Here is a 144,179-nt window from a genome sequence, read left to right on the forward strand (position 1 = left end):
TAGGGGGTAGGGTTTCTGTTGGAATCAGTTTGAGAAACTCTAATCCAACAGCCACCCCCTCAGGCTTGCACCTGGGAACCAGGGATCCGCCAAGTTGTCCTCGCCAAGATGCTCTTTGGTGTCCACACTCTTAGCACACCTTCTACCCAAACTTCATAAAAACACAAAAATATATATGTAAATATTGAGTAGTCATCTATAACAGTCCTGGACCACAAGGTATGGCGTCATCAATGGACTGGAAACATGAAGACATTTTTTCAGGGTATGATGCAGGTAGGATAAGGTTGATAAAAAGCTTGACCAACCAGTCACATATGAAAAAGACCTGAGAAAACAGTCAATAAGAGCCTTGCCACAATCTGCAGACACCACCGAGTGGAGCAGGGGAGCTGGGGGTAAAGGCAGGCCCCCGGCCACTGTGGGGGATCTGGCAGATGAAACAAGGGCTAGAAAGGAAGTTGTGCTAAGCAACAAACTAAGCACTGTAAACATACTTATGAAACACTGTAAAGTTACAAAATAATTCTTGAGAGATAAAGTACACAATGTAATGCAGTTTAACATAGGAATGTAATATTAGTATTCCAGCCTTAAAAAAGAAGGAAATTCGGCAATATGTGACAACATGGAGAAACCTTGAGAACATTATGCAAAGTAAAATGAGCCAGTCACAGAAAAATAAATGGTGCGTGATTCCACTTTTTTGAGGTCTCTAAGTAGTCAAACTCATATAATCAAAGAGGGAAATGGTGGTTGCCAGGATCCAGAGAGAAGGAAGTGAGAAGTTATTAATTAACAGGTATAAACTTTCAGTTAACCAAGATGAATAAAGTCTAGAGCTCTGCCGTGCAACATTATACCTTAGTCAAAAATAATTTATTGTAACCTTAAAATTTTGTTAAGAGTAGCTCTCATATTAAGTGTTCTAACCACAGTAAAGTACCTTGTTTTTCAATCCAAGATATTCAATATCTGAAAAGTAAAAGTTCCAGAAAGAGAAAACTATAAAGAGAAATAATTTCCCAGAACTTAAAAACATGAATTTCTTGATTTAAGGGCCCTAGCGTAGGTGTGGTACATTTACTAAATAAAATGAATTGAAATGAGAAATAAGACATTATTATGAAATTTCAGAACAACAGCAATAAAGAAAAGTTCCTAAAACTTTCCAGAGATGGGGAAAGGGAGGCTACATACAGAAGTTCAAGAATCAGATAAGCTCAGCAACTCTGGAAGATAGTAGATGAAGCCTACAGCATTCTGAGATGAAATTATTCCCAGCCTAGAAGTGTATACCCAGCCAATTTTTTAATTAAAATAAGAGAACAAAGATATTTTCAGACATAAAATGTCTCAAAATGTCTTTCCTCTCATGCACTCTCTTTCTTAGCAAGCTGTTATACAAAAACAGAACAAATCAAGAAAGACAAAATCTGAGCATACAGGACACAGACGATCTGACACAGGAGAAAGAGGAAAGGGTTTTCACTTTAATGATGTGGGGAGATCTGTTGCCCCAAAAAGCAATCTTCTGAAAGGGAGACATCTCTACATGACAAGCAGATTGCCAGGCTTTGCTCCCAAGGTCATAGTCTAAAGTGTCTTTGTTTGGTTTCATTTCAGGGGTTTCCAGGGAACACTGAAGTTCCTTATTGGCAGAAGACTTGGGGTTCATCAAGTTAATTTCTGATGGCAGAGAATTTTCAGATGTCTCACAAATGAGATCTGGGGAGACAATAAAGATTGAGACAACATGTGTCATACAGGGTGAAGAGGATCTAGGAAAAATCATTCTTTATCTATTTAGGCTATCAGCTAGGACCATATACCTGGTTAAGATGGGCCCATTACTAGAACAAAGGTCAGGGAAGGGTCATCATACTAAAAATTCAAAAGGAAATGTGTAGTAAGATAAATATTCACCACTGGAAATTCCTAACTGGCCATATTTCTCTCACATACTCCTTTCTATCCGTTCATCGGAAAAAAAGGCTCCAGCAAGTTCTCCTGGGTAGAAGTTGAAAACTCTATTGACTAAACCTCAGCAAAGTAAGAGTTTAGTTTAAGGACCTCTGATTTGAAAGCAGGGCATAAGGTTTCCCTTTCTTCCTTTTCTTGGAGATCAACCTAAACAACCAACAGGATGAGAAACAGAAATGCAAACTCTTCCATCAAAGAAACTAGGAGATTTCTAAAACCTTCAGTCACAAAACTAGAAAAGCAGGAAAGGTTGGGGAAAACATTCAAAGTCCATGAGGAGTATGGGAGAAAGTGGAAAGAGGATACCCATAGCTACAGAGCTCAGAAAGAGATCATAAATTACATAAAATACACGTAAAATGGACAGGAGCACACGCTGAGATGCAGAACCTAAACCTTTAGCTTGTAACTGAAGGGATATCATGTACAGACTGGTTCCCTGCACCTGGTTTTGATGTGACAAGTGGAGGAGGCAAGGTTGAATTATACAGACAGACTTAATTTCAAGCAACAGTCTACCCATGTGGTATGGGGAGAACAGAGCCTTGCAAAGTGGAAAACCCTATCGCTGTCTTTTTCCATTACTGGGGAGAACTAAAGGCTGCCAAAACTCATACTTAAAGCTCAGATTCAAAAGAAAATTCCTGCTCACTTATAACATAGGCCTGGCCCCTCCTCCACGTGACCTTCCCAGAAATATCGATACAGCAGAAACTCACCTCTGCCAAAAGTGAGGTCACCAAGAGAAACTGCAAAAGATCTGTGCAAAGATCCTACACAATCTAACGAAAAGAAAAGGAAAGCAAACAGGATGTGAATGACATTTATCAGGAAAAAAAAAGTTGCTTTGGACAACTTGAGAATCGTGTAACGTGATTGTTAAGCCTCGCTGTGCGCCAAGGGCCCTTGCCAGGCGGCATACAACACGCTGTGGAAAGACAGAGGACGAGGGAAAAATAGGGACCCCAAAGCGGATCCAAAGTTCATCACACCGGAGAATCCTCCGCCCAGAGGACTGCTCTTCGAGGGGCGTGGCCGGCGCGAGGAGGGGCGGGCCTGTCGCCCGGGAAACCACCAGCCGGGCCGTCGCGCGCTTTCAGACCCCAGTTTCGGTTGAGCGGCAGCTGGGAGACTTCGTGAAAGGTTGCCGGCCGGGACGCCAAGAGGGGAAGACGGGTCTCTGAGGCTCAGAGGCACCGAGGGCCCTGCGACAGCGTGGCCGCATCTAGGCCAGACCAGTGAGGTGGCGAGTCCCAAGCCGCCCTTGGCGACCCCGCTGCGGGATTCAGGACGCTGGGTCTGGCTCGGGGGGCGCCGGCCACGACGGCGCCCGGGGGCCGGGGTCCGAGCGGCCGTTCCCCGCCCGCGCCTGATCTCCAGCAGAGCGAGGCCTGCGTCCCCTGGTGGGCGAGCCGCAGAAGTGCGGGGGCGGGAAAGAGCCTCTGCTGGGTGTGCGTAGAGTCCCCTCCTCCGTCCGCCCAAGCAGGGTCAGCGGCCAGAAACACTCCACAGCTGAACCAACTCCCACCATACTAGCTTCTTGAGGTCACTCATCGTCACTTGGAGAGTAGGAAAGCTGAGTATGACGTAGCTTTGAGATTCCTGCTCAGGCCTGCAAGTCACCTTTGTAGGTGGCAATCCGTTGTTGCCCTGGTAGGGCCCTCAGAAGCTCGGCCTTAGGAAAACCCAGGATGTGAGTGACTGATTAATCCGTGGTTTAATCAAGTGTCTTACCTACCTACTTCATCCCACAGCACCTCTTCTAAGGGACTCCAAACTTCTCATCCTCGGTAAATTCCAGTAGATGGGATTTTGGGGTCTCTGTTAAGGTCAGGTTCCTCAAGGAGAGTCCAGGGACTCTCTCTGCTTCCTTGGTTCCTTCAGAGGTAAAAGCCCCAACCAGGACCAGCTTCATAGAGGCCCAGCTGGTGCCGTCACACAGGGCTCCACTCTCAGGACACAGTGCCCAGAGGGCTCTGTGCTTGTTTTAATGCCCTGCACCCTCAATCTTGAAGTTCTTAATTTTTGAACAAAGGGCCCATATTTTTATTTTTCACTGGGTCCAGCAAATTATGAATCTGATACTGGCCCCAACTCTCTCATCTTTTCCCAAAGGCCTTCTTTGATGATAATTATATAAAACTATATTTAAAAAGAAATTCTACTCCAGAACTCTCAGCCCCCACCCCTCCTCATTATATTCCAGGGGCTCCTGCCCTAAGGATAGAGACAGGTGAGGAATCAGCTGATCAGGTACTAACAGGTGCCTGAAACTGTTTTCACAGGTGCCCTGGCAGGGCTGGTGCAGGTAGCGGGTGGGATGAGAGGCAAGGCAGAGGAGGCCAAATTGTTTGACATGGTATGGAGGAAATGAGACTTGGAGAAGGAACCTGAGAGATTCTAGACCTGGGCTGTCCAATAACATAGCCATAAATGCAAGTGACTATTGCACACTTGAAATGTGGCTTATCTGTAATAAGATGTGCTGAAAGAGAAAATGCACACCAGATTTTAAAATCTCATTTAATGTAGAATATTTATATATTGATTACATTATTGGGTTAAATAAGATATACTAATGGCACCTATTCATTTTTACTTTTTAATGTGAGTACTAGAAAATTTTAAATTATGCATGTGGTTCACATTATGTTTCTTTTGGAAAGTACTGTTCTAAAGATTCTGGAGTATTGCAAACTGCTTACTTAAAATGTTCAGAAAAAGTGCCTCTCCTCCAAAAACTTGCATTCTCCCTTCATCTCCGTACCTACCCTTACCCCATCACCCATCTCATCCACAGTCTTACTAACCCAGCTAATGGCTAACGGCCTCAGCAGTCAAAGAACTTCAGCTTAACCACAAGTAGTCTAGAACTGAAGAATTATAGTCACTTGTGCAGGAGAGAAAAATCTCAATCCTCTGTCAGCTATTGCCCCCAGAACTAATCCTGATGCTGGTACAGTTTTTTCTACTGTTTTGGCCCTTTGATTGTCCAGTTTTGCAGAAGTACACTGTAGAGAAAGTGCAAAGTCAGGAAGGGAAAAGTAAGCAAGGGAGGGTGGTCATCTCACCCACCTTCAAGTTATTACATTGTTGTAAATTATGGGATTATAGCAGCCTGGGCCTGACCTCTTTTTGTCAGTCACACCAACTTAAAAAGTAATTCACTTTAGTGAAGAAATTGCCCAGTGCTCCATTCTGAAGTATAGTTAGAAAATTATCTATCAGTTTAAGCTCTCACCTGAGCAGCCTCCTTGAGCTGTGGAGTGTACAATGGGTAGACTCCAATATCTTAATCTTTAATGTTTTTAATGGCCCTTAAAAGCAGTGGTGTGAGTGAAGATGTTTGCCCTAAGTCAATGTGTGTTGGATGCTGGTCCCAACCCAGTTCTCCCAGGGCCTCTGGATCCCTGGAAAGTGACCATAACTGTTGACTTCAGAGGACTGACACCCAAGCCTGTTATGGTGTTAGATTCCCAATACGGGACCTATTACCTAGTGGATTGCCTAGAAGAACTCCACCCAATAGCAGTGATCACAGCCCAGGTACTTGCTGTCAACCTCCCAGCCTTTGGGGGACTTCCATTGGTATCATTCAGTTTCTGCTTTCATACTGCCCATGTTTTCTGGAGTGATTCATTTAGGTTTATGTCTTCCCCTGGTTAGATTTGGCTTTGTTTGTGAGCTACCTCACCAAAGACTTTGCTTTGCCTATCCACTGCTTACCTCTGAATTTCTTTGCCCTATGAGTCAGCCTATTTGACAAAGCCTGAGACCTGAATCTCTACTCCCTTAGACACCTGTGGATGATGTGGATGACTGACATGAGACGTCCCATCAGTGTGGGAGGGCCTACCATCACGCGGACATGTCCAGGAAAGAGACTGAGAAAGCTTTAAGCAGAAAAGCCTTGGAAAATGCAGTTGGAGAGAATCTCAGCTCAAAATACTGTCTTTCCGAGGCTTCCATGATTTCACCCACGCAGAGGCCAAACTCCTGAGCAGCAGCAGCTTTCAATTATGATCAAGTCAACACTCCAAGATAAGACTGAAGTATTCCCATCAAAGAATGTGAGATATTTCTGGATTTCTGGAGGTGAGGAGGTGAGGGTGGACTGGTACCTTGGAAGGAATAACTTGGAATTCTGGACTTCCTGCTATGTCCAGGAGGTTGGACTTCAAGCATTCCTGCTGGCATTGAGTAAGACATACATTAAATAGACGTACACTGAGGACTAGCTTGGTCTTGTCTTGATCTTTGACTTCTGGCAGTGAAGGCATCTTTGCCTGTAGTTTTGTTAGAAGTTTTTATACTGCAAATTCAGTATCTTTAATAGACATAGCACTGTTCAGGTTATGTACTTAAGTAAGCTTTGGTAGCTTGTATCTTGTAAGGAATTTATTTCTTCCAAGTTTTTGAATTTGTGAGTAAACAGTTGTTTGTGATACTGCCTTATTCTTTTTAATGTCCTGGGACCTGTAATGATGTCCCCCCTTTCAATTCATATGTTGATAATTTCTGTCTTTTCTCTTTTTTATCAGTCAGGCTAGAGTAGTCTGGCACTATTGACTTTCTGGGCTGAATAATTCTTTATTATACAGGGCTTACCTTTTAAGGATGTAGGATGTTCAGCAGCATTCCTGGCCTGTCTACCTACTAGATGCCAGTAGCATTGCAGCCCCAGTGCTACCCCCACCCATCATAACTGCCAAAGATGTCTCAGCATTGCCAAATGGCTCCTGAGGACCACTGCTTTAGACTACCAGTTACCTCTTAAAGCAATTAAAAATAAGAAAAATAAAAAGGCTTGAAGCCATTCTTCATGGTAAGAAAGGGCCCAGGCAGGACTTCTGCCCCTCCCACAGTGGGAGCTTACTCCCCTCCAATAGGCCTTTACCACCAAGGGAGGTTTTCTCTGGTTTTCTGCCTCGTCCCAAATCCTTCTCATTAGTACCCAGTAGAGAACATGGAGAAAAGACTGAAAATGGGCACAAATTCCTTTTCTGTCTGAGACTCCCAGAGGTTCTGTATCCTCATGCTAGTCCACACTTAGAATTTAGCAATTCATCAACAATTCTAGCTGAATTATTACAACCTTGTGTAGTATTTTGTGTCTCTTCTTAAGCACTCATGTCCTATCTGTCCTTGGTGGGGCCAGTCATTCCTGGGATTTCAGGCTATTCGATTGGTGTGCAACCCCTGTTAGGGTGAACAACCGTCCAATTTGTCTGGAACTGAGGAGTTTCCTGGGACATGGGACTTTCAATAGTAAAACCAGGAAAGTCCAGTTGGGCACCCTAAACTCAGCTCTCTGATAGGTTCAAGAAAACTTATTCTACAGTTTTCTGGCTGTTAAGGTGAGAATGATGTTCTTCCTAGATTTCTACATCCTAGAAAGAATCCAGATTACTAATTATGCATGTTGAATCTGAACAAAAACAGTTCTTGAGACAGTAAAAATCCATATAACGATACATCTCTTTCTTACTAAGGTAGAGGGATTCTTGTAAAATTGTCCCTAAAATAGGGGATGAGGAAAATGAGCTTAGTTTCTGCCATTCTTTCATCTGTCAGCAGCAGGTTTATCTGATTACTTTAATGAACTCTAGTTGAAGCGGTAGATTCACATATTCTTTCTACAACTCTACTCAGTATTCAGCTGGCACCAGATTGGACTTTACTCCCAGCATATGAACATCTTGCATAGCTTTCTCAGTGAAACTTTAAAAATATTTATGATCTGTGGAGGAGAAAGAAGGCTGAATAGAGCAAAAGGGTTTCAACAACAAGAAGATTGACCACCTCTGGGTAAATGTGTATGTATATGTGCACATGCATGTATCATCTTGCTATCAACTGTCTGGGGACATATTTGATTTATACTGCCATGGGTTGTGCATCTAATCTTGTACTTTTTCTCTCAGATATCAAGGGAGCTAAGAGTGTTTTTAACCCCTACAGCTAGCACTAACAGCTGTGAGGTGATGCCTGTGAAAATGAACTCTCTACCATTTGTCCAATTAACTCTTTTGGGTATCCTTTAGTATTTAAGAGAAATACTTAGGGCCTCTTGATGATCTTATAGCCTGTATATATGATATCTTCCTATTAAATAGTCAAGATTATTTGGTTAGTATAGTTAAAAGAGCACAGAAATTATAAGACTAGGAGCATGTATAATCTCATCAGCTGTAGGATTTTATGGCTGTAGATATAATAATGGCTAAGTTGTATAGTATTTATCATGTGTCAAGGATTGTCTTAAAGAGTTTTACATCTATTAAATCTGCACTCATGTAAACTTCATAACAACCCTATGACAATAGAGATTTTAATCAACATATTACAGATTAGAAAAATGAGGAACAAAGAGGTTTAGTGGTGTGTTCAAGGTCATATGGTGACACTGGGACTTAAGCCCATGCAGCCCATTTCCAGAGTTATTTTAGCTAATATAACAATGGTCAAAGGCACAAAAAAAGGTAAAGATTTCAACCTGCAGGAGGGTATATGGAAGTGGGGGTTGTCTATATGTGAAAAAACCTTTTAAATAACATTTTGATTTTAGGTTCTTATACTAAACAAAGATGTACAGAAGGCTGAAAGAGGACATGCTAAGGAAAAGGATTCAGAAATGATGCAGTGAGGTCCTGTACTCACTACAAGCCAACTGAGAGTATGAATTACACAGACAAATGTGGTCAAATATTTGAAGGAAACTTCATGCAATGCCAATAACCCAGGAATGGTGGAAATGCTGAAGAAACAACATGCAGGAAAATCCCTAATTCTGTATGTAAAATACTTGAATACTTTCAGTTTCAAAGTTTAAGATTACTGAGAAGCCACTTGCCATACAGAAGAAATTGAGGCTAAACATTTTTGTCAGTTCCATTTATGACAGAGTGAGACTACAACCAATGAATGGTATATATAAGGATCTTTGGTTTAAAGTTGACAACATGGACCACAGCTCCATGTATCCACACAGCTCACATGAAGCACAATAAGATACACAAGTGACTAAAAAATCCACAATGCTCTTCATCAGTTGTAACCCATAGGAGCCACAGGCACGCAGGACAGTCAACAGGTGTACCCACAACTTTTGTGGAGTCTGCTGACAGGGTCTCTGACCTTCTTGAAACAGTAGGATGCTTTGAGAACTTGTGATTAGTTTTTCAAGTCAAGTGGTTATTAGAGTATTGTTTATAACTATAGTTGGGATGCAGACTTTTTAACCCAGCCTAAGCAGTCATCAAAATCATCTCTATACCTACTGGGTGAACTTTATATGGCTCTTAAGTGGCATTCATCTATGTATGAACTTGATCGCCTCACAAAGGCAAAAACATAGTAGTGATCTATGGAGTAAGGAGAGAGAACTCAGATTGTGTTGAAAGATACTAATAACATATAAGTTCTGTAGAATAGCTTCTTAAAGCTAACTTTGACCGTGGTCCAAAATACTTAGAGCGTTGATAATCAGTATAACTTGTAGCCTTTAATGAAAGGATGCTGTCTTTGCTTTACCTTAGGATCAATCCTCAAGACAGTGAAGCAGTAAGCTCAGCTACATCATGATATATGGGACTTTCACTCAACTCAATGAGGATGTCCCTTTGAAGGGCCAATGCAACATTTAAAGTATCACCGCCAATGAGAAGAAAAAGAAGCACTGCTGTGCTAGGATGAGCTATCCTCCAAACTATCAAACTATGGCTGTGTCCTTTTTTTTTTTTTTTACATGATTATTACATTCTAAACTGAAGTGATCCCACAGAAGACTGGATTTGAGGCTTGGTGAAGGAAAATTGTGGGTAAAGTACACAGAGGATATTGGGTTGGAGGTGTTCAATGAATGTGGCTTCTCAAGTCATCCAGCTCCTCACAGGAGAGGTGTTTAGTCTGGAGATACTCAGGTGCTACTTCCCAGGATGGGGAAGCTTTCCAAGCTTCTTACATGCCCAACTACCTTATTCTAAAATTCCAGTATGTTAACTTGTACAATTACCAAAACTGCCTTTCACAACCAGATCATCATCTGGATCTAACCTTAGGATCCAGGAATGATCCTGGCTAAGCCATCAGCACTATCTTGCTACAGTGCCTGCATTTGATATAGCAATGATTAGACATCATACATGCACAGTCATACTGTGATGGTGTAAGAAAGTAGAAGCTGTGAGGGGCATGCAATGCCATTGCCTCTGCAATGGCAAAAGGTATAGTAGGAGCTGAGCAAGTAGGTCTGGCTATTTCTTACCACATAAATGGGAAGGTAGTTCTGGGTGGTGGATGTGTTTGTGACCAGGCATGATGCTCATGGGCACAACAAAAACCCAGCTGCATACAGTTTTGCCATAGCCTCACTCAGCAGCTTGCCAAAGACAAGGCTCTACCCTCAGACTGGCTATGGAAACCATTTGGTTGTTCAGTTACAATCTGGAACCTCAAAAACGGACAGTTATGGAAGAGCTGCTGGTTAGGAACTGTGATAACTGTTACAGTTTCCTTGCAGAGTAAGGGTGAGGGCTTGTGTAATAGATATGCTGGTACACTGAACCTAATCTGGTAAACAGTATGGGTTTTTGAAGTTTGCAGAAGAATTTGACCTCTAGAAAAAGTATTTTGTGTAAACATAAGAAAGAGTTGTCCACATCCCAGATTTCATTAGTGCTTTTTGAGGATTTATAAGTGGGAATTTAAAAGTACAGTCTGTGCTGCTCAGTTCAATATGGTGCTTCTCAAACTTTTTCTTTTTTTCATTGTCCTCCTCCCACGGAGAGACTTTCTATATTTTCTCTTAAAAGTGTTCACACATTATAGACAAAGAGTACAGAATATGATGCCTAATACACAAAGAATGGAGGAGGAAGAAAAAGGAGGAAAAAAAAGAACCTTTAGGTAGTGTTGGTAATAGCATATTAAGTGAGTTACATTAGATAGTAAAGGAATTACCCTTGAACCTTTGGTAACCATGAACCTAGAGCCTGCAACGGCAATAAGTACATACCTATTGATAATCACCCTATAAATGGACTGAATGCACCAATCAAAAGACATAGAGTCACTGAATGGATGAAAAAACAAGACCCATCTATATGCTGCCTACAAGAGACTCACTTCAAACCCAAAGACATACACAGATGGGATGGAAAAAGATATTCATGCAGCTGATAGGGAGAAAAAACCCAGGAGCTGCAATACTTGAATCAGACAAAATAGACTTCAAAACAAAGAAAGTAACAATAGACAACATAATGATAAAGGAGTCAGTCCAACAAGAAGATATAACTATTATAAATATCTATGCACCCAACACAGGATCATCTACATATGTGAAACAAATACTAACAGAATTAAAAGGGGAAATAGAAGACAATGCAGTCATTTTAGGAGACTTCAACACACCACTCACTCCAAAGAACATCTCAACCAGGCAGAAAATAAGGAGACAGAGGAACTGAACAACATATTAGAACAGATGGACCTAAGGGACATCTACAGAACACTCCATCCAAAAGCAACAGGATACACATTCTTCTCAAGTGCTCATGGAACATTTTCAAAAATAGATCATATACTAGGCCACAAAAAGAGCCTCAGAAAATACAAAAAGATTGAAATTGTACCAACCAGCTTCTCAGAACGCAAAGGTATGAAAGTAGAGATAAATTACACAAAACGAGAAAGCCCACAAACACACGGAGGCTTAACATGCTCCTAAATAATCAGTGGATCAATTACCAAATAAAAATAGATCAAGCAATATATGGAGACAAATGACAATAATTCAACACCGCAAAATCTGTGAGACACAGCAAAAGCAGTGTTAAGACGGAAGTATATTGCAATACAGGCCTACCTCAGGAAAGAACAATCCCATATGAACAGTCTAAACTCACAATGAAACTAGAAAAAGAAATGAGGCCCAAAGTCAATAGAAGGAGGGACATAATAAAGATTAGAGCAGAAATAAAATCAAGAAGAATAAAACAATAGAAATAATCAATGAAAGCAGGAGCTGGTTCTTGGAGAAAATAAAATAGATAAACCCCTAGCTGGACTTATCAAGAAAAAATGAGAGTCTACACACGTAAACAGAATCAGAAATGAGAAAGGAAAAATCACTATGTACACCACAGAAATATAAAGCATTATGACATAATACTATGAAAAATTATATGCTAACAAACTGAATAACATAGAAGAAATGGACAAATTTCTAGAAAAATACAACCTTCCAAGGCTGAACCAGGAAGAAACAGAAAATCTGAACAGACCAGCAAGGAAATTGAACTGGTAATCAAAAAACTACCTAAGAACAAAACTCCTGGACCAGAAATTTCACAACTGAATTTTTTTTGTGTGTGTGCTCTTATCGCAATAGTCTTTTTTTTTCCTTTTTGGTATTAATATACAATTACATGACCAGCATTATAGTTACTAGACTCCCCCCATTAAGTCTCCACCACATACCCCATTACAGTCACTGTCCATCAGCATAGTAAAATGTTATAGAATCAGTACTTGTCTTCTCTGTGTTATAATACCTTCCCCATGCCCCCCCTACATTATGTTTACTAATAGTAATTCCCCTTATTCCCCCTTATCCCTCCCTTCCCCACCCATCCTCCTCAGTCCCTTTCCCTTTTGTAACTGTTAGTCCATTCTTGGGAGAAAGGGGAACCCTCTTACACTGCTGGTGGGAATGTAAACTAGTTCAACCATTGTGGAAAGCAGTATGGAGGTTCTTCAAAAAACTAAAAATAGAAATACCATTTGGCCCAGGAATTCTACTCCTAGGAATTTACCCTAAGAATTCAGGAGTCCACTTTGAAAAAGACATATGCACCCCTGTTTATTGCAGCACTATTTACAATAGCCAAGAAATGGAAGCAACCTAAGTGTCCATCAGTGAATGGATAAAGAAGATGTGGTACATATACACAATGCAATATTATTTAGCCATTAGAAGAAAACAAATCCTACCATTTGCAACAAGATGGATGGAGCTACAGGGTATTATGCTCAGTGAAATAAGCCAGCAGAGAAAGACAAGAGTCAAATGACTTTACTCATCTGTGGAGTATAAGAACAAAGAAAAAACTGAAGGAACAAAACGGCAGCAGACTCACAGTCTCCAAGAAGGGACTAGTGGTTACCAAAGGGGAGGGGTGGGAGGGTGGGAGGGAGAAGGGGATTGTGGGGTATCATGATTGGTGCACATGGTGTGTGGGGGGTCACAGGGAAAATAGTGTAGCTCAGAGAAGACACATAGGGACTCTGTGGCATCTTACTACACTGATGGATAGTGACTGCAGTAAGGTAGGGGGGGACTCAATAATAAGGGTGAATGTATTAACCACATTGTTTTTCTTGTGAAACCTTAAGAGTGTATATCAATGATACCTTAATAAAAAAAAAAGAGGAAAAAAATGTATCCACAGGCTAGTTAATGAATACTGCTTCTGCCCATAGGTGAGGGTTAATGAAAAGACTAGGATTTTATTGGTACTACAACCTTCACTAGATATTTTATTTTCAGATTATATTTTGAGAGAGGCAAACATCTTTGCCTCTTTGGAATAGGAAGCTCAGACTGTTAAAGGTAGAATTTTTCCCCTTTTCTCTTAACTTTGGGGAAAGTAGTAAAGCAGTAGCTTTTTACATTAGAAACTTTATTATTAAAAATTTAAGAGAGTTGATTTTAGTTCTGCAGGTAATTTTACATTGGGGACAAAAAACTAAAAATATAAATAGTATATCTCCGAGTTTTAAACAACTTTTTCAATATGCTTTCCAGAAACTTAAACTAAATTTTTCTTGTCTTATGAAGCTATTTAATTTTGTAAGGTAGTTACACTGGGAACCAAGTGAAGGAATTTATGTCTTGAAACTTTACAACCTTTTACACTTTATACTTTGGGAATTGAATATAAATGAGGGTGGTGGAATAATAATAGATAGGACTAGAGTGGTCGTATTGGATTTACGTGACTGAATGGGAAAAGGACAGCCAGTGATCTCATTTATGCATTAAAATATAAACATATAATTTAATGATAACACTGGTGTAATCACCTGTGAGATCAAGACAGAAAAATACCAGCATTCTGAGATTTTCTGCATGTTGTTCCCAAATTACAGCCCTTTTCATCCCCTCAGGTGACCACTGTTCTGACCTGTACAGTAATTACTCTTTCTATACCAATCTTCCTCGAAGTATGGTCTGCCACGAGCATCACCTGGGAACTTGTTAGAAATGCAGATTCTTGGTCCCTTCCCCAGATTTAATACACTTGCCCATTTTTTTGTGGGGTGCATATTTATTTGGCTAAAGTACAAAGCAGTGATTCTCATACCATGGCATGTATAAGAATGACCTAGATGGCCTCTTAAAACACAAATGGTGGGTCCTACACCTAGAGTTTCTGATGATCTCTTTCTGGCTATCTGTTTTATTCACTGATTCTAATTTTCTTGTATGTGGGTATATTTGACTCTGCGCTAGTTATTGCACTTGAAATATTATTTTGTAGGAATAATTGTGAGGCCTATAATAAAAGCACTTTGCTTCAAAGAGTATTTGCATTTGCTTCTGCCAAGCTCCTTGAGGCGCTACCAGTCTGGGACCACCTGTTCAAAGGTTGCTATTTCCTGGACAAACCAAGTGATTCTTACAGTTTTAATTCTCTTTACATTATTCCAATTGTTCTTCACTTTCACTCTGAGATCCTAGAACCCAGATTGTTGCAGGGGAAGGTCTCCTGCCAGATTCCCCAACTGTGTGGTCTCAGTTTTTCTATTCCCTCTTCACTCTGAAAGGCCATCAGAATGGAACTTCTAATTTTCTGGGATTAGCTATCGGGAAAAAAGTAGCTTCAGGATTGTTTACTTCTCTAGATTCTTGGCTTTTCTTTTGGTGTGATAATTCCTTACTATTTTATAATCTCTTTGATGCTTTTGAAAATATTTTATCCAGTTTTTTAGTTTTCAGCTGTAGGCATGACGCAAACAACCTGAACTTCCACTGTAGGAAAAGGAAATCTGGAAAATAAATTGATGCATAGTATTTCTTTCAATACACTTGATTTTTAAAATTTCTCAAAACTTTAAAAATCTATGAAATAACTTTTCTTTTTAGTTTTCAACTTTACCAAAACATGGGACACACAAAATGGTTTGGGTTCAAACCTCTTCTTGTGAAACAATTTGCAGGGTTACATATTTATGACTTTTAACCACTCCAAAATGCTCTCATATTAATTGATGAGTTCCAAGGAATGTTCCCCTCAACTTCAGAAAGCCTTACAAAATGCAGAGATGTGCCTAGTACAGGACCCATTTCATAGTTTGTGCATTTCTATGAGGTTTATTTTTTTTCATAGTTTTAACCAGTGTGGGGACCCAAAATTTTGGAGGTATAGATGGATTGCACTCTTATCCCCTAGGAAGGTTTCTGTCTGGTACAGCATCCGGGATGCCCCAAAACTTTATTGCCAAGTTCTAAGCATTTGATGGATAATAGTTTAGCCACCGCCCTCTCTCCCCACCCCAAATGAGCATAACACATCATCTTTTTTTCTTGTTTTAACTCCTATGTTAAGTTGATTCTTTGAAGTAGGTAAAATTCTGAAAGAGAAAATATCCCTTCCCAGCCTGTTCCTGACAAGTCAGAACACGTTCTGGGCAAGAATGAGCCTGTTAAATTTATCTTTAGATACCTTTTGAAGGGGATTGGAGGTAGAAATACACTAATGCCACTCATGTCTATTTGGAAGGTAATCTGGTAGGTTTTCCAAAGGTCAGAGGTTGTTAGGAATTTGGGGAGATACCTCATCTTGAATACTCTTAATTCGTACTTGTCAATTAGGATTTGAACAATCCCTGTATAGACTTGGGTTAGGAAGGAACAAACTCTGGTAGCTATTTCTAAAGTCCTTTAAAGATGCTTGACAGTTACCTGATGAATGTCAGGATCTCCTGAAGGGGTTAAGGGTTGGTTGGGTGGAACAATGACCCCTATAAGCTTTTGTGGGCCATTGTAAATATAGAATTTATTCCTGATGGTTAGCCAGTATTAGCTTATCTCAGATAAGGCTATAACCCAAATAGTTAGAGCAGAGAATGTCTTAAGGCAGTGGAGCATGTGCTGCTCCCCAGAGCCTGCCTTTTCTCTCCCTGACATGTGCCCAGAATCTGTGGGCATATGGAGCTGTAATGCAAGGTGGGAGTCACAGCAGATCAGGGCGTCACTGACTTTCTTCAATCTGTTTTTTTCCTTTATCAGTTTAAAAGGCAATGTCAAAATCTGAACCAGTAAACCTATATTCTACTTACCTTATTACTGGACTTAAAATTCATGTTTTGAAAACAGACTTTCACACTGTACCACAGAATATAGGAACTCTCCAGGTCAGAGTTACAAGTCACAGGGGAGCTTTCCATGTCACAGAAGGGGCTTTCCAACCATGGGACTTAAGTCTAGACCAACATGTTGACCTCCGGACACACATGATGCCATCATTTATCATTTTCACATAACTCATCATTTAAAAATAGATATATTATTTGCTTGCACAACTAATAGGCTTAGTATAAATTCCCACTTTACTAAAAGGTATAGACCACATGAAGTCTACTCAGCCACTTCCTTATGGACATATTTTGTGGAATTCCATGTCTTTGGGGAATTGTCTGGGATGAATGAATTTTCCCTACTTAATAGTACATGCTCTCTTCTATCAGCTAGAATATAATGTTGAGGACATGGTTTCAGACCACCAGGTATATTTTATGGCTACCCATTTCTTTAGCATTGCTGTTGCATTGCTGGTCATATACAGTTTTATCCTAGATCTCTGAGGTTGCCCTGTCTATCCAAACTTTGGAAATTATGAGGAAATTATGTTCCTGAGCCCAATGGGGATTTTTGGAAGCCATTTGGTAGTTCCTAATGCTGGTCTATCGATGTTATAGTATATGAATGTTATAGCACAGGAGCTTTATGACCATCCTTGATGTTACAAGTGCTGGTGCCTATGCCCCTGAGCTCAGACCCAGAGACACTTACTGAGATAGGCTTGGGGACTGTACCTAGGACAGCAGGAACCACCAAGTCCCAGGATTTAGGGAATGGATGATCTCTTTGACAGGTCCAGCTAAACGGACAACTACAATTAACCTTGTTCTAGCTGACAGAGATTTGATAAGTCTAATGTGTCCCCAATCCCCCATGTGTTCTCCCATAACTGCAGTAGGGCCTTCCATTTATTATCACTTTTAAACTTAGCCTTTTCATAGGCTATTCCGGTTCTGGATTTTGCCTGATTTCTTACTTAGTACCATGATTTCTTATCCTTCATTGTTCTGAAAAGGAGTACATATCTCCAACAGTTGGGATCTGTATTATCCTGTGTCTGCAAACTCCAGACTGATTAGATAACTTGGCATAAAGCCAAACATGAGCAATTTAGTATTTTCCTGAGAAAAGTCAGCTACTGCAGGTACTCTGAACACCTGAGACACATAGGACAATGAGTGTGATCATTTTTCAAAGTAGAATTACCCTCATAGCCAGTGCTGTTGTACTGAAATGAGGACTGCTAGTTGATTGGCTATGACCATATTTAAATTGGCATGATAGCCAGCCCTTCTAGAATTCATTTCACAGTATCCAACGTGGGCAACAGATATCTCTGAGTTTCTTTCAAAAAGTTTCCATGCAGAATTAGCTCCAGCTGTATGTCAATGGTATTAAACTTTGGGGTGATGCCTGTTGGAGCTCCTAATCCTAAGAGCCCCCAGAGGGAAGCACTCTCCTCTCCTCACTGGAAAGTACTGCCGGGAACAGTACAATGAGTATCTGCCCTACTGCACTTCTTTGACCCACTACAATCGAGTTTTCTTTGAGAAGACTTTCCTTCCAATGAGGATGACTGCAAAAACCCTAGCTGTACAACCAATGGTCTCAAGGGAGGGGATGGTTGACTCAATTGATTTTGGCAGCAGCCCAGTTCAGGTCTTCCCATGCGTCCTTCCAAGTTTCTTTCTGAAGTGGTTCAAACCACATAGTAAAAATCATTACAGAGAGAATGGTGCAGTCACATACGAAAAGTACATCAGGGTCAGCGAGATGTTTTCATAGCGTCTAAAGTCATCATTTCTTCAACCTAGGATGAATTGTGATAGGTAGCTAAAGGTTCTGTTTTGTATGAGGGGAAAGAGGATGGGGCAGAGATAGTAGTGCATCTTCCTATTTTTATTACCCACTCAGTGTTTTCAGGCCTGTTACCTCTGTTAGCCTGTAGACTCCTGCAGGGGTGCTTGTGGCGTCATTTCCATGAAACTGTGTCTCAGCCACAGTCCACTCTATACCCTGTCCTAGGTACCTGCTACTCTGTTACTTGCACATAACACCTCCTGTTCCCAAGTGTTTCCACTGGAGAAAATATCCTAATCTGGGGATACTGGCCTCCCCACTAGGGACATTTGTCCCAGGACTGTCTGAAGTTTGGAAATAGGGTGGAAGGACAGAAAGTATGACTGATAATATCTATTATTTCTCTTGGTATTTCCTTACCATGACATTTATGGGTCACCCATCAATTTAGGCTTTTTCTGCCCTGTCTTTTAATAGACCAATAGGTGTTTCTACCAAGAAACTCTTTTCTCTGTTTTTTACATTTCCTCCCATTTTTTTTTTTATTATTTTGGGACCTGAAATTGCCAGAGGTCTTCCAAAGCCATCTTTTCCAAAATTATGTATAGGAGAGACTGCTAGTTATCTACCTCTCTATTCTCCTTTTCTTTTTTATTAAAAGAACCTGACTTTCATGGAGATGACAATATACTCAACTAGAAAACTACATTGTCCATTCTCTACCACCAGACTGTGACAGTGTGACGTAGTCTTGAAAATGAGGTGTGGCTGAAGGAGGCGGTAACCTCAGGGCATGCGCCCTTTTGCTCTACTTTCTTCTCTTCCTTCCTGTGTGCACCTCAGAGGAGAAGCTGGACATCAAATAGACATCTTGCAACAAGATGACCATATGAGGAAAGCCCAAAGAAACTCTTGGGTCACATCTGAGAAGGCTGCATTAACTGGGCAAATAGGCACTATGTGTGAACTCAGACAGACTGCATAATTCTTGTACATGACCACCACCCCTGCCACCTTAAGGTTGGGGGAAAAAGCCCTTTGTCTCAATAGATCCATAATGCTCACATGTCTCTTGACACCATTTGCAGTAGGACTGTGCTGCCATAGTTTAATTACTATCACCATTTGAGACTTAGACTTTCATACACATAAATCCTTTAAAATCCTTTGAAGTTCTTTTGTGTCTCTCTCTACCTCAAGTTCAGAACTTGACATTTATTATTAACAAAAGGTCTAAGATACTCCAGTGGAGTGATGGCATACAATTTGGAAGCTATTCAGTAGTAGGTCAGTTTTTACAATTACATTAAAAAATATCCACAGCTACTGGCTTTAAAAATAATAGTCATATGAATGTACCATGAGATGGTTTTATAACACATTACCCATTTTAAATGCATGGATTCATATTTTAAGTTTTGTAAAGATGAATAACTTTCTTTTAGATTCTTATTTATTTTCAGCCAGTTATTCCAGCTTTGCATTAATTTGTAATGGTGGAACTTTGGAACAGAGTTCAGATGTCCAAATAAAGGGCTAATTGTGACAATGTACAGAGTTCCAAAGAGGCATATATTACTGGGATGAATTGTAGCTACAAGATACTATCCACAAATGTCTCCGTTTATAGAAATATCACTTCTGTATGTACATATATATTATCTGGAAGGCAATTATAGCAAGGTGTTATTTTTTTTCCTTAGATAAATGGGGTAATGTGGGACTTCTGGTGTTCTACTGTTTTTATTTAATTTTTCTGTAATGAGCTGGTAACTTTTTCACAATAAATTTTTTAAACATGAAAAAACGTCTTCTTGATGGATATTTAACAAGAGAAGCAGAAGAAATGAATAGCAGGAACAAGCCAAGAACAACAGGAACCAAGGGACACCTGCTTTTGTGGCTGAGATGCCAGCACAGCTGGATGACGGACACTCTGCAGGCTCCTGAACTGCTTGTGGGTCCTGAATGGCAGCAGGCCCTCATGCAACTAGGGGGATGCTCTTTCTTGTCTCTTTTTCCTCCCTTATGTTACCTTACCCATTCCATGTTAATGTGTCTCTCTGATCCTTCAAAACTGTACTTTCATTTATTCAATAAACACTAGAATCTGGATACTACCGAGTAATGACCCTTGGGTAACACCCAGGATATACCGGTGAGCCAAACAGACCTTATTGGTATTACAGTCTGTAGTGGGGTGGATAGGTGCTAATCAGTGATACAGATTTACAGAATAGGGACAAGGAGTATGAAGGAATAGGCTGCTAGGAGGTAGAGTTACTGGGCGAGTGGAGAGACCCACATTACAACATGCGCTCAGTGTGCATTTGGAACTCAATTTAAACTGAGAACTGTATGAGGGGCAAGAGTCAGGTACTTACATGAACATTGTGATGGAGGGTACAAGTATTTGGGGCAAAAGAAAGAGCATGTGTGAAGGCCCTGAGCAGCAACAAGCCACTCAAACTTAAGGAAGTGAAAGGACAATGGCTAGAGACTAGAAAGCAAAGAGAATGATTCTAGATGAGTTTGCAGAAGTAAGTGGAGGCCAAATCCCAAAGGGATTTGAGATTATCTGTTCAGGAGGGATAGTTCCCCCACAGCCCTTCCTCAAAACATGAAGGTGGTATCTAATATTTATAAATATGCATACTGAGAAAAGTTTATAGCTCTCTCAGTATAAGGGGATAAACCAGTGATACTACCACAGAACACTAAGCAAGCAGAATATGCAAGCATTAATTCTGAGTTGGGGGATAAAAGAAAGAAAATTAGCCATGAAATATAGCTCAACTACAAATAACATTTATATAGTTAGAGATGTAATCATTGACTACTGACTTAGCCAAATATGATACTATTAAGATGATATTAGGAGTGGGGCATAAGGGAAATGTGTATGGGTGAGGGGTGAATTGTAATGTAGCTAAAGTTCCATCTTCCACTGTAGTAATTAAGTGTTTTCTAAAACTGAAAAAATTTTGAGTGACAGTATAATCATATTTTTGGAAAATTAGAAGTAAATGCTGTTATAAATAGCTGAAAGATTTGAAAGCAGTTGCCTCTGGGAAAGAGGAATGGAGATGGGGGATGGGAGACAGGGAACAGAGAACGAAAGCTTTTGTAATAATGCTGATGGAGTGAGCTGAGGATGAGGCTTAGGAAGCACTAATGTAGCATTCTCCTGTCTCTTTCCTTCATATCTGGTAATTTCACTCACACACCTCAGCAACACTGAAGGCAATTCCCCTCCACCTTCTCCACATCTTACCGTATTCTAAGACTCAAATCAGGTCCTATATTCTTCTCAAAGTTATCCTTGTTTGCTTGAACAAAACTGGTCTCTGAGCTCTTGTATTCATGATCTATTACACTTTTTTGGCATCATGATATTTTGTTTTATATTTATTAGAAGTGATTTTGAATTTGTGGTGAATGCTGAACCCTCAAAGGAGGCAGGGGAATAATAAACACTCAGTTAATACAGATGTTCCAAGAGAAGATGCACTGTCTTACTTCAAAACCCTTAGCCTGGTGACCAGTATCCAATAGATGTAGGAGAATACGATGAGAAAGGAAGGTACTAGGAGTGGAATGGGGAGCAGGGGAATTAGGCCAAGGTGCTCAGTACTAGCCCTCTGGACATTTCTAAGAAGAGGCCTTGAAACAGTTATGAAGTATAAATTAGTAAGCCAAAGGAGCTGTTTGAGATCTTTGCTTTTGATATGTATTTTCTCTAATCCAACAAGGGTTGTAAAGAAAGTATTAAAGAATCTCAAAGGCAACTAGTGTGGTAATCTAACCCCTTCCCTCAGACCTTCTTGTGTTCCAGTCCCTCCTGACAGCCCCACTAAGTGTAACTATAATGCAATAGTTGGAACCACATGTCCACTGCCTCTAAGTAAATCTACCTGAAGTCTGACCTCATCCAGGGAGCCTTCTTCAACCTCTCCATCTCACTCATGATCTCATAATTCTCTGAACTAAGGACATTTATTCATGCAGGCAGAAATGTTCCTTGTCCAAATCCCCTCAGAACCCTTTTACCAGTGTCTCTATCCCCTAGCTTCTGCATTTGTTGCAGCTCACAGCCAATACTTAGGACCTTTAGAGGCTTTCTCTGCTAGGCAATGGGGCCGCCTACCCTACTGAGGAGATGCCTGAGTGTTCTACATCTCCCTTCTATCCCCCACACAGCTCCTTTGCTGTGAAACAGATGAAACAAACTATGAAGAGTCTATTACTTTTCAGGGGTCTTTACAGACTCAAGCTGAAGCTGGCACTTCACCAGAAATTACAGCCTTGCTTAGCCTCTTCGTCCCTATCTTTGCTTCTTCCAGTCTTAATAGTTTATTCTTTAATAAATCACTAGCATCTGAATCTTTGACTCAAGATCTGATTCTGAGAGAACCCAATTTAAGACAGTCAGTACCAGAAATAGTGCTAGGAAGCACACTCTAAGGATTAGAATCTGGAGTTGGGTCATACACTGGCCAGACAGAAATTACTCCATTCTTAAGTGTCACTAGGCTCTGGCATGCTGTAGCACTGCAATCACTAAAACCTTTTCTTGTGATTACCTGACACAGGTTACAGGAAGGAATGCATTAACTTGTTCGATATCTTCAGAATTTGAGAGATATAAGGGAAGTCAAAATCATAACTACTATAGAATTTGGTAACTATTGTTGAGTGTCCTTGATATATTAAAGAGAGACAGTCCATGCCATCTGCAGCATCAAATCATACACCATTAAAAAAGAAAAAAGAAAAATCCCAGCTCCTGAAATGGTACTGAGCTCTGACAGAGACAGAGTATCTGATGTTATGAAATCAAGTAACTCTAGGTCCAGAGCTGCCCATCTTGAACTGAGAGTTGTCAGAATCACCAAGTCATAATGTCAGGCAGGCCCAGCAACAAGCCATTGTATGAGGGAAGTGGTACATTCTGGCTGAGGCTGGAGCTGGCCCAGAGGGTCCAAGTAATCTGCATTGGTAGGTGGCCCAGTTTTCACTCATCACTCATCACGGTGCACCAATGCTTCTCTGCTAACAACTGTGGCCTCATGGGGGAATTTTCTTTGACCAGCTGACAGAGGAAGAAAACTAGGACTGATTCATAAATGGGTTATTGAATATGTTGATATGAGCCAAAAGTCAGGGGTACTCAGGGGTGGCCCTGAAAGACAATAGTGAGGGGAAAGTCTTCAAGTGGACAGAGTTTAGACATCGTATCTGATCATCTACCTTAGGTGCAGAGACAAGTGGACTGTGGTAAGAATATGTATAGAGATCCATAGGCAATAGTGACTTAGAGGCCTAGAAGCAAAAGAGTAGAAAATCAGGAATAAACCAGTCTAGAGATGAAGCATGTAGATAAACCTTGGAGGATGGGATAAAAATGTGAGCCCTGTATCACATGTTTAATGCTTACCAGTAAGCATCCATGCAGAAGAGGCATTAAACAGCCAGCTGGACAGACTCTTCCAATGGATATCAGCTCACCTCTGTGCTTGGCCATCCCAGTGTCTATGCAATAAGCCCATGAACAGAGCCGCTATGATGACAGAGATGAAGGCGCTATTTATGGGCCCCTGCTCCCTCTCACCTGGATGGATCTAGCTCCTGGCATTGCTGAATGTCTGACCTATCAGAAACAGAAACCAACCCAGAGTCCAAAGTATCAGCCCTCAGGTAGAACACTGGTCACTTGGTGGGAAATTGATTACAATGGATTGGATCCTGTGGACTCTGAAAAGGAAAGCATTTCCTTCTAATTAGGATTGATGCGTATTCCAGTAATAAGCTTGTCCTTCCTGCCCACAGGCCTCAGGTAATTATCCAAGGGCCCACAGAGCATATGATGTACCAAGATGAAATACAGCATAACAATGCTTTAGCTGTGTGCCCATAGACACAAGACTATGGGATTCCCTGGTGCTACCGCATACTACATCATCCAGAAGGCGACTGTCCTAATAAAGTGTTGAGTCAGCCTCTTAGAGGCACAGTTGAGGTGTCAGCTTGGAGGTGATACCCTGTGAGGGTTAGGGCCTGCATAATCAATAGGTAGAACACATGAGTCTGGCAATCAACTGGTAGAAGTAGTAAATGGCCCACTTATCATTACTTCCACTTGAAGAATTTGTACTTCTTGTCCCTGCAAACTTAGTCTTTGCAAGTCTAAAGGTCTTGATTCCCAGGGTGTGTATGCTTCCACCAGGGCCACATTGTTTAATTAAACTTAATTAAACGTAAAGGTATGGCTGCCACCTGGTTACTGCCAGTAGACCAAAAGAGACAGAAATGAGTTACCATATTACCAGGGAAATTCACCCTAGTCACCATGAAGCAGTGGAACTGTGCTATGTATGGTGTTGAGGAGTAAGTTTGGTGCTCAGGTAGCTCACTGAGACATTTCCTGGTAGAAAGCATTTCCTTCTAATTGGGATTGATGCATATTCCAGGAATATGTTTGTTCATAGCCAGTATTAAGTGTGAATGGGTAGTTACAGAGAACCAGTCTGATAAAGGCACGGCAACCAGGGGCTCAGACCTTCAGGGTTGAAGGTCTGGATCCTCTCACCAGGCTAGCAACATAGACTACCAGAAGGGGTGGCCAATAGCAAGGGGGAGTCTAAAAAAGATGTTAGATGAGGAAAATGACAAATACCAGTTACACTCTCAGGACCAGCTGCAGTAGTGTATGCTGTGGCTTGTCTCCTTAAGAAAACTTCTTGTAAGTTTTCCTCCAGAAACTTGGACCAACCAGAATTTTGAAGAAGATGGAGTGAATATAATGAGAGAAGCAAGTTCATCTGTGAAATATGAGAGGTCAACTCTAGTAGGTACTACAAGTACCCACCCTCCATATCCTCCTAGACCTTTTTCTACCACTATGCACCTGCCCCAGCTTCTGCATGCTCTGCTGCAAATGGCTTAAACCTCAGACCTTAAAAGGATTGATCCTGGGTATTGGAGCTGCCCCACTGTTCCACCACTTGATTGTCATACATGGGGGTTTTACATCCCCTCAGTCACAGGGAACCTCATCAGCCAATGACTGACTGGCCAGAACTTGAAAAGCTCAGTTCCCGCGCTTCTACACAGGACACACTCAAGGCGCGGCTTACACTCCAGCAATCTCTGTGGGATTAGACAAAGCTGGAATTTCAGCTGAAAGTGCTTCTTTGTTGGCTCCTTCACTCTTACCTGTCTTGCGTCGATTCCTTACAGATTCTTCTGAAGAGCGCTTCCTTAATCAATCACTACCAGCCAGTCCTTAACTCACGGACTGATTTTGGGAGAACCTGTGACCTAAAATACACTCCCTTGTCCTAAATGGAGCCATTTTATGCCATCATTTTTGCAGGCTTGTGCTGATACTTAGGCCCAACAATATTAATTTCACTCTTTTGTGAACATATAATTTGACTCCTTAACTACCCTATATGCCTTTGAAAGCAGGGATCTTATTTAATTAATCTTAGTTTCTTTATCTGTACAATGGGAATAATAACAGTACGTTCTCATAAAGTTGCTGTTAGGATTAACACTTTATATGTTAAGATACAGGTATGTTCTTGGCATGTGGCAAGTGTTATACAAGAGTTTGTCATTATTGAATTTTTTACCCTGGCTGTATTGAAATACAACTAGCATATAACATTGTGGTATACAATGTGTTGATCTGATACACTTACGTATTGCAAAATGATTACTACCATAGTATTGGCTAAAATCCCTAACATGTCACATAATCACCATTTCATTTTTTGTGGTGAGAAAATTTAAAGTATATTCTCATAGCAACTTTTAAGTATATAATATAGTATTATTAACTATAATCATCATGCTATAGATCCCTAGAATTTATTCATCTTGTAACTGGAAGTTTATACATACCCTTTGACCAGCACCCCATTTCTCCCACTCCCCAGTTCCTGGTCACCACCACTCTACTCTCTGTTTCTGTGAGGTTGGCTTTTTTAGATTCCATTTATAAGTGATATCATACAGTATTTACCTTTCTCTGTCTGACTTATTTCACTTAGCATAATGATCTCAAGGTACATTTATGTTGTCACAAGTGGCAGGATTTCCTTCTGTTTCATGGCTGAATAGTATCTGCTGACTGACACTTAGTTTGTTTCCATGTCTTATCTACTCTGAATAATTGTTGCATTGAAAATGGGAGTGAAGATATCTCTTCCAGGTCCTGTTTTCATTTCCTTTCATTCCCAGAAGTGGGATTGCTGGATCATACGGTAATTCTAATTTAATTTTTTTGAGGAACCTCCATACTGTTTTCCATAGTGGTTGCACCAATTTACCTACCTACCAACAGTGAATAAAGGTTCCCTTTTCTGCACATCCTTGCCAATGCTTGCTTTTATCTCTTTGATGATAGCTAATCTTACAGATATAAGGTGATATCTTATTGTGGCTTTCATTTGCATTCTCCTGATAATTAGTGATGTTTAGCAACTTTTGATGTATCTGTTGGCAATTTGTATATTTTCTCTGGGAAAATATCTATTCAGTTCCCCCTTCCTCTGTCATTTTAAAAATCAGATTGTTTGTTTTTTTTGCTACTGAATTATATGAGTTATTTATATATTTTAGAATATTAACCCCTACCAGATATTTTATTTGCAATATTTTATTCTGCAGATTGCCTTTCCATTTTGATCAATTGTAGGTTGATTATTTCTTTTGCTGTGCAGAAGCTTTTTAGTTTGATGTAGTTCCACTTGTTTATTTTTGCTTTTGTTGTTTGTGCTTTTGGTGGCATATCCAAAAAAACTTGTCAAGGCTAATGTCAAGGAGTTTCTTTCCATGTTTTCTTCCAGGAGTTTTGTAGTTTCAGTTCTTATGTTTAAGTCTGTAAACCATTTTGAGTTAATTTTTGTGAGTGATGAAAGATAGTAGTTAAAACACCACCATATTACGGTATTAGAATATTCTGAATTTGATTGTTTATCTATCAGTGTATTGTATATTTTCATGTTTTCTATTACGAATTAGCATCCTTTCAGTTTGAAGAATTTCTTAAAGCATTTCTTGTTAGATTTAGTGATGATGAATTCCTTCACTTTTTCTTTATTAGGGAAAGTCTTTACAGTCACTGGTGGTTTACTGTATTTCTTTGTTGGAATCACGTTTCCCTGATTCTTCATGATTCCTGTAGCCTTGTGTAGGTGTCTGTGAATCAGAAGCAGTCACCTGTTACAGACTTTATGGGCTGACTTCAGTAAAGGAAGACTTCCAACTGTAGGTAGGAACATGCTGGAGACTACTGTCTGTGACCCCAAATCTAATGGTATAAGGCTCTACATGTGGGAGCGTGTGGTAACACCATGTACAGGAGTGAAATGTCAGTTCAGCTCAGGCAACTCTGATTCCCAGCATCTACAATTGTGTGTCCTCGGCAATGGATCTAGACCATAAGGGATCTACAGTGGCTGCACAAGCTGTTGGGTACTTAGTGGTGCCTTCAGGTCCAGCGACTATGGAAGGCAGTGCTGGTGGTCAGAGCCAGAGGTATACACACACTTAGCTGTGGAAGCCAGCTTCAGGTGCCTATGTAGTGACAGAAGCAGTTGCTGACACATACATCATGGTGAGGAGCAGGGCAGGCAGCAAGGGCCAGGCACTGGCAGCTATGGCGTCCCTGGATATTGGGATGCTGTTCTGTGGCTGCACAGTCTCCTCCATTGCAGAGCAGGTGCAGAGTTGGAGAGGTTAACTATAGGTAAGCACAATAGTACAGGCCAGTGACAGATGACAGGGCATGATCTGGGCCCACAAGCAACTGTAGGTGCTCTGGATGTTGGCAGGCTTTCCCTTGACTGACCAGTCTCCACCTGAGCTTGTGTACTGCAGTGAAGTCTGGTAGATGTCAAGGCAGGGGCATGCACACGAACAGCTGAAGGATCTAGCCCTGAGTACACGCAAAGCAGTGGGAGTCAAGGCTGTTTTGCACTGTGCAGCCACAGAAGCCTGAGGTGGCTACCAGGGTTTTTCCCAGACTCTGGCTGTGGGTGGGGTTGGGGTCTATTAATGGAGCCAAAGGGACTCAGGCAGCTAGCATTAGTGAACACACAGGACCTATAGGGTGAAAACTGGTGGAATATGCAGGAAGTCTGTGGCAGTTCTGCTTGCCATTGGTTCCTTCTTTGGTGGCAAAAGCTATTGGGCTTATCTGTAGATCAGATCACTGTGTACAATCACTCCTGGTGCATGGCTGCTTAGTAGTTCCTGCTTTTCTTTTTGTTCCTAGCCATCTCTATGTCTCAGCTCTGCCCATCCAGGTGGGGTTAAACCAAAACAGGTTCTTCATGTAGTGCCCCAAAAAGCTGGAGAAGCTGGTCATTCATTTTGCTTTTCCTTCTTGGCAAGAGGAGCTCTTTCTAGCTGGTATATTCCCCCTTGGCACTCAGCAATGCCAGTTTGTGGGATGGGATGATGCAGGCAAAATCAAGCTGTCTTCCTTCTCTTCTTCTGCAGTTATTCTTAGGTTTTTTGCTCCACTACATTGTTACAATTTCTCAAGTGAACTCCGGAACTCCCCCAGAGCTGCTTTTTGTTCACAGCTAACTAATTTTTTATCTTTGTGTGGGGACAGAGGCAGGGTCTCCTATGTTGTCACGTTGGGGACATCACTCTCACTCTCCTTGTTGTCTCCATCACATGGCACGAGGACTGGACACAGTGTATGTACACCAATATTTTTCAGTTGGATGAATAAGTGGGTGGGTGGATGGATTGATAGATGAAGAGACTTTTTTAAAAAGTTCTAAAAGAAGAGTGTGCAAAAATCTGGCAGGATTGGTAGGTACTAGAATCAAAGAGTTTAAAATGAACTTACAGTCTAGACTAGAGAGTCTGTCCTAAGTGAAGGTTGCTGAGGTAAGCAATAGTAGAAACTTCAGTGTAAGGATAAATTTAGAAAGTGTTACCACTTTTGAGTAGTGGACTGGCAATGTTGGTGTAAACATGAAATACTGCTATGTGGCCTCTGATGGAATTCACCATGGTCTGAGAAATAACTCACATAAGTGAAACTGAAAGGAAAAAAGCTGAGATTACTAACCACTGGCAAAATATAGCAGACAGTGAGATCAGCATGGCCACTGCAGGCCAAACCACTAACTCCCTTCTCTTGGTAAACTCTGCCTGAGGCACTGTAATCTACTATGGTTGGATTATTTTATTGTAAAAGTGGCTACTCAGAGCTTCTCTGTCTTTACTTTCATCTAGAACTCTTAATTGAGTATTTTACTACCCAAGGCTGCCTAGGGCTATACAATTTCTCTGAGCAATATGTTCTAAGAATGGGATGTTTTCCATTTGGAAAAGAGGTATTCATGTAAAGATCTAATGGATATTTCCCTTTTGATGTTCCACAGAGATTTGTGAAGGCTCATGGCCTTTGTCTCAACCTGAGCCACAGAGTTTAACAGATATCCAGCCACTTTCATGTCTGTGCCTAAGACTTGTCCTTTTCCATTCATCTAATCATGCTTCCAGCAAGTGGGTTTCAGAGTGTCACAATGAGGAAATTTATGTAACTTTTTCCCACTTATCTTAAGGCTCCTTCAGTCTTTCTTTGGCCAGAGGCAAAAACAAACTTCTGAGGAAGCATAGTGAGAGCTTTGGGTGATGCCAGGACCTGTACCTTCAGTCTTCGTCTTGGTTATTCATCTATGCAGGCCCACCTGTAGGCTGCCCCAGAGCAGAGATGTTCTCATTAAAGACAAACACAGACATCATCACCACAGAGACCAGATCTCATACCTGGAAAGAGTGGGTTACTTGTATAGCTAAAGACTTAAAAAATTCAGTTGCTCAAAGCAAACACACTACTCTGTATAACTCACTATCATGTTGTCCCCTCTTCCCCTCCTGCTGACTTGTGTATGTACATGACACACTCTCCATACCAGAGTTCTCCTTCAGAAGCCATTTTTATTCCCAAGATCAGGCTTCATGCTTTGACACTGACCCTTTAACTGAAGCTCCAGCCCCCTCAAATTTCTGACCAAATAGGACTGAAAGGCATTGATTTGAAGTGGCCTTTTCTTCATGATAGCTATCATTTTCTTCCTCTTTTTATCTTCTGTGATCACCAGTACCAGGCACCAGCCATTCTTGCTGCCTCTCCTTATCACCATATTCACCACTGTTGGAGCTGCAGACTGCTCATGCACTCAGATTTCAATATACCATAGGTATTTCAGGGAATCTGAATGTATACAATCTTCTCATACTTACCAGTATTGTGTAAATTATAATACATCCTTAAAATGGAATATCATGCAACCATCACAAAGCATATTTAAAAAGAGATCCTTAATGATCTGGAGACATTTTTATGCTACAGTTTTAAATTTTTTAAAAAGGCAGGATATGATCTTATTCATGTAAAGAAATCTATATATTGTAAAATAGAATTGGGAACTGCCAGTAGGAATTATCTTTGGATGATAGAAGGCAGATTACTTTTGTCCCCCTTTGAGATTTGTGTTCTTTTGAGAGTGAATATGTATTACTTACATGATCAGAAAAAAAAAACATTTTACTTAAAGAAGGGAGAATCCTGTCCATTCCTTAAGACTGTCACCCATTGGAAGGAACAAAGGAAGATGACAGAATAGGAGGTCTCTGTGATAATCTCTTCCTAGGAAGCAACTGTATCTAATACCACTAACTCTGAAAACAACATGAAGACTGCAGAACAGACCTTCAATACCTAGCAAAAAAAGAAAACACCACATTGAGAAGAGTAAAGGTGCAGAGCTGCATTTGATTGAGTTATAATCACTCCCACCCCAACCCACAAATGGGAGGGATAGAGTGGGGAGGAGAAAAATGCTCAGGGACCTTGCACACCTGGGTCTGGGGATCTGCTCCAGGAAGATGAGTCCCTATAGCATTGAGCTTTGAAGATTAATAGGGCTGGAAATAAGGAAGAGTTGAAGCATTGTGAGGGGAGCCAAGTTTCTGCTTGTGGAGGACTGGTATGCTCTGCCAACCCCTCTGAGACCAACATAAAGGCAGCAGTTTGAAGATTTGCTAACTTTGGAAAGTGTGCTAGAGGGGTGAGCATCTGAGGGAGCTCTCTCTGGAAGGGAAAGAGCTAGGTATATGCTATTTTTAAAGCCCTCCCTCACCCCAACTAGCCAGACACTTGTGGGAGCTAGCTCTGAAACTCTCCACCTACCCAACTTGCTCAGCCTGGGATAGGCATTCCCCTGCAGACTTGTGCCACCCAACACACCCATCTCAGTGGTAGTCAGCCATGCAGACAGCCAGGCAAAGAGTGGGCCTTTGTCACACTGCATCACAGATCATCCAGGCATCACATATTGAGGCATAGCAGAGGGGCTCAGCATGGCAGACTGCCAGACAGAAGGTAAGCCCCCCACAGCCCACCAACAGCAGTCATGGCTCAGTCACAACAGAGAACTCTCCTGGAGTACCTGCCTCTGGTGAGCAGGGCCTTTTGTACTTCTGGAAACCACAGTATGCCTCCTTCATAAAGCCACTACCTTCAAGACGAGGAGGCATAGCTGATCCATCTAATACATAGGAACAAACATGGAGAACCAGACAAACGGAGAGGACACAAATAAAATCAGAAAAAAAATAAGTAACAACTGACACCACAAAAATTATATGCCAATAAATTGACATATGACAAAAACTCTCAACAAGTTGGTATAGAGGGAACATACCACAACATAATAAAGACCATTCTGATAAACCCACAGCTAACATCATACCCAATGGTGAAAAGCTGAAAGCTTTTCCTCAAAGAGGAGGCAAAAAAACAGGGATGTCCACTCTCACCTTTTCTATTCAACATAGTACTGGAAGTCCAAGCCACAGCAATCAGACAAAACAAAGAAGTAAAAGACATCCAAATTGCTAAGAAGTAAAACTGAGACTAGTTGAAAATGACATGATACTATACAGAAAACCCTAAAGATGCCACCAAAAACTATTAGAACTAATAACTGGATTCAGTAAAGTTGCAGATACAAAATCAATATACAGAAACATGTTGCATGTCTATATACTAATAACAAGTTAGCAGAGAGAGCAAGAAAACAATTCCATTTATAAGTGCATTAAAAAGAGTAAAATACTTTGGAATAAACCTAGCCAAGTAGGTAAAAAACCTGTACTCTGAAAACTATAAGACATTGATGAAATAAATTGAAGATACAAATAAATGGAGAAATTCCACATTGAAGGATAGGAAGAAATAATATTGTCAAAATGGCCATACTGTCCAAAAAATCTACAGATTCAATGCAATCTCTATCAAAATATCAATGGCATTTTTCACTGAACTGAAGAAAATAATATTAAAATTTATACAGAACTACAAAAGACCCTGAATAACCAAAGCAATCTTGAACAAGAGCAAGCTAGGGCACATCACAGTTCCTGAATTCAAGCTATCCTACAAAGCTACACTGATTAAAACAGTATGGTAGTGGCACAAGAATATATATATACATGGATCAATGCAACAGAATAGAGGACCCAGAAATAAAACCACACATATATTATCAATTAATATATGACAAAGGAGGCAAGACTATACAATGGAAGAATATACAACAGGGAAAATACAGTCTCTTCAATAAATGGTATTGAAAAACTGGACAGCTATGTGTAAAAAATTCAAACTGGATCACCATCTTACATCATGCACAAAAAAAATTCAAAATGGATTAAAGACCTAAATAAGGCATCAAATGCTTAGAAGAAAACAGGCAAGCATCTCTTGAACATCAGCATTAGTATTTTCTCTGGATATGCAAGGGAAACAAAAGTAAAAAATAAAATGGGACTACGTCAAACTTAGAAGCTTCTGTACAGCAAAGGAAACTGTTAACAGAATGAAAAGACAACTTACTGTATGGGAGAAAATATTTGGAAATGATATATCTGATAAGAGGCTAATATTCAAAATATATAAGACCTCATACAGATTAGGGGGATTAAAGATGGCGATGTGAGAGGTGAGAGAGAGACCTCCTCCTAAAACCACATATAATACAAAAATATAATTAATACAACTAATCCTGAAAGAGGAACAGGAAAAAAGGCTGCACCAGACTGCATACACCTAGAGAAAAGAGACCTCATGGAACAGAATAACATACCAAAGCCATGACCTAGCGAGACACAAGCCCTTCCCCAACCCCAGCTCACTGGTGGGTGGAGGAGAAACAGAGTGGGGAGGGAGTGGAGGCCTGAGACTGCTGAACACCTAGCCCTGGAGATCTGCTCAGGGAGCATGAACTTACATAGAATGGTGCTCTGGTGATTAGTGGGATTGGAAAGCTAAGACAGGCGGAATACCTGGAGAGACTGAGATTCCAGCTGCTTGTGGAAAACGGATCCATATCTGGCTGCTCTGGGACAAAAGAAAGGTGGGCAGTCTGAGAGACTTCCTAACAGCAAGAGGGCTGCTCAAGGGGCAAGGATTGCACAGAGCTTACTGCTCAGGAGAAAGGACAGGTAGACAAAATTGTCTGGGTGCACTCTACCCAACAGGTTGGGAACTTTCAGGATATTCAAGCACTCCATACCTATGGCTGACTACACAGCTACAAGGCCCTCCACCATGATACACAGCCTGCTGAGCCTTCCTCCCAGCCAGCCGCACCTGGCTCGCAAACCAGAAAACCCTGCACTGGCATCAGGCCAGCCAGAGGGAAGTCCCGCTTACAGCAACTACAAACACAAAGCATATAGGCTTACACCTGTGTGTTCAGCCCACTGGTCCTGGCAGTGGAGACAGACATAGCAGCCAGGAAGCAGGAAACAGCTCTTTCCTCCCTCCAAGCACCAGCACCACTCCCCTGTGACACCCAACATTGTTCCAGGGGCTGAGCAGATCCAAAGAGTAGAGCTTCTGGACTCCAGAGAGTTAAGGACAGAGGGTGCCAAATACAAATATGAAACATCAAGGAACCTGGTTAAAACCAAAATCCCACAAACTCCAGAAAAAGGGCCAAGTGACACTGAACTAATCAATCTTCCTGAAAGACATTTCAGAATAAAAATCATAAACATGCTCCTGAAGGTAGAGAAAAATATTCAAGAACTCAGGAACAACTTTAAGACAGACATCCAATCATTAAGGAACACAGTGGAGGATTTTAAAAGCAGATTAGAAATGATGGAGGAGACAATAAATGAAATACAAATTAGAGAAGAGGAACACAAAGAAGTTGAGACACAGAGAGAAAACAGGATCTCTAAGAATGAAAGAATATTGAGAGAACTGTGTGACCAATCAAAATGGAACAATATTCACATTATAGGGGTACCAGAAGAAGAAGAGAGACAAAAAGGGATAGAAAGTGTCATTGAGGAGGTAATTGCTGAAAACTTCCCCAATCTGGGGAAGGAGATAGTCTCTCAGGCCATGGAGGTACACAGATCTCCCAACACAAGGGACCCAAGGAAGACAACACCAAGACATATAGTAATTAAAATGGCAAAGATCAAGGATAAGGACAGACTATTAAAAGCAGCCAGAGAGAGAAAAAAGATCACAAACAAAGGAAAACACAACAGGCTATCATCAGACTTCTCAGCAGAAACCTTACAGGCCAGAAGGGAGTGGCATGATATATTTAATGCAATGAAGCAGAAGGGCCTCATACCAAGAATACTCACTCTATCCAGCATTATCATTTAAATTTGAAGGAGAGATTAAACAATTTCCAGATAAGCAAAAGCTGAGAGAATTTACCTCCCACAAACCATCTCTCCAGTGTATTTTGGAGGGACTGCTATAGATAGAGGGTGTCCCTAAAACTAAATAGCTGTCAGCACAGGTAATAAAACCATAGTAAAGAAAGTAGAAGAGTTAATTACTAAGCAACTGCAAAATTAAATCAACTACCCCCAAAGTCAATCAAGGGATAGACAAAGAGTATAGAATACAATACCTAATAATAAAGAATAAAGGAGGAAGAAAAGGATAATAGTATCCTTAACTATTAAATAGTAAGGAAGTTACCCTTGAACCTTTGGTAACCATGAAATTAAAGCCTGCAATGGCAATAAATACATGCCTATCGATAATCACCCTAAATGAAAATGGTCTGAATGCACCAATCAAAAGACATTGAATACTGAATGGATAAAAACACAAGACCCAACTATATGCTGCCTACAAGAGACTCACTTTAAACTCAAAGAAATACACAGACTAAAAGTCAAGGGATGGAAAAAGATATTTCATGCAACTAATAGGGAGAAAAAAGCAGGAGTTGCAGTACTTGTATCAGACAAAATAGACTTGAAAACAAAGAAAGTCACAAGAGACAAAGAAGGACATTACATAATGATAAAAGGGTCAATCCAACAAGAGGATATAACCATTATAAATATCTATGCACAAAGGAGCACCTACATATGTGAAACAAATACTAACAGAATTAAAAGGGGAAATAGAATGCAATCCACTCATTCTAGTAGACTTCAACACCCTACTCACTCCAAAGGACAGATCAACCAGACAGAAAATAAGTAGAGAGGACACAGAAGCACTGAACAACACATTAGAACAGATGGACCTAACAGACATTTACAGTACTCTAGCCCCAAAAGCAGCAGGATACACATTCTTCTCAAGTGCACATGGAACATTTTCAAGAATAGATCATATACTAGGCCACAAAAAGAGCCTCAGTAAATTCAAAAAGACTGAAATTGTACCAACCAGCTTCTCAGACCACAAAGGTATGAAAGTAGAAATACATTACATAAAGGAAAAATCCCACAAACACATGGAGACTTAAGAACATGCTCCTAAAAAATCAATGGATCAATGACCAAATAAAAACAGAGATCAAGCAATATATGGAGACAAATGACAACAATAATTCAACATTGCAAAAATCTGTGGGACGCAGTGAAGGCCATGATAAGAGGGAAGTATATTGCAATACAGGCCTACCTCAGGAAAGAAGGAACAATCCCATATGAACAGTCTAAACTCACAATTAACAAAACTAGATAAAGAAGAACAAAAGAGGCCCAAAGTCAGTAGAAGGAGGGACATAATAAAGATTAGAGCAGATATAAATGAAATCGAGAATAAAACAGAGAAAGAATCAATGAAAGCAGGAGCTGGTTCTTGGAGAAAATAAACAAAATAGATTAACTGCTAGCCAGACTTATCAAGAAAAAAAGAGAGTCTACCCACATAAACAGAATCAAAAATGAGAAAGGAAAAATCACTATGGACACCACAGAAATACAAAGCATTATGAGAGAATACTATAAAAAATTATATGCTAAGAAACTGTATAACCTAGAAGAAATGGACAACTTTCTAGAAAAATATAACTTTCCAAGGTTGATCCAGAAAGAAACAGAAAATCGGAACAGACCAATTATCAGCAATGAAAGTGAACTGGTAATCAAAATTCTACCTAAGAACAAAACTCCTAGTCCAGATGGCTTCACCGCTGAATTTTATCAAACATTTAGTGAAGACCTAATACCCATTCTCCTTAGACTTTTCCAAAAAGAAGAAGAGGGAATACTTCCAAACTCAGTCATGAGGCCAGCACCACCCTAATACCCAAACCAGGCAAAGACAACACAAAGAGAAAGAAAATTACAGACCAATATCCCTGATGAACAGAGATGCAAAGATACTCAACAAAAATATTAGCAAACCGAATTCAAAATTACATAAAAAATATCATCCATCATTATCAAGTAGAATTTATTCCAGGGATGCAAGGATGGTACAATATTAGAAAATCCATCAACATCACCTACCACATCAACAAAAACCACATGATTATCTCCAGAGATGCCAAAAATCATTCAACAAAATTCAACATCCATTCATGATAAAAACTCTCAACAAATTGTTGAGGACAAGTACCTCAACATAAAGGCCATATGTGACAAACCCACAGCCAACATCATACTTAACAGTGAGAAGCTGAAAGCCTTTCTTTTAACATTGGAAACAAGACAAGGATGCCCACTCTCTCCACTTTTATTCAACATAGTTCTGGAGGTCCTAGCCATGGCAATCAGACAACACAAAGAAATAAAAGGCATCCAGATTGATAAAGAAGTTAAACTGTCCCTGTTTGCAGATGACATGATATTGTACATAAAAAAACCCTAAAGAATCCACTCCAAAACTACTAGATCTAATATCTGAATTCAGCAAAGTTGCAGGATACAAAATGAATACACAGAAATCTGTGGCAATCCTATACACTAATGATGAACTAGAAGAAAAAAAAAATCAGGAAAACAATTCCATTCACAACTGCATCAAAAAGAATAAAATACCTAGGAATAAACCTAACCAAGGAAGTGAAAGGCCTATACTCTGAAAATTACAAGACACTCATGAGAGAAATTAAACAAGATACCATTAAATGGAAATATATCCCATGCTCGTGGATAGGAAGAATTAATATTGTCAAAATGGTCATCCTGCTCAAAGCAATCTACAGATTCAATGCAATCCCTATCAAAATACCAACAGCATTCTTCAAGGAACTAGAGCAAATAGTTCTAAAATTCATGTGGAACTGCAAAAGACTCCGAATAGCCAAAGCAATCCTGAGAAGGAAGAATAAAGCTGGGTGGATTACACTCCCTGACTTGAAGCTCTACTACAAAGCCACAGTAATCAAGATAATTTGGTCATGGCACAAGAACAGACCCATAGACCAACAGAACAGACTAGAGAGCCCTGATATAAACCCAAGCATATATGGTCAATTAATATATGATAAGGGAGCCATGGATATACAATGGGGAAATGATAGCCTCTTCAACAAGTGTTGTTGCCCAAACTGGACAGCTACATGCATGAGAATGAAATTCGATTATTGTCTAACCCCATACACAGAAGTAAACTCAAAATAAATCAAAGACCTGAATGTAAGTCATGAAACCATAAAACTCTTTGAAGACAACATAGGCAGAAATATCTTGAATATAAACATAAGCAACTTCTTCCTGAATGAATCTCTTCGAGCAAGGGAAACAAAAGCAAAAATGAACACATGGGACTACATCAAACTAAAAAGCTTCTATACAGCAAAGGACACCACCAACAGAACAAAAAGGCATCCTACAGTATGGGAGAATATATTTGTAAACAACATATCTGACAAGGGGTTAACATCCAAAATATATAAAGAACTCACACGCCTCAACAACCAAAAAACAAATAACCTGATTAAAAAATGGGTGGAGGATATGAACAGACAATTCTCCAAAGAAGTTAAGATGTCCAACAGGCACATGAGAAGATGCTCCACATCATTAATTATCAGGGAAATGCAAATTAAAACCATGAGATATCACCTCACACCAGTTAGGATGGCCAGCATAGAAAAGACTAAGAACAACAAATACTGGCAAGTATGCAGAGAAAGGGGAACCCTCCTACACTGCTGGTGGGAATGTAAATTAGTTCAACCATTGTGGAAAGCAATATGGAGGTTCCTCAAAAAACTAAAAATGGAAACACCATTTGACCTGGGAATTCCACTCCTAGGAATTTACCCGAAGAATATAATTTATCAGATTCAAAAAGACATATGCACTCCCATGTTTATGACAGCACTATTTACAATAGACAAGACATGGAAGCAACCTAAGTGTCCATCAGTAGATAAATGGATAAAGAAGAGGTGGTACATATACAAAATTACATACTATTCAGCCATAAGAAGAAAACAAATCCTACCATTTGCAACAACATGGATGCAGCTCAGTGAAATAAGTCAGCCAGAGAAAGACAAGTGCCAAATGATTTCCCTCATTTGTGGAATATAACAACGAAGCAAAACTGAAGGAACAAAACAGCAACAGACCACAGATTCCAAGAAGGGTCTAGTGGTTACCAAAGGGGAAGGGTGGGGAAGGGCGGGTGGACAGGGAGGTAGAAGGGGATTGAAGGGTATTATGATTAGTACACATGGTGTGGGGGGATCATGGGGAAAACAGTGTAGCACAAAGAAAGCAAATAGTGACTCTGTGGCATCTAACTACACTGATGGGCCGTGACTGATGGGGACACGATATTATGGGTGTATGTAGTAACCACATTGATTTTTCATGCAAAACCTTCAAAAGAGTGTATATCAATAATACCTTAATAAAAAAATAAAAGAAGTCATACAACTCAACACCAAAAAATCCCAAATAACCCTACTGAAAGTTGGACAGAATCTGAATCAAAGACATTTTTCCAAAGAAGCCATATTGATGGCCAACAGGCACATGAAAAGATGCTCAACATCACTAATCGCCAGGGAAATGCAAATAAAAACCACAATGAGAAGTCACGTCACATCAGTTAGAATGGCCTCCATCCAAAAGACAAGAAATGACAAGTGTTGGAGAGGATGTGAAGAAAAGGGAATCATCCTACACTGTTGGTGGGGATGTAAATTGGTACAGTCACTGTAGAAAGCAGTATGGAGTTTCCTCAAAAAACTAAAAATTGAAATATCATTATGATCCAGCAATTCTATTTCTGGGAATTTTTCTGAAGACACCAAAATCACTGATTCAGAAAGATACAAGCATGCCTATATTTGTTGCAGCACTATTTACAAAAACCAAGATATGGAAGCAACCCAAGTGTCCATCAATAGATGAATAAAGTTGTGGTACATATGCACAATGAAGTATTACTCAGCCATAAAAAAGAAAGAAATCTTGCCATTTGCAACCATGTGAGTGAACCTAGAGGGTATTATCCTGATGAAATAAGCCAGGCAGAGAAAGACAAATACTGTGTTGTATCACTGTGCATGTGGAACCAAAAAAAAAAACCAAAACAGACAAACAAAACAGAAATAGACTCATAGACATAGAGAAGAGACTGGTGGTTGCCATAGGGGAAGGGGGTGTGAGTGAAATATGTGAAGGGGATAAAGAAGTACATAAATCCAAACTGTAATATAAATTAGTCAGAAATTAGGGGGATGAAAGTATAGCATTGGGAATATGGTCAACAATATTGTAATATCTTTTTATGTTGACAGACAGCAACTACAGTTATTGTGGTGAGGATTTAATGAGGCAGATAACTGTATACAACACTATGTCTATACCTGAAACCAATAACACTGTATCTCAACTATACTTCAATAAACAAATAATAGTGCTACCACATCACAGCAAATTCTGGAAGGCTGCCCTGAGGGTTTCACAAGCAAGATGGAAACCAAGGGCACATAGGAGGCAAGGAGCCAGAAATAGGGGTCAGGGTGGCAGCCCCGGAGGTCCTGCTCGGGGCTACAAAGCCAGTACTGGTGGTTCAGCACACTGCCAGGGCTGAAGCAGCCTGTAAGAACGAAGGGCCTGGGAGCTGGGCTTTGTCAGTGAGGAGAGCTATTGGTGGGTGGACGTGGTGGTTGTTGATAGGTCTCTCTCTTTGCCTTTCCCTTTGGTTCTCCCAAGAGGCTGGTGAGGTCAAGAGAAGCCAGGGTCCCATTTCATCCTCCCTCACCCACAACATGCACTTACACCTTACACCTGCTGCTAAAAAAGCTGCAAATACGAGTAGGAACCAGGGGAAGTGCAGCCTAAGGAGGTTGCAGAAGTTGCCCTCTAGACTGGGGCAGAAAGGCCCAGCCCTCCCTGCTCACCAGCTGAAAAGATGTGATAGAGATTTAGGGCCACTGCAAATTTAGCAAGCACAAATCTCAGTTCCCAAAGTAACTGAGAGGTAGTCCCAAGCATCTGTTTTTCTGTCACTTCTTTTTAGAGCTGCCATTCTACTGGGATCCAGGTAGAAACCCAATCTCAGCTGACATGGTGTTACATCCATTCCAGGGAACTTAGAATGCTAAGGCACTGGGTGCAGGGGTAGAGCGTAGTCTCAGTGTCATCTGGCCACTTGGCTACTCAGGTGTCCTTCATTTGTGATCTTGTCAGGAAGAAGCATTCACTCAGCTGCTGCTTCTGCAAGGATTTCTCCAAGGCTGCCTAAGGCTCCATCTGCCTGGATGCAAGTCCCCATGAAACCTCACCCCCAAGGCCTTGCAGGTCTTTCCCAGAGCTCTGGCTGGGGAACAGGGCCTGGGATGCTCTCTCCAGGCCCTCAGCCACATCCTTTGCACTGCTCTTCCAGCTCCAGGACTCTGTTGTAGGTGGGGAGTTTTAGGGGAGGGTGAGAGAATATTTGGATGCCAGGGTTGCCCTAATGAAGTACCACAGACTGGATGGCTTCAGTTGTGAAGAAAATAAAAGTCTAGGATCAAGGTCTCATCAGAGTTATTTGCTTCTAAAGGTGGTAAGGGAGAACCTTTTATGCCTCTTCCCCACAGCTTCAGGTGGTTTGCTGGCAATCTCTGCCTTGTGGCAGCGTCATCCTGATCTCTGCCTTTTTCTTTACATGGCATTCTCCCTGGGTGCATGTTTGTCTCCAAATTTCTCCGTTGTATAAGGCCACCAGTCATAGTGGATTAGAGGCTCACCCCACTGCAGTAAAATGGCCTAATTTTAACTACCTCTGCAATGATCCTATTTCCAAGTAGGGTCACATTCTGAGATACTAGGGGTTAGGACTTCAACATAAAAATTTTAGGGGGACATGTGTAACCAAAAATGGGAGGCTGTCAATTCGGTGGGAAAGGGAGTTATCCTTTCTCTCCTTATTTCTGCTGCTCCTCAGGATTTTTATCCAATCATTTTGGCTATTCCCTAGGGTTATCCTTCCTTTAAGGGGCACAAGCTTTGGAAATCAAGATAAGGAAGTTCCTTTCATTCTGCTTTCTGCCTTGCTGCATCCCATCCCTGTGGTGCAGGACGAACACCTGACGATGCCGAATGACAGCTTAGTCCCCTGAATCTAAGCAAGAGCAAAAGAAAAATCAGTACATCTGTCCATATCTCAAAGATGCTCTCCTGCCACACACACGAGCACTCCTTTCTCTGGAGAATTGAAGATGGAAGCTAAGGCCAGAGGAGCTAATGCAGGAGGATTTGGGGATTCAGGATTCTAGTTGTGTCCTTTTTGGAGACATGAGTGGCCAACCAGCAGTTGAACCCTTAGTAAGTAAGAAGAGAAGGACAAGCTTTTTAAAAAACGCATTTATTTTAAAATTTTACATAATCTTTGGGTAATTTGGAATTAGCTTAGGTGTGTTTCAGAAGTTTCTGAGATTGGTATCTCAACTCCAAACGAATATCAACAGCTGATTTGATTGGTGGAAGGATTAGAGGACCTCACAATATAGGAGGAATAGATGGCTGGTGAGGAAGATAGAACCCTTAAAGACAGGAGCTTTCCTGAAGCAGTCATAATTTTTAAATTATTTGTCACAGACAACAAACATCTCACCAGACTAATAATATCCCTACTTTATGTGCATTTTACTTGAGTTTCCGTATGGAGAGAGCACAGCATTAAAAGTTCTGTAGAACTCAGAATCACACTTAAATTAATTTGATCCCTTATATTAATAATAACAATTAAAATCTAGCATCTACCCAGTGTGTCATCTCAGTCTGCACCCACATCTATCTCCCGCTGACGGAATGCCACCTTCCTCTGCACTCAGTGTTCATGATTCGAAGATTGCAGTGAGAGTGTCAAATCAGAGCATAAAGCAAGCCAAGAATTCACAGGTCCAGAGAGGTGAAAAGATTCATTCCACACAGCAGTAAGCGGCCCAAGTGCCCTGCCCATTCCCGAGCAGAATCAGGCCTGGGCTGCAGAAAGGGAGGAGGTGGAGGAACACAGTCTGTACCTTCCATTGCCTCGCATGGTCTCCTGGGTGTTGCAAGCAGGATAGCTGTTGTCTCCCAATAGAACAGCTAATTCCCTGAGGACAGGATCCACTCTCTAGCCTCCAGCAAAGCAGGGTCCTTCCTGCCCAGCTGTGAGCACAGAGCAGGTCCTTGATTAAGGAAGGAAGGAAATCACTGTGTATTGAGCCCTTGCTTTGTGCCAGACAGAGCCGGGACAGGTGTTTCATGAATGCCTTACGATAGCCCTATGAGGTAGGCTCATCACCCCCATTTGCAGTCGTGGAAATAGAGGCTCAGAGAGGAGAAAGTGCCACAGTGGCATAGCTAGTAAACAGGGAAGCATCAATTAAAAAACCCAGGGCTTCTCACTCCAGCATTGCCTATATAAGCCAATGGTTTGACAGTAAATGAGCACTCCAGCTCCCAGGGGGCTGGTCGGGAGCTCCACACCAGAGGCTCTTGAGCGCATGAGGCCAGCTTCAGGCATCCAGGAGCCTGAGTCTAGAAAACCGAGCTCTACAGCATGACTTTGCAATCCTAAGCAATTTCTTTACCTTCTCGACATCAGGAGCTGGACCAGTTGGGTGTGGTTCTCTAGCAGGGGGAGGGGATTAGCAAAACTATCTGGGAAGCACGTTTGCAGACCCCAGTGGGAGGGCCTCTTCCTGGAGACTCTGACATTGCTATCTTGCTGGACCGGGTGGAGGGCGTGGCAATTGGATACACCTGTGAGAGTCAGTTATGATCCCTAAGGTTCTGACCTCTGAAAGTGACTTAAGTTCTAGGCAACCACACCCCACTCCCTGAAAGAACTTTCACAGAAGGCCTATGAAGGTCAAAGAATCAAGTCAGGAAATGTTTACAGTAGAGAATGATTAAAAGTAATTTGGGAGGGAGAAGACTACTTTAAAGGGAGAAAACAAGATGGCAGTTAGAAGAAGTTTGGGATGGGCATTCACAAGGAAGAGGTGGATACAGGGTGTAAATCCAGCTGGTAGCATAGGGTCAGACCAGGCTGAGCTTAGAGAAATCAGTGTTTTGGAATGTGGCTGGCCTGGTGTCTGCAATGGGGCTGCACTTGCTGCCTCAGACATGGGTAGAGGTTTTCCTCAAAAAATAATTTGAGCCTCAGGCAGACCTTAGAGAATAAATATGGGCAATAAAAGCAAAAGGGAAAACACAAATGACTCAGACAAAATCTGCCTGACATGTTTCTCCTCTTCCTCTAAAATCCACTCCATGGCCCCAGCTCTGTGAAGCCCTGGGTGACCCACAAACACGGCCAGTGGGTGGCCCTACTGCGTGTGCAGGCAGCACTGGAAGCTCACCTCTCTACAAGTGCACTGAGCTCACTGAATCCTACCTGGCCATCTCTCCCACTGAACTGGGAGCAACTTCGGGGCCCTGTGCCTTTCTGTGCCTCTCATCTCCATCTGGAGAGGGTTTATGAGTTCATCAAGAGACGTTGTCCATAAGCACCCAGGCTAAGGACCAGCCAAACCAGCCGGAGTGATAGGAACACTGCCTCTCCCAGGCACATGGGCCTCGGGAGCAACTTTGCCCTCCAGAGTCGCCCTATTCTGAGCATAATCATAATTTGGGAGAACTTTGAGACACGAAATCAATGCCTAGGCAGAGATTTCAAGCAACACAGAGTGCTGGTTTCCAAGAATCACATCATTCAGGTGGGGAAAACAGCCCAGCTTTGGTAGCCCTGGTGGCAAGATGGATTTTGCATTTACCTGTGTGGAAGGAAGGAAGAACTTTGTCTACAAAGAATGTTAAGTGGTGGGGGGCTTTGGGCTCTCACACCTCTGTGGCCACAGGGCAGGCTGCACCTGGTTTTTGCCCTCAGGTTCCTGAAGCCCTCTGGCTCTTGATGACAGGCCTAGAGCACAGGCTCTGACAGTTTAGGAACATGGTCTTCTCAGGCCTGTGGCCAAGAGACAGGCTGTAATATGCTCAGTGAAGAAGGGTGAGGGGACCTGGCTGGAGCCCCTGCTCAGCAGCGAAGCTTCCGGAATCCAGATAGCGTGGCTTTTCCTAGCAGGTAGATTTCCTCATCTGTACCCTGGTTGAGGTGCTTCACCAGATTCTTCTCAAAGAGGAGCGGGTGGTAGGCGCCCATCGTGCAGGCACTGTCAAAGAACTTCTGGTAGTAGTAGCACACGTCAGTCTTGCGCTTGGAAGGGAGGAACTCGTAAATATCCACCTGGTCACACAGCGTCATCATGACGATGATGCCTAAAGAGGAGAGCAGAGGTAAGTCCTGCCTGACAACCCACGCCAGCATGCAGAGCTCTGCCCATTGCATTCAGCAGCTTGTGACCTCAAACTTAGGGAGGCATCTACCTGGAGTTTCTATTTATGACTGTACCTCCCATTCTGAGTTCCTATAAGCCAAGCCAGCAGGCCATTCCTCGGGCTGCAGGGCTTTTATGCCCTGTGCACCTTTGTGTCCCCAGTGCCTAGGCCAGGGTCTGGAGCATGGCAGGCTCTCCCTAAACACCAGCAGATTGAAAGCCTCCATCTGTCAATGAATGTATCACTGCAAATAAGCTCTAGGAAGAGGGAGGACAAGGTGACTGGGGAGGCAGCCCATCACATGCAGATAGTACTTTCTAGCACTTTCATATCTTGGAGGAGCCTCTTACATGGTGCTATTTGGGAGAAGGTGTTTCTTAAAGTACTTGGAAGAAACAATATGGGGAGGAAAGACTCTCCTTCCCTCAGCTGGGAGGCGGGCAGTTGGAACAGGAGTTCGCCATGGTGCGTATGATGGGCTCTGCTCATTCAGGCAGGAGAGAGGAGCCGAGGGGGTGCGGCCGCCAGGTGGGTGCCCTCAGGGAGGCAGCAGGGGACACTGTGCCTGGAGATGCAAACCCAACAAGAGGCAGAGGACTCTGCTTGTAGCCACCTGGCTGTCATTTGTGCAGGGCACATCCCTCTCTGGGCCGCAGGTTCTCCATCTGCCCCAAGGGTGATCTACCCACTCCTCCTACCACAGAGGCTACTGTTAGCACACAATTAAATCATGGCTCTAAGACCCCTTTTATCAACCAAAAATATAGGGAATCTTTATGATGGAACAATTCTCACTAACAGCAAAACTCTAACTGCTAGCAGCAACTTATTCCAGAAAAATTAGATATGGGAAACACCCTACCTCTGCCTTTGGCTACCTCTGGTCCAGTGGGGGAGAAAAGACACCTTCGCAGCTAACTGGTGAAGGCACAACAGAAGTGCTTGCAGGAACTGTGGGAGGAGCCCTTCCTAAGGGAGAGGGCTCGAGGAACCCCCCAGGAGCCCTGGTGTGGGGCCCAGCAGGGGCTATGGCCACGAGGGACGGGCGGGAGAGGAGGGCTGCTGGTAGACAGAACAGTGTGGGCAAAGGCAGGATAGTAAGGGCACTGGGGACGTGTTCCCCAGGATGCTTCCCAAACTACTCCTGCTCAAAAGGGTCCCAGAAAGAGCCCCAAATGCACACATCCAAAAGCTGAAGAAAAAGGTATGAAGGGGATGTGATACTGAAAGAGCCTTTGTCTCTTCCGATAAGGGGTGCCTTTGATATTGACCATTATTTACTTCAGGAACATTTACCACAGGGGTATTCTGTGCCAGACCCAACACAGGTCCCATTCTGAGGGCGTTTGCAGTCACAAATTGGGGAGTGGCGGGGCCATCGGTGGGAAAGTGGTCCTCTGTGGGGCCCAGAGGGGACAGCTTCCTTTCCTTTTCATTTACAGAGCCTGCAGCCCTGTAGAAATATTTCTGATGGTCCAGCCAAACTCAAAGTAACAGAGAGGGAAGGGCAGATAGACCATAAAGGGCAAAAGGTGTGGAGGAAGTCCAATAAGAAGGTTTATGGGCAGCATTCAGGACCTGTAAACCCTGACCCTGGCCCACCTCACAGGAGCTCCCACAGCTCTGTTCATGACCCCTGAGCCCAGCAAAGCCTCACCGCTTCTCTCTGGGCCATAAGGAGGGTGCTCATGAGGTTGAACAAATTTTTGAAATTTTGAATAAAGTATTATTCTTTCTTTTCCCTCAGATTCCAATACGGCTCAGCACTGACATTACTGATCCTGTCTTTATTTAAAATTTTGATATTTTATTCATCATAAAATTTTGCATTAGCTGTGATTTCTTAAAAAAGATATTGTAATAAGATACTATTTATCTCATTACTGAATTTTTTGGTACCCCCTTAAATTATACTCCTGAGCACCCCACTTGCCTTTCTGAGTCCCAGCCCTGCTCCTCCTGTCTTCTTGCCTCCCTTCTTGTTTACCAGATCAGCCCCTCTCCCAGGCCTGGTCCAATGCTACTCCTCTACAAATCCCTCAGACTGTCCTGGAAAGGGGTCTTCTGTCTTGTGGCACTGGGGTGGCATGCCCTCCTGGCACAAACTAAATGTTGCTTCAGACACCAGAATGAACTCCCCCACTGGACACCCCAAAGGAGGACTCTATCTTGTTGATTTTTGTATTGCCAAAACTTGACACAGTGTACAAACAGCAAAAACCTAGCAATTGTTCGGTGAACGAGCAAATGAATGAATGAATAAATGAATGAAGGAATGAATGAATGAGACCCCAGTAAAAAGCTAATCTCTTCTAGAAACAAACATGAGAGGTCTTTCCCCAGACACAGACTCACCAAGCATCCCAGAGGATGGTGGGTTTGGCTGAATCTTCTCTGGGGAGATTTTCTGAATGATATCCCACAGCTCCCAAGGCATCTGGGGCTTGAGAATATAAAAGGGCTGACCAGGATGCAGCTTACGATAGCTCTTGTAGTTGGCAAAAAAACTGTAGTCAGGATTCTGGTACCACTGCAAAAGACGGAGGAAATATCTTCTCAAGGGGAGAAATGTGCCAGTGCCACCAGTACTACCAGGCATCACCCTGACCTGAGGCCTTGTTGGGGGAGGTGGTGAAGGACCAGGGCAGGATCCTAAGGAATAGCACCCCCTTCCTTGGAGCACACTCACTGGAGAGCATAGCAGAGGGTACTCAGCATGCAGCCTGTGTTCACAGGGAATTTTTAGCTTGGTGATCCTGAGACAACCTCAGGCTTTAGGACCATATTATCTGGAAATAATACCAGAGCTCAAAGAGGCCCCTGCCATCATCTAACACCACTTTTCCTTTATTAAGGGGCAAAAATTGGAGCATAGCTGGCCACATCTGGCTCAGAGTCCTTGCTCTGCCCTGGGCAAATTTCAGTTTGAAGAAAGACCAGTGCAAAACTGGAAACTGAAATAGGGTGCTAGGGATTACCATAGCCTGTCAGCTATTGGTACGTCCAATTTAAGACTTACACATCTCAAGAACAGAGCTCTCTGTTCCTCCACCTATGGCCATTCTCTGTGGCCACTGCAGCCCATATGAGGGAGAAGCCATCTGACATGCACGAGACATGCAGGGGCCATTCTGGAGATGCTGAGAGTCCAGGCCTGAGACACCTGCCTCCTTCCATGTCAGAGTAGATGTTGTATATATGGCCTATGGCCCTCTGCTTAGTAAGTCCTAGGACAGGTGACCCCCTCCTCCACATTCCAGTTTCCTCTTCTGTAAATGGGAACAACAATGTGCCTACCTACTTCCTTATGTTGCTATAAGGGTGAATGAGAAGAATTCCAGAAATTGCAAGTGTGGGACAAATGTGGTAATATTATTTGTAAGAGTGATAAAACCAGCATCTATTCTTGCTGATACTCATCAGGAATACAATGTATTAAATACAGATAAATTTTATTAAATGAACAATCCACCCCGGATGATAAGAAATTCAGCCACTATTGCTCCTGTACATACCATAGTTAGGAGACAAATTATTGGCCATGCGGGGCAGCGCCTGGAGACCACTGGCGTTAAGACAGGAACACTTCTGAACTGCTAGAGCAGATGAAGTGGGATGTCCTAAAACTGAAACAGCCAGTCTCTGGTGATGGCCCAGGTCAGCCATGACTTGAAAAACCCAGGAACTCAGAAAAATCTACAGGCAAATAGGAAAACCAATCCCTATTTCCCATGGCCATCCACTTACCTTTGGGATGTCTGAATGGTAAACAGACGGGTCCCACACAATTAGGATTCCTTCATTGTACAAACTGTCTTTGAGGAAGCGTACTTCTGTGGTGACCAACTGTAGGAAGAAACAGACAAGCTGATCTGTGGACATTCACCTGCAAATACTCGGCTTGTAGTAATAACTGACACATCATAAATACCGCCTGAGGCCCCAGAGCCCCATGAGGCTTCTAAATTTGGGTACAGCACTTAATTTCAGTGATATCTGAGATCAGCTGTCAGACATACGCCTGAAAAAGCAGGTGGGAGATGATGTTGCCCAGGAGGAAACTGAGAGGAACAGATGACAGAAATCAAATGAGAACTGCCTGAAAACAAAAGCAAGAATCCAGCAACGACCTTCTGCAGCCCATCACGCACCGTCCTGGAGGCAGAGACCTGAGGCAGACAGCTCACTACAACCCAGAGAACAGCAATTTGCCACGAGTCTCTGAGACCATTTAGCTACTTCATCCCTATGCCTTCCTCACACAGGAAGGCCCTGGAAGCCTACAGAATAAAATCCCATTTTCTTAGTATATCTTTAAGACAAGACAGATTGGTGGTGGGCCCACTTTGGCCAGGGACTGTGCAGCTGCACTGGGTCCTAAGGAGCCCCTAGTAGTCACTGGGTGGCAGGGTGAGGATGGCCGTAAGGTGAATAAGTGTTAAGGGACAAATCAGAACAGGCCAAGCCAAGGAGTATGGGGGGAAAAGGAGGATATCCCGGACAGGACAAACACGTGTGCAAAGCCCTAGGTGTGAGAGTATGTGGCAGAGACTGCTAGTTGTCACCCAGTATCCATTCTCTTTCTTCCTTGGTAATAAAGAGCTCTGATGTTTACCTCAATACATGGCTACCTAAAATAAAGACCCCCTGAAATAAAAATTCCCCAGTCTCTCTTAGAGCTAAGTATGGCCATGTGACAAAATTCTGGCCAATGGTGTGTAAGCAAATGTGACTTCCAGGAAATGTCCTTAGAGGCAGGGTCATGCGCTTCTCTGTTCCTTCTGCCTTTCCGCTGGCAGAAAGCTGATGTGATGGCTGGAGCCCAGGCAGTCATTGGGCCATGAAGTAAAAGTCATATGGTAGAATTGCAGATGCACAAGGCAGTAAAAGCCTAGGTTCCTGACACTCTGGAATACCATACCAGCTCTGGAATGTCTACCTCTGGACTTCTTTTACATGAGAGAGAAATACATTTTTATCTTGTTAAGCTAGTGTTGAGGGGTGGCACAGAATGTTCCTGTCACTTGTAGCCAACCCTATTTCATTTAGGACAGTGGCTTGTTTGGGGAATTGCAGGTCATCCAGCATGACTAGGATACACAGGGAGAGCTGGACAGGATCAGAGAAATGTAGACAGGGGCCATACCAGGGAATTTAGGATTTCTTCAGCAGATTAAAAAGCCAGTGAAGGTTTCTAAGTGAGAAGGATATAAACAGGCTTGTTTTTAGAGAAGTAAGAAATGAGGGGGGAATGAGGAAAAGGAGTTACATTGCCAGTTGTAGTCTTCCAGACTAATTGGATATTGAAAGAGAAGGAAAAGAAACCAAAGGTGACTCCTGGACCTCAGACTGTTTCCTGAAATGAGAACATGGAAAGAAGAGCAGCTGGTGTATACCTGGAGGGGCAGGGTGGGGATTTGAAGTCAAGGATGAGACAATTGCCTCCAGTCCCTCAGCTGAGAAGCACAGAAACGAGGAGTGGAAGCCTCATCTTCCAACTTTAAGAGAGCTCCTCTTCCCATGGGACAGCGTGACTCAGAGCACAGGCCCTCAGGGCTATAGTCCAAAAGCAGTGCAGGCATCCTGGGAGAAGGAGCTTTGCAGAGACAGACATGATTAAGCTAGTGACAGAGAGGCCCAGGGGACAGTAGGCTTCCCTCCCACTATTCTATAAATATCTTCCAAGACAGAATTCTACAACTTCACTCCCTATTGTCTCCACCTACTCCATCCCCTCAAAACAGCTGGTACATGAAAGCAAAAGTCTTTCTTGAGCTACACTTCTTTCTATGCAGAGCACTGATGCAAGTGATTCATACATACTCAGGAGGATTAGAGATAACTGGCATTTAAAAAAATGTCTCCTGATGCCATAGCACCTCTCCAGCAGTTTTCTTAGTATACAAAGCAGGAGGCCAATGGTACCAACTGCTGGCACCCTGAGACTTTCCCAGAATCAGTGGCTTCCCATCCTCAGAAATCCCAAGAGAGATGCACAAATTCTTCTCTTTTTTGGTAAAGGAGAACAATAATAAGAAAGATGCTGCTTAAGGACACTTTCCAAGCCAGCTACTTTCATATGTTATCTTAGTTCATCTTCTCAACAGCCGTAGGAGGCAATTATTCATATGCCCATCTTATACATAAGGAAATAGACTCAGAAATGCTAAGTAGTATGCCCAAATGATATAATTAGTACTGGCCAGTCTAAATTGGAGCGCTTTTGTGTGGCTGCAGAGTCCACACTTGTAATCTGCAGGCTGCCTTGCCTCCTACCAAAAGGGCAGGATGGGACGCCCACGGCTCTTGGGAAGAGAAGAAAGCATTTAATGAGGGTGTGGAAGTGTCAAGAGAATTTTGCTTCTTCTCTGGTTTGTAGTATGTCACAGCTGGAAGATCCTTGAAGGACTGGATCCAATTCCCTAATTTTTCAGTTGGGTAAACTGAGGTCCAGAGAGAAGAGAGACTTGTCTGAGGCTTCACTGTGAGTTTGAGGTAGAGCCAGGAGAGAGTCCAGAGGTCAGCTCCTACCAGTGTTTTCTGGTCCTACTGGGGTGCATGCATAAAGGGCAAGACACTGAAATGAACCAGCACGCTCTCAGGATGGGACCAGCCTTGGTCTCACCATACCCAACAGGAAATGAGCATTCACTGAGCTACTGAGGCAAGTGAAGGAGTAATCCATGAAACTGAGGGGAGGTGAAGATAAAAGCTAGATTTATCCAGAGGACGAACAAAGTGGTGGGGACTGGGATCTGGTGGAGGGAAATGGGTGAGGCCAGCAAGTACCCCTCAGCCTTAAATGGACACTGCTCTGAACTTGCCATATTAATTCTGGTGGCCTTTTGTGTGAGATTCAAACATTTCCTCAATTAAAAAAAAAGCCTCAGAACTTCTTGGGGAATTGGAAGAATGCTGTATCTAACCTTCTCTGTAGTCTTATCTTAGGTAGGTCACTGTCCCTCTCAAGCCTCAGGTGCCTTATTTATAGGATATTGCCCCCACCAGATAGGGCCCTGCCTGGGTGACCATCAATGCCTGGAAGACATCTCAGTTTGTCATTTTTTCCCAAACGCAGCAGATGGGACTTGGGAGAAAACACAGATCTTCTCAAATGCTCCTGTACTTATGCCTGTGCAAGTCTGACCTGAGTTCAGTGATCCGGGGCCTCAAGGCAAGGAGAGTGAGGCATTGCCAAAGCAACAGAGCCCCAAGGAACACCTGCCAGGAAAAGCCTCCACCAGCGGGAGGGATTCTGTCGCTTCACAAACCTGTTCCAAGTAACCTCTCCAGTCATAAAGTAAGAAATGCCCACTGCAGGAAGTCAGAAAATACCGACGTAGCTCTCACTGCATTGCTCTAGGAGGAAGGACTTGGGCAAAGAGGAATTAATGCATTTACTATTTACTGTAAGGACTTAAATAGGAAATCTGCCTCTGATCCAGAACTGTGTGTACATTCAGGATAAAACTAATAAAGATGAAATATTAAAAACCCAACAGATCGGTACAAAATGAACTGGAACATCTTGTTATGCCAGAAAGTATAGAAGTGTTAAGAAAGAAAAAATGATGAGAGCACACATATCACAGGGAAACAAAAGCCAGCTTGAATGAACTCCCAGTGGCCAAATCTGGGACAATCTGAACCCCAGAGTAATTCAGAACAGTAATGAATTCTAAATCACTGGAAACACAGAAGTCCATGAGTTCTCACCAATAATAGAGAACAAAAGGAAGGGAAGGTAGGGAGGAAATAAACAGAGGAGGAGAAGAGAGGGCTCTTGCCTACAGAATTCTGAGTGCCAGCTGGACCACGTGAGGAGAGAGAGCTGTTAAAAGACTATCATTCTGCAACCATCACAGTAAAGACTGGTTCAGGGAAAAGTGATCGATGAATGTTAAACACAGGAAATTTTGATGAGGAGCAGAATAATGGCATAGTATTAAAGTGTTCTTAGACCACAAGGGAAAACTAGTAATTATACAGTGGAAAACTCAGACACTACCTTATCCAGGTCATCAAAATTAAATCAGCTGAGGAGCAGAAGGACATTGGATGCCTCCTGGTGTGACACTCTTAGGAAGATACAACATCACTTACATGGTTTTCCAGTCAGCATAAACTGAAGTTAATGCTGAGAAGGCATCAAACCATATATATATATACACACACACACACACTTTTTTTAAGGAAGGACTTTATTCTTCAGAAATGTCACTGTCTTCAAAGACAAATAAAGGCCAGAGAAATATTCCAGATCAAAGAAGACTAAAGAGACATAATAACTAAATGCAATACCTGATCCTGAACTGGATCTTGGACTAAAGAAAAAAACTATGCCATAAAAGACTTTATTAGGTCAATTAACAAACCTGGAATGCAGACACAGATTAGATAAAAGTATGGTATCAGTTTAAATGTATGAAGTTGATAGCTACTTTGGTTGCATTAGACAATATTCTTTTTCTTAGGAAACTCATATTAAAGTATTATTATCTTAGTTCAGGCTACTATAACAAAATACCATAGACTGGATGGCTTAAACGACAGACATTTATTTTCTGCAGTTCTGAAGGCTGGGAAGACCAAGATCAAGGTACCAGTGGCTTCTGCTCCTCAGTGAGGGCCCACTTCCTCGCTTGCGGATGGCTGCCTTCTCGCCATGGCCTCACATGGTGGAAAGAAAGTGAGTTCTGGTCTCTTCTCTTTTTATAAGGGTATTAATCCCACTATAGAAGTCCCACCCTCAAGATCTCTTCTATACCTAATTATTAACAAAAGCCCCACCTCTGAATACCATCACATTAGGGGGTTAGGGCTTCAACATATGAATTTGCAGGAAACAAACATTGCCCTGAATCCCCCCAAATAACATCCTTCTCATATGCAAAATACATTAATTCCATCCAAATACCAACAAAAGTCTTAACTCATTTCAGCATCAACTCTAAAGTCTCATCTAAACTAGATTAGGGTAAGATAGTACATCCTGAAGCAAAACTCTTATCCAGCTGTGACCCTGTGAAAAGAAAAAAGTTGCCCTGCTTTCAATAGCTACAATGTATTTAACTACAATGAATACAATGGTGGGACAGGCATAGGAGAGATGTGCCTATTCCAAAATGGAGAGATGGGAAGTAGGAAAGAGGTGACAGGTCCTAAGGAAGTCCAAAACCTAGCACAGGAAATACCATTAGATCTTAAGTCTTGAAAATAATCCTCCTGGGTCCAAGGCCATGCCTCGCAGACCTACTGAGGCAGCAGTCCCACCTCTGTGGCTCTGCCGTCTGTTCTGCTGAAACTGAGGCACTACCTCCCCACCTGCCTTTGAAACCAAGGAGGCAGCCCTGATGACTCCTCGATCACCTTTGGGATCATTTTTCCCTTGTCTTGAAGAACAGTGCACTTTTGCAGCCAAACAGCTCTATGATCATCCTCTAGGATCTAAAAAGTCTGACAGTTTTCCTTCATTTCATCCTATTTCCATCTCCTTCAGATCAACCTGGCAGTGTATCTGCTGGGCTGGCTGATCAGGTCCATGGTTCACTCCCAGACTAATCTCCCTATCAAATCTTTGTTGGGCCAACCCCTCAGTGTTCTCTTCAGAACAAGCTTTCTCATTTTTTTATAATATAAATAATCTGGGAACTTTCCAAATCTTTAAGTTCTGTTTCCTTATTGCTAAACCACTTTTCTTTTCTTCAATTTATTTCTCTCTTCTCACATTTTCCTAGCAGCAATTAGGGAAAACTAAGCCACTTCTTCAGTACTTGGAAATCACCTCAGCTAAATATCCAATATTTTTCACGCCCAAGTTCTACCTTCCATAACACTCCAGGACACAGTTCAGTCAAGCTCTTTACCACTCACAACAAATATCACCTTTTTCTGTTGTTCAATGACGTTAGTTATCTCATTTCCATCTGAGACACCAGAATGGCCTTTAACATCACTTGCCTATTCTCTAAAAAGATAGAAGCTTTCTTTCTGGCTCTTCTCTTTTCATGCTGAGCACTCACTCACCAGATTTCCCTTTCATGGCTGTATTTCTAGCATGGCCTTCAAACCCCGCCCAGCTTCTACCAATTACCCAATTCCAAAACCATGTCCACAGTTGTAGGTATTCATTACAGTAGCACTCCCCTTCTTAGTACCAAAAATACCTTGGTCAGCTCAGTCTGCTATAACAAAATACCACAAACTAGATGGCTTATACAACAGACATTTCTCTCTCACAGTTCTAGAGGCTGGGAAGTTCAAGATAAAGGTACAACCAGATTTGGCTCTTGGTGAGCACCCTCATCCTGGCTTGCAGACAGCTATATTCTCCTTGTGTCTTCAAACAGCACAGAGAGAAAGAGAGAGAGAGAGAGAGCTCATGTCTTTCTTCCTCTTCTTATAAGGATCCTAATCACTTCATCAAGTGGCCCTACCCTCATGACATCACCTAAATAGATGTGTCTCTCAAAGCCCCCACTTCCAAATACCATCACATTGGAGGTTAGGACATCAACGTATGAATTTGGGGGGTGAGGATATAAGCTTTCAGTCTATAATAAGTATTTAGGGATCAATGTCTATAATATATATAACTTACTCTCACATTAAACAATGTTATAAAAGATGGTCAGAACAATTAATATGAATACAGCAATGTGGTAACATGATGGAATAAGTGAATCTGGATAAAGGGCATAGAGGCATTCTTTGTATTAGCCATATTATCACAGCCTTTCTGGAAGTTCTAAGTATTTCCAAATTAAAAATTTCAAAAAAAAATTGGAGAAAGTTTGGAGGCAATCCACTGAGTCAGCAGAAGTTTCTCTACTATACTGCATTCAACAAATATTTATTGCACACCTACTATGTAATGGGCACTAATCCAGGCATCTGGGGATATCAGTGAACAAAACAGACAAAATGCCTCCTTCTCATAGACCTTACTTTTAGAAGGAGAACTGGGCAATAAGTGAGATGGATAAATAAGATAGATGATGGGAGTGAGAAAACATGGACTTGAAAGGTGTCACCAGAGAGCCAGGGAAAAGCCCTGAGTAGCTGTTAGGAAGGCCTCATCCTACATAGGCCTGCCATTTCCCTGTGTGCAGTTGTGCAGGTCACCTTCTCTTCTAAGGCTTCAGTTATCACCTTTGTAAAATGAAATCATCAGACAAGAAAGACCTTGGGCTCCACAGGGGCAGGGAGCATGTCTGTTTCTGATTCACTGCTGTGAGCTGCAGAATTCCAGCTCCCTTTACATTCTGTGACACAGAGAAGGTGATCAGTAAGTACTTCTGGAATGAATGGATGGCTACTTGATCTCCAGTCCTTTTCAACTCTGTGATTTCCAGTAGCATCTGAATCACTTCAAAGAACATCCTATCACATCAGATTCTACAAATATTCAAAGAATAATGTGGGATTATTATTAACAATTTTATGCTAGTAAGTTAAATCACCTAGAAGGAATTAACAAATTCCTAAATATACAAACTACCAAAACTCAGTCACAGAAGAAACAGGTAGCACAAATAGCCCCACATCTAACAAAGAAATTGAATTTGTTGCTAAGAGGTAAATTATAGGCCCAGATAGCTTTACTGGTGAACTCTACTATATTCAAGAAAATATTCAAGAAATATTCAAGAATATTTTGAATATTTAAGAATACCAAATATTCAAGAAAAAAATCATACCAATTCTACACAAAGTCTTCCAGGAAATTGTAGAGGAACAATTCCCAATTCACTCTACAATGGCAGCATTACTCTGATATAAAAAATATAAAGACATAACAAGAAAGTTAAGCCCATTAGAAAAAGTACATACCCTGCTTTTACACTGCACCTTTAGCACCTGTGTGTGTATGTGGTGAGGGTCTTCTGTCCAACTCAACAGAAGCCCCTGGTGAAAGGAGAAGATGGCATTTTCCTGCACTTTCCCCTTACCAGGCAGGGTCTTATGGGAGCTTATTTGCTTGGCTGAATGGAATCTGGACAGCTGTCTGTACACCAGCTGGATGGGCCACACAAGGAAAAGAAGGCCAAAGCAGCTTGGATATGTTAAAAACCACTAATGACCCAGAGCTTTGGAATTAGAAGCTGAGTCCAATATCAAGTCATAGCTCCCTCTCTGGTTCTGAAAAATATCAGTGACCTAGATTGTCTGCTGGACAAAATCAAGCAGCTCTGGTACTTAACGATCAGACTTCCATCCTGTCTAAATTTCAGTTCCCAAATCATGATGCTAAAATACCATATTAAGGAGGTTCCATCAAATGACCTAGCAAAATACCCCTAGCAGTTTTTAAATCTGCTGTTGATGGAAAATCCCCACACCTATCCAGACATCTGTCTGTCTGGGTCTTAAAGAAGTTCATATAATTTAGAGTGCTGCTGGCAAACAAAGCAGGGTCCCAATCTCACCTCTGGTGCTTACATTCTGTGCCCTGCTGAGCACCTCAACCTGAGCCTTAGTGTCCTCATCTAAAGTGGTGCTTGGTGATCACACCTCACAGGGTTGTCATAAAGATGAAATGACATAAGACAAGTATGGCCCTTAGAGAGTAGAAGTATTTGGTAAGTGGCACCAGCTATTACCTCAGGAGCAGCCCCATTAAGGGACCCCAGAATGTCCTGGTTGAAGTCCAGTCAGCACACACACTATCGCTATGCACAGGCATACATCTTCTCTCCTAACCCATATGAGAGCTTCTGAGGAAGCCACTCGGCCTTCTCATCCAGTTGTCTCCTCTCTCAGGCCCAGTGAGTACAGCAGGGGTCCAGCTGACTCTCACAAAATCCTCTTACACTTAGAGTCAGAACTGGATTTATTTAAAGATCACGTTTATCTATATTTGGTTTTCCTGTTGAGTCTCATAACACCACCTGGCACATCCAGGCCTGAATAGATCTGCTGAAACTTCACGGTGTGACACCATTCTCTATAAAAAGCCATCTTCTCAGTAAGAAAACTAACCTTCTGTTTTCCATGGCTTTGTCATGGCCCAGATGCACAGAAGGTGGTCCTGTGCCATGGAAAGGGGTGGGGTGCTGAACGAATGTGGGCCCAGCTACCCTCAGGAGATAGCTGCTATTGGGAGCAGTTCTCCATTTGGGAAGAAAATGAGCTGTTCAAAGGTAGAATTTCCCAAGCAACAGCTATTCCCCAGTGACTTCTGGGTGCCAGATGCTCTCTGTGTGCAGTGGTGGGGACTCGGATTGCTCATTCATAGAAAGGCACAAAATAGTTGCGATAACCAACTAGGACAAAGGTGTCTCTTCCTTGTGGAAGAGAGGAAGGAGGGTCAGGGTGCCTGAGGAGGACCAGGGAAGTGGACGCTGAGAGTGAGAGTGGACGGTGTACCCTGGGACGTGGGCCACCCTCGTCTCAGCGCTGGCAGAGGGAGAACTGCGATCTGGAGGTGTAGGAGAAAAGGTACTCAGTGGAACACCATACGTTGCCTACAGCACACCCTTTGTCTATCATTTCTAATTTTGGGAGAGCTGTTTTACAACGCTTTGCAAATTGTAGCTAACTATAGACATACTTGCTCAATCTTGCTCAACAGAGTTTCAACTGACTTCCCTCCCCCTCTTGCCCACCTCATGGAAAAAGGAGTTTCATTTCTTTATTTAAAATTCATGCTGCTTTTGACTTTTCCTCTGAACCAGTTATAACATCTGCCTGGTTCCATCACATGAATATAATAGACTATATCTGTAAGGATAGTATAAGCATACTTTTCTGCAAATTATCCTTTAACAGAAGTTTTGCCCCCTTTCTGCTGGGCACCTCCCAAATGGCCCTAATAAGCAGCCCAAGCCAGTTGACTATCCTTGTGGAAGATAAGAAGCCAATTTGCCTGGGATTGGGGAAGTCACAGTGAGTCCCCAACAGACAGAGGCAGGCCTTCAGGCTTCAGGAGTGACCACTGCCACCATTTACAGAGCATGTGCTGCATGCCAGCCTCTGAGTGAAATGCCCCCTGCTTAATAATCTCATTTAATTCTACTTCTACAAAGACCCTACATGGTAACTTTTCATATTCCCCTTTACAATTAAGATAACGGAGGCTCAGAAAAATAAAGCAACCTCCTCCCTGAGTCACTCATGTAGGAAGGAAATGCTGAGGGAGGACTTGAACCAAAGCCTGTTACTTAATTCCCAGGCAAACTTACCATGACTTTAAAGTTGCAAATCTGTAGGACTGAGATTGAGTTCTTCACTGAACACCTGGAAGAGATGCCCAAGAAAGGGGTAGCCTCCCAAATTCAAAAGAATTCTCAGGGCCCCTCCATGCTCCCTCTCTATTGCTGATCCAGCAGAGACAGACTTCTCTGAATTCCTGCTCTCCAACATCCAAGCTGCCAGATGGCCGGTAAGTCCCCCTCCATTCCTCTGGGTTAACCCCTCCTCCTCTCTCCTCAATGATAATTTCAATCCGCCTCTACTAATACCTCTCCTCCCCTCCTTTTCTCTGCATCCTACTTTCCAGAGAAAACAGAGCCATTTCATCCTTCCACCGCCAACCGCCTCCAGTGACGTCCCTTCTACCCTTCCTCCCTCCTGCTCCCACTACTGCAGCCCATCCCGGCCCAGCCTTGGATCTAAGTGCCTCCTTCCCGTCACCTACTTGTATTTCCTCCTCTCTTTAGTATATTCACTTTCTCCCTCCCTCAACTGGCTCTTCCTCATTAACTTAAAAAAAATTCTTTTATTGTGATAAAATTATACATTGCATAAAATATACCAACCATTTTAACCATTTTTAAGAGTACAGCTCTTAAAGTACATTCCCACTGTCATACAACCATCAGCACTATCCATCTCCAGAACTTCGTCATCTTCCCAAACTGAGACTCTATATGCATTCAACAATTCCTCCCTCCTCACTGGCAACCACCATTCTACTTGCTGACTCTGAATTATCCCAGGTCCCTCATATAAGCAGAATCATACAGTACCCAATTTGCCCTACCCGTTGACTTTGGAGCATACTCAGTTCTCTCCAATCTAGAAAAGGAAAAGAACAAAACTGTCCATGGAACCTTCAACTCTCCACAGCAATAGCCCTATTTCCCTCCTACCCTTCAGAGCCAGACTTCTGGAAGAACTATCCACACTTGCCTCCCCACCTCTCTCCGCTGATATACTCCATTCTGGCTTCTGGCTTCCTCACTCTCCCAACCAGCCGTTGCTAAGGTCACCAAGGCCCCTGTTTTACTAAAGAGAGAATAATGTTTTTCAGTCTTCATCTAACTCAGCCTCGGCAGCATCGGACAGTGCTGACCATTCCCTCTTCTCTCTGATTTTGTTACACAAGCCCCCCTATAGGAATTCTCTCCTCTACACTCTCTCTCTAGTGCTATCATCTGATTCCATTATTTCATTCCCACACAGATATACACAATTCACAAATTCTCATCTCCAGCCCAGAACCTCCACTGGACTTGAGGCCCATTTGTACAGCTGCCTATGTGTCATGTCTTCACAGATACCTACAAGGCGGCTCAGATCAACCATACACAGAACCAGACTTTGATCTCTCCCCTCCACGGACCCTTGCCTTCATACACCCCAAAACACTGTCAAGGACTTCCACTCCCAGGGCCTTCTAGCCAGTCCATGCCACAGCCCCGCTGCACCCACGCCCTCTCCCTGCACCTCTCACACCCAGCCCAACACTAAAGCCTGCTGACTGCACATACCAAAGGGCTCTCAAACCCATTCTTTATCATCTTCACTTCTACTCTGGCACAGCTACCAGCACTTTCAGTCCAGCATACTGCAAGAGCCTCCTAACCGTATCTCTCCATCCACTGTGGTGCCTCTGATCAGAGGGAAGCCAGGAAGTTTACAAACTACAAGTGCAGCCGAGTCACAGAGAAGGAAGCTCCGAAACGCAGCAGCACAGTGTGACTGGGCCCTTTGCTTCCCTGCTGCCTTCTGCACATGGCCTGACGTATCCCTGAAAGGCTCTCAGCACACCCTCCTCACGGCCTCCTCCTTCTTACACAGCTGAGTATCACTCCTCTCTTTCCCTGACTTCCCTGGCCTGGGAAAGTTCCCCTCCCAGGTGCTCTGGTAGCACCTTGCCTCTCTCTTTCCTGCTTCTCTGTTGCAACTTTATACTTCCCTGTGTGGCTACTGATTTTAGGTAGCACCAGACCAGGGCCAAGTCTGCTTGCTCCCCACTGTGCCTCCAAGCCCATCTTATATTTATACCTAAATATAAGAGTAGCTAACATTTACTGATGGACGGGCCAGGTATGGAGTACTCTACACGGATTTGCTCACTTATTCCTCAGGACAACCCTGTGAGGAAGGTACTAATAGTCTCCCCTCTCTACAGATGAGCAAATTGAAGCATAAGTAATTTAGGTGTGATCATTTAGCTACTAAGAGGCATAGCTGCGTTTCAACCCTAGGCAGGCTAACTGCAGAGTCTAGGTACTGACTGCTATACCCTGCTCAGTACTCTTATATTTGCGGAGGGTAAACAAACATTTCTCCTTGATATTTTGACACCTTCTTACCCAAAGGCAGCAGATGGGCATTAGCATTCCCTGAGGTGCCCTCCCGCTCCAGGATTTCTGTGACTGGCACATAAGAAGGGAAAGAGAATGAAGGGAAAGCTCATCCCAACTCCTCTGCCTGATTTTCTAGACTCGCCAGAGTCTGAGTAGCCTCACCTCCCTCTACAGGGCAACTCAAATCCACTCCACACCCCGTGCCAGCCAGGCCTGCGTGAATACCTCCCCCCATCTCCTGTGCTTCTCTGTCCTGCCAACCCCAGCTCTGGAATGCCTCCCACCCAGTACTATTTTTACAAATTCTCTTTGAAATCCCATCTTTCAAAGTCTATCTCCAGTGCCACTTGTTCCAGAGAGTCTCTCGCTGACCAATCTATTTCTTTTAACTTGCCCTCTTTTACATATACATATAAGCTATAATATATATGTATATATATAAATCATGTTATAAACCCAAAATATAAGGTTGAACAATCAACTGGTATTGGAAGCACAGAGGGGCTGCTGGAGGATTTTACAATGACAGAAGGTGACACCCTCCTCCTCAACATCATAACAGTCCTAGAGGAAGAACAGAAAACAAGACGGTGGCCACTTGCAAAGAAATTTAGTTTCGCAACCCCTGTCCCAACCCAAAAAGTTTCTTGTGACTATGGGCTTCCAACGGAAGGAAGGCCATGCAGGAAGCAGCTTGTACCCAGCTGGTGAGTTCCTGAAGGTCAGGCCGTGAAGAGATCCCTGTCAGAGAGGAACACAGAAGTGGAGCCCTAGCAGAGGAGAGGGGAACTGCAGACTGTGCGGAAAGGGCATGTACAGTCATTTCCGGGACTCACCCCACGCCCGCCCGTAAGTCCTCAGAAAGTGTACAGAGTTTAAACACGGATAGAAAAACACATAATAACATTAAAAAAATAAAGTTTTTTTAAAAAGGCTTACTTTTGTACTCAGAAAATGACAAACATTGGAGGTCTTGGGTGAGATGAATGGGTTTGCAGCCCTATCATGCTATTTTTGATCTATGTGTACAGTTTCTCCCACTAACTTAATCTATTAACAGAATTCGGTGACAAAGTTTTTCTCAAGTTCCCATTAGTACTGAGAAATCAGATGTTACCTGGAATTAGTTCAGGAAACTAATTATCTAGGGGAATTCATGAGGTATTACCTGAATTCTGATACTGTATCACATATAATCACATAGTGATGATGTCTCATAATACTTGTATAATATTTTACAGCTTACAAATCATGCCCACGTTCATTGCTTCATTTACTTTTCACAACATTCCTCACTCTCCCTAGATGTTCTCTGCTCTGCTGTCCCTTATGCAACAATCTGGACCTGACCTGGTGGCTGAAGGACAGCAGAACTCCATTCTCTCTCTGAGCACTGGACACCTCCATTAATGCAGACTACTGCTGCAGAGGTTTTTTTCATGAACACACCACCAGGCTGGCTCATGGAATAAATGTCTTCCTTCTCAAAAGAGGAATCTGGGACTCAGGAAGGTCAAAGGACTTAATTAAGCTGGCAGCTTTGATGTGCTCCATGCAAATACATTCTGTTTTATTTAGCCCATTCTGTGGTCCTTCCCTTACTCTATCTCTGTACAAAAGGAATTTTACCTGAGAGTTCATCAGACGAATGGTGGTTTTTGTGCCCACATCTTGCTGGAAGTTGGCTGTGGGCGCCCCATTAAACCTCAGGACTGCGTCATGATCATCTATAAACCACAGGGGAACAGAAAAGAGGTGATAAGCAACAGCATTCTGCAGAAAGAGAGAAGGTCTGGAGTTTCCATCAAAACCTTCACTTAGTCAGCTTTCCATCCACAATATGCAGAAAAAGAGGGCAGGAGGAAGGGGATGGGCAAGAGAATAATACTTCCCAATCTTTACCCCATTACAGTACACAGGGAAAAATTATCATATTTGTAAAGTGCATCAGGTAAAGTTTATGGACAGAGATGACCACCTGTGTGTCCTGCAAGAGCTAACAAGGCCCGTATCATGGCATTCTTGCAATCCGTTCAGTGACATCAGCCTTGGCACAGTAGAAAAGTGAACAGGGCCGATGTGCAACTCACACTGGAATCACTATTCTAGTTAACAAAGGACCAAAACAAGTATTCTCTTGGTATTACTAGCAGGTCACACTTCTGCCTGTCAGAAAAATGAGACACCACCACAAGCTCGGTGTAACCCCCAAAGCACCCCATAGCACTCTGACAAGCTTGCAGTGCTCAGGAAATGGGAGGGATTCACAGTGGATCCCAGACAACATGCTAAGGGTTCCGTTTAGAAACCTGAGGCCCAAGAAGGATCACAAACCTGGGTGGTGGGAGAGATGGCACAGGGGGTCACAGAGCTAAACTAAAACTCATATTTTCTATTTAAAATATAGAACTCTTCATCAGAAACAATGTTCTAAATCCAGGGAAGATCAAACAGACCATCGTTTTAAAAATCTACTCACTCCCTGGCTATAGTTCCTTGTCCTTGTTGCTGTTTAAGCAGAGTTTGGAAGATGGAGAAGTTTCCCCACAGGCACAATGGTCAATTTTACAGAGGAGGAAACTGATGACTTTTAAGACCCATTGCAACCCTGAGCCTCTATGATCCTATGAGAGCTCATCCCAACCCTACTTGATCAAGCAAGTATAGGGTTCACTATTGAAATCTGTACAAGATTTGGATGTCAGGCCAATCCTCCAATCTTCTATTTCCTTCTACATGGGTTTATTCTGGGTGGTTCTTCATCCAAAAAGGTGGCATCAGGAGGAAAGGGGAGACATTTGGCTCAATATAAGATGATCTGAAAATAGAATACCCACAGAATTAAGGGATGAAAGTCTCCCTCTTTATTGCAATTCTGACACATGTACTAAATCTAAGGAGCCTAGACATCCCACTCACAAAAACAACCCTATCCTTAATCCTAGGAGAAAATTTCATCAAAATGGTTTGAAAGTTACATGAGATGTGCATAGTCCAAACTTTATCAGCTTACAGAGGAAGCACACTGAACTGTAAATAGACAAGAGGGTACATCTTACCCAACTCAAACTGCAGCACGTTCTGTCAGAACCAGTCACCGATTTTAAGAGTGACCAGTAGAAATCACACTAGAAATGTATATCCATCAGAAAGCACTTAGTCAACTTTCCCAGCTCACAGGTGAAAAAATTATTCACCTGAGGGTCCCAGTAGAAAAGAATGACAAACAAATGAAGTAATTGAAAGTTAAATTAAAGGACTATTTACAAAGTTGTAGGTAGAGTTTAAGAAAATCAATAGAGAAGGGGTAATACCCCAGGTTGGCTTCCATTACTACCCATACACCTGAGAGGCAAGAGGGGCAGAGACCCTGAGCTGTAACAGGCCATCTGTCAGATGCATGGCCTTTAGGGAAATACAGCTACTGCTAACGTCCAGCCAGCAAGACAGGAATCAATACCCTAACCTCTCTTTCCTCTTTCCCCGACTTCTAGGCCTGATGGGAAGAGGGAGAGAGCAGAGCTCAGAGACAGAAAGGGCTGCTTGAAAGGGCTGGAACTTTCACTTAAGGGAAAGAAGCTGCCTGTGGTTGATTACTCAGCAGGGAGAGACCCGAAGGGACAGACACCCCGACCTCACTCTCCTTCATCTGTTTGGTTAAGTGCTTCTGTTGTCCAGGCCCAAATAAAAGCCAGAGAGCATGGAAGCCCAGCTGACACAGTTCCAGACTCAATTTCCCAGGGCAGAGGCACACTGAAAAGGGCAGAGAGTGGATCTGGAGGGGCAAAGGGAGAACACCCAGCACAGCAGGGTTAGGATAGATTCTTGGTGTTGAATATTAAGACAGGAAAATTTTTTTGTTCATTCAAAAACTACTGATTAAGCACCTCCTGTCTGCTGGGCACACTTCTAGGTGCTGGAAACAATGACTGTGAGTAAGAAAGGCAAGGTCCTTGCCCTCAGAGCTCTTAGAATCCACAGCAAGGAAAGAGACAGTAAGGAAGCACAACAAGCTATACTCAAGCTAATTACAGATTATGACGGATACTATGACACAAATAAGCTGAGCTGTGTAAGACCTTTTCCTTCCACACCACTACCAGGCCCAGCACTTCTCAGGTGCATGGTGCACTAGTCCCTGAGGAAAACTCCTTCAGAGAGAGTGATGATTCAGGCATGCCTCTGGGCTGAGACCCAAAGATGGCCAGGCATGGGCAGGCTCCAGGGCAGAACATCCCAGCAGGGGGACACAACAGTGTCACAGCCCCAGGGGTGGACCCCGACGGCTGGAGAAAGTGAGTGAGGAGAAGAAAATAAAAGATGCAGTTAAAGAGATTGGCAGGAACCAGAGCACACAGGCTATGGAGGCCAGATATGAACTTTGGATTTTATTCTAAGAAAAAAAAATCAGTCAAAGAAGAAAACTTTAAAAGAGGCCACTAAATTGGGCTCATAAAGAAAGGAATAGGATCCTTGTTTGCCAAACTATCCTCTGCTATTGAAGGCTGAAGACCTTTTGAACTCAAATAGGCTTCCAGGAAATCAACAGGAGAAATCTAAGCTATCAGAACCCCCACCAAACAAGCTTTACACGTGGGAAGGTTGCAGAAAACAGGGGCCACCACTTCTCTTTAACTTAGAATTATCAGAAAATGATGCAAGTTGGAAAAGGAAGAAAAATGCACAATTATGTACACATGATATGCCTGCATGACTAGAAAATTCAACAGAATCAGCCAGCTCCTTGGTAAATTCATAAATACATCACCATCCACTGACTCCAGTGTAGTGACTCTACTAAATAGCTGAAAGTTATAATGAAATGCATTTTATGACAGTTTGGCCCAAGGATTTCCTGTATTTTCAAATGAACTTAATGAATCATATCACCATTTATGGAAGACTATATTCTGATTCTAGTTAGGGAAACTCAATATATAGAACAGGGTTGGCAAACAATGGCCTGCAGGTCAAATCCAGTCCAGCCCTGTTTTTGTGAATAAAGTTTCATTGGACCATAGCCAGGACCATTCATCTATTATTGTCTATGGTTGTTTTTGCACTACAACAGCAGAATTAAGTAGCTCTAAGAGACACTGTACAGCCTTGAACCAAAAATAGTCACTATCTAGGCCTTTACAGGAAAAGTTTGCTGATTCCTGATACAAATAATCATGCTCTCTGAGCTGCTTAACCCACATGTGTCTTCTCAGTCCCAAGAACTCCATCTTCCTAAAAATCCACTCCATGCCCTTTGCCTTCCATCACTTGGTGCACTCCTGGTTCTTGCTGGCCCGTCTCACTGGCCCTTGTGATTTTTTTTTTTGCCTGTCCCTGTTCTTTCCCTGTCCTTCAAATGTAAACTTTCTTCTAGGTTTTCTCATTAGTCCTCTTTCCTGGACTACAACTACCACCTCGATACAAATGACTCTTCAGTCTCATCTCCCACCATGACCCTTCTCCAGGAGCAAATACCCAACTGCATGGTCATACACCCAGCAAATCTGCAAACACTTCAGACTGCATATCCAAGACAGAACCTGTCCTTCCGCAGAAGCATACTCCCTTGTGATATGCCACAGCCTGCTCCCAGGCTACACACTCTGCCCCCTGCCTCTCACTCAAGGTCACTTCTGGTGAGATACCAAGTTCTGTCTCTAAAGTAAGACCTTTTCCTTCCACACCACTACCAGGCCCAGCACTTCTCAGGTGCATGGTGCACTAGTCCCTAATAATAGGGAGATTACACAGCAGTCCCCAAAGAAAAGAGGACTCAGTAAAATGAGAACTCTCTCCAAAATGTATACGATCCTATCACTTGCTTGCTCAGAAACCTTCTATGGTTCTCTGTGGCTCAGAGAATGAAACCCAGAGTCTTTACTGTGACCATCAGCATTCTCTAAGAGCTGACCCCTGGCTACCTTTCTGGCCTCTTTCCTCAGCCCTCTTTACCCATGGGGCCCCACATCCCAGACAAACAGGGTTATTTGTGATGCCCAAACACACTGCACTTTTTCCCAAAGAAGCCTTTGCTTCATGCTTTTGCCTTAACTAAGAATGAATGCTCTTCTTTCCTCTAGGAGAACAAGTAAGCAAAAATATCAAGGTTTTTTTAAATTAATCTGACAAGGGATTCATCATACCAAATTTTATTATAAAGCTACAGCAAAAGCAGAGGGGCTAAATATGGGAGCTTTTTTTTTTTTTTTTTTTTTTTTAGGAGAGCAAAGCAGAGGCTTTATTTAGAGAGAAAGCGAGAGGACAGAGCTCCTGGCTCACGCCTGGAGGGGACAAGAAAGCCCGATATGGGAGCTTTTGAGTCAAACAGATTGGTTTCAAGTCCCAGGCTGCTATTACCCAGTTTTGTAAATTCTTGGAGCCTTAACACTTAGCTCATCAATAAAATGGGAATAATAATCATATGCACCTCACAGGATTACTAAAAGGACTAAAAGAACAATCATGTGAGGCATACAGCAGGTGCACAATGAACATCACTCCAACTGGTTAAAATTTAAAATATATACTATTGTTTAAAGTGAAAATTCAAGGAAATCTACACATTACATATATATGTATCAAAAATCATTGAAAATGACTGAGTCCCTGGGACTGGATTGGCTGGAGATACAATATGTTACTACAAATCCCCCTGGTAAACAACTCTGCAACAGACAAAAAAATGTATCTTAGTGTGGTCTTCTAGCCCCACTGTTGAGGATATTTCCCCCTTTGAAGGGCAGAAGTAGAGTCACTTAAATTATGTGCACAAAAACTTTGTTAACAGTACTGTTTGTCAGAGCAAACAATTTGAAACCATCCGGTATGTTCAATAGTCGGGAACAGACCAGACAAATTCCGGGTGTAGTGGGAAGGCTGTGGGCTTGGCATGCTGCCTGTACCCAGAGGCCTTAACAAAGGGCCTTTCCCTTCCCTTTCCTCTTGGGGTTCTAAGTTCCTGTTTTGTATTGCTGATGAGTTGATGAGAATAAAAGAATAAGTGATTGAATTCCTTATAATGTTAGACTAAATTCCCAGAGGAAATACCCTATAAAAGGCAGAACCTTTGAAGTCTAACATGCAATTTTTGTTGTAGCTCATGATCAAAGTCCTCCCATGGAAATACATATTTCAAACTATAACTGCAGTCTATAGAAAAAGATTATTTTAGTTAATGTTTATTTAAATCACTCCAAACTTTTATGGAGTACATAAAAATAAAGATTATAGTTCCAATTCATCAAAGTATCAGTTTCTGCCTTAAACTTCAACACTATCCCAGCCAGGCAGACAAAGAAACCCGTGAGAAGAGGAGTGGCGGACACCTGGGATATTCTACACATTACAGCTATAGAGCAAAAATGGGAAAGAAAGAAAGAAATTTAGCTCCCTGCTGGATGCATAAAAACCAATCACATTTAGTTTTGAGAAAACAAAGATCCAAAAGAAACCAAAAAAGCAAAAGCAAAAAAGTTGGAGTGGGGCTGGTTACCTTGGCAGCTTTTATTAGAAAGTGCTGCCTACTTGGTAGGTACCACATGTGATCTCACCACTTCTTTCTGCTCCAGAGAAACCAACTTGAGTCTACTTTTCTTCTTTTGTGAGCCTGTACTTGGTTTCAGACCATTTTTCCTGGCAGTCATACGAAGGAAATAAAAAGGGAGACATATGACCTCACCTGCTCCAGAGCCTGACAGAGGAGCAGGGCTTCCTGGCTTTGCTTTCTTTAGCCTGATTCATTTCACAATAATGGAAAACACATTCTTTCAAAATAAGAGAACCAAGGAGCCTTAAGCAGACCCCTCCCTCTGTGTTGTGTATGTTTACAAATTTGGATAAACTTTCTATCTTTATTACTTGCAAAGGATTTCAAGAAAAACAAATTGATATATTATGACCAGTGACTTTTAACATTTTGGGGGCCACAGACCCCTCTGAGGATCACCTGAAAGTGATGGGCTTTCTCTCTGAAAAAATGCACATACCAACTTCACACAACACACATACATTATACACCCATAGTCCACAGATATTTTTGTGTGTCATTTTAGGGATTCATGACCCCTGGAGTTGGTCCACAGCCCCCAAGTTAAAAATTCCTGCTCTAATTAATTCTTTTTCAAACAAAAAAGCTGAAAAATACCTAGGTAGTTGAGGCCAAAAGAGATCATCAGTCCTCAATTAATCAGCAAAAGTATGTAATTTCAAGACTGAAGACAGAGATCTATGTGCTTTAATTATTTTTAAGTGTTGATTATCGTGTTTTATAGTGTTTTACTTATTGATAGCAGAACTCTCTTATCAAGTAAAATCTTCTTTAGAATCCTAATATTTAAAACATAAAAATAAATCTATTCTAATTGACAAAGATGCTGGGGGCCTGTGCCCCATCCTTTCAGCTGTCCCCATGGCATCTCTGACCCGCTGAAAAGGGAAAAAACACTGACCTAGGGTACTCTGCTAGTCCACAGAACCAAATGCAGGTCTCCATCACCAGTCTCATCTACATGCCCAGCTACTCCAGAACACTGGCTGTTTAACGATCCTAAAACCCAGAACCCACCTATTTCTCGGCCCAGCTGGGAGGACTTCAGAGCTCCTGCTGATGAGACGACAGCACACCTGCCCCATGGCCCAGCCTTGGTCCTAATGTTCTCCTTGGGCAGGTAACCCTCCCATTCAGAGGTGTTGAAGGGAAAATCTGTGGCCTCTACCATGGATACGTTCACGTGGTCCCGGAGGTGGCAGTACAGGTCCTCTGCGCTGAACCTGACACCTGGCCCCGGCCCCTTGTAGGACACTTTGTACTTGTTCATGTTCAGATAATTCTTCCAGATCTTCTGCAGCCGGGGGATAAGGTTTTTGGAAGAGCTGTCCTTGTTCCATACCTGGAAAGAGGCCTCTGGTTTGGCCTTGGCTGGGCCTCTGGGACTGCTGAAGGCCTGGGTGCCTCTGTGAGGGGCCTGGGTGCTGCTTGAAGATGCAGACTGGGAACCAGACCCCATGGCCAGCTTCTCCAGGCCCCTCAGTACCTGGAATTCCTTGGTCTGCAATTTAAGGGAATCATAGTAGCTTCCTTTCTTCTTCTCCTTCCACACACAGATGACAGCAAACAGGAGAAAGGCCAGCACACAGCAGCTGAATTTTTTCTTCAGGTTGATGTGAATCATAATGAAAGATGCATTCAAGGAAACCACTCTGTTCTGAGCAGGAAAACAAGCCTGAAAAAAAAGTGACATAAGACAAAAAATGATGTAAAGAAAATAAAAAAGTAGTGACTAGTGAGTGGTGGGGTGATGGACGAGCAATAGACTGGGAGTAACAAGCCTGAAATTCCAGTCCCCATCTGCCTTCCACCAGGTCTGCAACCTTCAGCAAAAATTTGAAGAAAAATATTCACTCTGGGTTTTGAATGTAGAGAGTCTGGGATTTGCATGTAAAGAACAGTCCTCAGACATGCCCTCATTTCTCTCTGAGCCACAAACGCTGTATGAATTCTTCCACAGTTCCTTTTTACACCTGACTCTTAGCTTTGTCTTGTCTGGATCCGGCTCCCTGACTGCACTCAGAGCTTCTTGAAGTCAGGAGCCACATCTGATGCATCATTCGGTCCCTAGGGCCTCCCACCGTCTGTTAATTACCTGTGAACTTCCACTATCTGTTCAAGAGCCCCAACTCCCTCCCAAAATCCTCAGGGGCCCAGTATCCTTTTTAAATTGCCAGAAAGAGACCTCTCTCCATAGGCACTGCCATAGATTTGTGACACTCTCCATGGGCCATGGTGTGGGCCTCCTGTGTGAGAAGACTGCCAACACTCAGTTTAGTGGAGCTCCCTGCCTGAGTACTGTCAGGCGGCAGGAAGCTGACTCACCTCATGGTAAAGGATAGAAAATATGGGTAACGGAGCAGACATGAGTCCAGTTAAGGAAACAAAACAAAGATGCATTAAGCACACAAGATATTGTTTCATTTAATTTCATGATAAACCAAGGCCACTGTGATGCACAATTCCAGTGAGTACCATGTATAAAATAGTCTAATATGAAGGTAATCTCCTGAGCTGTGCAGAGAGGCCCTGACTATCACTAGCGATGGAGATGTTATATCTCCATTATCTGTAGATTAGCAACTCAAGACTCTGAGAGGTTGGCAGAAGTGCCAGGACCACAGAGCTGAGTAAATGGAAGCACTGAGATTCAAATCCAAGTTCACTTGATTCCATAATCTATGTCTGTTTCATTAGGCACAGAACTGTGGAAGTTCTGGAAAATGGACACTGAATAAACAGCTGATTACTTCCCTGTATATCTGGGTAAAGACCTACTTTGTTTTCCCAGAATTTATTGTGTAACTGAATGGAAAATGGAAGCACTTTGAACTCAAACAATGTCTGTATCTTTTGGAAAACATTAAATTCTTTCCAAAATAACTGAGTTCATTTACTGTAATGAGTCTAAGCAATAGTCCCTGGGGTTTTGCTAACCCACTAGGGATCTACATTCCTTTCCTGTGCAGCCCACTGCTAAGGTTATCAGGGATAAGGTGGAAGGCACGCTGAACTGTGTATGCACAAAGCCTGGGCTCTCTCCCCATTCTTGGTGACCTTGGGCAAGTCACTTAACCTCCCTATACCTAGGTGTAGAGTAATCATCTCTCCCCTCTCTTACTCATGATGTGCCAGGAGAACCAATGAAGATGGCATCCATAGGCTTTGAACCTGGTCAGTGTAAAGACACAGAAGGTGTTCTGAACAGAGAGCAGAGAGCAGGCCATCAGCTTGCGGGTCACGTGTCACAACAACATGGGATGTGAAAGGCGGCAGACCACGACACTGGCCATGACTCATCAACCCGAGCTTCAGGCCCTTCACCTAAGACTCTGATTTAAGTTACATTCAGACCATTCTTGAAATCCACTGGCAGTGGTGACCAAGCAGCACTTCACCCAGACCTCAGGAACCAGTGGCTCAAGAGGACAGGTTCCTGCTTTGGGCTTGGATGTTTAAGAAGTGATGAAATGTACACATAGCTGGAAGAAGTCAAACATGTGATCATAAAATGGGGGAGGGGTGTTGTTGCACAATCAGAAAACCAAGGCATTCAATTTCCTCAGACACCCAACACAGGTAATCTCATGACTCTATGACTGCTAAAGAAGAATGAGAGAAGGGAAAGTAGCACTTAAGAAGTGCCCGCTATATGGTAGGCACTTAACTTGCAATATCTCATTTAATCTTACTATACTCTATGGGGTAGGTATTAACAGCTCCACTTGAGAAAAATGAAGAAACTGAGGTATACAAAGGTTACATTAGCTGAAGGCAATAGCTAATCAGTACTTGCACCAGGATTCCAACCCTGGTCTGTCTAATTCTAAAAATTCATGGTCTTTGCACTAAAGGACAAACAGTTGTAATCAAGGGCAGTGAAAAGTCAGTGTTGACCAAACAGAACTTAGAAACCAGCGTACCAAGAGAGACAACTCAATCTGCCAGACAATCACAGAAAAACCACACTCACATCAGCACTGGCCATTACCAGGCACTGTTTTAGCCCTCAGGCAGCCCTTTCACAGTTACTAGGTTTATGAGACCCAGTATAACCTGTATGATAAACAGAGCAAACTTTACCAGCTCCATTTATATCTTAAGAAACTAAGGTTTTATAAGTGTACATAATTTACAAGGTTGCATGAGTGATTTGGAAATGGTGGAGTCGGGACTTATCTTCTATCAGTATGAGAGAAATAAGACGAGAGGTGGGGAGGCGGGACCTGATTCCCTGTCTAGGGAGCCGAGGCTCAGAAGCAGCTGGTGTCCAGCTTCATGCCTAAACTTCCTTCTCCAAGGCCGTCTCCCCCAGGAAAGAAGGCTTCCCCCAAACAACCAGGCACAACAGTCCTGCAAGTTTAAGACATCCTCAGCCTTCGGACTGTTTCTGTCATGGCCCCAAGGCACTTACCTGAAGCCTCTCAGCCGAGGTCTCTCATTCCCCTATGTTGGAGCTCCAAGCCCAACAGCTGGCTGGAGCTTCTGGGCCTAGGCACTTAGAGCTCCCAGACCCTTTTTCATCTCCCAAACTTTTCTAAAAAGACAGAGACTGAGGAAGTTTCATCTAAGTAGCCCAAACTGAAGGAAAGGAGTAGTACATTTTTCTCCCCAGATTCTTTGGAAAAACACACCAAGCTTTGAATTTTCCAATCACACCCCCCAGACTAACTTTTTAAGCCTCCAGACCTTTTCATGGCTGCACAGTCCATTACCCTGCAACTAGACAGCATTCCCTTCTTGCTTCAGACCTCTTGTGGAGCTCGCCTCCTTTTGAGTACTATTTTTGCTCACCAATACTTGCATCCAGTGTTTAGTAATGCTTGCTTTCATGCTGACTCTCTTCTAGAGGGGAACACCTCCTGGCTCATTTCTGAAACCCCTGTGTCCAGCACAGAGCCTAGAACAGAGTAAATTGATGGGACTATACCAGTGAATCCTTAAGACCCCCATCAGGCTTCTAGAAGAATACAGCAACAACTCACATGATCACCTACAGGCAGCAAGCCAACATTGGACCAATAGAAAGAAAATCCCAGCCAAAGGAGGGCTGCATACCTGGTCTCCTACTTGCCCGGTAGCAAATGCAGGGCTTGGCACGTAATAGGTGCTACAAAAAGATGGACTGAATTATAGAATAACTTCAGATCTTATGTTTACAGTTAACAGAATACACAAACAACCTACTCCCACCCCTCACTGAATCAGAACTGAAAAAAAAAAAAAGAAGAAAACAGTAAAGTTGTAGCCAGACACTGAGACCCTGTGCCTCTTCACCAGCATACTCCACCTCATCATTTTTTATCTGGGAAAGTACCCTTTCTTCACCTCCATACCCATACCTCCAGGTGTTCCTTACCTGCTTTGGGCTAGTTCTCCTGGGGCTGCAGGCCCGCCAGGCTCTCAGGAACCAGCACTACTCTCCATGGGAGAGATGTTTGCTCAATTAGGTCTGGTGGCCAAGGCTCATTTTTCTCGGGATAATCAAAAAACATCTGCAAAGAAAAAAAAAAAAAAAAAAGAGGAGGTGAGAGCTGTTTTCCAGCAGGGGGCAGGGGCAGGATTAAAGATTAACAGAATGGATAGGCTCTTCTGCTAGTCTCCAGCAATGGCCCTGGCTTAGGTCATGGCTCAATCCAGGAAACCTGGAGGGATCAGAAAGAGACAAGACCCTATTACAGGTGCAGGCCTCTGGGCCTGTGAACAACACAGAGCCTAGAAATTGACTGATACTAGATAAAACCATGCTAGAAAGATAAAGCAGGCACCACAGACCAATCTGGGAAGGAAGAATTGTTTAGTGATTGGTTTAGGGATACACAAATAGTAATTTGGGGTGAAAAGATTCAGTTCATCCCAAAATAACCTCTAGACAGATTTTTAAAAATAATTTATTATCAAAGAATATTTATTGATATGTGAAAGTTCAATCAGGATAATGTTAACTGGAAAAAAGTTTTAAAACCGTATATAATATACTATTCAAATCCACAAAAAATATACTTTAAAATACACACAGATGCAAAAGAGAAAGGACTAAAATGTATATGCCCTGGATAGTAGAATAATAAGTGTTTTCAGTTTTTATAATTTTTTGTATATTCTTAAATCTCTAAAATGTACAAGCGTTACTCTTAAGAGTTGGAAAAAAATAATTGAATTTTTAAAAGATTAAAAATAGAATTCTGTATTTGTCAGCTCTTTCTGATTGAATGTAGAAAAAAAGGGAAAACAATCAAGTCAGTTGCATGAAAATTTCAACTTCTACACAATGAAAAATACTGTAATAAAAGGAAAACGAGTCAAGGGATGCAATGGGTAAACATCGGTAAAACCTCCCAAAATAAACAGGCAATGCACACAAATGAACAAGTCACAAAATAGAAAGTACAATTAACAAGCAGATGAAAGTATGATCCATCTTGAGAAACCCAAAAGGGACAATTGAAATATTAAGTTGATAATTGATAGAATTTTTAGCACCTTTCAAAATGATCACCATTGGACAGACTGTGATGGGCTTGGTATATTTCAAGGGAGCTGCAGAAATCAATTCAACCTTTTTCAGAAAGTAATCAGGTCACAGAATTAAAGCTCATGACCATTAACCAAGTTATCATATGTTCAGGAAATATGACTGAGCAAATAATTCAAAGGAAAAAAGGATGATATATTTTGGTTTCCTCACATGTAAATGACTCCCCTTCCACAGTTGTGGTGAGGATTGAAAGAGGACTAATGGGCTAAAGCATGAGTTCTTTAAAGCAGTACGTACATGCAAGATAAAAGTAGGTTTCAATTTCAAAATTATGAAAATCTAAGGCTAACAACTAAGCTTCCAGCAATAGGGAAAGAGTTAAACTGTATATATAAAATAATATATCCACTTGATAAAAAATATATATAATTGTGTGAATTTATGTAGCAATAGAAAAGAAAATGCTTACAGTATTATAACAAAAACAGTGAAACAGAGAATGTTATCTATGCCTACATTGTGACTTAAAGTTACAAATGTCCAAATATCTAGAAAAAATGTATATGGTTGAGACCTAAAAACATCTGATGAACAAACTGGTATAAGATGAGAGACGAATTCTCATCTTTCAGTTTGACGTCCTTTATTTTTCTTAACGTTGAGTAATTAAGGCAAAACTGTTGGGGACAGTATTGAAAATACACTTCAGTCTTATTTATCAACTTGATACACAATATTGAGCTGGCCCAAAGCCTGTCCTAGAGGTGTAGCATTTTGGAACTAAGAGGAAGCCACAGTGGCCATTAACTGGCTTCCTCCCACCAACTACAAGGAAATCTTCCCCTAAAGGCATGGAGTTGATTGAGAGAATTCCAGTTTTTCGTGACCATGACCAGGAGGCAGGCAGGGCCTGACCATGACTGACAGGGCAACAGTGAGATGTGCCTTTCTGTTCTTTGTCAAAAAACTCAGGGCTCTCTATTTTCAATTCAGAGAACTGGCTCCTGAGCAGCCTCCTAGTAGAGCCCTAACATGTCTCTGATTGCTCTCCCTCTTCTCATGTCATGTAAGTTTCTCCGTGGCATAGATTTAGTAGTTACGCATGCAGTCATATTATTATTTGATTGCTGTCTGTGTCCTCCCCCTAAGAATGTAAACTCCGTAAGTGGGGAACCTTGTCAGCCTTCTTCACTACTATCTTCAGTGCCTCGATGAGTATCCAGCAAATAGTAAGCACTCAGAAACAGTTTGTCAAATGAATGAATGAATAAGTGAGCAAACAAATGAATGGGGGGAGGGTTGCCAGCTCTTAAGAAGTCAGTGCTTACCTCAGACATCACTGATGGAAAAGATTCTTTCTCAGCACCCTCACAGGGAACTCTGTGGGCAGTGACCTACCCCTTGGATGACACCTCTTGCCTATGAATGCTGGTGCACTGCCATCACCCCAGTGCATAAGCTCCTGGGACCTGAGACTTTTGTTTGGGTTGAGTGTATAGATATCACAGGCATGCAGCTAACCCAGATCTTCCTCCCTTTCATCAACTACATCTGCTTGGAACAACTTGCCCTCTAAGGAGATAAAATCACTCCCTGCTCTTGATTTCCAAGTCAGCTAATTGAAACAAAAGTAGTGCAACAGTTGATCTAGATCTACTATAGATAATGAGGGCCTTCCAAAAATACGTCACGGCTGCTCATGAGATAGCAGCCAGCTGCAGAAACAATAACAGAGTCCTCAACTCCCTGGTTGAAAAGCTTTAGCAGTCCTATATATTAACATTAGAATTAGACTGATCTGAAGAATCTAAACTGTCTCTCACCAGTTATGTGACTTTGGACAAGTAACCCAACCACCTAAAACTCAGCTTCTTTCTGTAAAATGGGAATAATAATGAGATCCTATCTCATAGAACTATTTAAATAAGCAAATAAATAATACACCCAAAAGGATTGCAATGGGGCCTGAGACAATTTCATCATTTCACTTACTCCTCACCATCCTTAACTCTGTGGACACCATTACTATCCACATTTTACAAATGATGACCTGAGACAGGGAAGTTGAGTAATTTGCCCAGAGTAACTGAGCTGTGGCATTCCAAATGCCCCATGCTCTTTCATGCCTTTGTAGTCCTGCATATAAAGTTCCTTCTGAGGGAAATGTCCTTTCCTACCCTGTTCACCCACTCAGCCTCCCATATAGGCCCAAATGTCCTGGGACTCTGAAGGCTTTCTTGACCCCACAGAAATTGACATGACTTCACCATACCTGTTCTGGCTCTCGTAAGACCATGTGACATTTGCCCATTGCTGGTCTGTCCCAACCATACTGAGAGTTCCATTAAGATTTATCTTTGGCCCCCGCTTCTAGCCAGCTGCTAGGCCATTAATTGGGAAGGGCTTACACACGTTTGAATGAATATATGAAGCTAGTGCTAATACCACCCTTCCTCACTCCCCATGTCCTTCAATTGTTAATATTATCCCCACCCACTCATAATCTTAAACTGCTAGAATTCCCCTTACAGCAAGTCCAGTTTGTCTGTTGGACACACCGAGTGTCAGGGAATTCCTACCTCCCCCGGGTCACACATACTGTGTGAGCAGCTCTGCCTCTTAGAAAAAGCTCTTACAGTGAAAAGAAATCAACTTCCCGGTAAAAAAGATTAAACAAACAAAAAAAAGACAACAGTAATTTAAGCTCTGCTCTCTGGAGCTGCATAGACTCAGAATGAAAACCACTGACACGTGAGTCTATGCTCAGGCTGAGAACTTCACATACGCACAACTTCTTTCATCCTTCATCAACCCTGTGCAGGCCATACTTCCTGCTATCTGCCTGTTCACACTCATCTTCATCTTCTCCTCCACCCAGGACACCTTTCTTCATTCCTCAAACATGTCAGCTCCTGGCTCACTATAATGCTCTCCAGCACTCTCTCTGTCACAACTCTTAGTTGTTGTCCCACCCTTGTAATATTCTCCTAGAGAATCATCCTAGTCCCCTGGTCTCTCAGTTCTTTGATCTCCAATTCAATGATTGTGACCTCAGTCCCTCGCTCCAAAAGTAGTGTCGCTGATCTTGTCATTTCCAAACCATACCCCTGCATAGCCTGAATTTTATGCATCCCCCTTCTAATTACCACTCTTGTCTTTGCAACTTAGTCCAATTAGTGCCCAGCTCCAAAAATTTTCTGTGTTGATCCTACTGCCTTCCTACTGTCTCTCACCTCTTCATATCCTCACTTCCCTTCCTACCCACCTTAAATTCCACAGTCAATCATTAATTTGACCTCTCTCATCACACATGGTTGGAAAAACCCCAGTCCTGGTTAAATCTAACTGTCCTAGTCCACACCTGCGAGCATGCAGCTGAACATGGCTAGAGAAAAATCATACAATGATGCTAATTAATCATTAACTGCAAGTAGCCCCTTAATGCTTCCCAGCAATCATATGCTACTTTTCTGGTCAATTAACCTGCCATTCTCCTAGAGGACTTTCTCCATGAAAAACTCCCCTCATTCTCACCCTCTCCTGATGAACTTGCTACTTATTCATGGAGAAAAGGAAGTTACCAGAACAGAACTTCTGCAAGCATGCTTGTGTTCTACAACTACCCACCTTACCTGCATTTACACCCAAATTATGTAAATCTTGTTACTATGGATGAATTGGCTGTGTCCCACGCTTGTAATATCCAACATCAGTCCATTTGATCCTATACTCTTGTGTATGTAGGGACATTCTTCTAGAAAATCTCCCCTTTTTCTTCCATATCAGTAAGTCTCCCTCTCTCAAAGATCATGCTCATCAGTATTTAGACATGCTATTATTTCTTTTATCTTAAAAAAAATTTAAAAAGCTCTTTTGATTGAGGCAACCACCACATGAGCCTGATCAGTCTCAGCATCACTAACAGTGGGACACCTAGACAGTAGGTGCTTTCTGAAGTGAGGCGATATGAAGCACACAGCACCACCTATCAAAAACATTGTCCAAAATGTTTAATCTGTGTATGATCAAGCTTTCATATGCAATTGAAGTTTTTAGGAAATACAGGAGAAAGAACAAGCGAAATGACACCATAAAGAACTTACTAGACAAATCCAGAAAGCAGGACATTCTACAGGACAACTGAAACAGTTTCATCAATAAGTCAATGAGCAGGAAAACCAAATGACTTAAAGAACTTAATAATCACATGCAATATGTAGACTTAGCTTGAACCTTAGTTTGAACAAAGCAGTACTGGGGACAAAAGAGGATATCTAAATATAAATCGGGTATCATAGGATATTAAGAAATCACAGTTCACTTAGTTAAATATAATAATAGTATTATTATATTATGATTGTATATGTGATTATGTTAAAAAAGTACTATCATGTGAAGTCATTAGAGAAAAGTCTACTTTAAAATGCTTCAGCCAAAAAATAGATAAATATGAAAAAATGCAGTGTCATTTTTTCCAAATTATTCAAATTAAGCTATGTAAGAAACAAGGGTGATTTTCAGACTTTTCTGGGACAATATCATTTGGGAGTAGGGAGAGTTTAAAAGCTTACAGGAAAAAGTTACGGTAAACAATTGTTTCTGTTTTACTGAAGGAATTCATTGAACAACAACATGACTTTACAAGTCACGTATTTAGCCACAGCATGAGTTCTTAATAAATCCATTTCCCTGTCCCTTCCACAAAACCTTTTGACCTCATTTCACCTTCCAGCTCCTGCCCTCTTTCCTTTACAGTAAAATTCCTTACTAGAACTGTCCACAGGCACAATCTCCCTCTTCCCACTTTCACTTGAACCCACACAATCAGTGAAACTGATCATGTCTGTGTCACCAAGGACTTCCATGATCTCCATGTTGCACTCAGTCTTCATTGTATGCAGCCCATCAGCGGTATTTTACCCGATGGGTTACTTCCTCCCTCTGACTTCCAAAATCTACATTCTCCTGTTTTCTCTCCACCTTCCTGGTCACTCCTTCTCAATATCTCCAAAGTGTCCCTAGGTCCCTTTCATTCTATCTGCGTGTCCTCTTCACTGGCTGTAAGCACTTTCTGGTCTGCTCCCTGCTACCCAGCCTGTAGTCTGCACTCAACAAATGGATGCTAACATGCACTAAAAATGAGTTCAGAGAGCAGATTCTGTGCTTCAGTGGGTTTCTATGGACAGGAAGTCCTTAATAACTAAAAACAAAGCAAAACAAAAACAGGAAGCAGAAATGGGGACATAGAATGAAACAGGGTACTCATTTCCCTATTTACCCTATCATCTATTATCTCTACAGGGGAGGCAGCATTACAGAGAACAATGATGATCAGACTTGTAACAAGCAATTATTAAAATTACTGTTAAAGTGCAGATTGCAGAATTCTAGCCCTCAGTCCTTCTCACCTCAGCCATCTGGGAGGGCTCAGAAAGCTGCATCTGACAAGCACCCCAGGTGACTGATGCAAGTGGTCCCTCCCATCTATACGCCACGCTCTGAGAAACAGGTAGCTTAGGACAATATCATTCAAAGTGAGATCTGCAGACAAGTACAAGTCTGAGAAAACTTTATCCAGAAAGATCCAGAATGAGAAAAGTATAGAAATTGAGTATACTCAATTCTCCTAGAACCTTGAAAGAGTAATTTTATACCTCTTGAATCTAATAAGTTAAAACAGGGCTTATATTCTAAATGCTGTATTTTTATTTCATTATTCTAATTATTTCTTTTCATTGTCTTTTAGAAACTACTAAAATGTGAGAGGCCGATAAAAAACCAGTTCACCCCTGATAGTCTGAGAAGCCCTGGCTTTGGAGAAAGAGTTCAGGCTCTGTTATTTCAAAAGCCCAGATTCAAATCCTGGATTTTCAATCTGTCAGTTACATGATGTTTGGCCAGTTTATCAACTGCTGGAAGCCTTGTGTCTTCATCTATACACACGGATAATAATACTTTATAATTTGCCCCAGCAGGATTGTGGTGACAATTTAGTGACAGACTTTATTACTTTGTTTTAGCTAATAACTACTGAGCTTTCACCATGTGCTAAGAACCTTACACATGGAAAAGCTCCAGTAATTCGGTGAAGTTTATTTAATTTCTGCGCTAACAGTAGTGCCTAAGGCAGGTACCACCGTCACCTGCCTCCAACAGCCCCCTGCTGAGCTGGTCCAGGCTGCCTTCTCAACGGCCCAATTCCCAGCCACTGACCTCTAGCAACAGGGGCCAGCTCAGGTCAAAACACTAATAATTACGTCAACACATTACTCACAAGTCACGATTTTGCTTAAAAGGGCAGCAAAAGTCAGAAACATGATAAGCAGCAGGAAATCAGCTTGCAGTTGGCAGAGCTGAGAAACCAGTAAAAGGAAGCCATGAGAGATTTATAAAGGGCAAGTGGCTGTATTTGCAAATGTTTACCTGAGGATAAGCCTCGCTGCCTGCTCAGGTGGATAGGATGAATCCTGCCTAGACCACAGCCCTAAAGATAAGGGTTTTTCATCTCTGCTGGCCTCAACTGTTCCATCCCACGCTGCAAAAGGGTGTACGATCAGAGATGAAATCTCTTCCCAGCCAGGCAGGCACTGATGGAGATTACGATGTCCTCACAAATACGTGAGTACATTTCCCTGAGGTTTTCTAAAAGAGGGAGAACACCATTTGATGGCATGGGGAGTGGGGGTGCGGGGTGAGTTCCCACCCCCCACAGATAAGGCAGGTGCTCCACAGTTACTGACTGGGAACAGGTAAGGAGAACTCTGAACTCAGGATTCATGGAGCCATGGCAAAGGGAAATCATGGCCATTGGGACTGTCTCCAACCTTGTGCCTTCAACAGGTGCATCTTTGCATAAGCATCTGCCTTCCTGATCAAGGTGCCTGGCAGGAAGCAAACACTTGACACCTCATCAGCTCCCTTTCTGTCTGGTGCCCACTGCCCAGCAGTGAGTAGAACCCCCAGTGGGCTCTTGCCCGATCTCACCACACCAGAGACAACTCTGCTCTCCAGTCCATCAGCCAGGGTGAGCCCAGGAGGAAGGAGCAAAGCGGGCCCAGAAGGAGGGTTGAAACTGCGCCCTTCCCAAGGACAGACCACCACTTGTTCCTCCACACCCTAACCCACACCCAACATAAAAGTAGAGAGAAAAGAAACTAGGCCCCTCTCCTCCTCAGGAAGAAGTGTTTCACCTCATCCTAACCTTTAAAAAAAAATTGTTGGTACTATGGAAGTTTTCACACAGACAAAAAGGCATAGGAAATAACATAATGAACCTCCCTGTTTTCATAACCCAGCTCCAAAGAGTACCCACATTTTGCCAAACTTGTTTTATCTATTCCCCACCCCCTTTTTTCTCCTGGAGTAATTTAGAGCAAATGCCAACCTTCATATCCATTCCCCCCTACCAGCTCTTCTCAGCTAGAGGTCCATGAGAAAATTAAGCCCTAATGTCCTAAGATATCCATTTATATAATGAATTAACTTAACTTTCCTGGCAGTTGGAATGGTATCAGCTATGTGCCTTCCTTGGTAACTGAGAACACAGGCTCTCAAAACATTTTGTATGGAGTTGAATTCTCTATAGTACGATACACACACACACACACACACACACACACACATACATACATACACATACACATTGGATTCTGCCAAAGAATAGCTGACGAAAAAAACATATTATGTAAATATTAAGGTAAATATATATATAACTACTATGCCATCAGCATCTAATATCCATACACTTTCAAAATTTTTACTAATTCTCTCAAAAATGTCTTCTACACTAAATTCTTTGACTGAGGACCCAAACGAAGTGGGCACATTTTGCTCAGGTGAGATGGCACTCAGCACTCTCTTTTCATACACAACAGTTCCCCACTCCTCATTTTTCTTTTTCATGACACATATTTGCTGAAGAAGCCAAGTCACTTGTCCTGTGGAAGGCACCCTGTGCTGAATCCGGCTGGCAACCTCCTCCCGGAGTTACCTCTCTTTGCTCTGTGTTTTCCGTAAACTGAGCATGAGGTGTCAAGGCTTGTTGACATTCAGTAGTCTCACATTCGATGGCTCTCCCAACACTCAGGATCTACGTCCTGAGTGTCTGAGAGAGTTTGGGGTGAAGGAAATGAAGAGATAGACCTGAGCTCTTTCACTAAGTGGTAGTCCCAGAGCCTGTCAGAACAGCTTACAGCAATACTCATAAATAGGTACATTCATTCAGCAAATGCTTAGTCTGCTCTGAACCAAACTGGAGATACAGCACTGTAGAAACCAGCCAGACCCCTAAACCCACCACCACCCCAGAACATGCCTTTCAGTGTAGTAGTGAGTAAAGAGTAACACAAAATAAATATGTATGTGGTGCAAGGAAGGTGGATAGGGACTGCAGGGTATATGTGGAAAGAGGACGGAGATCAATTTTAAACTGGATAGTCAAAGGAAGCCTCACCGAGAAGGTATTTGAGCAAAGACTGGAGGGAAGTGAAGAAGGGGTCGTGGATTTCTGAAGGGAGAGAGTTCCAGGTTGAGAGAACAGCAAAACCCCTAGGCAGGGGCATGCTGAATCTATGTCAGAAGAGCATGGAGGCCTGGAACAGAGTAGGTGAGAAGGGTCATGAGATGAAGTCAGAGAAGTGTTAGAAGACAGACTGTGCAGAACCTTAGATGAGTGTAAGGGTTGTAGGTTTCACTCTGAAAAAGACTTGGCTGACTTATGTTTGAAAGCAATCATTCTGGCTGCTGCACTGACAATCAACTGTGATAGGTGGCAGGTTAGGGGAGGTGAAAAGAAAGGAAGACCTTTCAAGAGGCTGTTACAACAATCCAGGTGAGAAAGGCCCACGAGCCCATTAACTGAGCTCTTACTGGGTGCTAGCATTTTATATATGTGGCCAGATTTAATCCTTACCACCACACTATGGGGTGGGGTATTATCAATTCTCCTTTATTAAAAAAAGAAACTGAGGCTCCAAGAGTTCCAGCCCTTGGCCCAAGATGTCATTGTACATGGTCAAACTAGGAAGTAAGCCAGATTATTCTACAGACCTAGAGCTGCTCGTGGATTCCAACAGATGTCCCTCTGCTCAGGGCTCTTCAAAGAGCTCCTGGGAGCCTGTCTGCTTTCCCGGCTGCTGGTCAACATCTTGGACCTTCTGGTGACACCTCTTTACTCTGCACTGATCACCATTTCCTTAACCTCTCTGTGTACAAACCTCTCCTCATATGTACCTCTGGACCCAAAATTTCTGTCCCTAGAAACCTTAACACCCTGTCGCCCCAGACGGTACCTCAACTAACAATGCCTCCAAGAGGCAGTCTATATATATCCTGGCTTCCTGACAACTCCACCTTGATGGGCTCCTCTCTAAGGTCATGGACTGTTAATCTGAGAGATCCATTTGATCCTGTAATGACTCCTCTTCCTGTTTCCTCATGTCAGGAATGGCTGGCTGCCCCACCAGAAATGTGCTCTTCCTGCTACATAGAGTTGTGGTTGAAAGTGGCGAACCAGCCAGGGATTACATTTTCCAGGAAGTGTGCTTATGCATGTGTGCATGCACAAACACACACACACGCACACCCTGCAGCTAGGTTGGGACTATTTGACTAGTTATGAGCACTGAAATGTAAGCAAAAATAACATGTCACTTCTGGGCCAAAGTGATTAAGAACTGAGTCTATTTGTTACAGTAGCTAGCATTACACTCAATAGAGCTCCTTAAGACTTCCCTAATATTTGTTTCTACTGGCCTGAGAACATCAGCAGAATGCTCAGCTATAGATGTGTCATCGTCCACACAGTTCTCTCCTCACCCCCACACTTCTTTTGCACAGTGAAATAACAGATGTCCCCCTTAATTTAGTCACAGCCAACATTTCCTAAATTCTTCCACATGAAGTACCTCTTGTATTTGTTTCCTCCTGCTATGATCCCCAGGTTTTGAAAGATATTGTCAGCCAAATTTAATTAAGAATTTGAGTTCTTATTTGTTATCAAGCGAACAAAGATATTCCTGCCAAGAAGAGGTTCTGACCAGCATGATATTGTCATTGTTATCAGTTATATTATCAGTTGACAGAAGTTCAGCATGACACAAAGAAACTTGATGATTTCCTTGGCCTCTGCAGGTCTGCTGGGATAAATGTGCTTCTCCCATCTGGCTTTTTGAAATATTCAGTGTCTGGTGAATCTCTGGAGACCCTGGGCAGGGAATTCTGGTTTGTATGGCCTGAAACTTACCCAAATGCAATAATAACTTTCTGATCCCAGCTGGTATCCTAAAAAACAGGTTCCACTGATTGGTTACATACCTAAAGGGTGCTTTAAAAAAACTTCTCCCAACTGCCCCCAACTAGGCAGAATTAAAGCACTCTAAGCTTATCTGGAAGAATCTGGCTCCCAAGTGCTTAAAAATCACAATAGCAATGCAAAACCAAATTTTCCTGGCTGCCAGATCAAACAGATACAAGCCTCCCTCCCCATCATCTTAGTACCCAGCAGGTGACTACAAGCAGCAGTTAGATCAGAAAGATAACCCCCATCCCCACCCCCACTCTGACTCCTGGACAGAACCACAGAGCTATGAGTCCTGGGCAGGGAAACTACCCTGCCCAGAATCTCACCGGCTAAAGCACAGAGGAGGACCCAATGCTAACTACATGGGAGGGAGAGTTTACTGACAGACCAAAGAGGAAGAATTTTCTCTTAAATCCTGATAATAAGGGTCTAATGACCTTACATCTCTTCCTTCAGACCCCAGTTTAACTGTGTCTTTGGTGAGAGCAATGCTGTCTGCTAATGTTGTCTTAAACAGAATTTCCTCCTGGAATCCTGTGTGGGGGAGCACGCCTGGGGCTGTTTGTTCTCCCCTTCCACCTCCCTTCTACCAGTCTGGGCAAGAGGATGTCAGCTCCGGGCTTCCTTGACATTTCCTCAATACCAGAACCACTGAAGCGAGCTGCCTCTCTTTAAGGTCACGAGGTGATGACTGTTTACCTCTCTCACCTATCAAATCGATCTCTTGCCCAGGCCAAGCCCAAGGTCAAATGGGTCACCATACAAAGAAAAAAGGAAATAAAATGTAAAAAAGAAAGATTTGGATCAAGTCTGTCCTCAGAGGTACACCCCACCCCTTGTCCTACAACCATTAAGGTCAGTTTACATGAAAGGAACCTTTTAAAACACTATTTCTCTATAGTACCTGGGCATTAACATTAACATTAGGAACATTAGGAAGCATCTAAAGAATATAGGTGTATTATCCCTCTACATTCTAGTCTGGACCAATAAACATTAACAGAGGCCTTGAAAAATGTGAAAATTCACAGGAGGGCAGCCTTAGGCAGAACATGAGGGAGGCCAGGCCTTTCCTGGAGAGGGAGGGGGCAATGCCAGTTCAGCCTAGGGTAAACAAGGGTGATGAGTCAACATATGGGCATTTTAACACAGGCTCCTCCACAACACAGAGGGTTTGCTGCCCCATGGTGGCCCAGAGTTACTGAGGAAGTGACAGGGCCTCAGCTTCAATCCAGGTTTTTGAGAATTTCGGGTCTAACTGTCATCAGTGCAGGGCTCCCCATGGAAGGGGAGATGTGGATATTTCCTGTCTATTTTGAAGCCAGGCAGAGGTAGCACTAGCAGAGACAGAGCCGACAGCCCAGTATCAAGGTAGACCTTTCACTTTTCCCTCCTCCCAACTGTGACCTTGACTTTGGTCACCAAATAACACAGACAGCAGTGTGGCTGAAGATCAGTCTCTTGGGTAAAGGGGGGTGCTACACTCTGAGCAGTCCCAGATAAGGGCTGGTGCTCAACCTTCATTCTTGGTCCGTGGTCCCTCCCTCCAAGAAGGCAAAGGCTGGTTTTCTGGAGTTTTTCACATTCGCTTCCCTCACCACCACACGTACATAAAGACCACTTTCTATCCACACCTACTTGGTGCTTAATGGAGCATGCTGACAGGTGGAAGGTTTGGGTATTCTCTTTTGGGGACAGATGCACAGATCTAGTTATTCTCACTCCCAAATCTCCCTACTTGTCACTCCCTCCCTTCACTTCAGGGATCTGAGCGCGGGCCCAGCATGGGCCCTTGCTGCCTAGGTAGCTTCCCAGACTCTCTAGTGTGGAGTCCTCTACCTGTGTGGACTCCCACACACACCTGGCTGGCGTGAATGCTCTTCAGCATGCTCCTGCAGGTGCCGTATGTGGGAATCTTATTCTTCCAATCAGACAGGGCTCTACGGGGACAGATCTGTCGACACCCCTTCAGTCCCTTCCTCCGTCATTCGATCATCACTGTCCAGTGCAGGGTAAACAGGTAGCATTCAATAGCAGACTGGTGCCCACTGTCAGGGCTTGTGGTGTGTGTATTGGGGATAGGAGATAGTTAATTTGTAAATAAGAAAATGATTTTAGACTTGAACTGAAATCATCAATGAACATGAAGCACCTACTGGGTGCACAGACCTGTACAGAGAGAGAGCAAGAGAGGGAAGTCATCATGACTGCTTCTGGGGACTTCCTATGCACCAGGCACTCTGAGAAACCTGTAGATGTCATAGCTCATTCAATCGCACCATCATCCTCTAAGGTTGGTAGTTATTTCTGTTTTGTTGACAAGGAAGCTGAATCTTAAAGAGGGTAATGGCTTTTGTGAGTAAGTGGAATCACCAAGACTTGAATCCAGAACTGTCTGAATCTGAAGACCATGCTCTTAGTGCCTGTACTCAGTCACCTTGCTTGACCTGTGACTCTCTTAGCCACAGCCATGCCCATCTCACCAGAAGAAAATGGTTTCAGTTAATAAGGAAACCAATAGTACTGAGGTTCCAAGCCCAAAGTACACCCAGGATGGCAGACACTTGACATATTATCTCATGAATCCTTCAGCAGCCTTGGACAGTTGCTATTATTACAGTTGACCTTTGGCATTTACATAGTCAACATTTGGGGGTTTGACTACTTGAGAAAAACTCCAAAGGTCCTAGAAACAAAACAGCCTGATTTTGCTCAGGAGTGAATACGAAGTATAAGCAATGGAAAGTTGATAGGGGTGAGCCCTTCAGTACATGAGAGAGCTAACCCCAGACCACAACCCAGCGTACAGGGGGTTCTGTGCCCTTCACGCATCAACGCATCAGGAAGTGATAGGAATAACTGCTTGTGAACCCCCAAAGAAATCAGACTGCTGGTTCATACTAAGGAAAGTATATGTTCAATGGTAAATTTCTGCTAGTAGATCTATAAATGCCAAGAGCCATATATTCATGGAATAAATAAGGGATAGAAATCACTTAAATTGTCCAATTATGCATGACTGCTATATGGGGGAAATCATGTGCTCTGGTGGCATGTGCATGAGCTCCTCATCTGCCAAATGAGAACAAATGCCTCACCTTCAGGCTGCTATTAATAAATGAGATCTTAGTCGTAAAGGTGAAGAGATTGATCAACAATTTTCAAAGTTCCCAGAGAACTCTCTCATGAATGTCAAGTCTATTAATTCAACAGGTTATAAAGAGGAAACTGAGAAAAGATGGTGGTGTGAGAAGTGAGACAGAGGCTTCCTCCTAAAACTGCATATAATATGAAAATATAATTAATATGACTAATCCTGAAAGAGCAACAGGAAAGATGTTTGCACCAAACTGCATACACCTGAAGAAAAGAATAAACCTCAAGGAACAGGGTAACATACCAAAGCCATGGCCCGGCAGGACCCAAGCCCTTCCCCCACCCCAGCTCACCAGCAGGAGGAAGAGAAATGGAGCACGGAGGGAGTGGAGGCCTGGGACTGCTGAATACCTAACTCTAGAGATCTGCTCTGGGAGCAAAACCTGTATTTCATGGTGCTTGCATGGTACTCTTGTGATTAGGGGGTTGGAAAACTAAAACAAGCAGAATTCCTGGAGAGACTGAGATTTTAGCTGCTTGTGGAAAGCAGAGATCCATATCCGGCTGCTCTGGGACAAAAGAAATGCAAGCAGTATGAGAGACTTCCTAACAAGGAAGTCCTTACCAAGAGGGCTGCTAAAGGGGCAAGGACTGCACAGAGCTTACTGTTCAAGAGACAGGACAGGTAGACAAAATTGTCCGGGTGCCCTCTGCCAGCAGGTTGGGGGCGTTCATGATCTTCAGGCGCTCCAGCTCCCTGGCTGGTTACACAGCTCGAAGGACCCCCTCCAAGATACACAGCCCACTGCACCTTTCTCCCAGCCATTCCCACCTGGCTCGCAAACCAGCAAACCCTACCCTGGTATTAGTAGACCAGCCAGAGGGAAGACCTGTCTATAGCAACTATAAACGCAAAGCATAGAGGCTTATACCTGTGTGCTCAGCCCACTGGTTCAGGCAGTGGAGACAGGCATAGCAGCTTGGAAGCAGGAAACAGTTCCTTCCTCCCCCCAGGCACCAATACCACTCCCCTGCAACCCCTGACATTGCTTCAGGGGATGAGCAGCTCCAGAGAGTAGAGCTTCTGGGCATATACAAATATGAAACACCAAAGGAAACTGGTTCAAAGTAAAATTACAAATACAACTCCTGAAAAAGACTTAAATGACATTGACCTCATGAATCTTCCTGAAAGGGATGTCAAAAGAAAAGTCATTAACATGCTCACAGAGGTACAGAAAAATATTCAAGAACTCAGGAATGAATTCTGGTCAGAGATCCAATCATTGAAGAGCACAATAGAGGGTGTTAAAAGTAGATTAGATATGGTGGAGGAGACGATAAATGAAATAGAAACTAGAGAAGAGGAATACAAAGAAGCTGGGGCACAGAGAGTAAAAAGGATCTCAAAGAATGAAAGAATATTGAGAGAAGTGTGTGACCAACCCAAATGGAACAATAGTCACATTATAGGGGTACTAGAAGAAGGAGAGAGAGAAAAAGGGATAGAAAGTGTCATTGAGGAGGTAATTGCTGAAAACTTCCCCAATCTCGGGAAGGAGATAGTTTCTCAGGCCATGGAGATCCACAGATCTCCCAACACAAGGGACCCAAGGAAGACAACACCAAGACACATAGTAATTAAAATGGGAAAGGTCAAGGATAAGGACAGACTGCTAAAAGCAGCCAGAGAGAGAAATAAGATCACATACAAAGGAAAGTCCATCAGGCTATCATCAGACTTCTCAGCAGAAACATTACAGGCCAGAAGGGAGTGGCATGATGTATTTAATGCAATGAAGCAGAAGGGCCTTGAAACAAGATTACTTTATCTGGCAGGTTATCATTTAAATTTGAAGGAGTGATTAAACAATTTCCAGATAAGTGAAAGCTGAGAGAATTTACCTCCCACAAACTGTCTCTACAGTGTATTTTGGAGGGACTGCTATGGAAGTGTTCCTAAGGTTTAATAACTGTCACCAGAGGTAACAAAACCACAGTAAAGAAAGTAGAATAGCTAATTACTAAGCAAATGCAAAATTAAATAAACTATCCCCAAAGTCAATTAAGGGATAGACAAAGAGTACAGAATATGAAACCTAATATATAAAGAATGGAGGACAAAGAAAAAGGAGGAAAAAAAAGAACCTTTAGATTGTGTTTCTAATAGCATATTAAGTGAGTTAAGTTAGACTCTTACATAGTAAGGAAGCTAACTTTGAACCTTTGGTAACCATGAATCTAAAGCCTGCAATGGCAATCAGTACATACCTATCAATAATCACCCTAAATGTAAATGGACTGAATGCACCAATCAAAAGACATCAAGTCACTGAATGGATAAAGACAAGTGAGCCCACAAGAGACTTACTTTAAACCCAAAGACCTACACAGACTGAAAGTGAAGGGATGGAAAAAGATATTTCATGCAACTAATAGGGAGAAAAAAGCAGAAGTTGCAGTATTTGTATCAGGCAAAATAGACTTGAAAACAAAGAAAGTAACAAGAGACAAAGAAGGACACTACATAATGATAGAAGGGTCAATCCAACAAGAAGATATAATGATTATAAATATCTGTGCATCCAACGCAGGAGCACCTACATATGTGAAACAAATACTAAAAGAATTAAAAGGGGAAATAGAATGCAATGCATTCATTCTAGGAGACTTCAACACACCACTCACTCTGAAGGACAGATGAACCAGACAGAAAATAAGGACACAGAGGCACTGAACAACACATTAAAACATCTACAGAACTCTATACCCAAAAGCAGCAGAATACACATTCTTCTTAAGTGCATATGGAATATTTTCAAGAATAGATCATAAACTAGGCCACAAAAAGAGCCTCGGTAAATTCAAATAGATAGAAATTGTACCAACCAGTTTCTCAGACCACAAAGGTATGAAACTAGAAATAAATTATGCAAAGAAAATGAAAAATCCCACAAACACATGGAAGCTTCACAACATGCTCCTAAATAACCAATGGATCAATGACCAAATAAACACAGACATCAAGCAATTTATGGAGACAAATGACAACAATAATTCAACACCGCAAAATCTGTGGGATGCAGCCAAGGCCATGCTAAGAGGAATGTATATTGTAATACAGGCCTACCTCAGGAAAGAAGAACAATCCTACATGAGCAGTCTATTAATGAAACTAGAAAAAGAAGAACAAATGAGGCCCAAGGTCAGTAGAAGGAGGGGCATAATAAAGATTAGAGCAAAAATAAATAAAATCGAGAAGAATAAAACAATAGAATCAATGAAAGCAAGAGCCGGTTCTTTGAAAAAATAAACAAAATAAGATAAACCCCTAGCCAGACTTATCAAGAAAAAAAGAGAGTCTACCCACATAAACAGAATCAGAAATGAGAAAGAAAAAATCACTATGGACACCACAGAAATACAAAGAATTATTAGAGAATACTATAAAAAATTATATGCTAACAAACTGGATAACCTAGAAGAAATGGACAACTTTCTAGAAAAATACAACCTTCCAAGGCTGACCCAGAAACAGAAAACAGTAACAGACCAATTACCAATTACCTGCAATGAAATTGAACTGGTAATCAAAAACCTACCTAAGAACAAAACACCTGGACCAGATGGCTTCACCGCTGAATTTTATCAAACATTTAGTGAAGACCTAATACCCATTCTCCTTAAAATTTTCCAAAAAGTAGAAGAAGAGGGAATACTTCCAAACTCAGTCTATGAGGCCAGAACCCCCCTAATGCCAAAACCAGGCAAAGACAAGACAAAAACAGAAAATTACAGACCAATATCCCTGATGAACATAGATGCAAAAATACCCAACAAAATAACAGCAAACCAAATTCAAAAATATATCAAAAAGATCATCCATCATGATCAAGTAGGATTTATTCCAGGGATGCAAGGATGGTACAACATTTCAAAAATCCATCAACATCATCCACCACATCAAGAAAAAGAAGGACAAAAACTACATGATCATCTCCATAGATACTGAAAAAGCATTTGACAAAATTCAACATCTATTCATGATAAAAACTCTCAACAAAATAGGTATAGAGGGCAAGTACCTCAACATAATAAAGGCCGTATATGACAAACCCACAGCCAACATCATACTTACCAGTGAGAAGCTGAAAGCTTTTCCTTTAAGATCGGGAACAAAACAAGGATGCCCACTCTCCCCACTTCTATTCAACATAGTTCTGGAGGTCCTAGCCACAGCAATCAGGCAACACAAAGAAATAAAAGGCAGCCAGATTGGCAAGGAAGAAGTTAAACTGTCCCTGTTTGCAGATGACATGATATTGTACATAAAATCCCTAAAGAATCCTCTCCAAAACTACTGGATCTAACATCTGAATTCAGCAATGTTTCAGGATACAAAATTAATACGCAGAAATCTGTGACATTCCTATACAAAAGACTCTTAAGAGAAATTAAAGAGGACACTAATAAATGAAAATTCATCCCATGCACTTGGGTAGGAAGAATTAATATTGTCAAAATGGCCATCCTGCCTAAAGCAATCTACAGATTCAATGCAATCCCTATCAAAATACAACAGTATTCTTCAACAAAGTGGAACAAATAGTTCTAAAATTCATATGGAACCACAAAAGACCCTAAATAGCCAAAGCAATCCTGAGAAGGAAGAATAAAGCTGGGGGGATTATGCTCCCCAACTTCAAGCTCTACTACAAAGCCACAGTAATCAAGACAATTTGATACTGGTACAAGAACAGATGCATAGACCAGTCAAACAGAATAGAGAGTCCAGATATTAACCCAAGCATATATGGCCAATTAATATATGTAAAGGAACCATGGATATACAATGTGGAAATGACAGCCTCTTCAACAGCTGGTGTTGGCAAAACTGGACAGCTACATGTAAGAGAATGAAACTGGATCATTGTCTAACTCCATACACAAAAGTAAACTCAAAATGGATCAAAGACCTGAATGTAAGTCATGAAACCATAAACTCTTAGAAGAAAACATAGGCAAAAATCTCTTGGACATAAACATGACCAACTTCTTCATGAACTTATCTCCCTGGGCAAGGGAAACAAAAGCAAAAATGAACACATGGGACTACATCAAACTAAAAAGCTTCTGTACCACAAAGGACACAATCAATAGAACAAAAAGGCATCCTACATACAGCATGGGAAAATACATTCCTAAATGACAGATCTGATAAAGGGTTGACATCCAAAATATATAAAGAGCTCATGCACCTCAACAAACAAAAAGCAAATAATCCAATTAAAAAATGGGCAGAGGAGCTGAACAGACACTTCTCCAAAGAAGAAATTCAGATGGCCAACAGGCACATGAAAAGATGCTCCACATCGCTAATCATCAGAGAAAAGCAAATTAAAACCACAATGAGATATCACCTCACACCAGTAAGGATCGCCACCATCCAAAAGACAAACAATTACAAATGTTGGCAAGGATGTGGAGAAAGGGGAACCCTCCTACCCTGCTGGTGGGAATGTAAATTAGTTCAGCCATTGTGGAAAGCAGCATGGAGGTTCCTCATAAAACTAAAAATAGAAATACCATTTGACCCAGGAATTCCACTCCTAGGAATTTACCCTAAGAATGCAGCAGCCCAGTTTCAAAAAGACATATGTACCCCCATGTTTATGGCAGCACTATTTACAATAGCCAAGATACGGAAGCAACTTAAGTGTCCATCAGCAGATAAATGGATAAAGAAGATGTGGTACATATACACAATGGAATATTATTCAGCCATAAGAAAACAAATCCTACCATTTGCAAAACATGGATGGAGCTAGAGGGTATTATGCTCAATGAAGTAAGCCAGGTGGAGAAAGACAAGTATCAAATGATTTCACTCATCTGTGAAGTATAAGAACAAAGAAAAAAACTGAAGGACCAAAACAGCAGCAGACTCACAGAACCCAAGAATGGACTAATAGTTACCAAAGGGAAAGGAATTGGGGAGGATGAGTGGGAAGGGACAGATAAGGGAAAAAAGGGGCATTATGACTAGCATACATAATGTAGGAGTGGGGGGCACAGGGAAGGCAGTATAGCACAGAGAAGACAAGTAGTGATTCTATAGCATCTTACTACACTGATGGACCATGACTGTAATGGGGTATGTGGTGGGGATTTGATAATGGGGGGAGTCTAGTAACCATAATATTGCTCATGTAATTGTATATTAATGATACCAAAAGAAAAAAGAATAAAAAAAGAAAGGAAAACACCAATGTTGTTCAGTTCTCCCAGAGCTTGTACACCCCTGAGAGCCCACCACAGATGCCCAGGGATGAAGTTCTGTTCTTGTTTTCACAGAGCCAGAGGGCTCACTGTCTGAGATAGGAAATCAGCAGACCCAAATTCTCACAATAAAGCCCGCTGTGTTTTCTCTGAATTTTCCCTCAATTTAGAAAATAGGCCAAATGCACTCCACCTCCCAGTCCCACCTTGGTTCTCTTGCAGCTACAGTGTGCCCAGAGAAGAAAAGAGGAAATCAGTGAAGTGGTCCCAGAGCACAGCCCAGGCAGGCTGACAGCACTAAGGCCCAGTCCCCAGTCACAATTTCAGGAGAAACACTTCTCTGCCTAGTCAGTGGTGCCCAAGCTTCATGCTGAGAGGCTACTGTAGATCTCCATTCTCACCTGTGAGCCTCAAAACAGATGGCCTAATCTCTTGCAGTGCAAATAACCTAAAGGGCACCCCCCAACACACCCACCCCCAACCACCAACCAAAAGCTATAAATTAAAATATTTTACATTCCCTCTCAGCCCGTGAGCAGACAGGTTATTTAGAGCCACAGTCCCCTTTGCTGTTTGGGTTGTTCTCAAACTTCCAGAAGAGGTGTATGTATACAACAAGAATATGTTTAATTCAGGGGCTCGAGGCCTGGGCATAGAACAAGAGTTGGGGGGAAAAAATGAGGGTCTGGGAAAGGGGCAATGAACCGAGGCACAGACCCCAGCTTGGCCAGGCTGCCCTGGAAAGATCATGTTCCAGGTCTGAATTTTGCTCTAAAGAACAAGGTAACATACTGCCCAACAAACCAATCTGAAGTTCAACCCAATCCTGGGCCAAGCACTGTAAGGTGCATTTCCATGGATCAGATAAATACCACTGGCAATCGGGATCTGTTCCCTAAGATCACCCAGGTCCCCAAGATGGATTTCCTGGATGTGACAGCTTCCTCCATTGCCCAGGGGTGATTGAAAGACCACAGAGTAGGGAGATAGCAAAGAAGGAAAGGTGAAGAGGCAATGACCCAAACATGGGCAGCATTTCCTGCTGGGGACCTCCCCTGTGCTGGGAATACCCAGCCCTGAACTCTGGACTGCTCTGTACAGGAGAGCAGGGGCTTGTTTTACATCCTGAGCCTCAGCTTCCCAAGGACAACAAAAGCTACTGCTGCCAGACTGACCACTGCACGCCAGGCTTTTTCCCTATAAATCTCTATTGCTTCCCCCCTTGGAAGACAGCAGGACTGCTCTATTTCCTCAGTGAGAACATCTGAGGCTCACAGAGATTAAGGCTGTATAGTCAGTAGCTAGTGAGGCAGAGCCAGAATTTGAACCCAGGGCTTCCTGTGTGTTTGCCTCTCCTCTTCAAAGTAGGGAATGGGAGGGAGTAACAAATGTCTTTTCTTCTACTCTCCTCCCCTGCTCCCTCCCTTCAAGGATGGCAACCAATTCACTGGCAGGCTGGGGCCTCAATGTCACTGGAAATCAAAGAAATCTACTTTAAAACAGTAAGGTACCACCTGTCCCCCATTAAATCAATAAAGGCTAAAAGTATATATAATTCAGAGCTAACAAAGGGCACTTTTATGTGCCTCGTGTGTGAAAATAGCATGCAATATATCTTCTGAAAGGCAATTTGGCAAAATGCATCAAATCCATTAAAAATATCCATTCTCCTTTAACTCAGTAATTACCTCTCCAAAAAACAAAATAATCAGAGAAGCTATCAAAGACTATAGTTCCATCTCAGCCCATGCAGAACCTGAACATCAACCTCAATTCACAACACCAAAGGAATAGTTCAATGTTACAGAATGTCCTGAGATGGGATATGATTAAAGAATTAAAAATCACATTTATTAGGAATTCTTAGTCTCTTAAGGAAAAATTGCAAACAGGTAAAAAAAACTGCAGAAAGGAGTGTAACGAACCATCATGTATACATAACCCAGCATCACCAGTGATCAACTTATGGCCAATCTTGTTTCAATCTCCACCCAGTACCCCAACCTTAAGTATTTTAACAAATCCCAGACATCTTATTATTGCATCTATAAATACACTGGTATATATCTCTAAAAGGTACTCTTTTAAAAATACATAAACCAAAATACCATTATCAAATGTAAATTTTTTTCAATAATTAAGGTTTCTTAACAAAATAGAAGCATTTATAATATGAACTGATAAAAAATATTATAAAACTATATACTATATAATCTTAGTTGAAAGGAAGAAAGAGTGGAGAGGAAGGGAGAGACAGAGGAAAGAAAAAAGAAAGAAACACTTATTCACTGAGAAAAATGACTTGATGGAAATATATCCAAAATATTGCCAGTAGTCTGTAGTTACCCCATGTCATGGGATTAAAGATGATTTTATTTACTTTCGTATTTTTTGTGTGTATTTTTACTAACAGGAATCTACTATGTATATATTTATCATTTCTCTTGTTCTCGTATTCAAGTTCAAAGTTTCCCTTTAGTCATTTCCCTTCAGCCTGTGAAACTTCCTTTAGCAGTTCTTTAAAAGCAGGAAATGAAGTTTCTTCATTGAGAATATCTTTATTGTGCCTTCACTCCTGCAGGATATTTTCTCTGGACATAGAATCTGGGTTGACAATTTTCTTCCCACCCTGGAAAGCTGTCCTGCTACCTTTGGCCTATAAGGGTTTGGATAAGTCTGCAGTTGCTGGAATGGGTTCTCCTCATGTGTAATGTGTCCTCTTCCCCTGGCTGCTCTGTTATCTTGGCAATCAGGATCTGTTCCCTAAGATCACCCAGGTCCCTAAGATGGATTTCCTGGATGTGACAGCTTCCTCCATTGCCCAGGGGTGACTGAAAGACCACAGGGTAAGGAGACTGCAAAGAAGGAAAGATGAGGAGGCAATGGATATTACGTTGTGAGATTCTGGATACTGCTAAAATTATCTGAAAATAATGTTGATATTTTTGTGTATTTGTTTAGTAGGCAATTAATCCACTCAGGTTCAGACAGAAAGTTCTGTCTCACCTCTCGTGACTGGTAGCTCCAAGGTCAGTCTAGTTTTCAAAGCCTGAGTTAGGCCATGTGGGTCTGCCTGTCACATAGGGAACTGTCACATAGGGTTTAATTCATTTGGGTCTTTGGTAGTATTAATACCATAGTTAAGTTCTCAAAACCTTTGCAGTGCTTATTTGGGTCTGTTCCACACATGCTTACTTTTCAGAATGCCAAAGACTTTTATCAGTCTGTACAGAAGTAAGAGGTCCCTTTATCCAACTCTCTTCTCTGAGGGATTTCCTCACACTCCCTGGCTGTCAGTGGCTCAGTTTCCCAGAGTAGTCCCAGTGTCTGAAAGATGGGATTACCTCAGAGTTTCGGCCTCCCACACAATCATGTAATTCCATGTGACAAAGGCCAATATGGGTCATTGTTCAAGTTTGGCTCCAATATCCTATCTCCCTGCTATTACTTTTCAGAATTCTCGTGTAGTTGCTTTTTGAAGTCTGTCCAGTTTTCAGTTGTAAACAGCACTAGAAAGATGTTGTACTTGGATTACTTCAACATGCCTAATATTGCTGCCCTTCCTTCTCAGCATTTTTGACTTCCCAAAATTCTACCCATCTCTTGAAACTCCATTAGAACATCACTTCCTTCCAAGAAGCCATCCTTCTTATCCCAGCTAAAGAAACTTTCTTCTTTCTCTGACTTGGGAAGATTCAGATCTGTCAATATTGAGAATCAAACTTAAAATCTTTTCATAACCATCTTTGTTCAAACATGGGGGTTCAAGGACACAGCTGGAATAAAATCAAACCTAACCAAGAAGCCTCATGGTGGTTAAGAGAGTGGACTTCATCTGAAACCCAGCTTTGTTAACTGCTGGATATGGGACCTTAGGCAAGTTACTTCTATGTGCCTCAGTTTCCTCAGCTATGAAATGGAAATTTAAAAAAAGATTATTATTGTAAAGATTTTGTAGAGTTAATAGTTGTAAATACCTAGAAAAGTGGCACGCTGTACGTGTAATTGATTGCCAGTCTCGTGCATCCGATTGTAATCTCAAACACGGGTTACCATAACTTTACTTACTCTGCAGATGAAAGAACCCTACAGAGGCAAGAGGACAGAAGGTGGATTCTCTTCCCACCTCTTACTATGCCCTGAAGGAGACTATAATTTTTGTTCTGGTAAATTCTTAGAAGAGCCCAAACTGTGTATCTGTGTGGATCTTCTGAGAAGTCATGCGGCAGAATGGGAGGATAGTTGTATGAGATAAGTTAGGAGATCTGGCTTCTAGGACTGGGTCTCCTTTGGGTCTGGGTTTTTGGTCCTGAATCATGACTACATAGGGCAGACTGGTTTACCGGTACATCGCTGGCAGAGTGACCTTTATAAAAGGCAAATGGAATTGAGTCGCTTCCCAGTTTACCAGCCAATGCCTTCCTGATACACACAAAATAAAACCCAAATTCTTTAGGCTATCCCACAAGATGTTTGTGACGTTTACTGCCGCTATATGTAACCTCATCTTCTGCCACTCCCCCAGAGCCTTTACATTCCCGCTACCTCAACTATTCAAGGTTCACCCATCCCACTCACCATGTCCCACTTGCCCCACTGCCCGCAGCCTTGAGCTCAAATACCTCTCCCTACCATGTTCTCAAATATGTAAACACTTCCCCTTCCATGCAAACTGTTCAAGGATGTCTGTGAGGCTCTCCCAGCCTCTCCAGGCCCCTGTTTGGTCAGCCCCTTCCTCACTGTGTCCCACAGTGGTCTGTACACACCTTAGCAGCAATTTCTGTTGCATGGCAATTACCTATTTTATAGTCCTTTCCCTCACTACCCTACTGCTTTTCAAAATATGTATTATTTTACATTCATGTGTTTCAAAATCAATTTAGAGTGTCACTACCAGCTTCTAAAAAATAGAATAAACTAACTTAGAAAAAATTTGTTGCAAATAACAAAGGTCAATAGTGTTTCATAAAACTTTTGCCTCTGCTCTGTAGCATCTTACTGTGCTGATGGACAGTGACTGTAATGGGGTATGTGGCGGGGACTTGATAATACAGGGGAATGTAATAACCACAATGCTGCTCATGTGAAACATGAGCATAAGATTGTATATCAATAATATTTTAATAAAAAAAACCTTTGTCTCAGATAAATAGAAAGAAGGGTATAAATGGGTAACAGACAATGAACTCCCACTTACCTGTGACTAAGATTCAATAATTATCATCTATGGTCAATCATATTTTGTTTATAGCTACCCACTTCTGTACCCCTTAGATTATTTTGAAACAAATCACAAATAGCATGTCACTTCATTCATAAATATTTCATTATGTAATAAAAAAAAAAGACTTTCTAAAAAAATAATTACAATGTCATAAAACGTATTACTACTTGTGGCAGTCAAACAAGTCGGTAAGAGTCGTAAGCTCCTAGGGAGAGGTGCCACCTTGTTTGTCTCTGCATTCTCGGGGTCCGGCACTCAGTAAGCACGGAGTAATGTAGGGAAAAAGAGGAGGAACGAGAAAGGAGGAAAGGGGAAAGCTTGTAAAAGTGAAAGAAGACAGTCCCTTCCCTTGTGGCTTTGAATCATCTTCAAAGTACTTTTGCTCAATTTCTCAAAAGGAAAGAAAGAAACACTAATTTAGGTTCCTCATCCTTAATTAATTTCTGAATAAAGTTTCTGTATTTGCTGTTTTCCCTACGGGATGCCACAGGATTGTGCAAGGTGTTCACTGCACACAAGCACTTGTCCCTAGTGATAGGCACCTTCACATCTTTGGGCACCTCTTCCTAATAGACATGAAAGCTCTTTATGGGCTGACAGTAATGCTGCTCTCCCAACCCACTCCAGTGTCTTCTATAGGTATCTTGGTCTGCTCTTCTCCCTCTGCTCTCTTCTTCTCTTCCTTTTACAATGTCCACAGAGGCCATAGGCAGGATTTTTCATAAAGCCAGGCCCCTTTGACACACTTTTTTTAGAAAGTCTTTTTTTTTATTACATAATGAAATATTTATGAATGAAGTGACATGCTATTTGTGGTTTGTTTCAAAATAATCTAGGGGGTGCAGAGTGGGTAGGTATAAACAAAATACTGTGTTCTCAGTAATAGCCAGAAAAGGCCACCTTCATATAGAGCAACCTTGGTATCAGGAACGGGACCTCTTAGGGGAAGTCCTGGGCTCTCGAGCCGGCTCTGCCGCTTCAGTCACAAGACTTTGAGATAACATCCCTGAGCCCAAGTTTTCTTATATGAAAGGAGGGATAACAAAAGCTCCCCTATCTCTGAGAGCCCTTATGAGAACCAAAGAAAGGACACGCCTTGGCAATGACAAAATAGCATACAGATGCAAAGGGTATTTTAGTAATGACTTATGGTTATGTCCAGAATGGTGGCTCCTAAATTTCACTGTTGTTGGATGGATTGGGAATGACCTTACTCCTAAAATAAATTTTTTTTTACAGTACAAATTCACAAATAATTGGAAAATATGTCTTATATACAAGTTATAATAACAAAACATCTAATGCCAAGAAGCAAATTCAATTAAAGTTAGGCAAGACTTTTAACTGAAAATAACAAAACCTTACTGAAATTTTAAAAGACCTCAATAAATGTGGATATATAGCCTATTCATGAGTTAGAAGGTTCAATTTTGTAAAAAAATGTCAATTCTCCCCCAACTTGATTGTGAGGGTAAATTTTAAGTGTCAACATGACTGGATCACAGGGTGTCCAGATATTTGGTCAAACATTATTCTGGGTACATCTGCAAAGGTGTTTTGGATAACATTAACATTTAACTTGGTAGACTGAGTAAAGCAGATTGCCCCCTACCATGTGAGTGGGCCTTATCCAATCAGCTGAAGGCTGAATAGACTAAAAAAGCCCCACTTCCCGCAGTAAGGGGGAACTCCTCCTGCCTGGCTCCCTTGAGCTGGGACGTCAGCTTTTTATTTTCCTCTGTGCATACTTGAACTGAAAGAGCTCTTACTAGGTCGTAAGCCTGCCAGCATTTGGACTAAAACCATTGGCTCTCCTGGGTCTCCAACTCGTTGACTGCCCATCCTGGGACTTGTTAGCCTCCATAATTGCCTTAGCCAATATTTTCTCTCTCTCTCACCTAAAATTCAAAGGCTGGTGTATTAATTAAGATAAATAGTTTTAAATGTAGAATTATATTTATAAATATATACAATCACAAATTTGTAATTTTTACTAAAAAAGATCAAAAAGAAATGTGAGCATGAGATGGCAGGCTGTAACGTGAAATAGAATAGTCAAGAAATTTTGAAACAATCTAAATACCTAGCCACAGGAACAAGCAAATTATGATACACAATTCAGTGATATCCTCTGAAGCCATTAACTTATGCACTATTGAGATGGAAAAATGTTTATGGTAAGAGAAAAAAATTAACTTTATCCATACTAAAGTTATATTTGAAACCATCTTTTTTTTTTGCAAATGGAAAATGATTGCAAGGGAATATGGTAAAATGAAGAGTGAGTGATGTGTCAGGATGCCAGGATTTTAAAAGTATAACTTTATTGTTATTATAATGTTTGTAAATAAAACAAGAAAAACAAACTTAGAAACAATCTGGTTGCCAACAGGGCAGGAACATGGTCCTCCTAATCCAGTTTCTCCTTTATCAGGATATCATAGTCTTCCAGGTAAGGAATAAAACTCTGCCTAGTCCACAGGATCTTCTGCCTGGCACAGGAGAGGGCAAACACATTTACTGGGCACCTCACAACTTGGCCCTGGCTGAGTTCTGTGCGTTATAACCTAAATCTTCACTTCTAAAGGAAAGTTCTAAAGGTACTTCTAAAGGTAACTTCTAAAAGGAAAGTTCCATTAATGGCCCCTCACGGGAGAAGCTCACCTACCACCTAGTAAAAGGCCTCCCTTAACTTTGGCATATGCATCTGAAGACAATGGTTCCCTTTCCTTCCCTATAATCTCTCACCTACCACCTCAGAAGCACATTTAATAACAGTTTGGAAATTGGGTCCCCTTGCTTGGCCCTCTGGCCCCCTACCCCACCACACATAATACTATCAACTATCAGCTCAGATCCTCACGGGTAATATCACAACATCAAGGCCCCTGCTCGTTTCCAGTTATTCAATTCAACCACCCCCTCCTGGACAGACCTGGGTCAGAACCCAGCTCCATCACTTTCCAGCTTTGTGACCCCAGGCAAGTTACCTAACCTCTCTGGGTCTCATTTTCTCAGCTATTAGGTAGTACTGTAATAAATGCTTCATGTGATGGCTGAAATACATGAAGTAAGGGAGATGCTTAGAACTGCACTGCCCAGTATAGTAGTCACTAGCCAGCCACCTGTGGCTATTGAGCCCTAGAAGTGGGGCTAATCCATATTGAGATATGCTGTAATGTAAAATACACACCAGGGTTTGGAGATTTCATATGGCAAAACATAATGTAAGATGTTAGATTAATAATTTTATGTTGATTATATAATAAAGTAGCAAATAATATTTTGGATATACTGGGTTAAATAAAATGTATTATTAAAATTAATTTCACCTGTTTATTTTTACTTTTGTATTGTGACTGTCATAAAATTTTAAATTGTATATGCAGCCCACATTTGCAGTTTGCTTTCTAATTCCACGGAACATGGTAACTGCTCAATGTTAGTCCTTTATTTTTCCTTCCCCATTCACTGGCCACAGAGTGCTTGCACTGTCAGCATCATGTGACAACTTTAATCATATCTGTGGTTCCAAGTGAGCCCCTTCTTCTTTCCAGGCCCTGGGTTACCAACCTGAGACGGCTGATGGAGAGTAGAAAGGAAACTAGATTTAGAATCAGAAGACTGGGCTCCAGGCCTGGGTCCTCCATTACTAACTGGGCACTGTTAGCATGTCATTTCACTTCTCTGAGCCATAGCTTTGTCATTTACAAAACAGGGGATAATGAGACCCTGCTTATGGCATGACAGAACACATGTGAATATGGCTGATAAACTGTAATGGACTGTAGAGGTCAGGATTAAGTAGTACAATTTGCACAATGAGAAGACTGGGCAGTCCTGCCTGCCTCCTCTGATATATGCTCTGTCTTCCATTTTATTCTGTTATTAACCATTTTCCCTGTCTCATCTTGCTAAAAACAAATTTCCCCAAGAACACAACTCTTCCTTCTCATATGCCCCCCTGCACAGCCAAAGCAGAGTGCTGCAGGCAGACCTCCCCAAACCACCACAGAGTTTGCCCTGGGTACCAAGCATTAAGCGTAGGAAGTTCGAATTGCAGTGGTTGGTATGGCCTTGCAAAAAAACTGACAATACAACGTGGAACATGCTGATAATGGAGGAATCAAAGAAGTCTTAAGTGCACCAGTGACGAAGAGGAGGGCTCGTCTTGCTTGGGAGAGGCAGTGAAGGGAGGTAGCAGAGGGAGATACACAAAATGGCCAACAGGAAGGACTCTTGAAGGCATTTGCAAAACAGAAGGGTGTAGATACATGAATGAGCATGGAATACTAGAGCATTTAATTCAAAGTCATCAACAACAGCATATGATGTGCAATGAGCCACCTGGCAATATAAACCTTACGGTGAGAGGCCCCTGGCTGAGAGGTCGTCCCTGCACCCGGAACACTATCACCCTCCTGCCTTTGTTACTTCAGGCTCTTGTGGCTCACCCCGCGGTCTGCTCAGGGCTGTGTGCAATGCACTGTTCAGAGCCTACGTACTGCCTGGGACGCTGCATAAGCCTCAGCTTTTTGCACCAAGAGGCTTGAGAACAGAAGTCTCTGTCTCAAAACATCCTGTTCCTGTTTTTAGCCAGGAAATCCCTCTTCACCATGTACACTCTAATCGACCTCCTCCCAAAGCCCACAAACATGAAGAGCACAAAGCTTTAACATCGTGTGGATGGCAGGGTGGGCTTCTCTACAACATACCTGGTTCTTCCTGATTCCAACATAAGATCCAGATCTCTAGTTAAGCTAAGCTGATAACTCTTCTTTATCAAAAACACAATGTTCTACCCCACACAGCCCAGGAAAAGCAAGTACAGCTCCTTGGGTGAAGTTCTGAAGTGGAGATTTCTGCAGCAGAACTTGTCCTTCAGATTGGTGTTCAAATATCTAAACCAGTAAGGAATCTCAAAAGGTTGTATTTTCATTTAAGAATGAAAAGACAAAAGATCAGGAAGTGGGATGTCTGAACAATGGGGAGTAAATAAACACCTATACAAGGTGGCATCTGTGCCCAGCCTCTGCATACGCAGACAGGAGAGCCACACCTCACCTAACAAAATCAGTGGTTACAAACTAATAGTTGCAAAGTCAGTGCAGGGTCGGGAATCCCCCAACCTTGGGAAACCTTTGATTAAAAGCATTTTAGGAATTTTAAAAGTCATAGCAACCTATTGCAATTTAGGAACTTCATTTGGATCCTGATTTGCATAAACAAACTTTTTTAAATTACACACACACACATTCACATCCACATCTAAATATGATCACTGGGGAAATTTGACTATTGACTCCATACAATGATATGAAGGAATTGTTCACTATTTAAATGTGACAGTATATTGTAGGTGTTTTATTCTTGAAGAGTCCTGTCTTTTAAACATACATACTGAAATATTTACAGATAAATATTTACTGAAAATGTAAACAGCTGAATTACAGTCAATTAAAAAAAGGTCTTATTTTGTATGGATATTCACGTGCAGTAAATGAAAGTTAAATGAAAAAGTCCTCCTGCCTTAAATGATCCATAAAATACAGACTACATGGTCTGTTTATATAACCCCAAACACTCACAAATCACTCAGTAAACCCAACCCCACCGGGTTATCCTGCAGCCTGGAGCAGAGGGCGATGACTTTCATTCCATGTAGCATGAAGAAGGCAAATACTGGCATCTCATCCATCACAAGACACTCCCCTACAGAGACTAGGGGACCTGATGCAGGCCTCCCAGCCTGTGCCTGGGCAGGCCTTCAATTAATCTAACTGAGTAACTGCCAGGATGGTGGGCACTATTTTAATGACTCTCTCTTTCTCAATCTCTCCCTTTCTAAAAACTTGCTGATAGATACACCACTCTGTGTGCTCACATGCTGCTTCTCTGAGGCGAAGGCTTTCTAGTGTTAGAGTTGATATTTAGGGGAAAAAGATGATCACATTTTCACATGCAGAAATAGATGATAAGGAGCATGCAGAGAGGTTCAGGTCACAAAGACAATCTTCAGTGAAGAGGCATGGCCGTGCCTACCTGCATGCATGAGATGGAGCACAGAAAACCTAGTAACCCTTTGTTATTATTATCACCATGGCCATTATCATTATTGTAAGTACCACTAAGCCCTGATTCTGTGCCAGGTGCTTTCTATTCTATCTTAAATTTTCTGGATAACTCTGTGGGTTGATCATTTTTCAGGTAAGGAAGCTGAGGCTCAGAGTAACCGAGTGGTTTTCCAAAGACCACACAGTTAGATAGGGACAGAACCAAGACTGAAACCTTGCTCTGCAAGCCTTGCCCTTTCTAGAGTGCAAATGAGGCCCTCAAGGCACAGTTATGTAACTAGATCTCCTTATTTTCTAAAGTGTTAAAAAAAAAAACCTCTATTGAGTTGTCTACTGGAAAGCAGAGATCACCCCACCCTGTGACCCCATGGGACGACTCCTGGATGTGTACAGCTCTGTTTAGTTTTCCTTCCAGCTTCTCTGGCCACCGTGATGCCTCCCTTTCGTCCATCTGATGTGCTTAAGAACAGGAAATTACTTTTTTGTTTGGAATAATAGGAATTCAGGTGACCCCATGACCACCTTTCCTCCAAAAAAAAAAAATGTCTCATAAGATAATTTTTTTTTTCTTTAAATCTCAAATCCATTAGGTCATTATGACAACTTTATAACTGAGTCAGACTGGCCATTCCCAAAAATGAACTGATAAAGGACACACTCTGCCCAATGGCCAGCCGAGCAGTAACTTGGATACCAACAGAGAATTTGACCTTGGAATAGATTCCTTTGTGAACCTGCTACTTCAGTTCTTCACGAAGGTGTTTATCAAGTGCTTACAAAGGAAGGGCCCCAGGCACAGGGTTGTAGGGGACACAGACACTCAAGTCAGACTCCCAGCAGGCATCAAGGGGAACAGCTATGGGGGAACCAGCCATCCTCTGCCATCCATGAAGGGATTAGAGGAGATGGGCAGTATTGGAGGGCATTAGTAAAGGATTTGCCTCATAAGTACTGACCAGCAGTGGGACCCATATGAGCTAGAGAGGCAGTGGACTTTGAGACCCTTAAGAGCAAGGACCACATCTAATTTGCCTTTGTAGTCCCAAGAAAGTAGTCCTCAAATATTTGTTGTGGATTTTTTAAAACTTGGCTTTTAAAGATATTTATGGTTGAATACTGAAACTGTTCTCTAGTGCCACAGCAGAGACTGAAGGGCTGAGTTTAAGGAACTGGATTCCAGTCCTCAGAATTGATTTGGCCATATGGAAGGGCAGCTGGAAATGAGCGACATGATAAAATGGTGCCCCAAAAGTCATTCAGAGGTTGGGACCCACTGATATCCCAAAAGGTTATGGGCAGGACACCCTCTGTCCTCAGAAGGGAGGGGAGGTGGCTGGGGAATAGAAGTCTCCTCTGGCTTCCATTGTGGGAAGGGGAGCAGAGGCCAAGCTCTGCGATTCGGTACTTACTTCTGCCCACAAGCTCGACCTGCCACCCCACTCCCAGGAGCAGTGGAGTTACGGAGCAGAGGGAGCAAGATGAACACGGATCATCACAGCAAGTACCCAGGTAGCGCACACCCTGCCCGGGATGGGATGAGGCTGTAAGGCGAGTAACCTATGCTTCCAAGAAGCCCAGGTTACAAGAACACACATCTTCACTGGTGAGACCTAGCAAGGCCAGAGGAGGTCATTCTAGGCCAATATCAAGCCATCCAGGGAGGAGCTGCAGGCGTCCTTTCACTTAACGTGTGGGAAGAACAAGTGGGTCTTGACATAAAAAGCATGTTGAATATGAGGTAGTTTAGTACAGGAGCCAAAGCCTCCCTGGCCACTGGTCTGAGTTAGAAGCCCCTCCCCAATGCTCCCAAAGCATCCCTCTCCCAGTTTCTGTCCGTGTCCTCCATTAATGTGATCTTCCCGAGTACAGGAACCATTCTAGCGCTCTCTGAAGCCCGGGTGCCTACCACACCACCAGGTGCAGGCTGGCCCTAAGCAACGACTGCTGCAGGCCCTGAACGAGTGAACCATGAGCAAAATACCAATGGGAGAATCACACTCCACCCACGAGAAGATAAATGCCAGGCCTGACTGAAAAGAAAATCATAGCAAGTCCAGGAGAGTTAAACTGGCTGGGTCCTACCTGCCTTTCCCACACTATAAACTAAAATTTAGCTTCAGTGGGAAGGTCTTGACCACAGGGGAGAACAAAAGAAGCAGTCAGTTAGTTACCACCAGGCACACAGGTTAGGAGGCTGGCAAGGTGATTCACGCCAATACTGTGAAACCTTGCCCGGCCATTTGCACATGACCTGGAAGCCAGCACAGAGGAGGCAGGGAAGCAGGCAACCATGATGAAACAGGCAGTGATGTAGAACTTTCTGGAACAAGTACTCAAGTCAGCTGCTTTCAGACAAAGCCAGGACCTGGTTTCTATTACTTACTGGAATTTTTAGAAGAGGAACTCAGAAAAGACCAAGCATGGTAAAGGACTGCAAAGGTTTAAGGGAGAGAGACGTGAAAAGGCGATGCTGGTAATCTTAGCCCTCTCACAGCAGGCCCCAGCTAGACAGTTCTTCACACCAGGAAGCCATTCATGGGGTTGGCTGAATTCAGCTGGCCATCCTGATGCCCATCAGTAAGTCATCATAAATAGCCACACCACTGACTGACCAAGAGCTGCATCTCAGGGCTATGCTAGGCAGTTTGTCTCTTTCCAATTGTCGTAACAACCCTGCAAGATAGATGCCAGTCACGTGCATTTTATAGATAAAGATGAGAATCTGTATATGGACAGCTAAGGGCCTTGCCCAAGGCCATGCAGCTAGTCCAAAGTGAGACTTCAAACCCAGCTCATCTGACCCCAAAGCCCATGCCTGAAGCATACAGAGAAGAGACTACCCCTCCAGACAAGGGTCACTCAGAGAAGGCTTCCTGTGAAGAATCAGGTTGCACCAGGAAGGATGTATAGGATGAGGATGGCTGAAGAGTACCAGAAGGACATCCAGGAGGTCCTGAGGGTCCCTGAGATCCTGTGAGAGAAGACCCTCAAATCCAAGTGCCCTGTAGTTTCTTCTGCTATTTTTCAAATAGTAAGTGCTACCCATGGGCACACTGGGATTCTAAATTTTTATTAATCACAGAGAAAATTGAATGCAGGAAGATTTCAATCACTAGCTCTTTGCCCAAACCTCAAGCCTTCTGCACCGCCCCCTGCCGTCGAACTGCTGACATTGTTATCCGTGTTCCCTTGAGCACGGCTGTGTGGGCCTGCGTGCTCTCTGAGGCCCAGAACATGCCACCAATTAGAAAGGCCCTGAGGGCGGTCAGGTGGTCAACCTGCCACCTGATGAACGAATTCCCCTCCTAACAGCAACACAAACCAGCCAGCCGGCACCTCCTTTCACATCTGCAATGATGATGACCTCTCATTCCAAGGCAGCCATCCAGAGAACCAAATTTAAATTATGAAAAATATTTTGCTTACTTTGGGCTGAACATTTCCTCACACCTCTTAGCTTTCACCTGCGGGTTCTCATTTTTCATCTCTAGAGGAAACAAATTTCTGTTCTTTTTTTCATAAAGCAGTCCTTTAAGACTATGTGACACACCCCTGCCCAACCTTCTCTTCTTCAAGCTAAACATTCTCATCCTTTGAACTATTCCTTAAACAAAAGCGTTTCTGAACTGCCTGTTCACTTGTCCTATTTGTCCACACCACTCTCAAAATAACTAAACAGTGCGCAGGTACGGCCCAACTACTACAGAACAGGAAATGGACTACGCCTCCACAATTTAGATGTGAAGAGTTTCTGGTTAGTTTTTAGCGGCCTCATGCTAACTGTTCTGTCGAGCAACCACAATTAAGCTCACCAGCACTGTATCAGGAGACCTGCTGTCAGGCCACACCTCCCAGCTAGGCTGCCTTACTGTGCCCCTAGGATCCAGAGCTCACACTGTATCCGCCATTTATCCTGGTGCACTCTATCTTTCTACGTTCAGTCCCTCTTCTAACCTGTGACGCTTATACAGAACCTTAACCCTGGCACATACCACATTGCTACCCCTTCTGGCTTTACATCATCCATAAATGTGATGGATAAGCCCTCTCTGTATTCTCCACATCGCAGGTTAGAGTAAAGGATAGACACTATTCTTCTGACAGACACGGATCAGCCCTCTTCAGTGATGGCTACAGAGCAGTATGTTTAAGACAACTGAACCACCGTCCAGTCCACATTTTCCACCTTGTTTACAAAAATGTCAACCCTGTTATTGAGAAAACAAAGACGTTCACTAACAGAAGAGTTCTAAAATAATTATCATCATAATCAACATAAATTATATTCTATTTTGGTATTGCACAAAAATGTCTAGCTCTTGAGGAGATACTTAGGAGGGTCTTTAAAAGACAGGCCATGGAGACATACACAAATGTCACTGTGCAGGTGCTACAAAGTGCAGCTAAAGTGAGGTGCAGGAGGCTGGAGGGGACTGCCAGCTGGGAAAGATGTATATTGTGTGAGAAGACAGTATGGACAGAGAAAAGCTACAGTGCTTTTGAATATAAGCCCCAATTTGAAGTCTCAGATCCTGAAACACTATGTCTCTGTCCCAGGGCCAGGGGAAGCAACAGGGATTTAGTTAATGAAAATTAATAGTTCTGTAAGTATCACAGTTATCACTTATTGAGTACCACCATGTACTGTGCATTTTACCCTGGTCATACCGGTTTCTGCCTGATGCTTATGGATTGCAGTTATCTCCTTTGAAAATTTACATTACATTTCTCTCTCCCTTGGTTTGTTCCATTCTCTTGAAGACATTGAAGATCTCCAGTGGAACTTCAGCAAAAATATTTGCAAGGTTCCTCAGGGCCCTTGTAATTCACTCAACCAATTAACCATCTCTTTGGTAAGCAGGTATTCTCAAGATTCTCCTAGGCTGACTTCAAGCAGCTACATTTCTTACAGTGACTCTCTCTAGCCATGGGCTTCAATTTTCTCTCCTCTCTCCCTTTGTTGGCTGTGTGGCCTTGGGGAAGTTATGCAGAACACTGATGTAATGCCTTCTGCCTAATGAGGGTGGTGTAAGATCCATCTGTGCCTAGCATCATTCCAGGCACAGGGGGATACTTAACAAATATTAGGTTTTTTTCCTTTCTTTCCTATGCATTCTGCCAATTGGTCTCTTTTTCAGAGAAGGTAGGTGCAAAATAGGAGTGCATTATTGTGCTTTCTTCCAGAACTCTGTGAACTTCATGTCATTTGCCACCATCAGGAAATTCAGCCTGCAAACTTTGCATATCACCTTTTTTTAAAAGAGGAAAAAAATCTTTGATTTTTGATATATTTTACAAATCATGGTTCCTTATTTCTTCCCTTCCTGAAACTTCTTTTTATAAAACCCAAAGGTAACAAACTTAGATCATTTAAATCCAACTCCCAGAGAGGAGATATGACTTGGCATGAGATGAGCTGGTTCAACACCAGGCTCCAACCTAGAGTCAACAGGTGTCTCTGCTGCCCTTGGCCAACTCTTGTGTTCCCTTTGTTTCCCTGGAGTTACCATCTGCTATCATCTGAATGTTTGTGTCTCAACTCTCCACCAATATTCATATGTTGAAATCCTAAGTCTAAGAGGTGAAGGTATTAGGAGGTGGAGCCCTTGGGAAGTGATTAGGTCATGAGGGTGGAGCCCTCATGACTGGAATAAGTGCTCTTATGAAAGAGGACCCACAGAAGTCCACTTCCCCTTCACTACAGGAGCATGCAGTGAGAAGGCACCAGCTATGTCCCAGGAAGTAGGCCCTTGCCAGAACGTTACCAGGCTGGCACCTTGTTCTCAAACTCCCCAGCCTCTAGAACCATGAAAAATAAACCTGTTGTTTATAAGCTCTCCAGACTGGTATTTTGTTATAGCAGCCCAAATGGACTGAGACAACATCATATCCCTTACATTCATGCAGAAGGGTTAGGTTACAAATCATTCTAGTCAAGTGAGTCACCTGCAGATTTACTGCTTAAAAACATAACCACTGTGCAGTAAAGAAGAAACCAAAATATAACCACGCACAGCTGCTCAAAGTACTAAGGAGTGTGTAGCTGAGAGAAGGCCAACAGCACAAGTCAACAACAGCCAGTGGGTCTGTCTCCTGCACTAGACATTCTTTTGTTGTTGATACAGTGACTTGTCACTAAAGTCCACAGCATTTTATATTGTATTCAAGAGATATTTATTGTGGACCCACTATGTGCCAGGCCCAGTGCTAGGGGCTTAGACTGAGTAGCATCCCTTTAGTGAGGCCCAGATACAACTGCACTATGTTCTGTTTGTCAGTCTGGATGTTATTAGCTTAGTGCATCACTTCCCCAGCACCACACACCCGCCCCTGCCCAACAGATTTCAGCTTAAAAAATAACACCCTTAAAGAAGTCACTTCCTCAATCTAATCTCCCTTCCTTGCAGCAGGGCCTCTTGAGTTGTTTACACTTCCCCACCCTCCACTTGTTCCTCAAATAATTGAAGTCAGCCCACGTCATTCCACTGAAATTGCACTTCTAATTTAAAAATCTAAAGACTCCTCTCGGGTATCTACTTCAATGAGGCATCTCTGGGTCTCCTTCAAACTCCTGCCCTCTAATGCTTGACAGGCATCCCTCCCCATCTCAGCTCTGCTTACCAGCTGCCTGCCAGCCCTGAAAGGCCCACATCCCAAGGTCCAGACTCAGCGGGCACTCCACTCACTCTGTATGCCCTTAGGTGCAGACAATTCCTGCATCCATGTGGCCAGCCACTCTGGCATCTCTCCCAGACTCCAGACTATATCTTTTTTTAAGAAAAGCTTTTCCATGGACACCTGGACAGAAACTTTGTACTCTCCATTTACTCATTTTTTTAAATGCATTAACTACTATGTGTACTCAGCATAAATCTTCATGCTTAGGATACAACAGTGGATAAACCAGATGAAGATCACTGCCCTTAGAGTTTTCCATTCCAGAATGAGACACAGGAAATCATAAATGTAATAAGTAAATTATCTAGCATGTTATTTAGTATATTAGAAGATAATAAGTGCTATGGGAAACAAAGCAGAACAGGTATGGGAAGTGAGAGTCAAAAGTGCTAGGTTGAGGCAGGTTTCCATTTTAAAAAGGGCAGTCAGAGCAGGCTTATTGGGAAGGGGCCATTCAGGTGGTGAAGGGGTGAACCCTGCAGCATCTTAGGAAGAGCATTTGAGGGAGGGGTAAGAGCCCATGCAAAGACCCAAGGCAGGTGTGTGCTGGTGTGTACTGGCCAGAAGGAAAGAAGCAAGGGGAGAGTGCAAAGGGAGGGAGTCAGAGAGGAACAGAGACAATGGGGTGGGGGCTGGAGGGGACCCAGTAGCATCTTGTAGGCCACAGTAAGGACTTCGGCTTTTACTCTGAGTAAAACTGGGAGCCTTGGCAAAGATGTAAGCAGAGGACCAACCAGATGTGATTCAGTGCCAAGAGTGCTCGGGCTGCTGGGTTAGGACAGGAATAGGGGACAAGGGCAGAAGCAGGTAGACCATCAGGAGGTCACTGGAAGATTCCTGGTGCCAGATGCTCGTGGCTGGACCAGGTAGCTGCAGTGGAGGTGGTGAGAAGTGGATGTATTTTACTTGTACTTCAAAAATCAAGTTCAATGGATTGAATGTAAGTGTGAGATAAAGAATCAAGGATGATTCCAAGGTTTGGGGCCCAAGCAACTGGAAGGATGGTGCTGCTTTCAACAGAGAAGAGGAAGATGAAGGAAGAGCAGATCTTCAGGGGAAGAGAAGATCAGGAGTTCAGTCGGGGGACTCCAGAGTGTCAGGTGGAGTATTAAATAAGCAGCCTGATAGGAGATGATGGAGGTCAGGAGAAAGGTCCAGGTGGAGGTGTAAATTTGGAAGTTAGCACTCAGGGCCCTGTGGAGGTTCTGGATCTATGGGGTGAGTGGTTCTCCACCCAGCCTCTTGGCCGTTCACTCTGGAGCAAGAGTTCCTGGGTTTGAACCCAGGTGTGTGATCTTGAACAGACTACTCAACTGACCAGAACATTTTTCCTCACCTGTTAAATGGAGAAAATAACAGTACCTACACCTCTTAGTGTTATTATGGGGGGAAATGAGGCAATTCACGTTAATTACCTTGCACATAGTAACAAGCACTTAATACATGTTAGTAATTGTAATCCTCTCCATCTCTTGCTATCTTGCTAAATCTGGTGTCTCTGACTTTTCCTTCTTTCTTATCCCATATTCAAATCATACCTCACCCCAAGTTCTCTTGGATGACCTGTTCGTCCTGGCACTTCAGTGGTCCTAGAAAAAGCCCTTAAAGGTACTGAATCAAACTAAAGAGGAAACAGAGTTCTACTATTTCTACTCAAAACTTTTCTTAAATCTGTCTCCATCTTTTTTTCTCATTATCTCTCAGGTGAGCTCCCAGTAAATTTTACTTAAACCTCAATTATAGCTCAAATCAAATTAAAATGTAATCTTAATTTGCTAATGTCTATCTTCTCTTAAAACTGTAAACATTTCAAGCACCAAGTAATGACTGGCTCCACAGCCCTAGTGCCTTGTGCCCAGTGCCCAGTGCCCGGATGGTGGTAAGCAGCTGATAAAGATCAGCTGAACAAATGAAAAAGCCAATTTGATTGGCTACCTATTGCCTGCTAGACACTGAAATTAAAATATAATCATCACTACCTCCATACAAAGTACAGTCCCTGCCCCCAAGGAATCCTGAGAGACAAACTTAGTGCATCTGAAGCAGGACACAAAACAGCTGAATAAACATAATGAGACCACAATAATGAAAGGGCAAGCTATAGAATACTGGCTGTATTTACATAAAGAGCTCCAAGAAAAAGAAAGCTTGGCTAAAGTTAGAAATAGAGACAGGGACTGCTCTGCAATGGCTGCTAGAGCCAAAGCCTTCAAGAAGGAAGTGAGATGGGAGCAGGTTTTCAACAGAAGGTAAAGAAGACAGGCAGGCCACTGGGGGATTGTCAGTGGCCCAGAGATAACAGAGAGGAGAAATGGCAGTGTGAGAGTGCCCACACTGAGAAGGTGGTCAAAGGAAGGGCTGGAGGAGAAGATGACAAATAGGCAATCAAAAAAGGGGTGTGGTGGAGGGGCGGCCCTCTCAACATGAGTATGCAAATGATGTAAAACTGAAAAACACGATCAGTTCCAGTTACCGAAATAAAGCTTGAGTTGGGGAAAGTCCTGAAATTCCTTAGCCTCTACTGAAGGATTTTTATTTTTTCTAACACACCAGATCTTCAGCTAGAAGATGCAAACTCCTTGTGTTTGGCAGACAGAGAGGGCGGTTCAGTCTTTCATTCCAAGTTAATACACACAGGTATCCTTTAGTCTCAAGCTCAAGGTTGATTCAGTGATGCTCTGCTCCACTCCCTTCCTCTCACAACATGTTCCCAGCTGTCAGGATTCCTCAGGGACAGCCCAATTCCTGGCCTTGACATCCTTGCCCCAGCAGTTTGCAGGCACACACTCCCCGACAGAGTCAGCCACTGGTCTTGGCATTCATGGAACCTTACTGAGAGTCATGGTAACCAGAAATCTACCTCTGCTGCAATCGCCAAAAGATGACCAGAGGAAAGTAAAGGTCATCCACATTAATAAAGGTTAGGGATGACTCCAGATGTGAATGTAGGTATCTGCCATCTATTCAGTACATGCTAAACATAGCTTTGCTCTCTTCCATCAGTCAGGCAATCAAACAATCCCTACATTTCATCCTCATCAAGAGAAACAAACCTTCCTATTATTACAATGGGGCAAAATGATATAGGCACAGTGAGTTTTAATTTGTGAGTCACACAGAGTGAGGTCTGAAGTCCAACTCCATTGCTTACTAACTCTGTCATCAAGGGCAACTTACTTGAATTCTCTGAGCCTAGGTTTATTCATCTGTACAAAAGGAATATATCATGGAGTTGTCGGGAGGATTCAATGAGAAAAGATATGTATAGCACTGGCATACAGTGTTCAAAGTGGCAGTTATTATCATGATCTTAGAAATGGGATCACAGGCAACCAGTCAGGAGTTTTCTCTGACTTTTCAGAGATTATAGATTGCTCTTGGCCTATAAGAAAGCCTTTACTGAGTTTTGTCATCAAGGCTGAGGCTGGAAACAGGGTAGCAGTCTAGCCTTTCTCCTGGCTCTGATGGGACAATATTCCTTGATTTGTATTCTGTAGTTTATATGCCCACGGGATGGGCCTTGAGAACTTAGTAACAAAGACAAGACCCAGAGACACCATAAGGGACAGAAAGCCCACCATCAGTTCCCAGAGAACACGAAGTGCTTCATTGTACCCCAGGTGGCAGGACTGGATGTCTAGGGTCTCAGAAGGTACAGAGGAAACTGTACTGCTGGTTGCCTGGGATACCACACAGGCAATGATGGCCCTAAAATATCTAATCATTTCAGCCTCTGCCATGCCTCCTTCCTGCTCTCCCTGAAGAGTTAGGATCCTTTCTGCCTTTGCATAGCTCCTCCATTCCACCTCTGCTGGAACATTAATACCCCAAAGCCCTCCTCAGTGCATGCACGCACAGGGCAGATGGTGACTGGGCACCACGTCCTTGAAGAACTGCCTCTTGACCAACATACCTGATACATGGTATCACCAACTACTTGATAACAAGTGACAGGGACCTTTGAAGGCAGCTCATTCCATTTGGATAATTCTTAGTTTAGAGTTTTAGGATGAAGACTCACTGACCTAGAATCTACTTCCCTTGACTTCCATCTTTAAGACCTAGTTCTAGGACTAATGAACTTTTAAAAGATAAAAATCTTTTCACAATAAAATATCCTTTCAATCAATTCATATAATTCTCACAACTAATACTTATTGAGGGCCAACTATGAGCCACAGCCTTACAAGCAGGAAAGCACAATATAGTAGTTTCTAAACTTGCCAGATCTTAATATGACCCTAGGTCCCTATTATATCTACTGCTCCCCAAGCCCCACCCAAACCAGACTGAATCAGAATCTGTGACAAAGCCCAGGAATTGCTCTTTTACAAAAGCCCTAGGAGAGTCTCAGGATCAGGCAAATTGAAAGCTGTTGACACAGATGATCAGGGGTGGCATACCTGGCCCACTGTTTCCAGCATTTACTCACTGTGTGACTTTGGACAACTTATTTAACCTCTCTGAACCTCAGTTATGGATCCATGATTTCAGAATAACAGCAGCATCTATCTACAGGGTATTCAGAGGAATAAATGAGATGTCATAAACCACTTAGCACAGGCCCCTCAGCAGAGTATTCATCATAGATCTTAATAAACATAGACCCTACAAAAACAGCAATTCTATTATTTGTGCTTAATGCTACACAATTAGCAATTAAAGTGCCTGAAATCAGAATTTAAACTTAGATCTGACCACCTCCAAAGCCTAAGAGCTTACAGCCAGCATTAGGGGACAGAGGACTAGGCAGGAAGCCTAACGGCACAGAATGACCTACATATCCAGGTCCTGGCTCCAAATTCATGCTCAGACCCAGCTCATACTGCATCCTCAGGAGCAGCCAGCAGGCAGGAGCTCTGGACAGCCAGATGTACCCCCTACCCACCAAAGAGGAAAGGAAGTTTGCCTTGGACTTTCTCCTGCCTCTGCATCTACTTCGCTCCTGTGTACCATCCTCCTGCTCTCCCCTTTGGGACTATCCAGAATCCCCACTCTTTCTACAGGTCCGCACACATGTGCCCTAAGGAGCTCCCCTCTTGTGGGGCAAGCTGTGCTTCTCTCTACGATTGCAAAGTTTCACACTGTTACTTCACCCTTCAGACTGACTTTCTCTCTCCCTCTCTCTCTATTTCTCAGCCCTGGGGCTCATTTGCAGAAATGCTCTCAGCACAGTACCTGACTCACCTGTCAATTACTCAAAAGCATTAGAGCCTTGACCTATTACCTCTCTCTCTTTGAAGTCCCCTGACCTTGTATTTCAGTTAAAGTGGGGCCACCTGTGACTTATACTTGGGTACGTAGTTTTATTAATGAGTCCCCATTCATCTGTTTACACAAATATGCCCCAAGTGCAGGCCATACAGAAATAAATAGGGTCCAGCCCCTGCTCCTAAGGCCTTTGAGGAAGAGAAAGACCCATACATTGATGGGCAAAAACCACAAAAGGCTCGAAGAGCAAAGAGCTGGAGGGCGGGGCCAACTCTGCTAGAGGAAGTCAGAGAAGGTGATGTTCATCCTGGGTTCTGAAGGATAAACAGGAATTGAACAGGTAGAGAAAGGCATGCCCAGCAGAGAGAAGAGTGATGCAAACAAAGGTTCGTCAGGAAAGAGGACCCTCGTCTGTCAGGGACTGGTGAAAAGATGGGAGGGTGGAGGGGCTGAGGGCCACAGCGATGGGAAATAAGGGTTCCACAGGATTGCCTGCTCCAGACCTAAATGTTTCTAGTCCTGGTTTACCTTGCAAGAAACTAGGAGGCTTCTAAGCAAGCAAGTGACATTATTAGATTCTTTTCCCTAAACTTAATTTTGAGGTCCTTGCACTAAAAAGGGGCTTTGATGGGGCATGAAGAGGTGCAACGGAGCCATTTCAGTTGGTAGAGGGTGCCAGAGCCCATCTTTCCTCACTCCTGGTCTGACCCGTGGCCCCACCATCTACCCCACCAACCCCTGATCTGGCTGATACTGAATTCCAGTCAAGTCCCGGCTGGGAGACCAAGCTCCAGATGTTTCCAGAATGACAGGAGGAGACAAAGATGGGAAACAAAGGAGTTGGGACCATCTGCAGGGATAACCTGAAGGAGAGCCAGGGAAACAGTTCGTATCTAGTGGCTCACAGTGTCCTGACAGGAGCATGAGATAGATCAGGGTTCGAATTCCACCTCCCACCATTTACTACCTGCATGACCCTGGAGAATTCACTCCATCTCTCCAGAGCTGTTTCTCATCCATTAAACGGAGATAAGCAAGCTCCACTTCAAAGACTCGTGCTGAGAATTAACTTATTTCAAGTGGCTAGCAGAGTGTCCCTTAAGGGATGGATCTTTAAGTATTACTAAACTAATTATTAATATCCTCATTTTTATCTTAGAAGGGGATGTCAGACTAAAGTGCCTTCAAAAATAGCATCCCGCTGTGCACCAGGATAGCATCCGCCTCCCAAGACGCTCACTGGGTTACTGTGAATTCCTTGGTGAGACCCTAATCAGCCCCTTCCAAGTTGCTTTCTGTCCTCCTTGGCTGTTGGCCGTTTCTGTAGGATAGGATCACATTTCCCACCTGAGCCACTGGGCTTCTCAAAGGGCTCACATGACAACCTGGCGGGGCAGCTGTTCCCAGCAAGGGCATTAATAATACAGGCCTTTTTCCGCAAACTCCGGCAAACAGCCTGAAGTGACAAGTGAAAACATTGGGTCTAAATTCTCGGTGGGGCTTAGAGCACAGGAGACCAGAATAACTTGCCCTCACCAGAGCTAAATCATGGAACTGAATCAGAGTTCTGCTGGAGGGGTGGGCGGCTGAAGGAAAATGTCAGTGATAAAAAGAGAAAAATGAGTAGGGGAAGCCATGGGGGAGGGAGGAATGGTCAAGCTCCTTGCGGAATCAACTGCCTAGGCTGCCTGTGGGTGGGTTCGGTGGGTGTTTCAGAGACCCAGGAGCAGAAAGAAAGGAGTCCATTCGACTTGTTAGCTAAGGAATGAAATGGACCATGATTTTCTCTCAGCAACAGCCAAAATCACAGTAGCCACCTCAGGCAGCCCGGAGACCTTATGAGAAAGGACCAATCTCCCTTCACAAGCAGTGGGACATGTGGGGTAGGGCTCAGCAGGATTTTTGTCTCCTTTGTTCATATTGTATCAGCACAAAAACAGTGCCTGGCATCAAAACATTGGGTCACTGTGAATGACTGAAGAAAGGCAGGGGACCCAGCAGTACCACTTAGTAACTATGCCACTTGCCCTCTCTGAGCCTCAGTCTCCTCATCAGGTAAATGGAATGACATATACCTTCAGGTTTTTATAATAATTAAATAAAATAATTATTGTAAAAGCTCCTAAAATAATGCTTGGTAGGTAGTAAGCACTCAGAAAGTGGACTTCTCAGAGTTAGACCTCAGTCTTCAAGTACAGGTGAGACCTTGAATATGACCTGCTTACAATTCTTATGCAGGTTGGGGGGAAGTTGGGGACCAATAAAGTGAAGGCAAAACAATTGAAGACAAAAAATCAAAGGCAAGTAAAGGAAGACCTCTAAGGTCACAACTCCCTGTGTGGCCTTGGAAAGTCACATACTTCGCTGAGTTTCAGAATTCTCTGTAGGAGACAAGTGAGCCCCCAGGCAGCTTCCAGAAGTTTCAAGAAGTTTCCCATGGAAAGTTTGCTTCCGATGAAAGTGCCACACACAGCCCTTCGCCCTTTGAAAGCTAATGCTTCCTCCGAGGGCACCAGAACCCTCCCAATTACCATTTCTCTCCAGGAACCCAGTCCAGGACTAGGGTAAAGCAAGGGAGGTGCCTGCGATGCAACATTTAAGGAGGCCCTCACTCTAGGGTTGTGCGAGTACAGAGGTGGCACCAGAGGCACCACACCTGCTCATGCCAGTACCAGCCCTGAGACTCCAGACCTTCCTCAGCGCCCACCCCCACCTCTTACCACTCCCTTCTATGGCACTGCCTTCTGCCGGCATGGCATTCTGCTGCTTTCTGGTGCTTCTCCTGCCTCCTGGGCAAAAAGAGTGGGACAGGGAGGGAAGCACAGGGGAGAAAAGCATGTCAGGCAAGGGATAGCATGGTGTGGGGAGCAGCTGTTGAGTCTGGCCTTGGACAGGTTGAGTTGGAGGGGCTGAACAGATGGCCAAGCAAGATAGGCATGGACCCTGGGACACAAGGTTGGAACAGAGAGATTTCTCTCCCCTCACCTGGCAGAATCTTCTCTCCCATCCACTGCTTCCTTCCTCACCCCACATCCCCTCCCCAAGTCAGGTCCCCATCACCAGATATTAGGACCCTCACAATAGCCTCCAAACCTGTACCTTCTTCCCATCTCTCTCCTCATCAAGATCACGCTCCCAAATGCAGCTCTGAATAATCACCCCACTTCCTCGGAGACTTAAAATGGCTCCATTTGTCCAAATTCCTTAATCTGCCATACAAGACTGGGCTCCCACCTCACTCTTAGGCCTCGGAGCAACAGTGTGGGCCGCTGGGGTCCAGGAGAGCACCAGGGTGGCCAGCCACCAGGAGAGCCTATGGTCAAGACAAAGCACACAGTGAACGGTCCTACAGAATGTTCCTCATAAGCCTCTTCAGTCCTCGAGGCTAAAGAATTGGACCCCAGGCCAGAATCACTTCCCTACAGAAGTGCCCTCAGACCTCAGACTGTGGTTCACTCACTTGGCACACTGGACTTCCCTTACGACAATCCCATGTTCACGATTTTATGCTTGCTTTTGTTTTTTGTTTTACCAAAACACCTTTTATTAAGTGAAAGTCTCACCCTGTGCAAAAAGCTGTCCCTCATGTGGCCCTGACAGTGCAGCTGAGGAGGGGCAGCCCCTCCCACTCCGAGGGCAACCTGGGCAGCAGGTGGAAGGCTGAGCTTTCCTGGGCCATACCTGCTCCACACTAGTCTGCATGCAACCCCTAAACTGTAGGCCACCGAATGCAGCCTACTCCCTGCAGCTGCCTGAGCCTGCTGCCCTTACTGCGCTCTTTTCTTCCTTTGGGGCACCCTCACCTCTCACCCCAATTCCACCTGTGCAGCACAGCACACCACTCTGCCCCATTCCCAATAGAGCATCCTCAGTAGGAAGCTTGTCAGCCGTGGGCAAGCAGCCATATTCACCTGATTCTCTCTTTATTCCCTTCTGCACCTAGCTCAGCTGTTGGCTCCAGCAGGCTGTCAGTAAACACTAATTAATTAATGAAATCATCTTGCTGGGAGCACAGAAATAATTCCAGAAAAACATGATTATGGGACTATTTCCAAGAAAAACAGTTTTCTTGCCTTTTCCATGTAAAGATGACTTCCACCATTGATGGAATGATCTAAAACTGGATTGTGGTGATAGTTGCACAACTCAGTAAATTGACTAAAAACTGTTACATTTACATCTAAAGCAAGTTGACTTCATGGAATATAGAGGGTACCTTAGTAAAGCTGTTTTAAAAAAAGCTGTACAATGATCAAAATCACCAGGGTGGCACATAGTGCTTAGCTGAGTAATAAGTTGACTGAGTCATAACACACTCAAAACCAAACAACAAAAAAACATAATCCAGTCATGGAAGGTGTGGGATCAGGGTCAGCTGGGAATAGTTGTGATGGTAACATCAGGGAACAGTGGGGGTTACTGTAACTGGGGAGAACACCAGGGTGGCCAGCCATCAGGACAGCCTACAGTCAGGACAGAGCATACAGTGAACAATCCTACAGAACGTTCCCCATAAGCCTCTTCAGTGGATCAAGGCTAAGAAAACAGACCCAGGTCAGAATCACTTCCCTGAGGAAGTGTCCCCAGGCTTCAGACTGTCGTTCACTCACCTGGCACACTGAATTTTCCTCCAGGCAGTTTTATGACTCCTGATTTTACACTTGGTTGTGTTATTACTTAATTAATATGTGTCTGTCCCTGTTGTCCACATGCTGCACGAGATCAAGGACTGGGGCTCTTGTGCTCACAGTGCCCCATGGAAGCAGGCACATGGTAGGTGGTCATTTAAAACATTGACTGAATGCTGAATGAGCGAATGGACACTTCACAGATTAAATTGGGGCGAAGTACACACTCTCCCAGTTTTCCTCCAGTGCAGCCCTGCTGTGCGGCTGGATGGGTATTCATGACAGTAAATGGCCCAGTGGAGAGAAGGAACTCTCTAGGGCAATCCTCTACACGGCCCACACTTAGACTTCACAATAATCCATTCACTAGAGATTGTTATTGCCCTGTTTACAGGTGAAGAAACTGAGGCTCTGCCACTGGAACCCACATCTGTCAAGCAGGAAAGCCCATGCTCCATTCCAGTCATCTGATTTGGGCAGCGGGGGGAGGTATGGTGCACTGCCGAGGTTCTTACTGCACAGGCAGAGGGTTGAGTCTGGAGGCCAGTGCAGTGGGGTGCTCTGCCCCAAGGTCAGGGCCTCCACATCATGCTCCTCCAGCCTCTTCTCACAGTGGAGTGAGCCTGTTCCAAGTGTACAGCCAGCACAGGGAGCAGAGCCATGTCTTCACAAGACTGTGGCTCCGAGCCCAAGCTCCACTCACACCTGGACACCATGCCCAGTGCAGGCCTCCAAGGAACTCCCCATCCCTCTAGGAAAGTACTTCCCACCTACTCTGTTTCTCATCTCAACGTCACAACATGCTGCTGCCCCAGAGAAAGCCCATGGCAAGTTTTCCCCTCCTCCCATGTGCTCCTAAGGAGAGAGTCTGAGGCCCTTCAAGTTCGCACAGCAAGGTGCGCGCACCACTCAAGGCCCATGCACCCCAGTGCAGAGACAGCACGGCATAATGACCAAGAAGACAGACGCAGGCATAAAACCATCTGGTTCAAATCCCAACTTCTCAACCACTTCCTAGCTAGGCAACCTCTTTGTGCCTCCGTTTTCTCCTGGAGATATTAACAGTCCTTAACTCTTGGTATTGTCATAGGGATCATAAGAGTTAGTGTATATAAAGCACTTAGCACCTCATGCATAGTAAGCTACCATTATTATTTTCTCAGAGCTTTAAAGCTGCCTCTCCATCTATAAGCAGAAAGAACAGAAGATGCTGAGAGTAGAGAGGGCCTGAGGCCATGGCAGTTTCCCTTGGCACTTCAGACCTCCAGTCATCCTGGGCCAAGTCCACAGGTCTCTTCATCTCAGCCGCCAGTAAACACAGACATTGGCACACTGGCACCAGGGAGGGACAGGGTGGAGAACTTACTCTATAGTGCAGTAAAAAATCAACACGTACAGGTTGTTTGCTCATCTCTGGGGGGAAAAATCCCTCCCTGGAAAAATATGCAGCTCTAGAAAAAAATCACTCCTGCATCCACCCTAAAGAAGGATCTCTTGTAACTGGCTAACTGGGTCAAAGAACAAAGGAAGTCAGGCTTCTAAGGCAGCTCCAGAAATGGTGGGAGGCTGGTTGTCAGCACTAGGTCCTCTGGCTTCTCACACTTAAAAAGTACAAGCTGGGGTCTAGATTCACACAACCAGACCTGAGTGGCAGAGAGGGGTAAGAGTCATGCAACTAGCCATTAATGGAACGCAAATTAAGACCATAATGAGATACCAGCCAAAATAAAAACATGACAACCCCAAATGCTGGCAAGAGGCAGAGCAAGTGGATCTCTCCTATACTGCTGGTGGGACTGTGAAATGGTACAAGCACTCTAGAAATAGGCACTTTCTTAAAAAATGAAATACACACTAACCATACAAGTCAGCAACTACACTCCTGGGCATTTACCCTGAAAAAACAAGTTTTTGCCAACACAAAACCCTGAGCATGATTGTTTATAGCAGCTTTATTTGTAATAGTCAAAAACTGGAAATAATCATAATGTTCTTCAATGGATCAATACTGAAACTGTGGTACATCCATGCCATGGAATACCATGTAGCAATAAAAGAGCAAATATAGACAAACCCAAGTACCTGGATGGACCTGAAATGCAATGTGATGATTATAAACAAGCCAGACTCAGAAGGTTGCATAGTCTATGAATCTATTTACAGAACATTCTCAAAATGACACAATTACAGAGATGAAGAACAAAGGGGAGGAGCCAGGCCAGTATGACAGTGAAGGGAGGACGTGAGGAAGATCTTCGTGGTGATAGAACAGTTCTATATCTTGAATAATGCAGTGGTGGCTCCACCAATCTACACATATGAGAAAATGACACAGAACTACATGCACATTGTGCCAATCTCAGGTTCTTGGTTTTAATATGGTACTACAAATATGTAAGATGAAACTGTTGGAAGGAACTAAATGAATGATGCATGGGACCTAAGTGTATTATCTCTGCAACTTCCTGTGAATCTATACTTGCTTCAAAATAAAAAGTTTAAGGAAAAAAAAAAAAAGAAGTACACAACCAGTAAGCAGAGCAGCTGGGATTTTAGTTTCACATCCTTCTACTCCGACACCCCAGCACTCCAGTGGAATAACTTAGAAATTTGCATGCACCTTGACATTCTATAGCTCCATGCCTCTGCACGTATAAATGTCTACCTACACTGCCCTTTCCCCACCTAGCTCACTTTTAATTCCCTTTAAGGCCCAATTCATATACCTTCACTTTCAGGAGGCTTCCCTGATTTCCCACCCTAAGATTACTGACCTTCCTTTGTACTTCCTGTGCATAGCGCATACTGAACTGAACTGTAATTATTAGCTTACATGTTACTGTCTGCCATCACTTGCAAGCCACAGAACTGGAAAACACATTTAAAAATATCTCCAATAAAGGACTTGTCTTTAGAATGTATAAAGAACTCAATCATAAGACCAACAGCCCAATTTTTGTTTAAATGGGCAAATGATCTAAGCAAACATTTCACCAAAGAAGACATGCAGATGGAAAATAAGCACATGAAAAGATAATCAACACCATTAATCTTTAGGAAAATGCAAATAAAACCATGAGATATCACTACATACTTATCAGAACACTAAAATTAAAAAGACTGACCATATCAAGTGCTGACAAGGAAGTGGAGCACCTCAACTCTCACATACTACTGGCAGGTACATAAAATGATAGAAAACAGTGACTCTAGAAAACAGTTTGGAAGTTACTTAAAAAGCTAAAATACACCTACCATATGACCCAGCCATTTCACTCATAGGTATTCACCCAAGAGAAAAGAATGCATATGTACCCACAAAAATTTTTTTCATAGATGCTCATAGTGGCTTTAATAGCCAAAAATTGAAAACGACTCAAATGTCTGCCAACAGATGAAATGATAAATAAATTGTGGAATTTCCATACAATGGGACAATATTCAGCAATAAAGGAAGGAATTATTGATACACACATGGATGAATATCTAACTATGCCCAGTGTAAGAAGAGCCCATGATGTGTTATGTTATTTACTTAAAGTTCTAGAAAATGCAACTTAAGCTCTAGTGATAGAAAACAGATTAGTGGTTGCCTGGGGATGAGTGGCAGGACAGAGAGAGGGCCTGGAGGGAGGGATAAGGTGAAGGAGGAAATTTTGGGGGGTAATGGTTATATTCATTAACCTGATTGTGGTGAGAATTTGGATACATATGTCAAAACTCATCAAGTTATGCAATTTAAATATATGCACATCTTTGTCAATTATACCTCAATAGAGCAACATGAAAAAAATCATGGGTACTGCTTAATAGGCATCTACCTTTGTGAGAAGAATGTAATAATTATTCATCTTCAATCAAGATAGGTATTATTCAGCTCATTTTACATAGGGGTGGAAGCTGAGTCAGAAAAGCCAGATAGTCATATAGCTATGGTCAAGCCAGATTCAATCGAGGTCAGATGTCTTCAAGGCATGGGGCACTTTTCCTCTGCATTGTTATGCTTTCTCACAATGGCAGATTTCCAGCACAAAGCCATAGGTGATAGCCCCCTTGCCTAAGCAAGACCTCCAAGAAGGATCTAGAAAGAAAAAGGGTAAAGAACTGGCATCATTGAAATGACACCCTCTTCCCTTCTGAGTTGCCATTAGCACAAATTCCTCCAACAGCCAAACCCAGACCATCACAGGTACTGGGCCAGACAGGCTAAGGCAGGAAGTAGACCCAGAACTTTCTTCCCTTTGCAGCCAGAGTGGTTTGGTGTGAAGGGCCCCGAGCAGACATTCAGAAGAGACTCCATTCCTCTTGTGTTGTGAGCAAGGCCTTTCTCCTCTCTGGGTCTCCGCTTCCCTACATGTAAACTGTGAAAGCCAATCAACAAGCTTTCCAAGGAACTCTTCCAGCCCTGATTTACATTCTGAGTGCCCTGCTGAAATGAGCTTTTTCTCCTCCTGAAGTTGATCAGGTGCCATAGATGAGAAGGATTCTTGATTATCTACAAAACTGTATACTCAGCTCCCCCATCCACCCATCTCCACAGGCAGACAGCCACCCCGCTTAGCAGTGCCCAAACAAATGGCTCCCTTGGCCGCTCTGCCTCTTCCCTGGGTCTCTTCCCACCTGCAAGGACCCTCCCAGGACACTGACCCACCCTTACCACTTCATTTCCCCCGTCAGCAAGATGAGCTCTTAAAACTTTGTTTTCAGGGGTCTGGGAATCCTGGGATACACACAGCCATTGAAGACATAATCTCTCCCTTTAGACTTCTTGCTGGAAAGGCTAGAGATGAGTGGTTACAGGATAATGTATGTTGTATACAGTCTTGATGTAGGGGAGCCCTTCCCCTTGTCCCATCTGTAAGCTCAAGGCTGGGCCAGAATCTTTTGCCCCAAACAGGACAAGACATTTGGCCAGGCACACATGCTTTCAGTAAATATCTCTGGAACTGAATCAAATGCCCCTTGCCAGAGAAATAATCTCTTACCCAAACATGCAGAAAAACCGAACAAATTCAACCCACTATGCTACCCTGCAAAGAACTAGGAGTCCAGAGGCTGAGATGGGCCCTGCTTCTAAATGGCTCTCAGAGGCCTGGGGCCACCAGCACTCTGCCTCACCTCCTGTGAGTCATAAGTGAGGGGGTTATGCTAAAGGACTCTAGGAAGCTCCCAGCTCTGACTCTGTCTTACTTTATAAGGAAGAGACCTTGAGATTCTAAAGGAATACTGTGGTCTTTTGTTAAGCTCCAAGCACTTAAAGCTGCAGCTGTTCACATAGCTTCAGAGATGGAATGATGTTCCCGGAGGGAAGGGGCCCTGCTTGTTAGAACAGGATTTGGGAACTCCCGCCCACACGGGGAGTACTTGCTATAAAGAGGACTCACTGACTTTGGGAAACCAGAGGTCAGACAGGCTTACTTTACATCTCTGTTGCTTATGAGCTGTGAAATCTTGGGCAGTCTCTTTACCTCTTGGGAGACTCAATTTCCACATCTGCCACAGGGGGATAGAAATACCTACTTTATTAGGATGCTGCAGTTAGATGAAATCATACAGACAGAGCACGAAGCACAGTGCCTGGAGCTCAGTCAATGCCCTGCCCTGTCTTCCTCCTACATCTACTTAAAGGTCCTCAGGGTAAAAGCTCAGCTGGTTTCAAAGGCCTGGAAAACCAAGCCCCTGAAGAGATTGGGGACTTCCTTCCAACTATACCAGAAGGGCACCTCAAGAAGGGCACTGGGGCTGTGGCTGCAGATATGGAGGAGAGGCGGAGAAGGACGGAGGCAGGGCTGGCATCTGCAGACCATCCACCTGCTCCCCTGGCCAGTCGCATGCAAGGACTCAGCAATCAGATGGCCACATGAACAGCGCCCCTCCCCACAGCCTGGTTCCCTGTCTCTCCCAGGAGCACATACCTTCACCTCACATACTAATAATCACAAACTGTGTGGCCAGGTTTCTTAAAACAAGGGTGTGGGAGCAGATGGCCTCAGCAGGCCTTTCCACCATTATAATCCTCAATTCTGCAATGTAAAATGGGGCTTATCTGACGCCCCACCTTCTTCCATCACCTCCTTCAGGAGATATAAAGGAGGTGGTGAGGAGCCAAACGGTTCAGTGGAGGGAGAAGGGCAGAGGTGGAGGCTCCGTTAAGCTAATTTAATTAGCTCTAATCTGCTGACAGCAGGGCCTTGAAGAAAGAGGCTTTTGTTTAAATTTCACTTTTGGCAGGAAGTCCCCCTATTCCTCCTCCCTTTTCTAACCCCCCACTAGAGCTTATGAGTCAAAAGCTCTGATTTCAGTCCTGGCTATTACAGCTAGCAGCCCCGGCTTCCTCTTCACACTTGTCTCACCACTAGATTTTTCCAGGAAGGAAATCTGCCCCAGATGTGGTTGGTAAATGGAGGGCTTTCATCTGCCCATATCAAAGTGGTTTGGTAATTCACATATTCCCCAAGAAGCAAGAGACAAAGGGGGAAATCTCTTCATCAATTAGCCAGTTTTACCCATCAACTAAACCCCTTCCCTCCATGGAGGGAGTCTCACAGTACTCAAAACAGTTCGTTTTCACGACTGTCTTATGGAATAAAAAGAACAGAAATCTCACGCTTAATTCAAATAATACTCACGGAGTGCCAACCGTTCACAGGAGAGGAAGCAGAAGGATGTACAGGTGCAATGTCTTGTCTCCCAGCCTGCTATGCTGGTGGTAGAGCAGGCCCTGGAGCCTGCTGTGTTCAGGTAATCTCAGTCTCCAAAATAAAAAAGCCCTGGTTTGTAGCACTGGCTAATTTCCACTGTGTAAATTTTCCAACAAGGCCAATTATTTCGAGCCAACAATTTTTAACAACTAGTTTACAAAATTCCTAAATACTTAAAAATCAGCTCTCAGAGAGCCTCCAGACTAGGAGCAAGTTCCCCTGGCTCTTCCTGGGGTGTGCTCCCTGCCCTGCCTCTTCACCTCCAGTCAGCATGCTGTGGAGGCTTAAAGAGGGACCTTAGTGACAATTCCCTGAAGGAATGTTAACAGGAGTAGATTTTCAGGCACATTTTATTTTCTAATATGTCAATATTTTTCCAAATGTCCTATAAGTCCATAACACCTTTATAACCAGAACATTATTCATGTAATAAAAGTCATTTTTTAGTGAGCTTAGTGGAATGTTTGATAATAACCTTCCCACATAATTTCTGTCTCTCTGTATCCTGTGGGTTGGGCAGAGCGAGAGACAGAGAGAGAGAGTGTGGTTCTCCTAACAGCTCAACTCCCCTTGCAGTTCACAGCAGGTGCACTTGAATCTAAAGCAGTCTCACCTGGAGGGCAGATCCATTCCCTTTGGAGTTCAAATTTCACCAGCAATTGGGACAACACAACTCCCAGTTAAGACTCCAAAGGACCTGCTCTGAAAATCAAAGCCTCTTGGGCTAGCAAATAACTGTGCCTCCCCATGGGCTGACGCGCATGCAGATGGTTTGAACCAAAACAACTGCTTCTTCTTTCCTGAGCCTTAATGGAGGCTTCAACCACCCCACAACAGGAGGCATGCTGCCCTTCCTGTCCCCAGGCGGGGATCCAAGGGTTCTTACCTCAGCGCTGGGGCAGAGACCAGCTCTAGGGCGCAGGCAGGCTCAGGAGGCCGATTCCTTTCTGCTGGGATCCATGACTTCACTGCTGCTCTGCTGCAGTGCGCTGCACAGTTGGCTCTACCCTGCCTGCAGGGGGAAAGAACAAACCAGAGAAACTAAAGTTGTGGGCTGAGAACCAGAAGCACACATGTCAACACACGCAGGAGGGAAAGTACCCTTGCTCCTCCCACTCCCAGCCCAGGTTGCTTCAGAGACCCTTCCCGAAGTCCAGCCTCACATGAAGTAGCCAGCCTCCTTCCCAGGGCTCAAACTGGCCATGTGTTCACACATACCTACCCTTTGGGGGCTGAGCGATTTCAGAGTGAGCTGTCAATTAAGCAAAGCAAACTCTATTACAGTCACTTAATCCTTGTGCTACTTGCTATTATTGGTAAGACAAGCAAAAGTAAGAAACTTTAGACCCCACGTCATGTGTAGAGGTAAGACTTGTGAGACAACCAATTTCAATCAACAAATAAATCAGACTTGCTCACAGTCTCTCCCTTTGACCTATAGTATATTGTTTATAATATTATAAATATGAATTTCACTTCTATTTTATTTAGGGAGCAAAACTGAACCTAAACTTTCAGCCCACATATTATTAGAGCTGTCTGGGTGGACAGCATTTGTTTTTAAAGTAATTGTTTTTTTTTTCTAGTTCAATCTAGAAATTTTGGAAATTATAATTAAGTCAAAAGAAGGGAAATTTACGCATTCTTCTCCACCCAAAATAATCATAGCTAACACACCCTTCCTGGTTTTGTCGTATTTTCCGGGTTTTTTACAAAGACGCATTAAAGCCAGGCATGGTTTAGTACTGTGTAATCAGTAGACTTCTGCAGAATCACTTTAGTGACTATACAATATGGCCTTATGTAACTGTACAATAAATTGTGCCCTGCCCTCAAAGGCTGCACATTTAAGCCATCTCCAACTGTTTTGCTACTTACAAATAGTGCTGAAAATTAAATTTTGGGGGGGGAAATCCATGGTTATTTCCTTAAGACACAGTCTTAGAAGTCAGAGTTTCCAAATGTCTCAGGCTTTTCAAGTCTTGCACACTCCCAACAGCCAGGACTATTGTACCATATAAACTCCTCGCATCAATGGAGACATGTGCTGGTTCCCCTGATGCTCCTCTCCACCCCCTCACTCCTCCCCACCTACCTCCTCCCTCACTCACACCCTCACTCACCATGGATATCATTTCTAGTGGAAATCAAGTGGGAAAGTCCAGGAGTCTGGGTATTCATTTTTCATGCTCACACCCAAGTCAAACATAAAGATCTATGATGCTAAAAATGTGTTCCCCTAATCAAGTGGGGGAGGGGGCAGAGTGGGATGAGTAAGAATTCATAAGGAGGTAAAAAGGGAAATCCACTAAGCAACAGAATGGGAGTGGGAATCTGTGAGGACAGTGTCCAGGAGAAAAAGATGCCGAGATGCTAAGCAGAAACAGGAATCATCCCATGAAAGGCAGACGCTGACAGGAACCTACATCAGACGAATCTGAAGCTGAAGTGAGCCATCCAAGGAGGTGGAAACATGGAGGTCTCACAAGGATTCAGGGTGGAGTAGAGTGAACACTAAAGGCATCAGGCAAGATGGAGAAATAAAAAGTCTCTGACTTGTGACACTTGGGCACTTTGCCAGAGTCCCGGAGGAGAAGTGGGCCAGACCAGGCAGAGCTCTTTACCTGCAGCAGCAGCCGAGCTGGTGGCCTCTGCAGGCCCGTGGCAGGAAGCTTTCCCCATCCACAGGAGCAGAGTGCTCCCAGAATGTGGGCTCCCTGGCTGCTAACTCACCTCCCTCCTTAACAGGAGAGGGGCTTCCAATCGCCATCTCTCTCTAGCCAGCCTCTCGCATCTCTCCAGGCCAAACCTTCAGTGAGGGGTGGATGGATGGTTCCCCAAGTAATCTGCCTAAACAGACTTAATGGATTTCTGGGGCCCTGTGACCCAGCAAAGACTCTAGGGCCCTAAGTCTCACACCCCTTCCTAACTGGCCAGCCCCCTTGCCAGTCCACCCCATGCACCCTGCACTCCAAACACAACGATCTGCCGACTAATGAGGGAATGCAGGGTTCCATTACTGATTTCTAAATCCTTTGGAAGATGGCTTGCAGACCTCCGATATTACCCCAGTCAGTCAGTCTTTCTACCTGCCTACCCTGCTACCCCACCCGCTCACACTTACAAAGGATAGAATTTTAATTTAAAAGCAACTAACTCACTCATAAATAAGGAAGCTGGACCAATCAGACACTTCCAAAGTTGTAACTGTGAAAAAGACTACAGGCAGCTAGCTAGCGGTGCACCCTAGAGCTTTGAGGAAAGGTAGTGGGGGCGCTGTGAGCCGCAAATGCCATGCTCCAGGTCAAATGATGGGATAGTGGGGCTGCGCAGGAGAGGAAGCTGTCCTCTAAAGAGAACAGGGCAGAGGCCCAGGAAGAGGCAGATAGGAAACTGCAGCCCCAGAGAGAGAGCAGATAGTTGGTGTCTTCCTAATGGCTATGAGGCTCACCTGGCTTCTACTTGATTCCTGCAAGCACACCCTGGACCCTGCAATAGACCCCTGCAAAGCTCAGTTCAGACCACTCCGGGGTCCCCACTGGCTCAAGCTCCCTGAGACCTTTCAGAGCTGTGAGTGAGAGCAAAGGTGCTCTCCCATAATCCAGTGCATGGCTTTGAGGTCAGGTTTTTATCACTGTGCCTACTCAAAGGCCTGTTTCTTTTTTTTTTAACTTCTTTCCAAAGCATGTGGTTGGACATTTGACAGATGAGGCAACTGGATGGGACAGTCCCAGATGGCAAGTTTAACTTGCACTTTGCAGAAATGTAAGAAATAAATAGTAAAAGAGCTGTAGAGTCTATAGGTATTTCTATTATAAGATTTTTTTATGAAGTGATTCAAACAATATAACCTTTACTATTACCTAATTCCTCCTATCACCTAGCAGTGTTGCACTTTCAGCTGATCACAGAGTCCCCTGGCAACCCCCTTGACCCTGAGCCACCTATGTACTCATGTGCTTCCATGCAGTTTTAATACAGCACCCATTTAATTCATGACCCAGCTGTAATCTGCATGTCTTCTGCTCCCTGATCTCCCTCCAAACCCACAAGGGCCACTAACTTCATATTTGGATTTGGTTTCACTACTTTTCTCCCAAGGGCTAACCAGTCAAAGTTTTACTCAACTCCTTCCTTGCGCTCAGGACCTGCTCTCTGCTTGCTCTCTTCCCGCCCTCACCCTGCCTGCGCTGGCCCCTTGCCTGGCAGCCCTGGCAGCTCCTCAGCCAATCCCCTTTCTCCTTCACCCTGTCAGACCCAGGAGCATCAGAAGATAAGATAAGCCCAGGGAAGACAGCCGGTAAACGAGAGCCTGCCTTGGCCTCATGAAGTCCCTCACGCCTCCAGCCAGTGTTTCCTTTCGGTGTAGAATGTGTGAGGCAGTGACCACAGACCCGAGCCAGGATTTAGAGAGCCCACCAGAACTGAAGAAATTCATAAAGTGAACCAAGAGTACACCTAAGAATGTCGTGGCTCAGCATCCCGATGAAAGCATCCTCTGAGCAAGATCTTTATTACAGGGCTCGGTTTTGAGTCCGAGCAAGGCTAGCCTGCCAGAGAGCGGGCGAGGGCGAGGGCTCTGAGCCTCCGGTCTAAACGAGCAATCACCAAAAGGCACACAGGAGCCTTGGGGTAAAAAATAACACAGTTTACCCTGGATCCATTAATCCACATTACCTGGGATATGAGCAATTGTTCCAACTGTTTTAATATGAAAGCTATATCAGCTAAGGGCTAATATAGATCCTTGCATAGGCAACAGAGAACACTCCAGAACCTGGGTCTCTACAAATTTGCTGAACTCTGCAGTCATATCAGAAGACACAGCACCCAAATACAACAGGAACTTCTGCTAAAATAAGAGACTTCCTGGATTATTTCTGGCCCCGCCCCTTCCCAGAGCTCTCACTAGTTCTGGATGGTTCATCTCTGGGACCCAGACCGAACATTATGGGGCCCCTGGTCTAGACCAAGCGTTAACCAGAGTGTTCAAGTATTATGTGCCAGGCACTTCATGTACTAAATTATTCATTTACTCCTCACACAATCCTATGATTGTTTTCTCCATTTTCAGATGAGGAATCAGAGCTTAAGTCACTAGTCCAGGCACAAAGCTGGGAAGAGAGCAACCCAGAATTCCACACACCAGCCTGCCTCACAAAGCCCTTCGTCTCTCCAGTGTTAGCATAGAGGTAGGCCAAGCTCTCTCAAAAAAAGAGCTGAAATTAAAGATGAGTTGAACACTGAATACACAGGTTCTGACAAAAAGAGAAATGGTATAAGGGCTTATTTTCAGAGAACCAGAAAAGGGCAGCTCTTCTGGCCAATGTCATTAGCAAAATATTCAGAGGGTGCCCTGCTCATTTCTTGGACTCTATGGTTCACCAGTTCTCTATGGTAAACACTCAGTTTTGAGGTGCCAATCTGTATATAAGGGGGAAACAAAGGCCCTTTCTTGGTCAAACCAATAAACGCATGATTTCAGGCCCTGCCCCACCCTTCTTACCCCTAATTTCTCTTGCCCAAAGACAACAACTTTCAACTCTTTTGTCTAATTCCAGTCGTGTCAGTGTATCTAAATAGCGTGCTTACCTGGCTCTTTTTTTTTCTCAGTGTTAGATAGTATTCATTGACTTCCTGCCACAGGAAATGAGGATTTGTCTTTAACCACCATCCCAGATGCTCCTTCAACTACCCACATTCTCCTGATATAGTTATACCATTCTTCATTAAGTCAACACTAGAAGTTACATTGTGACCAGATAAATGATTGGTCACGGATGAGTTATGTGGTGTGTTAACTCCTTCCATGTACATTTATTAGTTGTCCTTTCTGGAGTCCATTATTGCCTGTTCTGTTTATTTGCTTAATTTTCTAGGTACTTATAGCTAATTCAGCCCTCAACTTTCCAACAGTTCTAGTTTTTGTTTTGTTTTTTAATTTCCTGAAGCCCTCCCTTCTGGAACCTTCCATTCCTCCTACTCCAACCTGAGCTGGTTGCTCTCTGGGCTTAAAGGAAGAATTCATTTCTTTTGTTCTAATTAACCCTCAGTTTTGAGGAATGTATCTAGAGTAGCTTCCTCTGCAAGAATGTATGGGAGGTAAAAGAACTGACCCTTCTCCTATCTGAGAATGCCGTTTTTTTCTACCCTCATATTTGATTAATAGTTTGTCTGGATATAAATTCTTAGTTGAAAATAAATTGTTCTCATAACTTTAAAGGTATGGATCCATTGTCTTCTAGCTTCTGATGTTGCTGTAGAATCAGATTTCTATTCCTATATGTAGCCAGTTTGGGGTTTTGCTTTGTTTTTTTTTTCTTGTATCTACAAGTTTTTCTTCTGATGTGTTTGTTCCACAATGATATGCTTTGATGTGTGCCTTTTTTCATTCATAGCCCTGGGCACTCAAGTGCGCTTTTCAATCTAGAAGCCTATGTCCTTTAGTTCTCAGAAACTGTCTGGTATTACTTCTTCGATAATTCTCCCCCTCTATTGTTGCTGTTCCTCTTCTCTGTAAGTCCTACTATTCATGTGTTGAACTTAGAATGACGTTTCTTATATTCTTATATTTCATTTCCTAGCCACTTTTTTGTTTGTTTGATTTTCTACAAGATTTCCTTAACTTTACATTCCAAATCCTCTACTGGTTCATTTATTTCTGCTCTCATACTTTTAATTTCCAAATATTCTTTCTTATTCTCTGCATACTCCTTTTGTTGCACAGTCTTTATTTTATTAATGTGATATCTTTTCTTGTCTCTATGACGCCAGTTATCATTTTTGCAAAGTTTTCTTCTGCCCCCAACACTGTCTCTATTTCTTGTGAGTTTCTTTTTATGTTATTGTTGTTAGTCCCTTTGGTTTCTGTCTTTTATGTTTCAAACTCTTCTCAAATATCTGTCTTTTTAAATTTATAAGTAAGACACTAAAAAGCTGACGGGAGCTCTGTGTGTGAGCAGAGCTCCTGGACAGTTGGATTTTACCAGAGAGGGAATGAGAATAATCTGCCCATGTCATTTAAAGAACAACACTAAATACCAATATCTATAGGCCTTTTCCCTTGGTCTGTTAAGTTTATGCAGAAAGACTCCTCTCATCTCACGACTAGGGTAAGGGGATATAAACCCCTACCTTCTCAGCACTGAGGCAACCAACTAAAAAAAGAAGGTTGGAGAAGGGGTGGTCTCACCATTCAGTATATAGACTTTTATTTATGCCCTGTTTTAGAATGGCATCTCACGCCTGCTCGTCCCAGCTTGGCCTGATGTGCCTGATCTTAATCAGATCATAAAATTGAGTTTGTTCCTGGACAGATCCTTAAAAGAACTTTCAGTTATGAGGAAAAGAGAAAACTTTTTTTTGCAGGTAGAGTTTTAAAGGCCAGATATTTAGGAAAGCATTAACACAGGTTCACAATCACTTATCAGGAACCATTGGGACCCAGTAAGTATCAGAATTCAGCACACTTCACATTTTGTAAAAGTAGTATGTTTCCTAAACTATATATTACATAACACCCACAGCAGGGACAGAACAGCTTTTCATAATTATATGCATTAATATTTTTGCAGCAAAACAAATACTTATACTAAGTAGGTTAAATAAAGATTTATAAATAGTATCACATTAGTCCAGGTCAGGTTTTGCCACCAAACAGGCGAAGAATAAAACTTGGTTTTCTCAGTTTTAGATTTGGAAATGGCAGATGAGGGATTGTGTAAGCATTTCTGATGTGCCTCTACACCTCCAGTCACATTTGGGGCACTTTCACAGGGATTTTATCACTCTGTGGGGCTGTTTGCTTGCAATGAGATGTGCAAAAAATGAGGCAGGTTGAGCTGTGGGTGCTGGCAGGGAGGCCAGGCTCACCAGGGTGGAAGTATGATGGCATAATCACTTGGAAGGCTTGAGACCAGTTCTATGGTAGTATGCTGTGCTACTTTGAAAAAGTTACTTAACCTCTCTGGGCCTCAATTTCCTCATCTATAAAGTGTGTTATTCCAACTACTTTTGAAGTGTTGTTGTAAGGATTTAGTTAAATTCAGCCAATAATTATGTATTGTGCCTATTATTCCTAAGGCACAGCTTTGGGCACTAGAGAAATAATTATGAACAAGAGATTAAATCCCTATCCTTATAACAACTTTCTAATAAGAAGAGGAGAGTAAATAAGCCAGATGGCCATATATGTCATTGAACAACAAAGCTGGATAAAAGGGAAAGAGAAAGCCAGGTAGGATATGGGAGGAGGCACCAGATTATTACATAAGGTGGTCAGAACAGCTTTTCTGATAAGATGATATTTAGATAGAAACCTGAAGGACAGAAGGAGAAAACAATGAGAAGATACAAAGGAAGGGTGTTCCAGCTGAAGGAACAGCAAATGCAAAGGCTCTGGGGTTTAAACTGTGTCTTATATTTAAGGAGCAAGCTCAGTGAGGTGCGACAGAATGAAAAGGCAGAAATGAGTAGGAGATGAAGTCTGTGAGGGCCTGCAGGCCAGATCATGCAGAACCTTGTAGACCCTTCTAAGAACTTTGGCTTTGAGTGAAGTGGGAAGCGTTTGTTGGATTTTGAGCAGAAAGGTGACATGATCCTACAACTTTTAAAATGATAGCTCTAGTTTCTGTTCTGAGAAGAGACCATAAGAGCAAGAATGTAAGCTATTTACAGCCCAGTTACGAAGCTCTTCTAAAAGTTAAAAGCAAAGACTGATCTGTCTTGGACCAGTGTGAATTCAATGGATCAAACAAGTAGTCAATTCTTGGCTTATTTTACAGCTGACATGGTTTGCTGACAGACAGGATGCAGCATGAGAGAATGGGAGGGACTAGAGAGTTTTAAGCCCTAGAACTGGAAAGATGTAGTCGTTTACTGAAGTTGGATGGCTGTGCTGAGTGACAAGCAGCATCTGAGTCCTGGACTGGTCATCATTCAGATGTCTATGAGACACCTAGAGGAACTTGTAGGGTAGGCGATTAAATGTATGAGCATAGTGTTCAAGGGAAAACTCTGGGCTGGAGATATGAATTAAGGGTTGTCTGTATATGGATGGTAGGAAGTCACCAGACAGTGAGGAGACAGAGAAGAGGCCAAGTCCAAGGGCTGCTCCATGAGGCACTCCCCGTGAAGACAAGCCAACAAAAGAAACTCAAGAGAAGCCAGTGAGAGAAAAGGAAAACCAAAGCAAGTGATATTCCAGAAGCCAAGAGAAGAAACTTTTCTTCAAGGGGAATGAAATAGTCAAGTGTATCAAATGCTGCACATAAATCAAGATAAGGGATGAGATTTGACCATTGGATGTGACAACATCAAGGCCACTGGTGAACCTGACAAGGACCGTTCGTTTTTGTGGAGTGTATGGAGTGATGGAGGAAAAGCACTGATTAGACTGGATGAGCAAAGAGGAACTGCAGGGAGCAAGTGCAGATGACTGACAGGGAGCGAGGAAATGAGGCAGTAGCTGGAGGGTAGATGAAGACAGGAGAGAAACACATGTGCATATGCGTGTGGGTTTTGGTGGGAGAAGCAACAGCCACAGACAGATAGATGGAAAGAGAAGGGGGCAGATGGGAATGGTCTGGTGGACAGAAAAACACTGGAAAAGAGAAGGGAGAATTGCTGGAGTCAGGTCCTTACTTAAGCCAAGGGAATGGGATGCAGTCAGTACACAAGAGGAGGGTGGTGGGGTTGGTCTTAAATAGGAGCAGAAACAGGTCATCATTCGTACTAAGAGGCAAAAAGTAGAATATGCGGGCATAGATTTGGTGTGGAAGTTCTCCTCTGACTGCCATTATTTTCTCAGGTAAGTGGGAAACAAGGTTCTTCTGACAGAATGAGGATGGGAGAGGAGGTGTTGAAGGTTTGAGGAGAGAGGAAAAGGTGTGAAGCAGTCATCTAGATTAGAGAAGGTAGTGCTTCTCAAGCTGGCTGCCCTTGGGAATCGACTGCAGGGCTTGAAAAAGGGATACTGATCCCAGATCCATTCCACCAAGACTGATGTCACTCGTTGTGGGTGATGATACTTTTTATCATCTCTCCCAGGTAATGCTAAAGGCAGCCAGAGTTGAAAACCACTGCACCAGGGAAATGAAGAAAGATGGCCTGACAGTATCAAAGCCCACTCAAGGATCATGGTCCTGAATTAGAGCGGGACCAGTCAGGCCAATGGTATGCTCTTCCACAGTCACTTTCAGCTGCGTGGAGCAGGCGCACTGGACAGAAAGAGCAAGCTGGACTTAGCCGGGGTCAAAGGAGATACCTGAAAAGCACATAAAAGCATGCCTGGACGTGGTAAGAGTTCAGTAAGTGGAAGTTGCTATGCTTATTTTTATTAGCAGCCAAGTGACACATACCATCCTTGTTGCAAATATAATTTGGTTTTTATCTTGTACAATTATTCACCCAATCTGTGCATATCATTGGGTTTTGAAGTCACTTGTGAATAACCAAAATCACAAATTATACCCTTGACTATCAAGGTCTCCTCTGGTTTCTTCTCTGTGACATTGAGCACTGTACACGGGGTCACTGGAATTCACAAATCACCCCTCCCACCCACACTCTCTGAGTCCCAGTTCGATAACATTTCTGTGTCAAAGTCTTGTGAAACTCCCTCCAGTCCACACCATTGGAGCCTGCATTTGAGGGGTTCTACATTTGCAACTGCTGTCTGGTAATCTGTTCTACTCCCTCTGAGAAGGTCGCCCTTGATCCTAGCCCTGAGCTTGGAGGGATCTCTGTGTTGATAAAGTGTCACCTCAATACCCTCCCCAAACAAGGCTGGCTGGGGCCCTGTCCATGTCCACCCAACTGCTAGAAAAAGACCGCAGATTGTCCTGAGCCAAACTGTGTGGGTTCGCCCACTGGGGAGCCCCTATTGTCAGCTCCTACCCCCCATTAGGGGTGGGTCTAACACCAAATCCCAGTTGTGAACCTCCTTCTATCTGGTGCTGCTGTTTTCCCCACTCCCCAGCAGGCTGACTGCCTGGCAAACTCCTCCTGCAGGGGTGTCACCTCTTCCCTGACCCCACCATGCCCCTGCCTCTTGTGCAGCTCCCACTCTGTGCCCCGGTCATGCCTGCCCATCTCTCCTCCCACATGGAGGCTCTGCCAGGGGAGGCTGGACATCCTGTATCTTCATATCCACAATGCCTGGCAAAGTGTCTGGCCCATTACCCATTAGGTGGCCAAGAGCTGAGAATACCCAATATTAAGTGCTGTGACATTAAAAATGTCAACCATGTTTTAGTCACTAATCACATGCCAACACTAGGTTAAAGTTACCTCATGTTCACATCAATGCTAAGAGACAGGAATGATTAACAGATGACAGAAGAGAAACTGAGGGCCAGAGAGGCTAAGTTCCCATGTTCACACAGCTGAGAAGTGTCACATCTGGAATTAAAACCAAGTCTATCTGGCTGCAAAGCAGGTTGATCTTTTTTCTATTATGATGAGGGCTTTCTGAGAAAGGTGACCCTCCAGATGGCAGTGGAGAAGCCATTGCCTGGCCTCCCAGCCCTCCTGTGGGAGTCACGTGGACTGTCTGGGCGACAAGGAAGAACTCTCCAAGTGCAGAAGCATTTCCCTGGGAGGCACCTCTCACTCATCTCCTCCCTACCTGGTATGTCCTCTCCTCCAAATTTACAGAGCAGAGTAAGATGTTCATTGTGTGGAACAAAAAAGGAACAGCCACAAGCCCTCCAGCAGGAAGCATCTTCTGGTGACTTACTCCTAACACTGTCATTAATCACCCCCAGCTCAGGCCCTGGGCCAATAGCATACAATTGACAAAGGCAGTCCCTGCAGTCGGCTCAGATAAATGATGACTCAGCCTAACTTCTGTCAGAGCTCCCTCCCTGCCTTTCTCCCTCTCTTACCTGGGACAAACTGCTCTGACCTGGTTCCCAACAGGATAAGAGCAAGGTCCCAGACCTGACCCACCTGGGCTCAGCTCCATCAGTCAGCTGGAGAACATTCCCTATTTCATCTTGCCATTTGCTTCTCACCCCCCAAGGCCAGAAGTGACAGATAGAAAAGAACTGTCCAGTGGGGCAGGAGGGCCCAGCAGAGCCCAGGGTGTTCCACACCATGGGCTCCTGCAGCCTCCACTGTGCTCTCACACCTTGACCTTAGCTAGAAAGCACCTGCTCATGCTCACTGGTGGCTGAGCACCCCGGTCTCAGTGTGCAGACAGCAAGCTGCAGGGGTAGGGGAGCTCACTCTTCCTCCTAAAGGCTGTGTGCTGCAATGGGCCCAGGAAGCCATTGTCTAACACAGCTAACTTCATATAACACCAGATACAGGGTAAGAGATAAAAGGTTTCCTCATTCCTTTGGATGCATTGAACTTGAGGGGCTCATCCTAAACTGAAGCTGAGCTAAAAGGTGTGTTTAAGCATAGCAGAGACCAGTCAGATGAGGAAGGAATGGATCTCTTCAGCAGCAAGGAGTAGCTTGGCTCTCTAAAACCACCCCATCACCACCACACATAACAGAGTTTTAGACCCCTAGTGGCAGGCCAGGCCACCTCCCAGACCCTAGAACAATCCCAATCCTTCCTGAAGCACGTGTGAGTCGCCTCGGGGCACACTAGTTCAGGGCTGAGGTCTGGCCTCCGGCCCAACCTACTGCTGTCTCAGTGCCCGATTTCTCCGAGGCCCAGGCCTTCCCTTGTCCTATCAGTACTCCTGGAGAGTAAAGACTGCGCCAGAGTTCCCTGACAACACTGCCACTCCTGTCCCTTCTCCAGACCACAAGCTTCTACCAGACAGACGGGGCAGAGGCCTGCTCACCAGCGGCCCTGCCTTCCTTCCTGCAGCCTGGCAGGTCCGCAACACCCACCTCGGCTCTGTGTTGACAACCATCCCAGCTCAACTCTGGCTCAGACTTTCCCAGCAACCAGGAAGGCAGGTGGGAGCACTCTCTCACCCTGCCTCCCGCTCCACCACCTCCCACACTAGTTCCCAGCTGGTTATCTGGGTCAGGAGAGCACAGCTTCTTGCCTGTTGACCAAGTTGTTTGCTGCAAGCCTGCAGGGACCGTGTGTCCACAAGTGTGGGAGTTTTCACAGACACCTGTGGGTGCTCGGACAGATGTCTGAGTTCTCACACAGACAGTGGTGTGTCAGCAACAGCAAACCCTTCTGTGGGGCCCTTTCAGATGTTCACATCTTTTCACATCTAAGATGCAATTTGAGCATCAAAACAAAACTGAAAGTAGGTGGCTCTACAATTATCACCCCCTTTTAAAGGATTAAGAAAATTAGGGTTCAGAATAAGTAAGTTGGGGATACATAGCTGCCAGATGGCAGAGTCTGGACAATTTAGGCTTTTATATTTGCCTAAAAATTTATCTATACAATTTACATGTATAATATACTTATATTTCATAAGTCTATATGTATGTAAATATATAAGATGTATTTATCTATGAAGTATTTACCTATAAAGTTTTTTTTATTGTTATTGTAGTTTTATAACTTTATGGTTCACAAAGGTAGCTAATTCAGGTCTTCTGCTTCCCACAAATGAGAGCCCAGGAGAAAAAACCCAGGCTTGGAAGGCAGGCAGCTCAGGAAATTCAGCCATAGTCTCCTGCTCTGTGACTCTGAGCAGAGAAATCTCTATGTCTCAGCTTCAGCTTCCTTATCTGTACATGGGAATAATTTCACCCATTCTACACAGCTATTGGTCAGCCTAGAGATATCCATGTGCCCTACCTGGCATGCTATGGATGTTGAATGAACAGTAGCTAGTCTCCTCCATTCTCCAACCACCATCAGTTGTTCATGGCTACCCAGAAGCACCACATACTTACACTCCTCCATCAAACTTGATCTCCTTTGTGAGAACTTCCCCATTGTCCTCTGGGGCCCAATGCCCAATCCATCATCTGATTTATGAAGTGTCTTGTTCTGCCTAGAGTTTGGTGTTCACATAACTGACTTGCCAACTTCCCCATGAAAAGTTCATCTATTTGCATCTCCCACCCTGCTCTCCCCACCCTGGGCATTAGTATTTAACAATGCCTTTTATTATCCTTAGTGGTTTTATTCACATAAGACCAGCTCATTCTTTTTAAAAACATCAATCAACACACAAAATTATACAGAGCTAAAAGTCACCCAAGATCTCTCAATTCGGAATAATAAAAAAAAAGATTAATATCATTCT

At 43.1% G+C, this 144,179-nt stretch overlaps 1 protein-coding gene and 1 long non-coding RNA gene across 7 annotated transcripts; one reads left to right on the forward strand and one right to left on the reverse strand.

Moving 5' to 3' along the window:
• Nucleotides 1–2,715: 2,715 nt before the first annotated feature.
• On the forward strand, nucleotides 2,716–114,554 carry LOC140848442 (uncharacterized). Of its 4 annotated transcripts, none has more exons than XR_012129321.1 (4): nucleotides 2,716–3,676; nucleotides 5,780–6,078; nucleotides 8,552–8,775; nucleotides 9,522–13,142. It is a non-coding gene; the product is annotated as an uncharacterized lncRNA (long non-coding RNA). The 4 variants fall into 4 exon arrangements; XR_012129322.1 differs by lacking the exons at nucleotides 8,552–8,775; nucleotides 9,522–13,142 and adding exons at nucleotides 53,821–53,939; nucleotides 81,556–114,554 and having other exon boundaries at nucleotides 2,717–3,676; XR_012129320.1 differs by lacking the exons at nucleotides 8,552–8,775; nucleotides 9,522–13,142 and adding an exon at nucleotides 53,821–57,259 and having other exon boundaries at nucleotides 2,717–3,773.
• Nucleotides 42,272–74,147, reverse strand: ST6GAL1 (ST6 beta-galactoside alpha-2,6-sialyltransferase 1). 3 transcript variants are annotated; one of them, XM_037024115.2, is made up of 6 exons: nucleotides 74,126–74,147; nucleotides 70,349–71,006; nucleotides 63,415–63,512; nucleotides 48,998–49,096; nucleotides 47,606–47,780; nucleotides 42,272–45,190 (listed from the first exon to the last, which is right to left on the reverse strand). In XM_037024115.2, the coding sequence occupies exons 1-6, from the start codon at nucleotides 74,135–74,137 to the stop codon at nucleotides 44,949–44,951; spliced, it is 1,284 nt and encodes a 427-aa protein (XP_036880010.2). In that variant the 5' UTR covers nucleotides 74,138–74,147; the 3' UTR covers nucleotides 42,272–44,948. The 3 variants fall into 3 exon arrangements, with proteins under 3 accessions (XP_036880010.2, XP_073088057.1, XP_073088056.1); XM_073231956.1 differs by lacking the exons at nucleotides 63,415–63,512; nucleotides 70,349–71,006; nucleotides 74,126–74,147 and adding exons at nucleotides 59,434–59,488; nucleotides 61,059–61,234; XM_073231955.1 differs by lacking the exons at nucleotides 63,415–63,512; nucleotides 70,349–71,006; nucleotides 74,126–74,147 and adding exons at nucleotides 59,434–59,488; nucleotides 60,964–60,998.
• Nucleotides 114,555–144,179: the final 29,625 nt, after the last annotated feature.

Source organism: Manis javanica, chromosome 3, assembly GCF_040802235.1.
Source record: "Manis javanica isolate MJ-LG chromosome 3, MJ_LKY, whole genome shotgun sequence".
In the NCBI taxonomy this organism is placed as follows: Eukaryota; Metazoa; Chordata; class Mammalia; order Pholidota; family Manidae; genus Manis; species Manis javanica.

Coding starts and splice junctions, on each gene's coding strand:
- ST6GAL1 (XM_037024115.2), bottom strand. Junction 49,097..63,414: donor TTCGTCTGATGAACTCTCAG/GTAAAATTCCTT, acceptor TTCTTCCTACAG/TTGGTCACCACAGAAGTACG. Junction 45,191..47,605: donor ACCATCCTCTGGGATGCTTG/GTGAGTCTGTGT, acceptor TCTCCTCTTTAG/GCATCATCGTCATGATGACG.